This window comes from Lynx canadensis, chromosome D1 (genome assembly GCF_007474595.2).
Source record: "Lynx canadensis isolate LIC74 chromosome D1, mLynCan4.pri.v2, whole genome shotgun sequence".
NCBI classification, from domain to species: Eukaryota; Metazoa; Chordata; class Mammalia; order Carnivora; family Felidae; genus Lynx; species Lynx canadensis.
Genome location: NC_044312.2, coordinates 7619142 through 7763320, shown reverse-complemented (window position 1 = coordinate 7763320; position 144179 = coordinate 7619142). Strand labels below are relative to the sequence as shown.

The 144179-nt window shown below is 41.8% G+C and overlaps 1 pseudogene; it reads right to left on the bottom strand.

Annotated features, from left to right (window-relative positions):
- The window catches only part of LOC115524551, a 2287-nt pseudogene extending 97 nt beyond the window's left edge, over positions 1 to 2190 (bottom strand).
- Positions 2191 to 144179: the final 141989 nt, after the last annotated feature.

The window sequence follows — 144179 nt, the reverse complement described above, 5'->3', positions numbered from 1 at the left end:
CATGTTTCATGTCAAAACTTAGGTTAAGCAAAGCCAAGTTACCTCACCTTTGGTTTGTCAAAGTGTTCCTCCGGTGTGCTTTGAGACACTTCACCTAATTTTTATAGCCTTCAGTCTCAACCTTCATCACAGAAATAAATACATATGACCTTCAGCCATGCATAAACACTAGGGAAAAAACTGACACCTGGCAGACAGAGGGCGTCATATATGGGGGGTGGAAGCTCCATATCTTCCCTTCCACGTTCTTCCCACTTGACTCTTTAACAATGCAGCTGAGCTGAGAGCAGGTCAAGATTATGCAAATCCCCCCATGTTCAAGCCAGCATGGTGCTCCTCCGATGTTTTAAATGTGAGCCGTCCCATGACAAAGGGTATCGGAGAGAAGCATCTAAGAGTTTTCAGGTACTGTCTGAGACTCTGTCTTTCTGTTCCTGAACAATGTGCTCCAGGGTTGGAACTCTTAGTCTCCTCAGGAAATCTCAGACCTTAGCTGACATTCCTGGTTATCTTGCTGGGCTCTACGGAACTTTCCGGGAAGTTTCAACTAACTATCAGGCTTGGGTGCCAAATGTGTGGCTTCCGCAAACCAAAATCTGTGGTGACCTTCAATATATTCCATCAATTCACTTAGTGAACAAAGCAGGGAAGTCAAGTGACCGGCTGCAAAGAAAACATCAGAGGTCTGCCCCCGGAGATTTTCCCCAAGGCTCTTGTAAAAGAACATGTTTAAGAACCACAACACTAACAAGAATCTGTTACTGCACTACAGACTACAAATGCCCGGACATCTACACACTTACCCCACCTAATATTTGTGTCACTATACTATCTGAACATAAAACAGGTGCTTGTAGGAGGTCCACTAAAATTTCAAAAGTGTCATTCCTGCCTGTCCACTGAAGATGGCCAATTTCCTTCTGTTCTTTGACCCTTTCCTCATTGTTCTGAAAGAGGACAGAAATTACACTGCCACACTCCAAAAGCAGGTGCAGCAGCTGATGGGAAAAAATGAGCTTTCTCAACTGTTCCTAATGCAATGCAAAAGATATTCCCATAAAGTCTATTGCTTTTTCCAAACACCGCATCATTTAAGGCGCCGGCGGAACAGAGGGTGTAGATAGCTTGGAGGCAATCGTCGGAAAGTCTAGAGGCAACAGCTTCAATTTTGGAAGAAACTCCACCGGACGCAATGTAAGCCTGGCTATGACGATATTCCGTGTTTAATCCCCACTTCTCAGCACAGTGTGAAGATGCACAGCCAAAATGTCTGCACCGGCTTCCTGAGGTAGGAAGCCCCCAAATCTCTCTCTCAGGTTAGGAGATTTGTCGACAAACTTCACCAACACAGGCAGCTGCTCTTCTCCTGCTATGTCCACCACGTGGTCAGTGAGAATAGAAAAGAAGTGAGCGTCTCCCGCTTCCCTGAGGGTTTCTTCCGGAATGCAGCTCTCACAGGTCTAGCACCTGTATCTGCTCTTAACCGCCATGGTCTCAAAAAGGCTCTTCAGCATCTCTTCACTGGAATCTATCCAGCACTCGGGCAGTGCAGGGAAGTTCTTAGGAGTAGAGAACTTCCAAAAAAAAAAAAAAAAAAGGAGTAGAGAACTTCCATGATGCCAGCAGCGTCTTGTCCATCCAGAGGGAGACAGGTTTTGGTTTCCCATAAGAATCCAAATTTCAAATGAAGATTTTGAGCATTCGGTGTTTTCCTTCTCTTTAAGGATTAATTTGAAGGGAAAGGTCTTCATCCTCTTCTTGACCCCTTTCTTCTGCACTGAGGCTCTGAGCATTGCTGCTGTTTCTCCATGTTTCTGTTCCTGCTTCGGCGTTTCATCCATTTTCTTTTTCTGTTACAGTGTCCTGATTTCACCCTCACTCAATTCTTTGTCTTCTGTGTCTACTTTGTGGATTGTTCAAATGTCTAGTAAGATCAAATACTGTTGGTATTGCATTATCTCGAAGAACCACCCTCTAAAGACTAGTTGTACAGATCGTCCAGGTCTCAACGTGTTTGACACGTAATCGATAACGTTTATTTACTTGATCGGCTGTTTCATCTTCTACGTTTGCTCTCCTTACAATGATCCACCCGCCTCTGGCATCTGGCATGTTCGTGCAGGAACCTGAGGAAGGCCAGGTCTGACTGTCTGTCCACACGCACTGGGGGGCAGCACAGAAGCTGAGCATCTTCGCTGCCCCCTGGCCGGCCCAGCCCTCTCCTCCCCACCACCTCCAAGCAGCTGCCTGCCTGTCCTGGGCTCAGCAGGTGCCTCAAGTTAACGCTTTTCTTCTTAGGGATTTGACTAGGTAACACCAAGAAACTGACTTTTCTCCTCCTTTAATGAGAAGTAACAAGCAAACTCCCGGGATTATGATGGCATCACATCTCACAAGAACACTTGCTCTTAGACCGAGATTTCCAGTAAGGGCACTGAAATGTAATACACTGTAATCCATTATTTAAATCAGGTATTATGTCAACAGGAGCTCATTTGTTTTTCAGAAAATTAGCACAATTCAAAATTATTTTCACATCTAACGATAGAAAGTTGCCTTCAAGTTCTTTACCACCATCTAGGAATTAATTCACTAGGAGCAAAACCCAAGACAAATTCAAGAAGGCTAATGTCCCTCCCAGGCCCATAGTTAGCTGTCATTTCAACGGCGACAAGCCAGGAACTCTGTTTAGCTGCATTGTGCATGTGAGAGAGAAAAAAAGAGGGAGAAAGAAGCAGTCTGTGGATCTTCCTGGCCCAGTGACCTGGGTCTACCTCCATTATAACATTTATTACATGCCTGAAATTATTTACCTATATGCACAACTCCTTCATTGGACAGCAAGGCCATGGAAGGCTGTCATCATGTTTGATTTCTCTCTGTACCGTCTAGAATAGATGCGTCATAAATGAAGGCCTCATATATACTCGCTTCCATTAGTAGCTTTTAGCCTCCTTCCAAAAGTTGTGCAAAGATCTGAACAGATGGATTTGAGTTTTGCTCGTTCCATGTCCTCTGGTTCATCTTTCTGTGGAGGTCACGATGAGGATCAAAATGGTCAAAAGAGGAACCAGTAGCAGTCAACAGAGGCAGAGCTCCCAAAGATAAGGTGTGGGGGGGGGAGTTACATCTGAAAGTGCTTCTTAACACGTCCTTACCCCAAACTTGCAGACTAGAGAGAGAGTGACAGGCAAGGAAGTTATCAGTAGAGCAGGGATAGGGGACAGCTGCTGCAGTATATACAGCTTCTGCAAACATGATCCTTCCTAATCCTTGGCACACCGCTACGGGATAGAGAATTATCTCCATTTTAGAGAGGGAGAAGATGAGAGGTTAAATAATTTGTCCAAGAGCACACAAGTGCTAAGGGACGAAGCCAGAATTCAAACCCAAGTCTGCCTGTATCCAAAGCCTGCTCCTTCCATTAATCCAAGGTGTCTCTTCGGAAGATACTACATAGAAAGCCACTGGACTTGTGGATATATCCTCCAGTGTCCAGGTCTCTTGGTCCCAGCGGTGATTCCACTTGGGTGGGTCCCTTGAGCCCTAAAGCCAGGAGGTTCAGGTCTTAGGGCAGAGCTGGTGTGATCTAGGCACTTCCTGGGACCCACAGAGTTAACTTGCTCTCGGCTCAGGTTATGGCTGCTGTGTTTTCAATGATCCAACACCCAGTGGGTGAGCTGTGGTCAGTTTTATACAATGCACCAAGTACTATTATTTGTTTCTATACTGACAATCTGTGTTAAATGCTCTACCAGACCTTATATAGTTTATATGTGTTTATGTGCAGGCCAATTGTCCAAAGGACCTCTTTCTTCCAGCCAGGGCTCTGGCTCTATCTGGGATGTCAAGTGGGACCTTGCTGGAGCCTGAAGTTTTCGTTTTGCACAGCCCATCCTCTCTAAGGATTTGGCACAGAAGCTGTCCTCAGAAGATTTACAGCTTGGAACTGGACGCCTGCCTACTCCTGGCTTATTTCATGGGAAGAACAAAAACCCCAAACACCACCTAACGGAGGAAATGGAATCCGTGAGAATTCAGGAGTAACTCCTGGAAGTGGCCGAGAGCTCACGTTCCTCCTACACCTCCTCTTACTAGAAGCCTCTCTCAACAATCTCATTAAGCTTATCCGTTCTTCTTAAGCATTTTCTAGCATAGCCTTTCTGTGGGCTGCGTGGTCCTAGACAGCAGAACTGACACCAGTGAATGCTAGCTATGGGAACAATTGTGACTGGGGGCAGCTGAGTGGCTCAGTCTGACTCTTGATTTCAGCTCAGGTCATGACCTAATGGTTCATGGGTTCGAGCCCCAGGTCGGGCTCTGTGCTGTGTGAGCTCAAAGCCTGCTTCAGATTCCCTCTTCCTCCCTCTCTGCCTCTCCCTGCTCATGCGCGCACTCACGTGCTCTCTCTCAAGATAAGCTTAATTAAAAAAAAAAAAAAAAAAAGTAACAATCGAACCTAAGACCAAACTTCCAAATAACTCCGGGTGAATGGGGGAAGTTATTGAACTGGAAGAGATTTGAGATCAAATTCTATTAACTTCTAAAGTCAAAGTCCTAATTCCATGATTTTAGATTTTCAAATGTAACCAGTTACCTTGCAGGGGCTGAGGAGAGGGGAGATGGGAGAGCTAAGTTTTATCGAAATCTTCCTGCTTGGAGGACTGTGACCTAGTGGTTCTCTCAGTGAAGAATCCTGAAAAGTCCAGCATGGCCCTGACTGCCTGAAGAAAGGTCTGCGAAGGATCAGAAACCAAATGGACTTCAAGGGGAACGGTTTCTGAGAGGAGCAAGTCAGTGAAGCATCAGTTACCTTGAGCTCAATCCTGACTCTCTAACCCAGAAAGTAAGACAAGCCCATCCCACCTCCACTCCCCACAAATGAAATAAATTTCTAATGGTAGACTCACCATTTGTGAGTCCCTGATGCTAGAGCTGAGGCTGACTTAAAATCAGAAGCTTGTAGAACAAGGATGAGGGGTGCAGGGAGGTTAGGAATGGGCAGACAGCACAGTAAAGGTATAGAGCAGGCTGGGACTAGGCTGAATCTCGTGGGCACTGGATTCCCACCGCAGACCTGCACACCATGCCCCACCCTGAAGCAGCAGGCCCACTCAACCTAAGAGATAATGACCACCCGCACCTCGACTTTGCCGAAGGTCAGTCCTACCCCAGTGTCTGCAAAGGTACAAATAACCTGATCACATGCTCTTCCTCCCTTCCTCCCCATCTCCCAGGCTCCACGGACACCAGTGTGGGAAAGTATGTGCCACTACATATAAGGCTTTCAATGTCTAAATGCCGAGGCTACTTTCCCTGACACTAGATTTCTCTGCCTCCTTTTTGATTTGTCGTGACACTATGGCCTTCACTGACCTTCAGGAACAGCAGGTTGCTTGATCAAAGGCACTGGCTTTGGGATCTGGCAAATCTGGATCTGAAATCTATCCTTGCCATTAACCAACCATGCTATCAGGGATTTATTTTTTAAACTCTCTGAAACTCAACCTCAATTTGTTCATCTGTGAAATGGGAATCACAGTTAACTCCCTGAAAGGACTCAGAATTGGGATCAGGGAGGATTCAAGGGTGAGAGTTATAGGAGATGCCCAGAGACGCTCAGTAAATGTTCACTCTCTTCCTCTTCCAACCTTCTGGGTCTCTCTGACAGGGTGTGACACTTTAAAAACCGAGTACATTTTCACTGATGGCTATGTGATCTATATAAAATAAAGCACCTCCTGCCAAGTAAATAAATAGAGGAGAGCATGTACTCATTCCTGTTCTAATTTAATCTGTCTGAGTGCCCGGAGGTCTTTTCGAGCTAAATATTGTTTTCACTCTGACCTTGGTACAGCGTTCCCATTGAATTTGTCTCAGTTCGTCCTTTTCATGTCATGCTGATGCCTTTCTAATAGATTGAAAGCACTTTGTTGAGAACAGAGATTAGTGAGATCTAATAATCAGTAAATACCTGTCTACCCTGGACGATGGGGAAGTGGGATGTTCTGGGTAACTTGCTGTTCTAATAAAGAGATAGCACGTATGCCTGAATTAGCAATTTTCAAAGAATAGAACCCATCAAAACACAAGACCAGCACTGAACACAAAGAGAGATTTTGTGATCTGGGAGCCCCCTTGGAGGCTGGCGGGGACACGGACCTCATGCAGAAGAGTTAACAACTCTGGCAGGTAAAACAGAGTGAGCAGAGCTGTGCTCTCAGATGCTCCGGAATTTTTTCCAAAGCATCTTGGATTCTGATGTAGTCATTCGTTACTTGTCTCTTCTTCATGAGGATTTAGAGAAAACATTTGCTCTAGACTTTCCTCCATGGAAATTTTAAACATGCATTTACGTTTAATGCCTAATTGGACAATTCAGTGAAGGACAAGTGCTCATGTCCAGCGGGTCACTGATTAATGGGTTAGTACAGGTCAGACCTTCCCAGCCTCTGGCTCCATGAGGAAAGATCTCGATATTCAGAAACTGAAGAGGTGCCTAGATTTCCAGATAGCTTATTTTCCTTAGAAGTATTTTTTTTTCTTTTACAGCAAATGTATATTCATTGTAAAACATTTTTTTTTTCAAAAAATACAGCCAAGAGGAACAAGAAAAAGAACAATATCCATAGTTTACCATTTGGAGAGGACTATTAATACTTTGAGAGCTTTTTTTCTCGGCATAAATAAAGATACACACTTAAAAAATAGGTTCGTGAAATATAAACTGCAATGGTATCTACTTTTTCGCCTCTAGAAGAATATGTCATGACCATCTTTCTATGTTAATATTCTTCCTCAGCATACATTTTAATGAATGCAAAGACTTCTGTGTATCACAAGCCATAGTTTATTCTGAAATCTAGCAACACCCTCATAAGCAACACTATTATTTAAAAGGGTGGGAAAAACATTCTATAAATCTTTGCTTACATCCAAGTTTATTTCCACTGGACTTTTTTTCTTCAGAGTGGAATTGAAGGACCAAAGTCATCAAAAAAAAAAAAAAACTTATATATTGCCAAACTGTGTTCCAAAGATTTAAACTAAAGGATAACACTCCACGGGCAGTATGCTGCTTATAGGTGTCTGTTCCCAAGAAAGTTGTGATATTCTTGATGTCAGGGATTGTGTCACTCATCTTTGTACCCAACATCTTCATGTTTTTGGGAATTAAGTCAATGAAGTATTTGCTGAATGATGATTTGATGATTCATTGTTTAAACAAATGTATGACACAAGATTGTATGTCTCTGGGGCTCAGCTTTTTCTTTTACAAAATGAGGATTTTATGTTATATGGTAACTAGGATTTCACATCTCTCGTATGAAAAGCAATGACCTAGATACCTTACGGGAGATTAGCCATATATACAATCTATAATCATAGTTATGCGAGCTGTAAGCATGTATCATATGTAACTCAATTATAATTGTATAGAAATATGCACAGATGTGTTAAATATTCCGGGAGAATAAGGCTAGATGACACGATGGGATATTCCAGGAAGATGATGCTCAGCTAAGCACAGACCACCAGCTTTCTATCTGGGAAAAAAGTCTTTTCCCCATTCCACATTTTGTGTTTTATTTGTATCTAAAAAACAGGAGGTAGAATTATCTTGAGATTCAGCTTCCTTAGGTAATTTCACCCAAGACAACCAAGCTTATCTCCCTAGATTTTAGGAACATTTCAATCGCTTCTAAATTACCCAGGATAAGATTCTATCCGTTGACTTTCACGCTCCTAGACCTCCTGGTTCATTGGCAGTGAATGCCTACAGACCTCTCTAAACTATCCCCATAGCAATCATGCCTACTTTTTGTAACACTTCCTTCTCCAGGCCTCCGTGCTTCACAGAAATATTTGTCTCCCACCATCACTCAATTTATTAGTTACAGAGTTATGGTTATTTACCAAAAGTGTGTAACATGCCTTTTAATCTACTAAGGGGAAATGAGGCCGTGTGGTATACACTACAATGACAAACATAAACGTGATCTGCCAGACACGAGGAGGAAGAAAGCACTTCCCTCCGGGAGCCAAGACAAGTCTCACAGAAGACAACTCTGGAAGATGATGTTGGAGATGATTCTGGAAGAATGAGCTCAAGCTTGCCAGGCAGATGGAACTGAGCAGGTGACAGGAGAGAACAGGATTCAAGCAGAGACCAAGGGGCAGAGAATGGTTATTTATCAATCTCCCCCAACTCATGGCTCTCTCCAGTTCCCCTCACATAGGGTCACCTGGTGGTCATCTAGCGATCCTGATTTGGTCACCTCCGTTTGCGGTATTGCCTGAAAAGTTCTTGATGCTTTTCAATCGCCGTTGGCTCTGTGACCACGCCTTCATCCTAAATGCCTCCACTGCTCTTCTCTGCATGAACCCTACAAGATCCAGCCTCTGTAGTACCAGGCCATTTAGTCTCAAACTCGTAGCCACCTTACTCTTTGGGTTTAAAAACTTCCCCCTTCCTAGAAGAGAGGCACTTCGAGAGCAGTGTGCATCGCTGGAATTTCTTCCGGGCTCTGAAGCCAGGTTGCTAGATGAGTATCCCTATCGAGCTTTGATAACAAGACAAATGCTGGCCTTGCAAAATGAGTTTGCAAGTGTTTTCTATTCTTTAACTCTTTGGGCAAGTTTGAGAAGGATTGCAATTAATTCTTCTCTAAATGTTTGGTTGAATTCACCAGTGAAGCCATCTGTCCTGGGACATTTCTTTGTTATGTGGGTTTTGATAATTGATTCAATCTCCTTATTTATTATTGATCTGTTCAAGTTTTCTGTTTCTTCATAACTACGTCTTCATAGGAGGCATGTTTCCAGGAAGGGATCCATTTCTTTGAGGCCGTTCAATGTGTTGGGACATAACTGTTCACAAGTAGTCTCTTATCACTTTTATTTCTGTGGCATCAGTTTTAATGTCACTTCTTGCATTTCTGAATTTATTTGCATTTTCTCTTTTTTCTTTGTTATTCTACATAAAGATCTGTCAATTCTGCTTATCTTTTCAAAAACCAACTTAGTTTTATTGATTTTTCCACTGGTTTGTTTTTGGGTTTTTTTTACAATTCTTTATTTCATTTATTTCAGCCTAATCTTTAATTTTCTTCCTTCTGCCAAATTTGGGGTTAGTTTATTTTTTTGAGTTGTAAGGTTGGTTGTGTATTTGAGTTTGGTTTTTTTTAATATAGGCATTTACTGCTCCAAATGTCCCACTTAGTACTGCTTTTGCTGCATCCTGTAAGTTTCAGTATGTCGTGTTTCCATTTTCATTTGTCTTAAGATATTTCCTTTTTTTCCTCTTTGATTGCTTCCTTGACCTAATGGTTGTTCAAGACCGTGTCGCTTAATTTCCACCCACTTGTGGATTTTCTCCTTTTTCTTCTGAGACTGATATTTAGTTTCATTCTGTTTTGCTCAGAAAAGATATTTGGTAGGATTTCAACCATCTTAAATTTGTTAAGATGTTCTGTAACCTCACATGACCTATTCTAAATTTTTTTTTAATGTTTATTCTTTTTTGAGAGACACAGAGACAGAGCGTGAGTGGGAGAGGGGCAAAAAGGGAGGGAGACACAGAATCCGAGGCAGGCTCCAGGCTCTGAGCTGTCAGCACAGAGCCCGACACGGGGCTCAAACTCACAAGCCCTGAGATCACGACCTGAGCCAAAGTTGGACCCTTAAACAAGCCACCCAGGCGACCCAACATGACCTATTCAACAGACCATCCCATGTGCACCTTTCCTGCTGCTGCTACGTGGAAGGTTCTGGATATGTCTACTAGGCCCATTTGATCTGGAGTGTCGTTCAAGCCCACTGTTTCCTTATTGGTCGTCTGTCTGACATCCTAGCTGTTGTCGAGGGTAGGATATTGAATTCTCCTGCTATTATTACACTGACGTCTGTTTCTCTATTCAGTTGTCCACGTTTGCATCGTTTGTGTAAGTGCTCTGATGTTGTGTGTATGATCAGCCTATTCCTCCGTGCCAAGGCCACAGAGAATGAGTAACACTGTCCTTTTCTTTCGGCGGCTTGCTTACAACATGCTTAAGTGTACCCATGTTCTTCGCTTGCTGGAGAAAATGAGCATGGAATACGAGTCTGGGGTAAGGGCCGAAGCTTAAGGGAAGATCAGAGCGGTTATCTACACCATTAAAACACACACGGGAAACTGAGAAGTGCCGTGCATGCCCTCGGATCACGGTGGCAGAGGGCCTGGCTAAACTGTAGGAGTCTGGAAGACACAAAGACATAAAATTCTGAATCTCTGCATGAAAAGGAATCTTAGGTGCCACAAATGACCACATTCCTTATTGCAAGAGAAACGCTACCTGGCCATTTGTACAGGGGGTCCCTGCCTGGAATCTCTCCCGAAATACCAGGGGGGAAGAAAAGTGAAACCACACTGAAGAAGGTTTTGTTCTTCCTCGCAGATGTACTGAAAGGCTCCTATCTTGCAAAGAGAAGGAACCTGAGATAAAAATGCACGCTCTGAAGCAGTGACATTTAGCAAAGTGATTAGGCAGTGACATTAAACAAGCTCCCGGGCCATTTCCAAATGATTTCTATGGGCACCTGTGCTGCTCAGAAAAAGGCCAGGTTTGAGGTGGGGGAAAAAAGAGACTCTTAATTAAAACCTGAGGGTACTTGCGACAGAAAGTTCAGGAAAGAAGCGCTTGTTTTTTCATCAGTGTACCTTTTTCTTCGTTGAAAAGAATTCCTCTTCACCCCAAGGAACATAATGAAGGAAAAATGTTTGGCCGGAGTAAGTGGAAGGTGTGAAGAGGGGAGGACATCACTGGTGTTTTCTGGAGTGAAATCATCTGCCTTTGACTCCCGCCTCCCGAGACACACCGGTCAGAGTGAGGGCTGTGCTTCCGACCACAGCGACATAATTATTCTTTAGTCCCATGAGTTTATCAAATCCCTCCCTGACTGTCCGAGATCGTTGTCCAGAAAAGGAATGGTATCTGCCAGACGCAGCCAGAGTGAAAGCTCCCCGGCCAGTGACAGCCGGTGAGTAAAAATCAGACCTACCCCTTCTTCCAACATCATCACTGTCTTCTTGCAGCTGCTTCTTCTGCTGGCTGCGCGCTGACTTCGGTCCCCAGTTGGCTTCCATCCAGGCCTCTGGCTATGTTCTTGCTTCTCACACCCTGGCTATCATGTTACTTCGGGAAGAAGAGCTGCTGCCATCTTCCACATATGGCTTTCAAGGTGGCTCTCAACATCCAAATCCAGCGGGCAAATAGGTGGCAAGTTTCTACAGGTCTGGTACGAACGAGCAAGCCCAAAGCTTACTTGCAAGGGAGGTGAGAAAAGTCTAGCTGTGAGCTCGGGAGGAAAAAGGAAATGGACTTGGTGAACAGCCACCCAGACCACTCCACTACTCCAGTTTTCAGGCTAGCTCCCCTCCCCTTGATTTTTACTTTCTGACCCTCTCCCTCCTGGTGTAATTCAGCAAAGCTCTGTTGTTTCAAACAACTTCTGATAGATGAAGCCTGATTCTGGATGATAAACTTCAATTCCTGGACTCACCTCTGTCAATAGCCACATGCAACCTAAGAGGCAGGATCTCCGAGACTCCACATAATAAGTGATGGAAGGGAAGGAGGAGTCAGGGTGTGTGGTGGGAATCCTCCCGGGACAACGTGCGCAAGAGAACTGGGCCGACACGGCCACCGCTCCGAGGGAAGGTGCAGAGAAACGGAGGGTCATTCTCTGAGCATCCAAGCTTCACACACAGGGAAGCTTAAGTGAGTAAGAGGAAGGACAGCTCTGGGCCTGTGTTTTGGCTGTCAACCCATGTTTGTATGCTTTTTAATCCTAGGCTCTAGAGCAGTTGAAAACAAGATTGTTGTCGGTAATTTCTGCCAAGGAATTCTGAGTCATTTACCTTAATCCGTCAGCAATGAGAGGAGAAGAACTTTGCTCCCTCCATTTAATCAACCAGAGCCACATGGATTTTTACAGAGTCTTCAGAATGTGAATAACCCAAGTTGTTCAGCACCATTAGTCATCTCCCTAAGTCCACACTCCACATGCTTCTTCAAGTAAGAGTGGGAATTTGCAAGATCTTCTCTTCACTTCAAGAATCCCTTTCTCTCCAACTGGACTCCAATTGGCATTTCCAGTACTAGAACTATTGACACTTTGGGCCAGATAATGTTTTATTGTAGGGAGGGAGGGAGCTATCCGATGTGGGGTGGGACATGCTCCAGCAACCCAGACTCCTACCCATGAGATACCAGTAGTACTCTGTCCTGGTCTCATTGGTGGAAATAAAAAATGTCTCCAGACATTGCCAAGTGTCTGGTGGGAAGCAAAATTGTCCCCAACTAAAAACTGCTGAGGTGGACAGAGGTATACCTTGAGAATAAGAAATTCGAGAATAAGAAATTCCAAAGACATGTATTTTCCTGGCCTATCATAAAAGGAACTACTCATTTACAGGCTCCCAGGGTGATCTACACTCACAACATATTTATGATTTGTCAGTTGGTTGATCGATGATTTGCTCAAAGTTCAGTGAAATCAAGGAATGTAAATGTGTGGATGAACTGGTCATGAGAGGAAGGGCATCAGAGCATAAAGAACAGAAGCTCCCAAGAGGTCAAGAATAAGGGGCGCCGGCGTGGCTCAGTCGGTCAAGCATCTGACTCTTGGTTTCGGCTCAGGTCACGATCTCACCATTCCTGAGATCAAGCCCCACGTTGGACTCTACAATGACAGCATGGAGCCTGCTTGGGATTCCTTCACTCCCTCTCTCTCTCTGCCCCTACCCTGCTCATACATGCGTGCTTTCTCTCAAAATAAATAAACATTTAAAAAAGTCAAGAACAAGAGAAGTGATAAGCAATAAAAGCACCTCATATTCACCAAGCATGATGCTTTACATAAAAATATGCATTATTTCACTTAATCCTTGCATCTACCACCCTTCCAAACACATTACAAGTAATTGATAAATATTATCAATTACAGTAATACCAATTACTGAACATACCAATTTAAAAATAAGTGAGTTCAAGCTGAAAATGGTTACACAACTTGTGCTTACAGAGACAGAAAATGGTAGAGCTGGTTCAAACCCAGGGCTGTCTTACCTTCTCACCCACACTGTTTATAATACCTTTCACCTGTGAATTCCTCTGTAGCCTCTAAGAGTTCTCGGTACAAACAATTCATCTTGGGAAGGATCTTACCTGTCCATCAGCAAAGCAACTGCAAGAGAAAGCCGAGGGTGTGTCCAGGGCTCATCAGAAACACTGCAAGTTTGCATTAAGCCAATCCAGAATTCTCTCAAGGGGACACTTGCAGTCTATGTGACAGAGTTAGATGGATAGAAGAAAGAAAAAGAGAGCAACTGTTGCCAAGAGTAAATGGAGGCTTTGACCAAATATATGGCAATTACGTCTACAAAGATGACAATAAAGAGCCAATGTTTTACCCTTGAATAGATTCAAAGGGTAACTTTTGATCAGGGTCCACTCTTTCAGCACTTCTGCTTTCCAAACAGAGTAAATATACCATCCAAATAAAGATACCACCACCTGTCCATTTCAATTCATCACAGTGCAACTATACAGTCCTGACTTAAAATGCCTGAGAATTTGGAAATACTCACTGACGACTTACTCTGAACTGATGGCACCCCTTGGAACTACTCTCATGGCTCACAGGTCTAGCTCTCGACTACCTCTTGGTATATGGTAAAGGTGACCAAAAGCAGTGGGTAACCAAGTATATCAAAAGACGATGTCTATCATATGTCATCATGGATATGCAAAATTAAGACAACAATCAAATACCATTATACCCCTGGTTACAATTACCAAAATCTAGAGCACTGACAAAACCAAAGGCTGGCAAGGATGTAGAACAATAGGAACTTTCTCTTACTCGTTGTTGTTGGGGACACAAAATGGTACAGTCACACCAGAAGACAGTTTGGCAGTTTCTTACAAAATTAGACGTACTCTTACGATATGAGCCAACAAATGCACTCACTGGTATTTACCCAAAGGATCTGAAAACTTATGTCCACACAAAAACCACCACATGGATGTTTTTAGCAGCTGTATTCCAAAGTTGGAAGCACCAAGATGTGCTTTAGCAGGTGAATGAATAAATGTGGTACATTCAGACAATGGAATAGTATTCAGTGCTGAAAAAAAAGAGTCATCAAGCCATGAAAAGCCATGGAGGACCTTAAATGCATATTACCATGCGAACGCAACCATGCTGAGAAGACTACATATTGTCTGGTTCAACTATATGACATTCTGGAAAAGACAAAACTATGGAGAGACGAAGACCAGGGGTGTCAGGGATTACGGGAGATGAATAGGCGGAGCACAGATTTTTAGGGCAGTGAAAACTGAAATGGCAAATCCCTGCGCATAAGAACGCGTGCTTCCTGTTTTCAGCTGATTTTTGTGGTGGTTTCTCACACAGCAATTACACACTAACAAAAGCCCAAACAAGTAGCACCTAATAATAACTATGTATACACACACACACACACACACACACACACACACACTTCTATGATAAAAATTGGCCTTAAAAGCAGTCAAGGGGCACCTGGATGGCTCAGCTGGTTGAGTGTCCAACTCTTGATTTCAGCTCAGGTCAGGATCCCAGGGTGATGGCAATGAGCCTCACATTGATTCTTAAGATTCTCTCTCCCCCTCTGCCCTTCTCCTTGGCTCATGCATGCATGCATGCTCTCTCTCTAAAATTAAAAAAAAAATACTTTGGGGGGGAAAATGGAGTTAAAAAATTGAAGCGGATAGTGGAGAGACAGACAGAGGCAGATAGAGACCATCCCAGTTTAAAGGAAGGCAGGAACAAAGATGTGCAGCTAGAAACGGCCAGGTGGCTTTGGGGGGTCCAGTAAGGAACCACTCTGGAGGAAGCAAAAGATTTTTTTTTTTCTTGTCTTGGTATAAAGTGCAAAGGTAAGCTGGGATGAATGTGCGCAAGAAAGACTCTGAATGTCAGCCTGAGCAAACAGGAAGCGTATCCTAGAAAGAATGGTTAAAAAAGACTGAAGCCGCATTTGTGTTACGGGACTGAACAGGCAACTCTAACAAAAGCTCTTTGCACCAGTATCAGAAACAGGAGCTGGAGGCAATTCCCAGGGACAGTGATTTCAAAAAGAAGAGGAAATAAATTCTTTTCCACATAGTCAGGGGGCTTTGGGGAGACCAGTAGCTCGGCTGTGCTATGTGTTTATTTGAAGGCAGAGACCCAGTGCGGTTCAAATGAAGACATGTCCAATGTTCAGAAGACGGACATCCAAGTTAAGACGAAGATCAATAGAGGAGGCTGAATTAAACGTCAGCCTGTAAATTGCTGGAACACGGGAAGTTCTGAATCACCTCCTCGTTACTGATGAAAAGGAGGGCAGGGAGGAGGAGAACGAGATACCCTGGAAGCCGGGATTTTCCTTTGAGGAGTTCAGAGTCGCAGGAGAAGTTATGTGCAAAATGATGTGCTCCCTGAGAGAAACCATCTAGAACAGGTCCTGGAGCTAAAATCTTAATCCCTTTTTGCAATAAACTCCCTAATCCTATAGCAAAGAAAACCAGTAAAGTTCAAGGGAGAAGGACGGGCCAGTTTGAGGCAGGATTTCATTAGAGACACAAAGGACTGAAGTCCGCAATTGCAAATCACAATCTCAAGCTGTCAGTCAGAGGCAGATAAGAAAGGGCATTTTATGCAGAGTCCTTTCTTGGGGGAAACTGCTAAGAAAAAAAGAACATGCCCAGATGGCCAGTGCCTAAGGGAATATGAGATGGGCCTACAGGAAGTGAGGCAAAAGAAGATAAAATAAATTTCACATGCACTGTTTCTTATTGCCATTTCTTCTTTGTATGGTTGCTATGGGAACTGTGTTTTGGAAGCTCTCTAAGGCTATGTCTCTCCAGTGCAAAGCAATCAAGCATTTGGGCCGAAATGACCAGTCAATTTAATTCAACTGGTTTAATTGATTTATTTCCAACGCATGCTCTCCCTCACCCGTGGCCAAATTGAGTAGTTGCTTAACTGAACTTGGTGGCATCTTGCAGAAATAAAATTGGTTCACCTGTGGTAGAGATTTGTGTTCTACGCTGGTGAAAAGACTCTGCCATCGAAAAGGCCTTCTCCTACCAGGGCCTTGCTAGTCCTGGGATTGCAAGCGGCTCTAGAAGGGGGTGAAGGGTGGCTGTGAAGGCAAGAAAGGACTAATGGACTATTTCAGACACTGGCGTGGAAGATCTAGGTACGCTCACACACTGAGGAGTGGGGGACAAGCAGGGTATGAGAGGCCAGGGAGCCGAAGAGAAAAGATCCAAGAGAGAATAGCTACCCAAAGCAAGGGAGAGCTGTGACAGGCGGAGACGCAGGTGCCCGGTGTGGGGGGGGGGGGGGGGGGGGGGATCCGGGCACTCCGGTCATCCTATCCAAGTCAGGGGCTGCCTCTCAAGCCACTGCTCGGGCCGGGCTGTTACCAAACCGCAGACTTGGGCCAACATCGCCTGCGGCCACCTTCTCTCTGGACCCTGGTCCATCTTTTCTGAGTCTGGCAGCATTTCAATAACCTGCAGCCTTCAGCCGGCCCTGATGTGACACCAAGTTATGGTGATCCAAGGTGCTCCTGTCCATCAGATTCCCCCAAGCGGTTGCTCTGGGCACCTTTGCTGACTCTGCATCAAAGAATTACCTTCTTTGGCTCCACCTCACATCATGAACCCCAAGTTCCTCACCCTTAGCACATAGCTTCTCTCCGCCTAGGACTTCAGCCTCCCTCCTTTAGGACCAGAAGCCCAAAATAACCAGGAATCAGAACACCATCTCTGGGCCGGTCAGTCATGGCATTTTACAATCAATCACTCTCTCTCTCTCCCTCCCTCCCTCCCTCTTCCTCTCTCTCTCTCTCTCTCTCTCTCTCGGCCAAAGAAGAAAAGAGCAAAAAGGAAGAACTACACATAAGGCATGAGAGAAAGCCAGATTTATAAAATCCATATTCAGGTAGGGTTTTCTTTGTGGGAAATATTGAAGACATATAAATATCAGCCTTTCATGAGCAGAACTGGCCTGTGATGTCAGGAAGCCGGCTTAGAGCTCTCTCCTACTTCTATATGGTCCTGCCTCTAGTTGCCAGGACCCTCCTGCTCTAACTCTCTGCCCCTCCAGATGCCCCCAAACACAGGCCCTACGACCCAGGCAGCTTCATGGTGCCACAGCCTCAGTTTTCTCATCAAATGAACCTCCCCTGTGCTTCACACCCTGAGAGACAGGGCCCTCCTTCAGGGAAATGGGTGATGATTAGAAAAGTCTTAAAACGTCCTGCCCCGGCCAAATTATTCCACGAGAGTCCCTTCTACTTCAGTTGTAAAAAGCAACTCAGGAAAGGAAATCAGAGGTTGTCTGGTGAAACAGATGCTTCTAATAAGTCAGAAGGATTAGGGAATTATTTCCATCTTTCAAAAACAAAAAACAACTGTGTTTGCTGTTCCCTGGAGACTAGAACTCAGTGCCCCACTCAACGAAAATCAGTTTCACTATAAATATTGAATAAATCATGATGATGATGATGGTAGGTAGTAACTGACACACCACTGGAGTTTATAAAACACCTTCACACACATCTCCTTGATCTCCATCTTCACCTAAAAGGCCTGTTTGATTTTACAGCTGAGCCTCAAAAGACAGTAAATTTCTAACCTGGGCTTTCTTATTCCAAACTTCATCTTCTTTCACCACACTTTCATGGAATCTCTGATTTCCTTAATCTATATTTTCCTGTCATTCCAGCTGGAGTTTTTTCAGCAAGCATTTTTCTTCTTCCATGTTCTACGCAACTGCTTGATATACTATGAACTCAGACTTAGCTTTTGCCTCTAAATAATATATTTACTATGTTATTAATACATTATTAATAAATTTGTTGTTGAAAATCTTTCTCAAACACTCAGGATCTCACTTACATGGAGAATCAAAAAAAAAAAAAAAAAAGAACTCATTAGAAACAGGAGATTGGTGGTTGTCCAGGATGGGGGTGGGCAGGGCAGTGAAGAAAGCTGGGGTACAAACTCCCAGTTTTAAGATGAGTAAGTTCTGGGGGCGTAACATACAGTATGGTGACTGTCTTTAACAATACTGTGTTGTGTATGTTAAAGCTGCTAAGAGGAGATCTTAAAAGTTCTCAGTGAACACACGGAAGAAGTTGTAACTACGTGAGGTGATGGATGTGTTAACCAACCTTCTGTGTAATTATTTCACAATACAGACATATACCAAATCGTTATGTTGTATACCTTAAACTTATACAATGTGACATCAATTATTTCACAATAAATCTGGAAAAAATTAAGTTTCCAGGTGGTTGCACCCATACAAATTTGCTTAAATTTTATATTAGACAGGTTAAATGTTTTGTGCAATAAATAAATATATTGCACTTACATCTACAGAAGTTTCTCTTCTCACTAAAACACTGCCCCCTACCCATCTTGCCTTAAAAAATTACTTTAAATTCTGTGTGTCTCCCCAAGTAAAAGACCAGATGTCTGACTTGTGATCAGACATCTAGAGCGATATGAACCAGGTGGAACCAGTGATCACAAATGATGAGGCTCACAAGTCATTATTCCAAATATGACTACACTTATGGATTTAGGGCTTTAATTACTTTGATCTATTGCTAGATGGTTGTTAGGAGTGTGCTTGTGTGTGTGTGTGCACGCATGAACACTCACTAGGGGGATGGAAAGAAGGTGGGTAGCTTGGGGGATGAAGCATTTGGGAAAACATCAACCTATCTCTCTACTTGTTAGATATATAAGAACATTCTCATGTTTACTGGGTTTCACATTAGCATAACCCAGTAGTGATGGTGATTTGAAGAACTTAATTTGGCAGATGACTGATTTATAAGTTGATCCAATCACTTATGGTATGTTCATACAAAAATAATCAATAACAGAGGGAGATGTTCCAATTTAAAAACTAATGTCTGCCCAAGAAAATGCCTATCTCCCTGGATTTTCATAATGATTTTATTCTGAGTAGACGAGAACACATCCTAAACACCTAACTGAATGACAGATCATGACTGTGACAATTGGACTGAATGTGTTATGTAAGTGACATATTCTTCCACAGGACAGGGGGATATGAGCTTTACAGTTGTGAGTGAAACAGTGCCTCCGATGTCTCCTTAAGGGCTGTGCACCACAAAGTAGGTCTTCAAGGACTAGAGAGGGAGGAGCATTACAATCCCACTTAGGATAGATCACATGAGACTCCAGAACTAAGAATCAAGGCTGAACGGCTCCACAAGAAATACCTATAGTTTTCTTGCAGAAAAATAAATCACTCCATGAACAATAATATATACCCTATACTGAAGCAGTTTTAATCTTGGGGACTTTTAATACTCTGAACTGATTGTACTGGGTGGTCTAATAAACTTGCACATTAAAATGATAAGCTGTTGGGGACAATGACACAATCTCTTGAGCCAGGGTTATTGTCAGTAGAGACAAGGATCCAGCCTCTGAGGCCAATCTGAAAACTGATTAGTAATTCTGCTTCTCCATATTTGCAAATGACATATCCAATGAAGGGTTACTACCCACAATATACAAAGAACTTATACAACTCAACACCCCGAAAACAAATAATCCAATTAAAAATAGGGACAATAAATGAATAGACATTTCTCCAAAGAAGACATCCAGATGGCCAACAGACACATGAAAACATGTTCATCATCACTTACCATCAGGGAAACGCAAATCAAAACTGCAATGAGACGAGGTGCCTGGGTGGCTCAGTCAGTTGAGCATCCGACTCTTCATTGTGGCTCAGGTCGTGATCTCGTGGTTTGTGAGTTCAGGCCCCGCAACGGGCTCTGCACAGGCAGTGCAGAGCCTGCTTGGGATTCTCTGTCTCCCTCCCTCTCTGCCCCTCCCCTGTTTTCTTTCCCAAAATAAATAATTTTTTTAAAAAAGTAAAAAAATAAAACACTACAACGAGATACCACCTCAGATCTGTCAGAATGGCTAAAATCAAAAACACAAGAAACAACCAGTGTTGATGAGGACGTGGAGAAAAATGAACACTTGTGCACGGATGGTAGGAATGTAAATTAGTACAGCCACTGTGGAAAACAGTACGAAGGTTCCTCAAAACATTAAAAATAGAATTACCCGGGGCGCCTGGGTGGCGCAGTCGGTTAAGCGTCCGACTTCAGCCAGGTCACGATCTCGCGGTCCGTGAGTTCGAGCCCCGCGTCAGGCTCTGGGCTGATGGCTCAGAGCCTGGAGCCTGCTTCCGATTCTGTGTCTCCCTCTCTCTCTGCCTCTCCCCCGTTCATGCTCTGTCTCTCTCTGTCCCAAAAATAAATAAACATTGAAAAAAATTAAAAAAAAAAAAATAGAATTACCCTACGATCCAGGAATTGCACTCCTGGGTATTTACCCAAAAAATACAAAAACAGTAATTCAAAGGGATACACGCACCTCTATGTTTATTGCAGCATTATTTACAATAGCTAAATTATGGGAGCTGTCCAAGTGTCCATCGATAGATGAATGCATAAAGAAGATGTGCTCTGTATATATACAATGGGTTATTATTCAGTCATAAAAAGTATTAAATCTTGCCATTTGCAACAACATGGATGGAGCTAAACAATACTATGCTAAGCAAAATGAGTTCATTAGAGAAAGATATCATATTTCACTCAGGTGCAATTTAAGAAACAAACCAAAAACAAGCAAAGGGACCAAAAAAAAAAAAAAAAGAGTGAAAGAGAGACAAACCAAAAGGCATACTCTGAAGAAGAGGCGGTAACCACTGGGGAGGAGGGGGGATGGGCGAAGTAGGTGAAAGGGATTAAGAGTACATTTATTGTAATGAGCTTTGAGTAACATACAGAATTGCTGAATCACATCCTGTACACCTGAAACTAATATAACTGTATGTTAACTATACTGGAAATTAAAATGAATTTAAAAAAAATTAGGGGTGCCTGGGTGGCTTGGTCGGTTAAGCATCCAACTCTCGATTTAGGCTCCGATCATGACCTCAGGGTCATGAGATCGAGCCCCACGTCAGACTGGGCATGGAGCCTGCTTAAGATTCTCTTTCTCTCCCTCTACTGCTCACTATCTCTCTCTCTCTAAAAAAAATTCTGCTTTTCCTTTCAGGCACAGACAAGCAGAAGAGGTTTTTATACCCCTTTTTTCCCCCAGCAGAGGACTGCAGCCGGCGCGTGGCCCCTACCCAAGCTCACAGGCAGTCTTGATTCCAAGAGACACAAAGAAAGCAGGAGGAGGACCGCATGTCCCCCGGATTCTGTGCACAGGGCAAGGGGTCCAGATCACCGGAGGGGAAGAAAGGAACAAAAGACCAATGTGCCAAAGTCCTCTTTTCCCAGGATGCTTCCTCCTGTCTTCAGCTTCAGACGCTTGTTAGCCTCTACTTGAGACCCTGAGGAAATAAGGAAACACCACCCACCACCTCCGGGCCAGGATTCCCCTGAGTCCCCAATCAGCCTGCTATACAAATAGGAACCAAGGCCCACGGTCAGCCACAGTCTCCGGCACCCGCTGCAAACGCTCCACTGCCCTCTGTCCAGTTCAACTGACGATCCACGCTGAGACCCACCTCGTGGTGCCTTCTAGCAAGTGCTCGGTACCCTGGGAGGAACACAGGTATTGTCGGTCACAGGAGCATCGGCCTCCTGAAATCAGTGCCCGCCCAAAGCGTCTCACTACAACTCCACCAGCTCCTACCCCGTGCGGGACACAGAGTCAACAGAAACCGTTCTGGCTTCCAGGCACCCTCAGTCTACTGAGGGAATGAGGCGGAATCCAGCAACACTGAATCAACACACAAGTTAGGTGCGGTGGGACCGGAAGCCAAAAGATACCTGTGGTAATGTGGGCGGGGCTCCCGGCAAGGGCAGAGAGTACGTCAGACACGCTCGGTACTCCATGGGCCGAGACGGCAATTCGCGAGCTACCGACACTTTGGCCGAATGCTTCTCTGCGCTGAGCACTATCCTGCGCGTTGGAGGACATTCGGCAGCATCCTTGACCTCCCCCTACCAGATGCCCGGAGCACCAGCGTCCTCTGTCATGAGAATCAAAAATGTCTCCAGACGTGCCCGATGTCCTTTAGCGGGCTGAAGTGGCCCCACTTGGGACTATCACTTGGGAAGAATGTAAGTGACACTCCGCATTCAGGGACGATTCCACTTAGTAACGTGGATAATGTCCAGGCGGTGGTTTTCTATAAACCGTCCTTAACTCATCCCAACCTGCCAAGGATAAGCGCAGATGGAAGTCACAGGATTAACGGAGATGGGATCCAGAGAAGGATGGGTTGGTTATTTTTTCCTTATTTCTTAAACGGGTCCAACACCTGGGCAGAAAATACGTGTCAGCACTGACCGTCACCTTGTATCAAGTTAGGTGCTAAGCATGTCAGATTGTATGGATTTATTTCCCAGCTGCCGGGAGCTTTCCCGGAAGACAGTTTTAAGCTGCTGTCCCTCTTCGGTGCCTGCCTTGGCTGGAGTTATGGGATTTTGGAATGGGGTGGGAGGGAGCACGGTCTGGAGCCAAAGGACAAGAAAGAATTCTTGAGGTGCCTTTGGTGCAGAAATGTGATTTTATTAAAGCACAGGGTCAGGACCCTGGGGGCAGGAAGAGCTGCACAGGGGTTGTGAAGAGTGGCTCCATATACTATAGAGGCGAGGGAGGTAAAGTCAAAGGGGAGGCCTCCAGAGGGACTTTGATATGCTAAAGAGGACTCCTAAGATACCTGAGGCTTAGTATCTTAGGATACCAACAACAACCTAAGGTTGTTTTCCCTCTATTAAGACACTAACAATAGGACGGTAGGGCGTTCTTCGAGAAACATTAATACTCTGTATTTGCCTCAAGTATCTGTCAACGGGCGGCAAGTCAGGACATTTAATTTTACCTGCCATTCCCTTCTTGCCTTTCTTCCCCACATCACCATAGAGGGATGGGTGATGTTGGGCCTCCAGGAAACTGAGTTTCCTCCAGGTTTCTGGAGATCAGGCTATTGGTAAGATTGCCTTTTTCTTGTAATTTCTTAAGATATGTGTAAACTGATGGAGACTCCTGTCCTGCATGACTGTGATCTCTATCAGTTAACCCTCTGTCTTCTTTCCTTTGTTCTTGGGCAGCCAGGAGTGCCTGAGGAATGTCACACACGTCCCAAAGGGGGGGGGGGGGGGCCAGGTGTGCTAGCTTGTGCTTTGCCCTCAGCCTGCCTTATGTTCCCTCATCAGGAGAAACTTGCCTTACCCAAGGTCCCACCTCTTGCCTGAATCCAATCATTGTGGGCATATAAAGGCCCATTCATTCCCTTGTACTCATGTCAACTGAATGGCCACACCAGGCCCAGCGTTCCCCATGGGCACATTCAACTTCTCCTTCTATCCAATCCTGCTCCCTTCCCTTCCCTTGATGACAGGATCTCAAAGGCACTCCCTACTGCCGATACCCATCTCTCACAGTCTGCTTCCCAAGGGACCCAACCTACAACAACTTATAAGGCACAGTTCCTCTTCCGACGTGCTCATATTCACAGGCATGGTGGTATTTTTTTCCCCCAGGGGCTGTACTTCTGGGGCTCTGCTTCTATTCTCAGCCCTGTCCCTCATCAGTACTCTCAACACAGGATGTTTCAAACTGTTGGCTCAGCAGATCAGTCCCTAAACAAAGTACTCAGCACACAATGACCCCTCCAAGCAAAGGATTAACTCCCAGGGAATTTCCCAAAGGAAAAACAATTAGACTGCAATTCTGTGGACCTACCTCCACACATCATTTGGCTTGGCCCGGGACACAGGGCTTTGTCCTGAGACTGAAACAACACCACACACTACAGCATCCGCTCCTGGTCCCTGGCCATCACTGGGACAAACTCACTGTTGTCCTTTTTGCTGAAAAAGGATGAGAAGGGGGACACTCCATGGAGGCAGAGCTGGGACTTTGAGGTTTACCCTTTGGTCTCATTTCCTACAGGTTGGCTTTTAACTGCTGCTTCTCTCTGTCCAATTTTAACTGCAGTATTTCTTATGTTCCCTCTCTGACTACCCAAAATAACTGGCCCTTTTTTGCTCTTTTGTCCTCCTTATTCTCACCTCTTAGCCCAAATAGAAGAGGGCTTCAGGATAATGTTAGGAAAGGAGGTCAGTGCGGTGTATGTGAAATTTCCATTTCTGGCAACAGCAGCTCTGGCCCTATGCAGAATTAGGAAATAAATCGACTTAATCCCTGGCTCCAAGCTCCCTTTTTGAGACTTCTTTCCAGCCCCAGTCTCAAGGCTCCAATTCTCACTATATTAGCACCTTAGTCAAATATCCCCTGTGCCCTTTGCGTTTCCCCTGCCTCCCCTTTGCCCACTGGAATTGTTCTCTTTTTGCCCCTGTTTATGAGGACCCCAGTAGGTTCCCAGAAGGCCACTTATACATGAATTTGAGCTGTTGTATGACTACATCATAGTGATTTAACATATTATTCCATGGGGCATTTTGTATTTTGCATTTGTCTATCATTTATATTTGTAAATCACTCTTCAGGGCCCAAGATGGTAGGGACAAAACTGTTAGGATTTCATGAAACACAGAGGGGCCATGAGTGGGCGAGGGACATTTCCTCCATTTTGTAAATTCCACAGATAAGCCCGGTGCCGTCACTCATGACTGAACAGAAACTCCAGCCACTCTGAGCAATGAGCCAAGTCTTCCCCTTCTTCCTGTCCCTGGTTCTTCCATTCTCACGCATACAATACTGACTAGACAATCAGCTGAGCCAAACAAACAAACCGATCAGTTTATTTCACGGAAATCAAACTGATTTCACTAAGCCGACCACTTCATTTTGGTGCTATCGGGAAAGAAACTACCTCGCCATTTTTCTTTTCCCTTTTTGTTTTCCACATGAACTTCTGCAAAGCCTATTCAGCGCTCACTATGTGGCTTAATTAAAATATGCTTATAACAAACCAGCTGCACATAATACAGCAGCACTAAGTTTCCTCAGAGGGATCGAGGGACTGGCTTTCCAAGCAACTCCACCGTCACCACCCTCAAATCTTCATAAAGCTGTGCTCAGCAAGGGCTCTGGGATGCAGGGGATCCAAGGGGACCACTGAGGAGATAGAGGGCTGAGAAGGAGAGAGGGAAAACAGGTATTTAACAGCCTCACAAAGACTTGTACTCAGCCCGCGAAAGCTCACCTGAGAGCAAAAAAAGACAGTAGAGTCTCTGAGATTCTAAAGAACCGACACTGGGGTCCAAGACATCCCCGGGAAGCCAGGCTTTAGGGCACATCTCTGAAAGGGGAAACCCAAGTTACCGCAAGTCTGATTAAGGTGAGGGGGCCACTCGGCCTGCAAAACGTGCACAGATCCCTAGAAGGTTACTCTGGGGGACACCCTTGCGATCACCCTGCTTCAGAGTGTCCGAGTTTGTTTTCCACACTGCATCTTTCTTCTTTCCTGGAACAACTGTAACTGACACACATGCAGCTCATCAGCTGGGAGCAAGAACATCATCTACAAGCGCATTAAGCCTCTCACCTCCTCATTCCAAAATTGTGTTTTTTCCCTTTTACTCCTCAATTCTAATATTGCACACATTCAGGGCTTGCAAAGAGTCTTTTGCCAAAATTTTCCAATCATCTCTTGTTTCTCTTCTTCTAGTGGGTTCCCTGAGAAGAAACAATGATTTCCTGAGTTCTTCCAAACTGATTTACCTGGAGTCTCTACAAGCTGAAGTCTGCGTGTTCTCTGTGAATCTTCCTGCCCTTGGCTCCTCGCCTGTCCCCGCGCAGGTGACTAGGTTCTGACTCTCATCCTGTTTCAGCTTTGTTCTCATAGCTCCGTCAGCTGTGGTATCTCTCGTATGTTTGGGTTTGGTTTCTCTCCTAAGGAACTATACTGTAGGTTCTCTCTGAAGCGTGCTGCCACTCAGCACCCCAGGCCTGGGCACTTCCAACTCCACTCCCCCCCACTCCCGACAGCGTTTCACACAGCTCTGCCTGACACATGCTTCGGGCTGCCATTGCACAACGGGAGTCTCCCGGTTTCCCTAAAAATGAAGTCTGTGTATGTGTTATTTAATTCTTTTTGTTCTGATTTAGTCCCTGGAAAAGAAAGGAGTAGATTCTGAGCCAACTGACCATGTTCACAGCACAAGTGGAGGCCCAGTTCCAGACCTCTGCCCACAAGAGCTCCCTATATTATCTAGCATCTACCCAAATCGATTGACTCCTCTCTTGGAAGATATGAGTGTGAGTTACACATAGAGAGAGCCAGTCATTCAGCGGCACAGTAAGTTAAAACAGGCAAAGAGAAACGGGAGAGAGAGGGCTGCTAAATCAAGAGACCATATGCTGCTAGAGGCACAATCTATCTTGAAAACCATTCTAACTCTATCAGGTTCCTCCTTTTACCTGCTGAGATGGGATCTTCAGCTCTCTCTCTCTCATTCCCAAATTCTTTTATGAAAACACATCTAAAAGGAGTCCTCATGTACCACTGGTGGGAATGCAAACTGGTGCAGCCACCATGGAAGACAGTATGGAGGTTCTCAAAAAGTGAAAAAGAGAACTACGCTATGATCCAGTAATTCCACTGCTGGGTGTATAACCCTAAGAATATAGTAACACTGATTTGAAGGCATACATGCATCCCTGTGTTTATTGCAGCATTATTTACAATAGTTAAAACATGTAGGCAGCTTAAGTGTCCATCAACTAATGAATGGATAAAGAAGATGTGGTGTGTGTGTGTGTGCGTGTGTGTGTGTGTGATGGAATATTATTCAGCCATATAAGAGGATGAAATCTTGCCATTTGCAATGACATGGATGGATCTATAGAGTACAATGTTAAGTGCCATAAGTCAATCAGAGGAAGACAAATAACACACGATTTTACTCTTATGTGGAATTTAAGAAACAAAACAAATTGGGGCACCTGGGTGGCTCAGTTGGTCAAGTGTCCGACTCTTGATTTCAGCTCAGGTCATGATCGCATGGTTCCTGACTTAGAGCCCACCTGGAGCTCCGCACTAACAGCACAGAGCCTGCTTGGGATTCTCTCTCTCTCCCTCTTTCTCTGCCCCTCCCCTGCGTGCATTCTCTATCTCAAAATAAATAAATAAACTTAAAAAAAATGACGGAAAAAAAAGACAAACCGAAAAAACAGACTCTTAACTACAGACAACAGATGGTCACCAGAGGGGAGGTGGGTGGAGGGAAAGAGATGAAGGGGATTAAGAGCACACTTATCTCGATGAGCACTGAGTAATATACAGAATTATTTAATCACTATATTGTATCCCTGAAGCTAATATAACACTGTATTTAACTCTACTGGATTGAAAATAAAAATTAAAAAAATAAAATTTTTTAAAAAATAAATAAAAATAAAACCACATCATCTGTTGCAACCACTGTTGCTCAGAACCCAAAGAGTTTACCAAGCTCAGCACCCATGGCTCTGGAATAGCCTGGTTTTCTTCCTGCTTCTCTGGCTGGTTTGTCCTTGCTTCCTTGGTTTTCTTCCTACACTTCTTTTAACAGAGGTCAGTAAATATTCTACCATCAGTCTCTGGCAGCCTTTGCAATATGCATGTGTTTATCCCAGGGAAATGACTCAATACCTTACCCTAGTTCCTATGTCTCTTCCATTACCCATGTGCATTTCCTGCTGTCTCCTGAGTCTCTCCACTAAGGATCTCACCAGCACCCTAGACTGTTCCCAAAGTTAAAACCATGAAAAACTCCCATCTCCTTTCTCAGTATCTCAGGCTGACTTCAGTGTCTATTATAATCATTGAATTACCCTGTCTCTCAACCCCTACCAGGGCCAAGGTATTATTGGTAACTCTGAAGAAGAGACTGCTAATGCTTACCAACATCTGTGTTCCCCTCTCCCTCCTGGGCTTGTTCCTCAATTTCCTTTTCCAGCCTCTCTTGCAGTTGGGTGTGAGCAAAGCAATGTGAGTGAAAGCAACGTGCACCACTGCCAGCCCTGACTCACAAAAAGAGGGAAACCATACCTCCACAAGTGACCTCTGTCCTCTTTCCCCATCTGCCAGCTGAAAGGAGAGGAGCAAAGGAGACCTGATGACCCACACTGGACTAAGACAAGATCAAGAAATAAACTTTTATTACGTTAAGACCACTGTTACTTTGGAGTTGTTTGGTAAAGCAATGGAGTCTATCGTGATGGATATGATTTTTATATTCTCACATTCCGTGTTTTTGAAAACTAAAATTTTGCCAGAAGCCAAGCTATCCAACCAGCCTGATGGCAGAGCCTGGGTGGTGGACGGATCGGGACTGCATGGCGGCCCATCGAAAGTGAAGCTTCTTGTACTCCTGCTTTCATGTAATTTGGCCTCAGCGCTGGTCAGGGCAGCCTCCCTACCAATGAAGTACCTGGGGATTGCTCGGTTGGGGAATTGCCCACCACAGGCCCTCCGGGAAAAGAACCATCGGGGAAAGAAGTAAGATTCCGCAGGGAAATTATGCGGCCCTGCATCCAGCCCTTGCCACCCCCTATAAAAACTCCTCTACCTAAAGGAAGGACAGCCCCATATATTTCCCAGCCAAGGAGGGGGACAAATGGGTTTGAAATCCCCACTCTGGCAACAAAGGACCGTATCTATGGATACAAGTTACTCCAACCCCTAGGCCCACTTGGCCCCCAGGAGGCATTCCAGATGATAACTGGACCTGGGGGATTAAGGTACAGAATGATTCATTAGTTCCTAGGTATACATTGTCTCTCCGGGAGCGCATAAGGCCTGGGTTCCCAGGGCCCTCCTGGCTCCCTCCCGGCACCCAGACCAAAGCGAATGCTTTTGTTCCTTGTGCCGCAAATGGTTCAAAGGAACAACTAAGAAGTCATGTCCCTGTAAACGTTCCATTTGAGGTGTTGAGAGCTAGATGACCTTCCATGAAAATAGCGAAGCAAACGCTTTATAAACTATAAATAAACGTGGATACATAATGAAAGTAGTATGAAGAAATTAACAATAAGCAAAAGGCAGGAGAGAACGTTACTAAGAAATAACCGTGAGGTTCCTTAACGGGTGATTACACAAAGGAACATTTTTAGAATTAGGTAAAGCCGAGAAACATAACGCATGCGACAAGGAAATTGCTAACACATGTAATGCCACAGTTGCCACAATAAAGCGGCCAGTCGAACACGCTGCTGTTTTCTGTGTCCATTTGTTATTTTCGCCGACGCCATTCATCCTTCGGGAACCCTGGACCTGCTGGGGCTGGACTCCGGCAAAATTTGATAATATTCTATATACAGCAAAACCTTAGATTGTGAATAACTTGTTCTGTGAGTGTACTGCAAGATGAGCAAACACTTCTAATAAATTTTAACTTGATAAACAAGCGATGTCTTGCAATACTAGCACATGATGCCAAACGTCACATGACCACAACTGAGCCAATGGTTCTCTCTCTCTCTCTCTCTCTCTCTCTCTCTCCTTCCCTCTCTCCCCCTCTCTCTCTCGCTGTGGGATTGTGGGTGACCGTCTCCCATGCTCAGATGCTTGGTGTCAGACAGTGGCGTTTGGCAGAAATCAGTGATTTTTCAGAACATTGGAAAGGTCCCCCAACTGCCACTAGTGTATTTTTGTCACTTCAAAGCTCCTATGGACAGTCCTTTGCATTTGCAGACTGGAGTCAGCTTAGGAATGCTTTGCTTCACTCTAGCTCAGGCTTCCTGCAGATATAAACCCTTTCCTCTGCTGCCTTATTGCCAGTTAAATACAGTATTAAAAAAATAAATAAATAAATGTATATGACAAGAGTTTATGAATACTGTACTGTAGTCAACCGTGCAACTGTATACAATAGCCCCCATGCGGAAAAATGCTGAAACCAAAGGCAATAAGAAGGAGGAGATGATTATGGGGGAAGTTAAGTAGGAAATCATCAAGAAGTACACACAACGTATATGAGTAGCCAAAACCGCAGTATTTTATAAAAAGTCTATGTCTGCATCTCATCTGCAGAGGAGGAGGAGAAAAAGGTGGAGGGACCTCTCACTTCAAATGAGATTAGGAAGACGTGTACAATGTGCGAAGCAGTGCAAAACTGTGTAGAAAAGCATCACCCAAATAAGGCTGCCGCAGTGCGAGCAACGAATCTGCTTAACAACAATGCAATGTCACATTACAGCAAAATCCTCAAAAGGAGGCAAAAGCAAATGTCATGGATAGGTTCCGTGATAAAGTGGCACGAAAAGAAAAAGATTCCGCTGAGCCAATAGACAGCAGGGATTCCGTTAGAGATCGTGAAAGTTGTCCGACACAATAACCCTCCTCTCTCTTGTCTCCCTCACACCAGCCACGAAGGTTTTCAAAGGTAAGTGCAGGTGAATTTGCTTATTTTTCTTTATATGTTGTATTTTCTTTATTATTTTGTATTATTAAAAGTACTGTAATCATTTTCACATAAATTTTTTTGGATTGTGGAACAAATCATCCGAGATTCCATTCTTTACTTTCAAAAAAATTTTTAATGTTTATTCATTTTTGAGAGACAGAGAGACAGACTGTGAGTGGGGGAGGGGCAGAAAGAGGGAGACACAGAATTCGAAGCAGGCTGCAGGCTCCGAGCTGTCAGCACAGGGCCGGACGCAGGGCTCCAACTCAAGGACCGTGAAATCATGACCTGAGCTGAAGTCAGACGCTCAACTGAGCCACCCAGGCACCTCTAACTTTCCATTATTTCTAATGGGGAAATTTGCTTTGATATACAAGTGCTTTGGATTACAAGCCTGTTTCTGGAACGAGTTATGCTCACTAATCAAGGTTTTACTGTACTTGCTTTGGTCACTGAACATGATATAAATTCTTCTAAGTCTATTAGCATAGAGGTTACTCATTCTTATTAAGAGGGTTGTAAAATCCTACTTGTATATATTTGTGTATATATTAACATATTCAATATATTATAAGCTATTACATACAATATTAAATGCAATATACATTATTCAATAATTACCATAGATGAGCATTTTTTGCTTTCAGATTTTTACTACTACAAAAGCTGCTTCGCAAGTATCCTCTAACATCCATCCCCATGTGTATTGTTGACACAACCATTCTTTTGTTCCTTGAAAACGTCGGTTTCTCTTGAATTCTCTCTTTACCACCACTCTAGTCCAACCTGAAGGCAATCACCATCAATTCTATGTCACTTCCATTCTTCACACCACACCTGTGATCACAGACCTCATTCACACATCTACTACCCCTCACTTGGATGACGGTGGGAGCCTGGCTCTTCTTGTAAATTACATTTGGAATGCTGAATTGAACAATTCTTGCTTTTGTCCCCAACCCTTCATTAGACATTGTGACTTTCCTTCAAGGGGGCAAATAATGAGTTTTTCTCAAAGGTGCTTTACTACAGTTTGTTTTTTCAGACAGCATCTTGTGTGATTTGTGAATGAAGCATAGTATGGCAAGTGTTGTTGTCTATGACCCACCATTATTAGTTTCATAGATTTTGTTCTCCCTTTTTTAACAAGGTAAATTTATGTCACAGATATGTAGTCCTAGATCTCCATTTTGCCCTCAAGAACCATAATCCCACACGTCAATTGACAACTATTAGCCCTGGGCCCTCAGTGGAGAACACAGTGAGTAATCCTGAGATAAAATTTTGCTATTTCAGGCAACTGAATGGGAAAAGAGGTGGAAAAGAACATATCATTATATACCACACACCATAAATAATTAGCTTTTGTCTGCTATGTTATAGGAATCATAATCCATAAATAATTAGTAAAACTTATTATGAGTATGACTGCATACATATGATGTAAAATCATTCACTTTAAAAGTGAAAAATTCATTCAAGCCAATTGTAATACATAACATACATTTAAGAGAGCGATGGATTTTTAATGGTGCTGACTGAGCTAAATTCACCCCTTTCTTTCAGAGAACTACTGACTTGGTCGATGTACCACTCATGTGCCCATTTGTTCTCAAACGCATTATCTGCCCTTTCCCTGGTTTCCTCCGGATCACACGGAAATACGTGTCTTATGCTTCTTTGCCCACCGGAACCTGGAAATTTTTGGCCAAGGGGAAAGAACTGGTAGGACCGTGAAGACAGGAGATGGGGAGAAGCCAAGACTTGTGTCTCCCTCTCTCGTCTACCTTGGGTAGCATCTTTAGCAGAAAGCGATTTTCCACCGTCAAAAGTCAGCCCCTCCTTCTGCTTTCCCAGATCCTTGGACAGCCCCCTCGTTATGGTCAAACTCTGACTAAATGGTCCAGCCTTCTGAACACTGAAAACAAACTTCCTTCCATTGTCTTTCTAGCTCCAGGGGCAGTACTGGCTTTCTGTTCTGATTACCTCACATTTTCCTAATTGATCCTTCTTCTTTCCTACACAGGTAACCAATTCCTTTCCCCAAATTCCCTCTGTATAAAACTGACTAGACTAGGACTGAGATAATATAGCCAATGATGTATTTTAGGTTATCAGTGGAGAGTCAAAGTCACAGCCCATGACATTTTATCGGTGCCTTTAGTTCAATGTAGCCAGGACTATCAAATGGTTCAAAAACACCTAAAAATAGACTCAAAGATAATACATTTGAAAGCAAAGAGGGAAAAATCAGTAAAGCGTGTCACTGACTCAGGATGGCCATTGTTTGCGTTCTGATACATAGCCCAAGTACTCGTCTAGAAAAATGAGGTTGTCACAACATGAAAAGAATATAAAAGAGCACACCAAGTATCATGGGTAAGAAACCGGAGGACAGTAAACTAGACTAACGTAGCAGTTGAGCCAGGTTGCTCAAAATAGAACCCTACCCGTTGGCTTATGAGCTGTGCTTGGGCAAGGTTACCAACTCTCTGGTGCTTTATTTTCCTCATCTGTATAATGGGGCTACTCATATCCATGTAATTTACTTCAAAGGGTTGCTGTGACAATTACATGGAGTAATGCACACAGACTTCCTAGAAAATGTTTGGAATGCAGTAATCACCAAATTATTATCAGCTTTCATCATATTACTTATTAATATGATTATTATCATTAATTCTGGGCTACAGAGCCAATTATAGGGAATGATTCCTGTGTGAATCAGAAGAGCCTGAAGTATCAGTTGCTCTGATACCGTCAGAGGCGAAAATTGTTTTTAGAAAACATGAAGATGTGTCGAGTTCTACCCAAACACTTTCAGCAAACTAGTTTCATATTGTGAAGCAAAGAGGAGGCTGGTACACTTTGCCCCCGAGACTAGAGAAGGGTTTGTGCCCTTACAGATGTGTGCCTCTCCCTAATAAATACCAACAGGATTTTGTTAATTGTGGTTATCATTATAGCCGTTCCCCCAAATATTTCCTGATTCTTTGTTACTGGATTAGGCCATGTGACTAGGCTTGGAAAATGAGTTTTGAGGAAGACATGTGTCACTTAAGACCCCACCTCCACTCTGGGTTCTTTTTGCCTCTAGGTAGCAGTGTTCACAATGGTTGCTGCTCATGAGTCTGGGTCCCAGAGTGACCATGATAGAAATGTGGTGTGAGGGAGATACAAACTTTGCGATAAGGCACTCATATTTGGGGTTATTTGTCACCACACCATAACCTAGTCTATCTTGTTTTGTAATTTTAAGAACTCAAAAGAAAAGAAACATAGCCCAGAGACTATTAATCTAAGAACCATAAAAGATTCAACACACACGTAATTACTTTTCCTACCTGATTCGTTCTCCGGCGATAAGCAATGAAGCCTCTTGCATGCAAAAGGACGGGTGGACATGTCTCCAATGGTAAAAGGAAGGAAGGAGTTGGGGATTGTACCTCATACAGTGGACAAGCTTATAAAATGAAATACCTCAGGAGGCAAAACGAAAGTGGTAGAAATGGAACACATACCCAGGAGCTCTGGGAAGAGAGAGAAAGAGGGTAAATTTTTTATGAGAAAAAAAATTTTAAGTCATAGTTTTCTAGGTATAATAAATGATAAAGTCCATCTCAGGCACAGAAAACAGATTTTTAAAAGGGAAAAGGAAGGAGGGGCCAACGAGGTTCAATGGTGAACTCTACGAAACATTTAAGGATGATATTACACTAATTTTCTACCATCTCTTCCAGAAGACAGAAGCAGGAAGAATACTTCCTAATTCATTGTATGAGTCCAACATAAACCTAATAATAAAACTAGACAAAGACATTAAAAGAGAAGTATGAGGGGCGCCTGGGTGGCTCAGTCGGTTAAGCGTCCGACTTCAGCTCAGGTCATGATCTCACAGCTCAGGGGTTCGAGCCCCGCATCGGGCTCTGTGCTGACAGCTCGGAGCCTGGAGCCCGATTCAGATTCTGTGTCTCCCTCTCTTTGACCCTCCCCTGTTCATGCTCTGTCTCTCTCTGTCTCAAAAATAAATAAACATTAAAAGAAAAATTAAAAAAAAAAGAAGCATCTCTCTTGAACAAAGATGTGAAAATCCTCAACAATATATCAGAAAATCAACTCCAAAAATGTATAAAAAGAACTACATACCACAACCAAGTGGGATTTATCCTAGATATGCAAGATTCAATGTCCAAAAATTAATGTAATCCATCACATAAACAGGTGAAAGAAGAAAAAAATCACATGGTCATACCAATAGATACAGAACAAGTATTTAACAAAATCCAACACCCATTAATGATATAATTCTCAGCAAACTAGGAATAGAACAAACTTCCTCAACTGAATAATGCACATCTATAAAAACCTACAGCTAACATCATACTTAATAATGAGAAACTAGAAGTTTTTCCACTAATATCAGGGGGAAAAAAAGGATATCCACTCTCATCACTTCTTTTTCAGTATGTACTAGAAGTCTTAACTAATGCAGTAAGACAAGAAAAGGAAATAAAAAATATATAGATAGGGAAAGAAAAAATTGTGTTAGTTCTCAGGTGACATGATTGCCACAAAACAACAACAAAATTCTGGAATAATCAACTGTAGCAAGGTCACAAGACTCAAGGTTAATACAGAAAAGTTAATTGGTTTGTTATAAACCAGTACTAAACAAATGGAACTTGAAATTAAAATTACATTTACATTTACATTAATAGCCCCAAAATGAAATACTTAGGTATAAATCTACAAAAATGTAGATGATAGATATAGGGAAAACAACAAAACTCTGATGAGAGCAGTCAAAAAGAAGAATTAAACAAATGGAAAGATATTTCATGTTCATGGAGAGGAATACTCAATATTGTCAAGATGTCAGCTCTTGCCAACTTGATCTACAGATCTGAAACAATTCCAGTCAAAATCCCAGCAAGTTATTTTGTAGATATTTACAAATGGATCTAAAGTTTATATGGGGAGGCAAAAGACCCAGAATAGCTCACTCAACATAGAGACTAAAGAACAAAGTGAAGATTAACAATACTTGACTTCAAGGTTTACTATAAAGCTGCAATAAAGCTGCCTATAAAGATAACTAGACCACTGGAACCAACAGAGACAGACATATGTGTATGGAAATGGGGTATATTACAGAGCGAACATTACAAAACAGCAAGGAAATGATGGGCTATTCGTATCAATTAGTGACCAGACAACAGTTTATCAACAGAAAGGGGAAAAAACACAGTCTTTTCCTTATATGACATGTAAAATAAGTCACAAGTAGATTTAAAAGCTCTATGAGAAAAATAAAACTTGAAAATTTTTACTAGAAAACATGTAAAATATGTTCATGACATGTAGGTACTGAAGGATTTATTAAGTAAAACATTAAAAAGATAAAACACAGGGGGACTCAGGTAGCTTGTCCGGTTTAGCATCCCACTCTTGACTTCGGCTCAGGTCAGGATCCCAGGGTCGTGGGATGGAGCCTGGCATCAGGCTCCACACTGAGCACGGAGCCTACTTAAGATTCTCCCTCTCCCCCTCTCCCCTTCTCCCTCTCCCTCCCTCCCTCTCCCCCTCCTTCTCTCTGCACCTGGGTGGCTCAGTCCATTAAGCCTGCCTCATCAGCTCAGATCTTGATCTTGCATTTCATGGGTTCAAGCCCCACATCAAGCTCAGAGCCTAGACCCTGCTTCAGCCTCCCTCTCTCTCTCTCTCTCTCTGACCCCTCCCCTGCTTGTGCTCTCTCTCTAAAAGAAATAAATAAAGCATTTAAACAAATATTTTCTCTTTCTCTCACTCTGCCCCTCTCCCCCCGCTTGTTCTCTCACTCTAAAAAAATAAAATTAAAAAAATTTTTTAAAAGACCAAATATAAAATGATCAATCTGCCCATGTTAGAGTTAAAACTTTTGAATGACAAAAGACATTGTAAACAAAGTATAAAGACTCGGCCTACAAGAATACATTCATAGTACATAAATCCCATAAAGGACTAGTATACATATTATACAGTATGCAGAGGTATTTACACACCACTACAAATGAAAGATAAAAAATCAAATAGACTCAGAAACAAGGCAGAAAACAGGGACACATAACTGCAGGGAAAAAACTACACATTTTAATAGATGTTCAATTTATCTGGATTTCAGTAAAATGTAAATTTTTTTAAATAAGCAACAAGTGTTGTCAACGATGTAAGGTATGTTCCTCATTATGCATTGCCGGTAACTACGTAACTTATTAAAATCATTTTGAAGAGCGATCTTTCAAAATCTAGTAAAATTCCAGTACTACGTGCATACCCCAGAGCTGTACATATATACCTAATAAGACATAAAATATTTACTATTCCTAATAAAAAAGTTGAGGAATGGATAAATCAACTGATTTTTTAATATAATGAATTACTATACAATAGTTAAATATATTTTCTCCAGTAAGTTTTAAACTGTAACACTATTTTTTTTAATATTGTAACATGCAATAGAAATTATAACTTATCAATACATGCAAATGTAGTGAAAGTATATAAACCTGCATGAGAATGAGACACACCATCTTTGGGTAGCTGTTCTGTCTAGCCAGTAGAGATTAAAATACGTTCAAAGTCTTTAGTGGTATCGATAATATATTATTTCTTTAAAAGACATATAGAGAAAAATCTGATCTGAACAAATAAAGCAAAATCGTTAACATAATTTAATCGTGGGCTTGGAGGGGAGTTGTATTATTTTCAGCCCTTTTCTGTATGTTTGAAATAGCTCTTAATCATAAAAAAAGCTTTGATAAACATAATGATGGGTTCTATTAAATATATGGTAAATACGAGGAATCCACAATTCAAAATGGAAGTTGGGGATGTTACAATCATCTGCTTCTAACTATGTGGTTAGAAAGCAGCCACAACTGGGGCACCTGGGTGGCTCGGTTGGTTAATCATCTCATGATTCTGAGTTCAACAGGCTCTGTGCTGACAGCTCAGAGCCCGGAGCCTGCTTCGGATTCTGTGTCTCCCTCTCTCTGCCCCTCCCCTGCTCATATTCTGACTCTCTCTCAAAAATAAATAACGATTAAAAACATTAAAAAGAAAAAGGTGCAGCCACAAATGTAGGGTGCAGTTCCTTACACACACCTTTCTGTCATTACAGAAGTTAGCCATCATCATCTTTAAATCCATGCTCATCATTTTTAGGTCTATTATTTAGCTTTATTGCATCTCTATGCATTCATAAAACATATATATGTTCTAATTCTAGCCATTTTAACCTTACACAAAAAGTATTATTTTGCCATTAAGAAAGCTTCAACATATTTCCTATGTCTGACATAATTCATAATGTATTTTCTGGCCACACGGAATTAATATTCAGTAATGAAAAGATACTCAGAAAAAATCCAAAATCACAGAAACCAAACAATACACTTAGGAGTAAAGTATGATTCAAGAAAAAAAATCCGAAAAATAGATAACACTTTGAACTCAGTGATGATGAAGGTACGACATATATCAGTACTTGTGGAACACAGTTAAAGCAGTGCTTTCAGGAAAATTATCAGCTTTCTATGCCTATATTAGAAAAGAAAGACAGGAAATTAATCATGGAAGCTTCACACTAATCTTAAAAAGTACAGCATATCAGAGACACCTAGGTGGCTCAGTCGGTTACCAAGTGTCCGACTTTGGCTCAAGTCATGATCTCACAGTTCGTAGGTTCAGGCCCCACATCAGGCTATGTGCTAACAGCTCAGAGACTGGAGTCTGCTGTGGATTCTGTGTGTGTGTGTGTGTGTGTGTCTCTCTCTCTCTCTCTCTCTCTCTCTCTCTCTGCCCCTCCCCTTCTCACAGCCTATCTCAAAAATAAATAAATAAAACATTTAAAATAAAAAAGAACAGCAAATCAAATCTACTCAAAGTAGAAGGAAGCAAGTAAGATAAATTCGTGAATTAAAAACAAGAGACCAAATGTGTCCTTAGAGATAAAATTTATAAACTATCAATTCTCATCAAGAAAAAGAGAGAAAACACAAATTACCATTAACAGATATGAAAGATGAACATCACTTGAGATCTTTCAAACTTCAGAAAAATGATCAGAATATTATTAATAACTTTATGCAAAAATTGGGTTACATTTAAGTAAAAAGATGCCTCAAAACACAGAAGTTACCAAAGCTAAGACAAAAATAAATAGAAAACTTTGTTTCATAGTTTATTTAAGAAATGTAACCCTTTATTTAAAACCTATCTGCAAAGAAATCCTCAAGCCCAGAGGGCTTCTCTGGTCGATTCTTCCAATAATTTCAGAAAGCAATGGCACCAATCACAGACATAATCTTCAAGAGAATAGAAAAGCAACAATACAAATTTGTGAAAAAAAATATATGATAACATTTTCATGATCTTGAGGTAGTCAGAGATTTCTTAAACAAGACCCCCAAAAGAGTGCTAGGAAAGTTCTGATAAATCAGACTAAGCTAAACTTAAGATTTCCCATCCATCACAAGACGCCATTAAGAGAGTGAAAATGTAATTCAAAGTTGGAAGAAGATACCTGTAATCCATGTATCCAAAAAAGGGGTCTTAAATTTATAAAAAAATATAAAAAATCTCTAACAAGCCAGCAAGATAAAAATACTGAAAACCCAATAGAAAAAAAAAATAGGCAAAAAAAAAAAAAAAACCAAAACAGTTGAACATATATTTTACAAAAAAGATAGATGGACATTTAACCAGAGAAGATATATAGACGGCAAATGTTAAACATCATTAGAAATTGGGGACATGCAAATTAAAACTACAATATGATATCACCATGCACCTACAAAATGGCTAAAGTTAAAAAATAGTAACACCACCAAATGCTGGCAAGGACATGGAAAAATCCAAACACTGCTGGTGGGAATATAAAATAGTACAGCCACTCTGGAAAGAGGTTTGGCAGACTTTTATAACACTAAATTTGCAATTTCCATACATCCCAGCAACTGCACCCTTAGACATTCATCCAAGACAAGCGGAAACTTATATTCGGCCCATACCTGTCCACAAATGTTCACAGCAGCCTTATTTGTTAAGAACTCCACATAGAAAACAACAAAGTTGTTCTTCAGTGGGTGAATGGTTAAACAAAAACACAAAAAAAACAAACAAAAAAAACCCTTTAATACTCACATATCACCAAGTACTACTGAGCAATACAAAGCAATGAACTCAGAGCAAGAAAATCATGAAGTTTCCCCTCAAAGGCCTTCAGTTTCCGCAATATTAATACATCAGATCACCAGACAGATTACCCCGTCATGAAACGGATCAAGACAGCTATGGGGAAGGACCCCTAGACACGACAGATACAAAAGAATGAATATGTTGGCAAAAAGGCAAACACTATTAAGTCTGAATAATCAATACATCTTTTTTTTTAATGTTTATTTATGTTTGAGAAAGAGAGAGAGAGAGAGAGAATATGAATGATCCAGGGAGGGGCAGAGAGAGAGGGACACAGACGATATGAAGCAGGCTCTAGGCTACTCCTTACTGAGAGCGCGGAGCCCAATGCCAGGCTCAAACTCACAAATCCTGAGATCTTGACCCGGGTGGAAGTCAGCCACTCAACCAACTGAGCCACCCGGGTGCCCAATACATCTTTTTAAATACACCTGTAGCAGCAAGAGGATGGTCTGAAGCAAGGACAAGAGCATCAGATTCTACATCTTGACATACACGTCACATAAATACGCTCATCTTGTCATTCTTGTCATTACGGCTTCTGCCCTCTTCTCCACTTCCTACAAGCCTTTGACCCTCAGTGCTGCCTTCAGGAAGCGGACCCCTTCCTTGATCGAATAGCGCAAAGACATTCTTTGCTCATGAAGAAAGTGACTATAGATATTGACCTTCTCTGGAAAATACTAAAACAACAGGGTTTTTATGTATTCGTATGTTGACAAGTAGACATGTTTTATTCATTACCTAATGTTTCAGAATCGGGCTTCTTGCATTAAGGAGAAAGTGAAGAAAATGAAGAAAAATAAATGTATTATATAACACGCCCCTGTAAATTCTACCCCAACCTGAACTGACATTTGTTATCCATCAAACCCCACATATAATTTGAAAACGAGACACAAGTTTCAATCCTTTAACATAGTGAGACAGCAGACGACACTTTCTCATCATTCATCCATAACATCCATAGCTAATAGAAAAGACGCTACAATATTCGTAGTTGCCAGGTCTGAACACATTTCCCAGCTTTCTTTATTCCACCCCAGCCCCGGTGACCCTCTAAAAGCCTTGATGGAAGCAAATAAATCTCAGGACGTTAGCACTTGCAAGAGTCTGGAAATCGTTAGCTCCACAATGACGGTAAAAGGCAATTAAGGTACAGTACCGGTCATTTAGGAATTTACCAAATGAAGGACACGAGACGCCCACGGGTAAAAAGGTTTCTATTATCTTAACGCACAGTATTTCAGAGTCCATTTGAAATAGAGACCAAAGTCATCAACTGTAAGCTTCACAATATGGACACAGAGGAATGATTAGCAAGGTCAGTGCCGAGACAGGTCTAGGCACAGCCATGCCCCAACCGTCTCAAAGAAGGAACACAAAACTAGGATGTACAGTGAACCATTTCATCTTTTTCCTTAGCTTTGTGACCTTCCAGGTCACCTCCCTCTTCACTCCAGAGATCCCTGGAAATCACGTGTTCAGACCCTTTCCCGTTAACTTTTCGCCGGGAAAAGTGTCCACAACGCCTTTCCAAAAACACACGTCCCATCCGATGGGGCTGAGACACGTGGCAACAAGATGCCACTCATCCTCTATAACATTAGTAACCGGCTCCGTCTGAGGCACGTCCAAACCGCACTCCAATTTAGCCATTCTACTTGAGCCCTGGGGGTCTCCGCAGTTCTGATCAGCATACTGGGACCCCACCTGGTTTAGGATTTTCACTTTTTTCCTTGTATTTCCAGCGACGGAATACACACCTAAGGGCCCTGAGGCCAGAGGGGCTCCTAAGGGTGCAAAAGTGGGGCTATGAGCGGGCACTTACTGCATCCTCCCACGCAGGGCATTCTGAAAGCCGGAATCCACGCCGAAGTCTCTTCTCCCGTGAACACATCTCGTGACACAGATCCTCGGGCTTAAACGTGGCTTCCACCACTTACTACAGGTGTTCCTTGGAGCATGTCGGTAACCAGTCCGTGGCTCAATTTCTTATCTACCAAATAAAAGCAGGGACAATAATGAGTTCTACCTCCTTGGGTTATACCGACTGTTACACAATAAATGATGCAGGTAGAAGCACGTGGTCAAGGCTCTAGAGGTATTAAGTTGATGCCATTTTTACTGACACCGTCAGGAATTGTGTGTAACTTCCTACCCTCTGGAAGAAAAAGGAAAGCTTTTTAGGGACTGTCCTTCCTCCTCTCCTTTCCTTACTCAAACCTGCCCCCTCTGTTTTTCCCTCCCCCGTGATTTCTTCTCCACCAGGCCTTCAGGACCTCCACAGTGTCGGCTTCATATCCCGGCACTTGTTCCCACATAGCGTTCTTAACGACTGCCTTGTAAGACGTGTCTACTTTCTTCACCATCCGCGAAGCCCCGAGTAGGCAGAGGCCAGGGACACTTCTAACCCAACAATGACCAGCACAGACCTGGGCAGGAAGAAGGCACTTTGTAAGTTATTACCGATGGTGCCATTGCTTCCTAAGTTGTACAAAGAGACTTTACTTCATGACCATGTCAGTTGTCACAAACTGTCTCACGTAAATTAGTGTTGTTTCCAAAGGTAGAATCAAGAGAAACCAAACGAGCGAGGCCTCAGTCCCTCTGGGCAAGTCCCCCAAGAAGCAGGACAAAGTGGTACAAAAGGCTCATCTGACGTTGCTGCTGTTGGATCTTAGGATTGACGGGTGAAATAAAGACTCATTATGGTTCATGTATCTCTCTAGTGACTATTTACTGGGCATCTACCACGTGCCAGATACTGTGCCCACTGCTGGAAATACGGCGATCCCGACAAAGCTACTGTCCTCGTGGCAGTTACGATCTTAGAGATACAGGTGAACATTAAGCCAGACATTACACGCTTATTTATGAACAGGGGGGACAAGTCTAGCTGGATCAGGGCAAGTGCCAACAGAAAAACGAGGCTGGGCGAGAAAGTGACTTTCCCAAGGTTCAGCAGGTGGACTCAGGTGGGAGCATCATCTCTGGAGTACGACATGACCCAGCTTCAAGCACTGGTTCTGCTCCGTAAGAGGTGCAGAATTCAGGGGTTGGGGACACCACTTTGCCATACTGATCATCTTGCGCTCAAGGTGCGTCAGAATCAGCAGATCCAAGAAGGGTTCTCTGACTCAACCCCTTTGTATCTAAAAGCAGATCATAAGACTTCCCTTGAGAAAGGTGCCCCCACCTGGACCAGGAAGAGAAGAAGGAACCTCCTTACCGCCAGACTGGGAACCAACACCAGGATAGATTTGTAGAAACTTACTAAAATCATTTCTCTTCTGTAAGTTTCCCCCATCCATTTGCCAGTCACTGTCCCACAAGTCACTGCCCCAGCCCCTTTGTTCTGTCACATCCTCACAATTCATTGCCCTTTATGTACAAAGATTATAAGCTTTTATGCCTAACAGCTCCTTTGGGTCTTCATTTTCCTTCTGAAGGCTCCCGTGTACATGTGAAAATATTAAATAAATGTGTATGTTTTTCTCCTGTTACTCTCTCTTCTTAAGCCAGCCACAGAATCTAAGACGGGACAAGTGTTTCTCCTCTGTGCCTCTTCCAGGGTACCTGCGTGGGTAGGATGCAGACAACAGCCCCACACATCTGGACTTCGTAAGCATGTGATGAGCTAACGTACGCAGCGCACTTAACACTCAATTAATGTGCGTGGTTATCTTATTATTTTATTTTCAAGGACAGAGTCAGGACTTTAGTCCAGATTTCTTGACAGCAAATCAAGTGGTTTTATCTCTGTACCCCACTGCCTCGGTATCATTTCATCCTGTCTTTCTGACCAAAAAAAGTTTCCTGGAAAGTAGGTCAGATTTTCATTCCCACTACCGTAGCTTTTAAATGGACAAGGGGGTATACAGGAAGCCTTCTAGCAGCTCCAAGTACCCACAGAGGCTTCCCAACAAGATGACAAAATATTTCCCTGAGGGTTTATTTAATTTTGTCCCCAGGCTTGTTCACAATTCTGCCCATCTGGTCCTCGAGGCTTCTCTATTTTTAATATTTCTACTTTGAGTGTTTTGCTTTTTTAACCTATTCCAGGATTAGTCGCCCCCTTTCAACCACCCCCACTCTCTTCACCAACCCCTGATTTATTTCCCTTGAGCAGATTCCTCAGAACAAATTCACTGTAGCCTCTTACTTTGATAAACTCAGACCCGAAAGACAGAGCCATCTCAAGCCACTCAAATAGGTCATGATACAACTGATTTTGCACTTGACACCGGTACGGTATTTAGTTCCACAAGACCCCTCCAAAGGCACAAGTTACAAATATGAACGGCATTTCAGGGAAGAAAGCTTTCCCTACCTAGACATGACGTCACTCCCCTGAGAAAACAAACACAAAAACAAACCTTTTTCTTGGCAGTACTGGTCAGACAGTTCTCCTCAAGAGAAACCCCACTTGAGCTGTCCATTCAGCGTCCCTGTGGGCCATCTGTTGACCTAGCTAACTGATACATTGTCATCCAAGGATAGATCAGAAGATGCCGGCTCCACGACAGTCCCTCTGCCAGTTAGGGCTGCTCAAATCGGCATTATCATCATTTTTTAGCCCGAGGCATTATCTCTAGAAAGTCTGTCTCCTGAAGAATAACAAGTCAACAGGCTCTATCAAACGAGGTTGGCTTCTCCTGGCTCATCCACTCACCCAGCTAGAAATAAGGCTCCCACACACAAACAATAAGATTTAATGAGGGAGAGATGTAAAGAAACGAGCCCCTTCCCCCGGGATCCCCCAGCCCTCTGTGCTCACCTCCACTAATTCACAGCTCATTGCACGGCCAGTGTGTCTACTCAGCTGACTCTCTTGGGGGTCCATGAACTCTCTGTATCCACAGACAGGGTTTTAACAAACATTTGACTAACTGATACAAGGAAAACGGGTATCCAAATATCAGATGACAGGAGGAGCAAAGGACCATATGGAGACTGGAAATCTTAATGACGAAGGAGAAAATGGAATATACAAGGTCAGCTACCAACAACATATTTAAGGGTCAGTGTATCTTAACATCACCTCTGTCTTCCCAAGATATCCTTTTAGTAGACGGCTTCCTTTTTCTTTCTTTCTTTCTGAACATTTTTAGAGAACTTTAAGTCCTTTTTTTTTTAATGGATATCCTAACGGCAATATTGGCAATAAGCAGAGTAGGTATCATTCTCATTTTCCCAATAGTGAAACTAAGGATCTGGGAAGAAATAAGACTTGCTCAAGGTCAAGCAGGTGGCAAATTTATTGAAAACAATCTAGGTCTTCTGGGGCACCTGGGCAGCTCAGTCAATTAAAGTATCTGACTTTGGCTCCAGTCATGATCTCAAGGCTGGTGAGTTCGAGCCTCGCATTAGGCTGATGGTTCTGTCTCCCTCCCTCGAGCCCCTCCCCTATGTGCACTCTCTCTCTCTCTCTCTCTCTCACTCTAAAATATAAATAAACATTAAAAAAAAGAATCTAGGTCTTCTGCATTCTCATATGGTGCTCACCACCTTACTGTGCTCTTTTTACTAAGAGGTTGGGGGTCAGCAGACATCAGAAAAGCACATAGAATTTGGAGCCAGAGACCTACGCTCAAGTTCTGCCTTTGCCAGTTTATGATGTTGGGCAAACCGTTTCATATTCCAAAATTAAACAGCTTATTATTTTTCTCTCTATGTATGTACGATTTACATTTCCAGGGCATATTTTTAAAGCTCACATTGCAAAACACATAGTAAAGCTTAATAAAATAGGACTTCTTTTTTAAATACCAAGTTGAGCTCTTAGAAAAGGAAATTCTGAGGAGGAAAAAAAAGAAAAGAAAGAAAGACAGAAGGAAGGAAAGAGAAAAAAGCCAGAGACGAAACTAAAATCCAGAGAACAAAGCCAATTTGTGGGCTCACTCAGGAACTAAGCAAGTTGAGATTTAAAGTCCAAATGAAAATGGTAATGAGTCCCTGGGCTCCAGCAAGGTAGAGAGTTAGGCCCTTGGGCCAATGGACAGAAGGTCAAGGTGAAGAAGGTCATCGTGAGAGGGAAACAGGCAGGGAGGAAGATGGAGAGATGTGGGTGAAGATAACAAAAGATCGAAGGCGAAACACAGGCTCAGAGGGGAGCGAAGAGAGGACAGAAGTGTAGGTGAGAGAACCGAACAGGAAGGAATCCCCCGCTTGGGACGACCACACGAAGTGTGTGTGTTACTACGTGTGCTCGAACTGGGAAATTTCAAATCCCTGCTTAGACGCACACCACTTTCATGGGCAGGATGCTTCCAACTGAGAAAGAGGAGCCGGCGATACTCTTGGCTTAGAGTGGACAACTCCGCTGGAGCAACCGTTCTAGGCAGCTTTGTAAGGTCCCCTCAGATAAAGCCCAGGTAGGAAGAGCCCACGGAGCTATCAACCACCCAAGAAAACAGTCTACCACGAGGGAGCTAGCAGACTCAGAAGCAACAGGAATAAGGCTTCCCAAACACCAGATGCTCTCAGATAATCCTTAAAAGAAGAGTATCTAAAATAAATGAAGAGATCAAAACCCTAAGCATTAAAAAAAAAAAAGATTTTTTTTTTAATGCCCACACACATAAGATACAGAAAAGAAGAAAGAAGACAGTAAAATTAACCTGGATTCTTGCCACCAAGACATCTCATTTGTACCCAAAGGATTTTAATTTGTGGACTTTACTAGACGTGACATGGAGAGGTTGAATCATCGAAAGAAGAACTCATCACTTACATTTCCAAAGGGGCAGGCTCAGCCAAGCCAGACCTCAAGGAAGCATTGGGCGAGGGGAAAGCCCAGGCCTGAGCCTTTATCGGGATTTTTGTGGGAGACGCAAAGCAGGGCAGAGTAAAAATTTTAGGATTAGCCCATGTCAATAATGTCAGGGGGCTCTAGGCTTTAGGGGCTGTGTCTAGCTGTCTGGTACATGGCCCTGGGTTGACGTGGGACAGGGGAAATGTTGGCTTGGCATGTGTGAGTTTACTAAGTGTGTGTGTGGGAGGGGAGTTTGCTTGCAAATGAGACATGTGCTCCTAGGTTGTTTCTTGTCTTGAGGAGTTAGCTAGCTCTCCTGAAAAGGACAGTCTCTCCCTGGGGCTGTAAGGCCCCTCAAGATGTCAAAACATCCTAACACAGAGAAAATGAAAAAACGATGAACATACCAAAGGACTTTTTTAACATACAGTTTGATGTATCCTTCCAGATACGTGAAAGCATACACATACGCACGTGAGAAACTATACATGTCCATAAGCACAGAGACGTAAAGGTTTTTCAACCAAAACAACCATCACATTATACAGCCTATTTTGTAAATTGCCTCCCTGACTTAACAATATGTCATGAAAGTCTTTCCATAGTGATATTATCAAACTAGTCAAATTTAATTTCCAAATGGTATTCTAATACTTGGATACATTAACCAATAGATACACCAATTAACCAATCTTTGGTGGATTTCTAACTTACTTCTATTTTCTTTACCATAAATAATGTTTTAATAATCACACTTATAAATTCCTTGTGTAATTATTTTCTTAAAATAAATGTCTTGGGGCACCTGGGTGGCACAGTCGGTTAAGCGTCCGACTTCAGCCAGGTCACGATCTCGCGGTCCGGGAGTTCGAGCCCCGCGTCAGGCTCTGGGCTGATGGCTCAGAGCCTGGAGCCTGTTTCCGATTCTGTGTCTCCCTCTCTCTCTGCCCCTCCCCCGTTCATGCTCTGTCTCTCTCTGTCCCAAAAATAAATAAACGTAGAAAAAAATAATAATAAATTTAAAAAAAATAAAAATAAAAAAATGTCTTTGCGCTGAATAGCAAGATCAGAAGTTTTTAAATTCTCAAGGTTTTTTACACATTGACAAACTGCCTTCCAAAAAGGTTGTACTAATTTACGCTTATACTAAAAGTATAGAAGTTCCCATTTTCCTACACTTTTGTCAACACTCGTTGCTTTTTTCTAATTTTAACTAATACTTGGTGCATTTTTATTACTAATAAAAGTCAAATCATTTCAATAGGTTTATTTATTTTTATGCTTATTTGGTGAATTATTTTTTTCATATCAATTTAGACAAGTCATTTAATCTCCCTGAGGTTCAATTTTCAGTTATAAAATGTCATTAAGAGATTCCACATCTTAAGGTTCAAGTATAGATCAAGTAGACTAATGTCCATGAAAGCTCTTTAAAGCCAAAGTAACCGAGAGGATTCATGCAACTAATATTTAATGAGCACCTATTAAGTACTGGGCTGTGTGCTGCAGTTACAAGAATACAAAAGAATATAATCCATGGCCCCTCATGGAGGTATAGTGGTGGTTCTGCCGTTATTTTGGCATCCAATGGGTTCCTAAAAATTTTCAAAACACGAAGGGGTACCTAAAGGAGCAAGCTACCTTGACAACGTCTCTGGAATTTTCCCAGGATGACCTGTCAGGTACCTACGACTGCCGTGTCCAGTAGTTTCGGACACTGAATTTGGGGGTGGGGGTGGGGAATGAGATCCATCAGCAAAAACATTGTGTCTTTCCTTCCCCCTCATTTCAATTATGGAAGGCTGTTAAAAACAAGGATGTATTTCAGAAACATTCTTCTTGTTACTGATCAGGCAGTAGATATCAGAGAGAGCCCCCATCTCCTGGGAAATTATTATGCGAAAACAACAAAACAATACCAATAACCCTGTAGCCTGCAGGCAACTGTACTCAGTCAAGTCAAGAGAGCACAGCGGAGGCTGAGTTCAATGAGATTCCAAACACACCGGTGAGAATGGGGGCGGGCTTAAGGGTTTGGTAATTGTTCTCTTATGGTTTCCTAGTTCTTGGCGTATTGTTGTTACAAATTTATGACTGGATACACGTCTCTCTTGTGTGGCTGCATCTTATTCCACCCTGGGTTTTAAAAGACTATTTGGAAGAAATGCAAATAGCCATTATGTTAATCTCCTAGTGCACGGATATGTTCTCCTGCAATAGGAACAAGGCTGGCATTTTCACAGCTTCAGATCGGATTACATTTTCTAAATAATAACTCCCCCTTGGTCCCTCTTCTTTTGTGCTTTTGAGGATAAACTCAAAAGTTGAAGCCATGCATCAGAGGAGCTGTGACTACTGTAAATTTGCCTCCATGTTATGAAGTATTCTCTTCCCTGTGGGAATGAAAACACCTTTGTAACTTCTGAGCAGTGATTCACGGCCATTCCTCTGCTAAATGGACCTTTACAACAATGCACGTGCTCCCCAAAAGCGCATGTCATCACCACAGTCTGCCTGGGCCAGTCGAGAAGGTGCGCACCAGCAGAAGGGTGCCCACCGTGTCACAGGAAGCGTTTGTTTGGGGGCGGGGAAACGAGTTCAAGTCTCAGCTCCGTCACATACTAGCTGTGTGACCTAGGGAAACTCACTTTGAATTTCTGTTTTAAGTTCCGTTCTTTGATTCCTTGGGTTTTTCATCTGTGAAAGAGAATTCGCCACTTAAAAGATTTCTAAATTCCCTTCAGTGCCTGAGAACTCTGTACCCTCTGTATTAGAAGGCATGTTGAGGCACTATAGGGCTTAGCTTTCTCTCTCATGATGAAATATAAAGACACCCAAAACCTACTTCTAGAACTCCACCTGTGTGCCAGATATGGTATTCTGTGTGGGAAAAACCAAGAAGAATAAAACATAGCCCCTGCTCTCCAACAAGTCACAACTTAGATCTGCAGACAGGTCCAGAAGAAATTTCATCCTGAAACCATGACGGCTCTGGAGACACCCAGGTCACTTAACAGAGAATCAGAGTGCTGTGGACTTCTAACTTATAAAACCAGAATGGGCCGTTAGATTCTGGAAGGTTCAGAGAAGATGGTGCTGAAACTGAACTGGTCTTTATGCACAGAACGTATCGCATTTGAGATGATAAATAAAGGATAAAATATGACCACCCCCTACCACCTTCACGGTCACATCTGTGAATTGAACCCCATGGAGTCAGATGGAAATGTTAAAAAAGAAAGGGAGAGAGGATTAAAGCCCCTCCCATAAATGGGTAAGGATAGGAAAGCTGCTCTGTACAGGTTTGAAAATAGATCAGACTGACTTCCTGTATGAGAGGGTTCTGATGTCATTAGTCAATACTGTTCTTTTAATACACAGTTTTTGAACACGGGCCAGATTCTGTGAGGAAAACCAAGCAGACCATGACAAGAGGAGGAGGACTGAACTAGGTAACGGCTTATGGCCCTGCCCGTGAGCACATGGTACTTTCCAGAAAGGGCTGAAATAATGCAAGACTGATGGACCCTCCCCTCAAAATCAGTAAGTATACATACGATAAATGGAACAGCCCAAGCTGACCCAGGCACAAGTGCAAACACAGAAAATAATTACTCAAAGACAAAACGAGTCCTTCAGCTTGCCACGGGAGTACCGCACATGAAACTCAGCGTTTCCATTATGGCGCTTTGCTTTTCATTGCAATGCTTACGTCATCTTGCTCCAACAATTACCAGCTGGGTTTTCCTTGAGAGACTTCTCCTTTATAGCCCTTTGCACCCCTTGATTACATATGGGAGACCCAAACCCGTATCATTAGTGTGCTCTGGCCTCCTTGCCTCCTCTCGTGTTTCCTAACCAGCTCAGTCAGGAGAGGCCTCTTCCTGCTGGGAAGACTGTGGAGAATGGTAGGTCTTGAACCGTCTGTTACTCAAGGTCTCTGGGGCACACGCTGTTTTGCTCCGCTTTCTCTACAGTTCTCCAATGCGTCTTCTCCCAACACTTTGAACCAGTTTCTCAAAATATATGAGGGGCTATTTTGGGTTTCTTCTTCACAGATCTTTCCCCACAGAACGCGGTAAAGAATACGAACAGAAGCAGAGGCAGGGGTGTGCAGGTTGAAAAAAAAAAATGTTTCTAGTGTTTGCCTTTTTCTTTGGTACTCACACCAATGCCTGTTTCAATCAACCAATGTGAGGTCACTGAAAGTAGAGATGGAAAGGGATATATGCAGTTGGCCCTTACCAACCAGGGCCAGGAAGCTCCAAAACACACTGGCCAAACAAGCATGTGTATTGTACCCTCTCAAGCGCCAATATGGACAAGCACACACACACACCCACACACAATGTAAGTACTAACATTTATCAACCATTTACTATGCATCTGAGCACAGCGCTAATTACAGTACGTACATCATCTCATTTAACGTCTACCACTTGGAAGCAAGTGCTACTATACTCAAGTTTCACAGGCCCAAAACATAATTAAGTAACTTGCTTGAATACGGCTGTTAACTAACTAGGGCAGCTGATATGCAAAGCCACTTCTGTCTCATGCTCGTGTCTATGCTCTATTTTTAGCTCCTATGTTCTATGCCCCTCTTAGAAAACATGCTAGTTTGAGAGCATCAAAAGGGGTATTGAAGACTTGGGACCAGAGAATCAAAGCCTTTCAAAGTCTTTAAAAGGCAGTCAGAGCCGAAACCTTGAAAATTAATCAGCTCTCTGGTAGAGACTTCTATGTCTGTTTCCTATAGGGTACACGAATAGACTGGGCTCCCCATTTCCCTTATAATTTAGGACTAGTCTCATATATCCTTCAGTTCTGGTTCAGAGATTCTTCATTCCCCATATCCGCTGAATGAGGGCATCTCCAAGGACAGAAAGGGCAGGGTAGTCATGGAGACAGAAGGAGCCTAGGTTCCTGGATGGCCATGAAGAAGGCTTACCAGCTAGGAATGCAACCACCGGACTGTGAAGCAAATGAGAAATATACTCTCACTGTGTTGAACCTCTTAAGGACTTTGAATTTCTCTTTTTACTGCAGTCAGCAATACCATATCTATTGTAAAGAGTAAGCCAGACCAAAAAAAAAAAAAAAAAAGGCAGAGTCAAGAGAGGAACGGCATTCTAAGCAGGAGAAACAGAGTGACCCAGAGGTTAGAACCATGTTCTAGGAACTGATACAGAGTCCAACGTAAAAAGAACAGAAAAGTGAGACACAAAGTTTGAAAGGTAAACGGAGCCATATCGTTCAAGTCTTGAAACCATTCTGGGGACTTCAATTTTATTTGAAGAGTATGAGAAAGCTATTAAAGGGGTTCACAAAATGAAATGCCAGGATCAAACGCATGCATGAGGAATCACCCTCTGACTGCAACAGGAGGGTAGATGGCAGAGGGCCAAGACTGCACCCAGGGAGGTGGTGCCCAGACCGCTGAAGTAGCCCAGGGAAAGAACGATGGCAGTGGAGATGGAGAAAAGTCAACAGATAGGCGAGTTACTTAAAAATTGGAGCCTCAGGGGGGCGCCTGGGTGGCGCAGTCGGTTAAGCGTCCGACTTCAGCCAGGTCATGATCTCGCGGTCCGTGAGTTCGAGCCCCGCGTCGGGCTCTGGGCTGATGGCTCAGAGCCTGGAGCCTGTTTCCGATTCTGTGTCTCCCTCTCTCTCTGCCCCTCCCCCGTTCACGCTCTGTCTCTCTCTGTCCCCAAAATAAATAAAAAACGTTGAAAAAAAAAATTTAAAAAAAAAAAAAAAAAAAAAAAAAATTGGAGCCTCAGGGACTTATCACGGACACCAGCTTCATTGCCGAGACCTAAGCCACAGGTTCGTCCTTGTCCCTTGTGCCATGACAGACTATTTCCAGAGACAGAACCGACCATGTGAAGTGGCACCAGGCATGATGCAGATTCTATATCCATCAGGATTTTCTTAGTTGGGAATCAAAACTATCTCTAGCTAAGTTATTAAAGGAAATTGAGTCATTCACCGAACATCCTGGAAGGCCAGAGAAGTGGAAAAAAGTCTCTGCAGCCCGGAATAACGGCAAAATCACTCCACAAGGCTGTCCCTGCCCCAACTGCTGGCCCGAGGCCTCACGGCTGCACCTCCAGCGCGCAGGGCTGGCGACAGACGCGGCTGCATCCAAATAGCAGATGTAACTGCCACCACCCTGGCCACAGTGATTTATTTGCTTCAAGGTGCCTTTTTTCTGTAGCACTAGCTTCCAATTTCAAGTTGGGTGAGGATACCCTGTGTATAAGCACCCAAGCCACACACCTAAACCCTGACTACAAGGGAAGGTGGGAAAACGATTTCTTTCGCTTCTCTACTGAGAGGCAATGACCTATATAAGGCAGTAATTCCTCAAATGTAGAAGAGCGTTGGAAGATGCTGGATGGTCAAAAAGAATGACAAAGGATCACCCGGTGAGGTGATCTTCCAGGAAGAATTATATCTGAAGCGTTAATTAGTCTACCTAAAAGCATTCACAGGGCCAGGAACCCAGAATGGTCAAACGTGAACTGAATTTGTATCAAAACAATCAAGAAACTGAGAAGAGATAACCAACATCAAGACACAAATCCACTCACAGTCTTCAAATGAGACAGCTTTCCTTGATCTAACAAATACATTCTTCAAACTGTTTTTAAAGTCAGTCAGTAGAGAATCTCACAGGATGGACTACCAAGTGCAACCCTGTGGAGAATCCGTACACCAAGCCAACAGTTACCCCCTAACATGTTTCATAAACCCTTGTTGGTTACATCGACGTACTCAAAGTAGGAATCAAGTACTCAACAAAGTAAAAAGAAAGTGATAGTGGTTATTAATGATGCAAGGAACATCTGGTGAAGGATAATGTGTCTGTGGTTGAAACCTATGACTGGGTTATATAAGACGGAGGCATACGAGGCCCCTCTGGCCAAGTGCAAAGGGTCACACAGGCCCTTAGAAATGTAACTGGTGGAAAGGAGAACGGTCCTATTGAAATTGAGTAGCCGCGAATTAATTCCCAAGGTACTGAACTATTCAACATCTAGGACATTGAACTCTTTTGAGCCCCTTTTATATACAATATCCTGTGCTGACAAGACACTAACAGGAAGAGAGACAATTAACTTAGTCCTGCCCTTAAGGAACCCACCCTCTAGCAGAGGAGTATTAACTATAGATAACTTAATACATAATCTAAGGACCCAATAGCTATGATAGAGATCAAAGAAGTATTCCGGTTCCAGAAAGATGAAGCATTAGGTCCGGAATAAAGAGAGTTGTCTAGAAGGAGACGGTGGCATCTGAGCTGGGTTTGAAAGACGAGACAGAGCGCAACAGGCAAAAAAGCCACTCCAGTGCAAAAGTGCCAAGTTGCACAGGTACAGGACCTGGCTGCGAATAACTGAGAGGGATGTGTCTACAGCACTGAGTACTATGGCAGAGACAGGTGGGTGGACTATGGGTCTGGAAAGGCAGGTGGAGACCAGAGGATTCAAGACCAACAGTAGGGTGACATCCAAAGGGCACCTGGATGGCTTAGCTGGTTGAGCATCTGACTCTCAATTTCTCTCGGGTCATGATCTCATGGTTCATGGGTTCGAGCCCCACATCAGGCTCTTCACTGACAGTGTGGAGTCTGTTTAGGATTTTCTCTCTCTCTCTCTCTCTCTCTCTCTCTCTCTCTCTGCCCCTCCCCTGCTGGCTCGCTGTCTCTCAAAATAAATAAACATTAAAAAACAAGAGAGTAGGGTGACATCTAAACCAGGGCATTTATGAGGTGATACCGGGAACACATGTGTGAAGTGTCCCATCTTCCGGGGAAACAGAGATGCATGGCCCTCGGGACCATGGATATTTTCTTTTAACCAAGGCAGTCCTCCGATATTTTTGAAAGCAGGGGTGCTGGGGGTCATGGCTGTGAGTGACACTGTTCACTGTGCAGAAGTGTAGCACCGAGACTGGAGGGGAGCTGTAGGAGGTCACTGTAATGGTTCAGTGGGAAAATGAGACCCTGCTGGGTAGAAGCAGTGAGGATGGGATTAGAAGAAGAGACCCGTAGGAGGTATTGCACAGCGATGGATTTGTCACCAACTGGCTGAGCGCACTCAAGCATACGATCAAGTACAGGTAGGACACAGACAATTTCAGAGTAGGGTCTAAGGAATAAACGACTTCCACACTCTGAACCCTCTCATGGTGGACTTTTGTTAATCTACTCACACGGGAGTCTATTCTTAGGCACATGCCTCTAAAACAGAAGCCTAAGTGTCAGATTGAACAACACAAAGGTTTCCATACTGTCCAAATCAGGAGGTCAGCCAGCAGGATTTCCTCCCCAAAAGTATCTTTCTCACCTGCCAGGTCATCAATACCTGAAATGCCCCATTTATGATTTTATTCCTTTGGATCTCGGAGACTGCTTTCAAGCTTCAGCTATTCTCAACTAGAATTCAAACGCCCTCGGAAGGGAAGATTCCTTAAATTCTTAACAGCCATGCTCAAATTCTACCTCTCTTAGCAGTGTGTCTCTTACCATCCTTAGTTCCTTCCTTGGTATCCATACAGAAGCCTTTACTCCTCTTCGTTCTCCCTTCCTGGTTCCTAATTATCCTGAGGGCAGAGACCATGCCTTCCTTACTCATCTTTTGCGTCTCAGCAACTAACACTGTACCTCGTATAATGCACAGTCAATGTTAAATGCCCTATTTTCCACTCAAGAGCTGTGAAATCTTAGACACACTCTCTAACCACCTACAAAACAAAAGCATTATAATCTACCTCCCAAGTTGTCGAGAGACTTGTATTACAACGTACTAGAAATACTTGGGGCACCTGGGTGGCTCAGTCAGTTAAGAATACGACTTCGGCTCAGGTCATGATCTCGCGGTCCGTGAGTTCGAGCCCCGCGTCGGGCTCTGTGCTGACAGCTCGGAGCCTGGAGCCTGGAGCCTGCTTGGGATTCTGTGTCTGCATCTCTCTCTGCCCCCCCACCCCCACCACCCCACTGCCACCCGTGCTCTGTCTCTCAAAAATAAACAAACACTAAAAATTTTAAAAAATAACCATACTGGACACACTGGGACGTACCGGAACATAATCTATAAATCACGGGCAAATGTGAATCAGCATTTGCATGCGACTAGCATAGTTCCTGCCAAGTAAGCGTGTACTGATTGAAGGAGAAGCGTCCAGCTCTTTTGCGAAGCAAAGGCCTGGAGTTCAGGAGGGGACCCCAGAGGAGCAGGAACCAGGATGAAAAATGTGCTGTCATCAGCAGGTGGTATCTTTACGTTCCTCTGACGCTGAGGCAGAAAGCGAGTGTCACACTGTCCTGGCTCCAGAGCCATCCGCAAGCAGGGACACGGGGCCTCTGGAGCTGGGAGACCTGGGCTTCCCAGAGCATCTCTGCTTCCCGGGGCCGCCTCGTCTGCAACTTCCCCTTGTCAGGATTTACTATTCATGTGTCAGCCGTGTGGCCCAATTGCGATCTGTTATTTTCATTTGCTAGTTTTTAGTTGTTTATCCAGGTTTCTTCATCTGCTTCTCTTTTGAATTTGTTATCTAAATATATATCTGCTGAGCTTGAATTATTTTTACTTCTTTTCCTTCTAGCTCCCTGGCCAATTTTGAAAGCTGCCTCTCTAAACAGTCAATTTACAAGTGGGTGATTTGGAACTTCTTAAGCAAAGCTCAGTCTCATTATTTTTATAAACCCCCTCCTTCCTTTCCGGTCTCCTCCCCGAGAAACACCAACTCCATAAAAATCATGCACAGGATAAGGGGCACTGAGACATAAGGGAACAAGCCATGGAAAATGTGGTTGGGAGAACTATTCACAGGAGCAGATGGCAGGTTGGAAGAAAAGAATGCTGGCACCAGGGATGTCTCTTGAGACGTTTGGGCCCACCTCTGAAAAAAAAAAAAATTCAAGAGAACAGTGACTTCAGAAGCAAGGGCCTGTAGATAAACATTTGAAGTCTGGGGACAGTGAGGCTCTGCGGGAGAAAAATGTCAACAAAGACAAGACGCTCCAGTCATCATACTGTCTATACAGCGCCGTTCCCTGGAGCCAGCACCTTTGTTTAAGCGTATCTATAAACTTAGAGGAGGCAGCAAGGGCGGCCACACTGAAGCTTAAGTTAGCTCTCAGTCCATCTGTTAGCAGTTATCTGGGTCAGTGATACTTAAGAATTTAACAAGTTAGAAGGGAAATTGTCTAGCTTAATTTGGGATGTTTCCCACTTTTTCCTCTTAGCGAATCGTCTGTAACCCACTTACACTACGTGTGCCCGAATCCTAGATAAGGGTCTCCGGGAATCTATTCAAGTTTAAGAATTAGCTTCCTTAAGGACATAAAATAGCCTTTCTTTCTCTTTTTTTAAGCCTAATTGTCCAGAAATCCACACAAACTCCATTTGTTTCTGCACTGGGGAAACTAGACCACAATGAAATAGAATATTTCCAGAAGAAAACATTTGGATCTAAAATAAGGAATCAGGAAGAACAAACCAGTGAAGGGAAGAGAAAAATCTGTCTTTGAAAGAGCCACCCACACGGTGAGCACTGAATAGGGCCCGGGTGTGTTTCTAGGGTTGATAGCTAGCAACTTGCGGGGACCTGCATCACAACACAGGCGGGTCTCCACAACAGTGAGGTTAATCTAGCCTTTCAACCTGAGTTTGACTGGGAAGGGGGTGTGCCTAAGGGGATGAAAACTGCCCGAACCATGCATATGTATTAACCAACCAAAGAAATTCACTTCCAGAAGTCAAAGAGGGGATTTTACAATCCTAGCTTTATTCTTTTATAATAATGGGGGTGAGGGGAGGGAGAGAGAGAAGGAGACAGGAAGGGACAGAGAGAGGAAGGAGGTGTCCTAGCATCAAACCCCAGCTCTGACACTCTAAGTTCTTAAACCTCCCTGAACCCCAGTTTCTTTATCTTTAAAAACAAGTAAGACCTTTGCTGTGAGGATTAAGTGTGAGACAGTATTTGTAAAGCACCTGGCACACAGAATAAGGACAATGATGAGGGGGTGGTTAAGGGTGACTGGTGACAGCAACAACATGGATGAAGGGTAACAGGGAAAGAGAGGAGGAGGAGAGGGAAGGAAAACAGATCTCTTTGGAAAGAGGGGGAGTAGCTATCTTGATAAAATTAAGTCAAAGTTAACTGAAGAGAAAAAACAAGATAGACCGAATTCAGTGTCAACAGAGGCTTGTTTTTAACTGCATTTTTTCTAGCTGACCGAAAACAATTTTTAAATGCCCAAATGAGATAGATGATTATGTTACACACGGGAAGACACAGGTTCTAGCTCTTGAGCATACCCCAAAGGTAGAATTCTTTCCTTTTTTTTTTTTTTTTTTTTTTTTTTACAAGTTGCTCTATTTTAGGAGCCCTCAAATGACTCGGGTTCAATTCAACTCCAAAAATAGTTAATGAGGTCACACTATGTGACAGGCATTGTACTAGGCACTAGGCATCCACAAGTAAACAGAAAACAGGAGTCTATAATTTGGATGGGAAAAACAGATTGGTAGATCACTGAAAAGGAGGCCAAGTGGTGATGCCACAAAATTACTACCAGAAAAAAATGCAAATGGAGCATGGATAGCATTTCACCGTCTGGGGGATAGGTGACCCTTCACTGAGAAAGCACCATCTGTACTGAGCCTGTAGTACTGGCCGATGGGTATGGGCAAAGCAGAGAGAGGGAAACCCACCAGGGAGAGGGAGCAGAAAGACTAAGATAACAAAGTGGATGTTGATCGGGTCTTTACTTGTGAATGACAACCCTGGAGGTCGTGTGGAGGATGAACTGTGCTGGGGGTTCCAGAAGGCAGCAGATCAACTAATAGCAGGTGCCATCTTTCAGGTGAGAGAGCAAAAGACCCAAGCTGTCAGTAGAAGATTCTGTATAAGTCCAGACAAAAATGGTAAGAAGTGTATCGCCCAAAGAATGCCACGACTCCCCAAATTACTGGCCATTTAGTCACCAAATCCATGAGCTTTGGATTTGAGCTAAGCTTTTTTGAGACTACGCTTTTTTAATAGTTTTGCCCATCTCTGCACCGGTGTTGGGGTCCCCCCTTCAAGACACTATTACTACAGGTACCCAGAGCCCATATGCTGTTTTATGGGTGCTTGGAAAGGTCCATACACAGGGAACACCCAGACTTTAGACTTTCCCACTCTCTAGTTCTTGAACAATTCTTGAAAAACTTTAAAGTGTCTGCCTAGGGACCCATACTCCTAATCCTTCTAAGGAAAATTGGCTGGCTTAAATATTTCCATACTGAAATGTTCATGGGCACTCGTGATGTTTTAGCAATTGCCTTCTGGAAACGTGAACTGGCCTAAAAACAGACTCCAGGAGTGGAATTTTCAGCATGTGGGTATGTCACCGCCAGGGCAGGAGAAGGGAAAATGAATAATTTGAAGCAGAGAGCCACATTAGCAACCCTCACATTATCATGCTTCCCAGCACTTTCCTGATTCACAGCTATGTGTAAGCAGCTGCTACAGGAAAAAGAAAATCTATCATTGATTCTAAACACACACACACACACACACACAAACACACACACAGGGATATAAAGGGTAAAGATTATTTTTTGTCTGTTTAAATGTATGGTCACAAGTCCCATATGGGGAAGGGAAGATTGGGTGTGCTTGATGTATTGCATGATTTACAAATGTGTTTTATTTTTTCTCCTGCTGTGACGACTAAGGTGTTACTACAGCCTGCCTAGTTTGGGGTGGGGGTACTGGGTGAAACTATGATCGCACATGCAGTGTTCACAAGAAGTCTGGCAATTTTCTAAGTACAGTGTCATCATGATGCCAAAGCCAATGCAGCAAAGTGGAGCGGCAGGGCTAAGCAGAACAGTAAAGTCTCGTCTCTCCATTCCGCACCCCTGCAAAAATACACTGAGCGCCCAGAGTGCATAAGACGAGAAGATGCACCAAAAGGTACAATCCTTACTTCACCCCTCAGAGGATTTCAAATCTATTCAAGAGCCCAGGAAATACAGAGATACAATAAAAGTTCACAAAGTAGGCATCTCGGTCTAGTGGGAAGAGCGCAGGGGCAGTAATAAACGTGGATTCAGGTTTGCTATTTATTTGCTGTGTGACCTCTTGGATAACTCATTAAGTCTCTCTTCTCATCTGTAAGAGAGTTCAAATACGCCAAGGACGGAAAATAAATTTTAAGTGCCGACTCTAACCAATCAATAGTGACTTCCTACAGCAATGTGATGATATGGATTCCAAAATACACCTGGGCTCAGCGGGGAAAGTGCCATTTTTGATTAGCAATGTCTACCGCAGTTTGTAAAGGGAAAGGGTTAGAGAGAGAAAGCCATATATATGTCATCTCCTTGAGTAGATCACCGTAAGTGGGAAGGAGCTGGTTCATTTTCAATCTGCTCACACAAATTTACTGAATACTTTCAATATGGTTGATACTGTGCTATGGACTGAGGCACCATTAAGCCTATGGTACAGACTTTGCATTCAAAGAGCTCATAATGTTATAAATGTAGACCCACGTCCATCTTTAATTCAACGTGATTAAGTTCTGTATTATATAGGTAAATACAAAGGATTATACAAACATAAAAGAGAGAGCATGCTGTTCAGGGGAGTGATAGGGCTGACCTTCAAGGATGATAAGGAGATTCTAAGCAGAAAATCCCACGTTCAAAGTGTTTTATCATATTCAGGAAACAACAGAGAGCTCAGTGTAGGTAGAATATCAGGTGTTTGGTCAAGAGTAGTAAGAAATAAGGAAGGTAAGTTAAATTGGGCCAGTTTGGTGTATGCTTTGTAGGCTAGAATAACAAGCTTGAATTTATCTTGGAAGCAACAAGGATTCATCAAAGATCAGTGAAGTAAGAGAGTTACCCGCACGAATTTGTGTTTCAGAATAATCCTTCTGGTGCCAGAGGGAAGGTGACACTGGAAGCGGGGTGGGGGCTCAAAGGTGCACATCAGAGGCAGGGGTCCCAGTCAGAATTCTGCAAAAGCCTGCATGAGAGAGGGTTAAGCCAGGGGGTGCGACAAGTCTGGGGGGAAAGACAAAGGCGAGATTAGTAACACAGCAAATGAAAGAGAATTTCAGAAACAGGAGAGACCACAATAGCCAAGGAGGATCAGGGAAGGTTTCATGTAGCTAAAACTGAAATGAGCTGGTCCCTTCTACGCCACAAAGATGCCTAGCAGTGAGTTGTGGTCAGAACTCAAGCCACATGGTGCTTAATTCTATCTAATATCTACTAAGCTTCATGTTTCTGTGTGCTGCAATATCAGGTAAAGCAGCATTTCCCAAAGTGTACATCACAGAATATCAGATCTATCAGATATTAGTAGGTTTAAGAGAATAAAGGTCTTGAGAAGCAAAGACATTTCAGGACATTTTTTTTTTTTAATTTTTTTTTAACGTTTATTTATTTTTGGGACAGAGAGAGACAGAGCATGAACGGGGGAGGGGCAGAGAGAGAGGGAGACACAGAATCGGAAACAGGCTCCAGGCTCCGAGCCATCAGCCCAGAGCCCGACGCGGGGCTCGAACTCACGGACCGCGAGATCGTGACCTGGCTGAAGTCGGACGCTTAACCGACTGCGCCACCCAGGCGCCCCTCAGGACATTTTTTAAAAAATGTTAAAGAGAGCTGCCTGGGTGGCTCAGTCGGTTGAGCGTCCAACTTCGGCTCAAGTCATGATCTCATGGTTCGTGGGTTCGGGCCCCGCATTGGGCTCTGTACTGACAGCTCAGAGCCTGGAGCCTGCTTCACATTCTGTGTCTCCCTCTCTCTCTGACCCTCCCTGCTCACACTCTGTCTCTGTCAAAAATGAATAAATGTTAAAAAAAAAAATTAAAAGAAAAATGTTAAGTAGACTTTGTTCCTGGAGGACCTTCCTCTAACATGCTCATGTACATAAGACCCTCTGAGAGATGACAAAAATGGAATGTCTCCCAAACTTGATTAACTAAGGGACAGGGTTTCTCGGGGCCAACTCATGAGGTGAGGGTCACAAATAACATGTTTGGGCAGCACAGAACCAACAGCCTGAAAACACTAATGGAACTTTTTTAGACAAGATCTTTCAATGTGAGAGAACATCATACAATTTATTCTTATCAATCTCCTGAAAACAAACTGTTTTCCTTTGGAGTCTTTAAAGTCACCAGATTTCATAGGGCAAGAAACCACGTGCAGAGAGGAAATTCAAGTACCACAGCCCACAGAAATGAGTGAACATAAGGAATGAGTTGCTAGGGAGGTGCCTGAGACAAAGCACAAAATCAATGCGGTCGACAACACCTACAGAATTGCTATTTCTAGAGAGGTTTGAGGCTGGAGGAAAGTGGTAAGAGGAACAGGAAGCCGAGTGTAGGCTGAACCAAAAACACTAAGGAGGACCTTTCCTGTTCCTGAAATTCCTTTATAGGCTTTCAAAACTGGATTTGCCTCTTATCATCCATTATTTCTCTATACCTGCATGAGTTTTCGAAATGCTAATATCACTGGAATGTCCATGAAAATGGTCGATTGGGAGAAGACTTTGGGACAGTTGCCTTCATAGCCAGCTTCTAATAAGTATTGAGAGCTATGTGTCCAAAGCAACAGCCAGCTCACAGCGAGCTTTGCAAGAACTAGAAACAGGCATGCCCTCAGGCTTGGTGAGTAAGAGTGCCTTTGCAGAAATTAAAGGAAATCCTTTCTTCAAGCCAAAGATCCCTGCGCAGAAGCACGTGGCTTTGGGTGGAGCACCGAGTTCTAGCGCCTATTCCCCTTCACACTGGTCTCACCCCTGTGCAGGCACAAACAATAATTATGCTCTGTCTCCCTCTTCCCATGTGCTTTCCACAGTAAATCCTTTCAAAAGAGATGGTCTTCCTCCTTCTTCTAGTTCAAGAGGCCCTGACCAGAATAGCGTCATCTGGAAACTGCAAAGCTGAGACCAGCAAAATGTACTGAACTAAACCATATACCATTTCTTCCAGCTACAGCTTGGCCACTGACTGGGTGGACAAATTTGGGTAACCAGTTTCACCTCTTGGGATTTCACACGTTGCAAAAATGGCCCTAATTCCTTACGGTGCCTCCCATCGAGTCATGAAATCTGTTTCTTCACCTCCTGCACACGGGCCAGCCTTGAGACTTGTTTTGATCAACAGAATGCACTGGAAGCAACGTCAAGCAAGTTCTGAATCTAGAGCTCAAGAGGCCTGGCACACATTCATTCAGTCTCTTAGAACCCAGCAGAACCACCCTGTGAACAAGCCCAGGCTAGCCTGCTGGGAGAGGACGCACCATGTGGAACAGCGCTGCGTGGTCCCAGCTGAGGCCCTCTGAAACCAGCCAGTCCCTGACCTGGTGGCTGACCACAGACTCACAGGTGAACCGAGTCCAGTCCAGGAGAGCTGAAAAGCTGGACGCAGCCTAGATATCCAACCAGCAGAATCCTGAGCTAAATAAATGACTACCGTTTGATGCTTCTAAATTGTGAGTAGCCTGTTACATGGCTATGGAAAATTGATACACGGGGCCATGGCTTCCTTACTAATCCCTAAGATTCAGCCCCGTCCCAAGTTCCGCTCAAGAGTTTCTTTCTCCATATGCCATTTGTCATATAAAACAACAACAACAACAACAACAACAAGTCTGGACTTAGAGACTTAATTTGAAAGGATTATTGCAAGAGGGAGTGAAGGGACTATCACATCAGAGAGACTATGGCAACAGAGAGGGGGTTCTGACTATGACATTCTGCAAGTGTCTCGAAAGCCAGGCAGACAAAGGCTTTCGTTTTATAAAGGTGAGTGAACAAGGCTGGAAAGAACTGGATGTGCGGAACTGGGATGAAGGGCTGTATTAACGTGACTGTTGATCAGGGAATGTTTTCTCTGTGGTCGGTTAATACTCAGGACAGTCAGAAGGCTGGCTCAGACTGACAGTGGGTCAAAGTCCAAGGGCCTGGGGAAGGAGAAAAGTTTCACAGAGTTTGGCCAAGTCAAGGTACCAAGTTCTCTTTCCTTTTCTGAAGTAAATCCTGGCAAGATGGAGATTTCTTCTACGTATCCATCGGAGTTTACAAACACTGGTGCCTTACTAGGAACAGCAACTATCGTTTACTGAGCACCTACCATGTTGCAGCCACTGTGATGCATACATTCCATCTTCTCTAAGCCTCACGAGCCTCACAAAAGACGCTCTCACTGCTGCACAACTACACTTATCATTCATGGTAATTTGGAGGGTCTGTGTCTCACTTTGTCATAGGTGATCGAGAGGCGCGTATGTGAGCCTTATCTAAGTCACATAAGGAAGAGAAACTCTTTACAAAAATTATTTCCCTGGTCACAAAGGAATGGGGGAGGATCTCTTAGCCAGCACTGGTTTCTAAGAGCACAGGGCTCAGGTAAAAGTCAACGCTCTTAGGTTCGACTCACCCAGGCCTACTTATTTAGTCTATTCCTACATCTGTAGATAATCTCACAAGCTTGAGAAAATGAGAACCTCCCCTTTTCTTCAATCGTTTACGTGTCATTAAAAGTCCTCTCTCTGGGGCGCCTGGGTGGCTCAGTCGGTTAAGCATCCGACTTCAGCTCAGGTCACGATCTCGCGGTCCGTGAGTTCGAGCCCCGCATCGGGCTCTGGGCTGATGGCTCAGAGCCTGGAGCCTGCTTCCGATTCTGTGTCTCCCTCTCTCTCTGCCCCTCCCCTGTTCATGCTCTGTCTCTGTCTCAAAAATAAATAAAAACATTAAAAAAAATTTTTTTTAATAAAATAAAATTTAAAAAGTCCTCTCTTTGGTGCCTCCTCCCTTTTGAAGGTTTCTTTTTGTAATCTTTGGTTATAGGAGGCCCTAGTTATTAAATGTATATTTAAGACCTGTGGAGGGGTAGGCAGAGACAGAAATAGGCATGGGAGATGCAGACCACAGAAGCCTAATCCCTGCTCAGCAGAATTCCCGGTAATGTTCTCTGGCTCACCAGAAGCTGATTTTCAATCCACCAACTTTAGCCTCCTGATTTTCCGCAGGTAGATGGAAACCCAGCACAGTTTTATGTGTGAGTCTGCAGGCTATTAGATCATATTTCTCAATCTAAAAATAATAACAAGAACCCTTAGCTGGAAAGGTCTCCAACAATATAACTGTTGGTCATGTTTGCTCAGCTCAGCAATTCAGAGAAGTATCTAGAGCAATAAGATTTCACTGCCTCTCTCCTGTACACTTAGCCCTTCTCCACTCCAGCCTGCATGTGGATGCCTGACTGATGTACTCAAAGATCATCTCTCCAGTTGTGTCACTGCTTTCTTCAGAGACCTTGTACATGTTCCCTATGCCTACGTCATGACGTTTAAACTCATGTACGTAAGGATCAAGACCTCGCAAAACTGCTTCAATCCAGTATTTCAACCTTATCTCTTATTAACCTCTTATACTGATACCTCGCATTCTCAAATCATCCTTTGTAACGTCCATCCATTTTTATACAGTCTTGAGAAAATGAAACAGAACTATACTCATATGGATCTATACATATGGCATGACGCTATCTTTTTAAAAATCAATTACCAAAGAATAGTCAATTACTTTCCTTGTGGACCCACGTCAAGAGTGTACAATGTGGAATAGACAGATCACCCTCAATTCAAACTGTTCAGGGCAGGGACCTATTCCAAGGCAGATAAAACAACTACAGTGTTTATCCTCCAAGCTCCTTTCATCAACACTATAAAATACTAAATCAAATAAGCGCATCAAAAATATTACACCAGAGCAGCACTTGAATAAACAGAAAATGAGTTTTTAGCATTGTATGGCATACAGGTGCAGTTTATGGGCATTTTAGTGGGGAGAAGGTAAGGCGACAGAGTTTGATAGTCATTGGTCAATCAGTGAATTCACTAAGGAGTCAATGACCATTAGTCGAGTCAGCAGCCTTCCAAAGGAGGTAAACACAATCCTCAATCAAGGGCTGGCCTTAGTTCAGATGGATGCATAAAAGAAGAGTCTCTGGGTCCTTGGGTTGCAGCCTAGACACAAACAAAAGCTATGAAATAACTACGGGATTGAAATCCATTGATCAGTATGTATAAAGCAGATGGGATCATCTCCAATCTGAAAAATGGCTTGATTGATTCTGTGGCTTGAAAAGTCTGAGGCAAGTAGAGAATGTCAGAGTGAAGGCTCTCTGTTCCTTTGATTACTTTTTGGAAGACCTCCCCCAGGCCGCTACCAAGACTATTCTCCGGAATGAGTGTTTACAACGGTGGAAAGAAGAGGCAACAGCACTACAGAGCCTCAAATATGGATCAAAGACTACAGCTGAAAGGGCATGTTTGCAAGTTGGTCCCACCTTCTAGGGAACATGACAGAGCACCTGACAGAAATTTGTATTTTGGCTTTTTTTTTTTCTCCCACAGTGAAGCTTGGTACACTGATCCCAGCAACTTCAGAATACCTGTCCTTGGCCCAAAACTCCCCTGGAAAAAGAGTCAAAGCCACATATTAAGTGCTGGCTTTGTGATCATCTCGGTGGTTGACGTTCTGCGAGGGGGAAAAAAGGAGAAAGAAAATGAGGAAACGGTATTTCCCACCCTAAATGAACATACGTTTTCTTCAGAAGCACAAAAGTAACACAGAGGGTACAAGTAACTACTAAATGGGATGGCATTTGTCATGAAAACACAAGCACTGAGTACATCACTGAATGGCTAGAAGGATAAGATACATTTTTTTCTTGATGTTGAATGTCATACTTCAGGTTGGGGATGTAAGATACGCAGACAGTGGTTGTTGATTAAATAGGGGGCATCAAAACGCAAGCTTCCAGACTGGGATTTAGGGTTCCAAAATCAAAGTCCACTGTCAGGCAAAGGACACGTCCCACAAAAAACAAGAAAAAACAAATTACAATCATAATCCCGAAGACGTAAAACACACGGCCGAGAGAGATGAAGATAAATGCCTGGGTAATACAGAGGTAAATACAGTGAAGAGAAAGCCTCCTGCCGTAAAAACAGTAAGAAAAAATAGAAGAAAAAAAAGGGGGAGGTGCACCTGCGTGGCTCAGTTGGTTAAGCCTGGGACTTCAGCTCAGGTCATGATCTCACGGTTCCTGAGTTTGAGCCCCGGCTCACAGCGGGGAGCCTAGCGCCTGCTTCCGGATTCTGTGTCTCTCTTTCTCTCTGCCCCTCCCCCACCTATGGGTTCATGGGTGCTATCTCTCCACCCCCCCCCCGCCTTTTTCTATCACGAATATACAAACTTTTAAAAATTTTTAAAAAATACTTAGTAAGGGCACTCTATGTAATCATCTCCTAGGGCTACTGGAACAAATAACCACAAAGTAGATAGATCTTCAACAGTAAGAATACACCCTTCTCACAGTTCTGAAGACTACTGGTCTGAAATCAAGGCATTGGGGTTGGTTTCTACCAGAGGCACCGAGGGAGAATCTGTTCGCTGCTGCCCTCCTAGCTTCTGGTGGTTGTGGACAATCTTTGTGGACACATAATTCTAGTTTTTGGGGTTTTTTAATGTTTTATTTTTTGAGAGAGAGAGAGAGAGAGAGAGAGAGAGAGAGCGTGAGCAGGGAAGGGGAAGACAGAGAGGGAGACAACGAATCTGAAACAGGCTCCAGGCTCTGAGCTGTCAGCACAGAGCCCGATGGGAGGCTCCAAATAACGAACTGGGAGATCATGACCAAAGTCAGAGGCTCAACCTACTGAGCCATCCAGGCACCCCCTTAATTTCTGCCTTGGACTTCACAAGGCCACCTTCTCTGTCCATAGTCACTTGGCATTCCCCCTTGAGTGTTTCTGTGTGTCTAAATTTCCCTCTTCTTATAAGGACACCTTAATACTGGATTTAGGGCCCATCCTGATCTAGTATAATCTTGGCTGAACTTGGTTACATCTGCAATGACCCTATTTCCAAATAAGGTCACAATTAACAGGTTCCAGATTTTAACAAGGGGGGGCGGGGGGAGACACTATTCAACCCAGTGTAGGAGGTGACATAAGGATGTATTAAGTAAATGCGCTGTCCTATTTACCACTGCATAGACTAACAGACTATATCTATCAAACATAGTTGATATTTTATATAAGACTAAAAATAGTTTAAGTATTCTCAAGATTTGACTGGATGGACGTCATGACTGGAATTAAATTCATAACTAGAATTCAGAAGAAGGGGATACATAAACAGATTTTAAAGACGGGTTAAAATGGAGGTCTCTTCTTTTTATAAATTTGTTTGTTTGTTTGTTTGTTTGTTTGTTTGTTTAGAGAGTGCATGCAAGTGAGGGAAGGGCAGAGAGACAGAGGGGAAGAGAGAAAACCTCAAGCAGGCTCGAGGCTGTCAGCACAGAGCCCAACATGAGGCTTAATCCCACGAACCGTGAAATCATGACCTGAGCTGAAACCAAGAGTCAGACCTTCCATCGAGTGAGCCACCCAGGTACCCAAAAAAGAGGTTTCTAAGTCATGATGGCCAATTCTTATGTGGCTGTGAAGTCACTTGGCGGAGAGAACAAAAACATGCAGAGAAGCTGAAGATTTTTGTAGCAATACTCCTCAAACCACTTGCGCACAGGAAACGCACGAGTATTTGCTCCCAAGACCATGTTCTGTCTACTCCATGGTTCTCCTGTGCACTTCACATCACAGGAAAAGAGAAAAATACGTTCATCAGTGGAAATGAGAAGTACCTGTAGAAGCGGGGCAGCCAATCACCAGGAACTGAAACATCAGGTAAACTCAGTCACACATCTTCCACACTTTATTGTTATTTTTTACTTTTTTAACGTTTATTTATTCTTGAAAGACAGAGCATGAGCAGGGGAAGGGCAGAGACAGAGGGGGACACAGAATCGGAAGCAGGCTCTGAGCTGCAGGCACAGAGACGGACACAGGGTGCGAACCCACAAACTGCGACACCGTGACCTGAGCCAAAGCCGGACACTTAACAGACATAACCACTCAGGTGCCCCTCTTCCACACTTTCGAATGGGAAATTATTCAAAGTTCAGAGAAAACACAGCACCTCCTTTTGGCTATCCAGGAGAGGATTCGAGAGACAAAAGCAACAGTCACTGCCTTTCACTGCGTGCCTGCCATGTTCTGGCACTTACTATGTCACTCTCCACATCGTCCCTACTACCACCATCCAGGTGAGAAAACAGAATAGTCAGAAACATACATCAGTCGCTATTTCAAACGAATCTTAATCCTTCTGGCTAGAAAAGCAGTCTCCCTGTGTTGGCAACAAGGGAAAGAGAGACCAAGAAAGGCAACACAGGGATAGAGGCAGAGAGACAGAGTTGTGAGCACAAAGACAGACAAAGAGACAAGACAGGAAGGAGGGAGAGAAACAGAGAGAGAGAGAGAACGAGACACCGAGTGAGAAGTTAACACAAAGGGAGAAGGGAGCAGGACCCCACTTATTTTGTGCTGGAAAGGCCAAAGCCACATCCAGGGTTTGGTTTTTGTTTGTTTGTTTGATTGTTTTGTTGTTTTATCAAACTTGGGATTTTGTGAAGAGGAACTACTGATAGAAAGCTAAAAAAAAACAAAAACAAAAACAAAAAAAAAACACTTCAAACAGATCAGAATAGCCTGACTTTAATTAAGTGGTATTTAATAGGCATACAACATCCAGGATAATTATACTATATTATGCCTAAATTCCCAAATCAGCTATAAAGATACAGGACTCAAATAACATTTCATATAAAGAAGATCTAACAATTTTGATCATAACTCAGTAGGAGCATGTAGGTTACAATGATTTGAATTTCAGAGAAACCCAACCCAATGAGGCTTTAAGAAATATAAAGTTTCATTTGTTAATATAACCAGAAGTTGAGGAGTCGAGGGGGCTACTTCAGATGTGTTACGAGGGGACCTTATCCTTTATTTCCCTACAATTCTCTCAGGCACGCCCTCTGCCACGGTCATCATCATTCTCAAACGGAGTTTCTCACCGTCTTAAGAAAGGAGTTCCCCAGGAAAGCTCAGACTTAACTCCTGAACCAGTCACTGGCAAAGAGTTTAGGACTACCATGACCAGTTGGGACCAATCAGATTCCAAGCCGGGAAGGAGAACATACCTGTGCAGCCACATCACCGTGACACGGTGGGAAGGGGAGTGAGCTGAAGGTTGCTCGTCCATCGCCAACGCCCACTACAGTAAGCCAACAATGCAACAAGACTGTGAAAGGGGCACTGTGACAAACTATTATTATTATCTATGAGGTGCCCTTTTTGTGCCTTATTTTCTTGATTCTTTACAATAACACCATGAGATGGCTCTTATCAACGTTTTAGCAACAACGACACAAAGATACAGAGATTCAAAAACTTATCTATGGAAACGGTGATAGAACCAGCCCTCTTTCCACCACCACTTAATCGGAGATGCTTAAACCTGCTGTAATTTAATGATGCGGCATGACCTTGATGCAACTCGACAAAATAAAGATGGGGCCTTGATATCATCATCACATGATTTTAGCTGTTCTTTCCCTCCGAGAGTGACAACATTATGGACATTCTGTCTGTGCCCCATGGTCATCATTATTTCTCCACTTCACTCTTGCTATGGGGGAGAAGGAAAATTTCTTATGATTCCAGTATTAAAACCTTTAATATTAGAGTTCTTTTTTTTAGGTTTCACTGCCAATTCTTTTCACCTTTTGCTATTGTGAAATTTAACACACATGTAGCAAAGTGCCAAAAACATAAATATACACCTCGATGAATTACCACAGGCAACATTAGCACCCCAAATGTCTGCTTATGCCTCTTTCCTATAGCCCAGAGAGAACTATTACTTTCACTTCTAAACATATGCAGACATTTCTTTCGGGTATAGATCTAAGAGTGGAATTGCTCATCATAGTGTATACATATAAACTTTAGTAGATAAGCCCAATCTGTTTTGTCAGTTTCCCAAGGGATGATACTAACTTTAGCAACCACAGCAATATAAGTTCCTACTGTTCCTTTTAAATATTACCCATTCTGGAAAAATCCCAAATACAAAATCTAACAGCACACCTAAGGGAAATAGAAGCAAAGCAGCAAAGACACCCCAAACCCAGCGGAAGAAGAGAAATAATAAAGATCAGAGCAGAAATAAACAATATAAAATCTAAAAAAACTGTAGAGCAGATCAATGAAACCAAGAGTTGGTTTTTTGAAAAAATAAACAAAATTGATAAACCTCTAGCCAGGCTTCTCAAAAAGAAAAGGGAGATGACCCAAATAGATAAAATCATGAATGAAAATGGAATTATTACAACCAATCCCTCAGAGATACAAGTAATTATCAGGGAATACTATGAAAAATGATATGCCAACCAAATGGACAACCTGGAAGAAATGGACAAATTCCTGAACACCCACATACTTCCAAAACTCAAACAGGAGGAAATAGAAAGCTTGAACAGACCCATAACCAGTGAAGAAATTGAATCAGTTATCAAAAATCTCCCAACAAATAAGAGTCCAGGACCAGATGGCTTCCCTGGGGAATTCTACCAGACATTTAAAGCAGAGATAATACCTATCCTTCTCAAGCTATTCCAAAAAATAGAAAGGGAAGGAAAACTTCCAGACTCATTCTATGAAGCCAGTATTACTTGGATTCCTAAACCAGACAGAGACCCAGCAAAAAAAGAGAACTACAGGCCAATATCCCTGATGAATATGGATGCCAAAATTCTCAATAAGATACTAGCAAATCGAATTCAACAGCATATAAAAAGAATTATTCACCATGATCAAGTGGGATTCATTCCTGGGATGCAGGGCTGGTTCAACATTCACAAATCAATCAATGTGATACATCACATTAATAAAAGAAAAGATAAGAACCATATGATCCTGTCAATTGATGCAGAAAAAGCATCTGACAAAACTCAGCATCGTTTCTTAATAAAAACCCTCGAGAAAGTTGAGGTAGAAGGAACATACTTAAACATCATAAAAGCCATTTATGAAAAGCCCACAGCTAATATCATCCTCAACGGGGAAAAACTGAGAGCTTTCCCCTGAGATCAGGAACACGACAGGGATGTCCACTCTCACCGCTGTTGTTTAACACAGTGTTGGAAGTTCTAGCATCAGCAATCAGACAACAAAAGGAAATCAAAGGCATCAAAATTGGCGAAGATGAAGTCAAACCTTCACTTTTTGCAGATGACACGATATTATACATGGAAAATCCGACAGACTCCACCAAAAGTCTGCTAGAACTGATACATGAATTCAGCAAAGTTACAGGATATAAAATCAATGTACAGAAATCAGTTGCATTCTTACACACTAATAATGAAGCAACAGAAAGACAAATAAAGAAATTGATCCCATTCACAATTGCACCAAGAAGCATAAAATACCTAGGAATAAATCTAACCAAAGATGTACAAGATCTGTATGCTGAAAACTACAGAAAGCTTATGAAGGAAATTGAAGAAGATATAAAGAAATGGGAAAACATTCCGTGCTCGTGGGTTGGAAGAATAAATATTGTTAAAATGTCAATACTACCCAAAGCTATCTACACATTCAATGCAATCCCAACCAAAATTGCACCAGCATTCTTCTCGAAACTAGAACAAGCAATCCTAAAATTCATATGGAACCACAAAAGGCCCCGAATAGCCAAAGGAATTTTGAAGAAGAAGACCAAAGCAGGAGGCATCACAATCCCAGACTTTAGCCTCTACTACAAAACTGTAATCATCAAGACAGCATGGTATTGGCATAAAAACAGACACATAGACCAATGGAATAGAATAGAAACCCCAGAACTAGACCCACAGAAGTATGGCCAACTCATCTTTGACAAAGCAGGAAAGAATATCCAATGGAAAAAAGACAGTCTCTTTAACAAATGGTGCTGGGAGAACTAGACAGCAACATGCAGAAGAATGAAACTAGACCACTTTCTTACACCATTCACAAAAATTAACTCAAAATGGATAAAGGACTTGAATGTGAGACAGGAAACCGTCAAAACACTAGAAGAGAAAGCAGGAAAAGACCTCTGTGACCTCAGCCGCAGCAATTTCTTACTTGACACATCCCCAAAGGCAAGGGAATTAAAAGCAAAAATGAACTATTGGGGCCTCATGAAGATAAGAAGCTTCTGCACAGCAAAGGAAACAATCAACAAAACGAAAAGGCAACCAACGGAATGGGAAAAGATATTTGCAAATGACATATCGGACAAAGGGCTAGTATCCAAAATCTATAAAGAGCTCACCAAACTCCACACCCGAAAAACAAATAATCCAGAGAAGAAATGGGCAGAAGACATGAATAGACACTTTTCTAAAGAAGACATCCAGAGGGCCAACAGGCACATGAAAAGATGCTCAACGTCGCTCCTCATCAGGGAAATACAAATCAAAACCACACTCAGATATCACCTCACGCCAGTCAGAGTGGCCAAAATGAACAAATCAGGAGACTATAGATGCTGGAGAGGATGTGGAGAAACGGGAACCCTCTTGCACTGTTGGTGGGAATGCAAACTGGTGCAGCCACTCTGGAAAACAGTGTGGAGGTTCCTCAAAAAATTAAAAATAGACCTACCCTATAACCCAGCAATAGCACTGCTAGGAATTTATCCAAGGGATACAGGAGTCCTGATGCATAGAGGCACTTGTACCCCAATGTTTATAGCAGCACTCTCGACAATAGCCAAATTATGGAAAGCGCCTAAATGTCCATCAACTGACAAATGGATAAAGAAATTGTGGTTTATATACACAATGGAGTACTACGTGGCAATGAGAAAGAATGAAATATGGCCCTTTGTAGCAATGTGGATGGAACTGGAGAGTCTTACCCTAAGTGAAAAAAGCCATACAGAGAAAGACAGATACCATATGTTTTCACTCTTATGTGGATCCTGAGAAACTTAACAGAAACCCATGGGGGACGGGAAGGAAAATAAAAAAAGAGGTTAGAGTGGAAGAGAGCCAAAGCATAAGAGACTCTTAAAAACTGAGAACAAACTGAGGGTTGATGGGGGGTGGGAGGGAGGGGAGGTTAGGTGATGGGCATTGAAGAGGGCATCCTTTGGGATGAGCACTGGGTGTTGTATGGAAACTAATTTGACAATAAACTTCATATAATAAAAAATAAATAAATAAATAAATAAATAAATAAATAAATAAATAAAACCCATTCTGATGGGTATGTAGCAGTATTTCATTGTGTTTTTTTAATTTGTATTTCTCTGACTGATAATAAGGTCAAATCTCTTCTCTCAGATTTATTTGTCATTTTGGATATCCTGTTTTATGCTTGGACTGTTCAAATCTATTGCTCATTTTTTATATTGGGTTCCTTATCTTTCTTAATGATTTTTAGAAGTTCTTTATAAATTTTGCTTATCCTCATCTCTTTTAAATTCTAGGAGTTTGTTTTTCTCTAACTCCTTTTCTATTTTCTGAAACAGCTTGGGGTTCTCAGACAGACTCAAAGTTAAGCATGCAGAATATATATTAAGGTGTCCCTTCATTAAGTGGCGCAATAACTATAGAAGGGAAAAAGCCAGAATCGGGGTTGGGCAGAGGAGTCGATCTGTAATAAAGGACCAACAAAAGGCTCAGGGGAGCCTACACAGAGTTTTAGAATGAGAACAGCCTTTTAGGGTTGTCACAAGTTTAGTGAAGACAGCCAGACCTTTATACACCGGCGTCCCTCACTCAATGGCTATGGGCCATCCCAGAAAGAGGTGTGGTCTTGGGGAAGGCAGGTCTCCAGAGCAGAGGCAATTCCTGAAGGAGCTGTAAGCAGCTGTCTGGCTGCCAACACTCCCAGCAGGTGAGACGACAAGATCTTCATTGAAGAGGAATCTAAATGACACATTAAGATGTCCACCGTACTACTCTCTTAATGGTGTTGTTGAGAAACACAAGTTCTTCATATTAGTGAAGGCCAATTTAATGCTCATTTCCTAGATAGCTATATAGCTATGCACTACATTTAGTGCATTTTATTTCTTCTTCAAAACTCGTTCCACACCTAAACCCAAGAAGATGTTCTCCCATGTTTGTTTTTCTTTCTCATGTTGTGGCATGTGATCTACTTGGAAATTGGCTTTTTGTGCAGAGTGTGAATCAGGTTTCATTTCTCCATATTGATTTCTAACTTTTCTCCGAATCAATGTATCAGATCAACAGAACTGACTTGGTCACACCGTCAACCAGGAGAAATCCAGGGGACTTAGGAATACCTCAGTAAATACAGGAGAGAGTGGCAAGGAAGAAATATTAAGTAGAGCAGATTCTACCTGAGGCCCCTCCTCACGTTTAAGTGGGAAGCACTGATACTCTCCCACAAACCACGTGGAGACGTTTACCTGTAAGGATTAAATTGAAAGAGATCAATGTAAAATGATTGGAATATTCTAGTAACTTAAAGGGTAGCTATCTGTTATTATTCTGGAGCTAGGGTCGGCCCTGACACATGCCTGTTCAGAATGCTTTCGTTATCACATCCTCATCTCAGTAGAACATTTTTCACTCTTTCATTTTGCTATAGAGTAAAAGGTCATCATTTTCCTCTCCTATCTTACTTCTCCCACGCCCTGTAGAATCAGATAAGACTTGACCAGTAGCCAGAGCAACATTCCCAACAGGATGTTACAACACCTGTTCAAAAGCAGATGAACTGTGTGCTACCATTTCCAGGAGCAGACAAATGGCAATTCACCGATTCCAGAATGGAACGCGGCCAGCATAATTTCTACCATCACATTTGCCAACCTTCAAACATTTTGCAGGATATATTCTAAGCAGGCCAGTAATGCAAATAATTTATGAAGAATCTGTGCTCCAAAAACACACAGGCACGTGAGGAAAGAGCAGTCTCAGCTCCACTGCGTTTTTCTTCACTGGAGCAACACTTCATCAAGATGTCTGAAGCGTCAATTAGGACACCTCCCTGATCCTGAAGACCCAACTGTTCCTCCACTTCCAATAACAAGTCTTTTCTTCAGCCTCACAGCTGATGCTGTGTTTAGCACTGTTTTTCAAAAAACACACAAAAAAACAAAAACAACTACGCATGAGAGAGTATATGATGTTCAACAGCAAGTAACAACAACAACAAAAACAAACACTGGTTTGCACCATTTTGACACTCGTTGTTTATTAACAAGAAGCGGGCTGGTTAGCCAGCTTCACGGAGTCATTAAAGACCCAGCTCCTTTCTTTATGGACATTAAGTGGCTCTTAATTCTCCAGACAGAATGTCTTTCAAAGTCAACATTCAAAACTCTCTGTTTGAATCTATTTTTAATCAGAGGTCAACATCTGTCCCCAACCCCACGCCCAGGAGACACCCTCATGCATTTCACTGTCCCAGGACACATGCCTGCCCTAAATTCAATCATTGGCAAAGTGGAAAAGAACTGTCAGAAGTGGCTTAAATCTATCACAATTATGATTTACCACTTAGGACCAAGCACAGTATTCCTCAAACAATTTGGGGGTCTAAGACCAAGAATGAAAGGCTAATGGCTGTTGAGTGGGCAATAAAATCTGTCTGCCACAAACACCTGGTTAGAGAAAAAAATGTAAAAGCCTGGAAGGAAAAAAATCCAAAGTCAGAGTGTGACTGTCTTTAGTTAACAGGACTGTGTGTGTGTGTGTGTGTGTGTGTGTGTGTGTGTGTGTGTGAGAGAGAGAGAGAGAGAGAGAGAGAGAGAATAGGAGAAGGTGATTTATCTTTTTCTTTCAACTGTTGTATTGATAAATTTTTTGCAGTGATCATGTGTTGTTTTTATCGTTAAAGAAAACACTTCCTTGGGACAGAAAAATCACCTGTAATTTCTACAACCCACCACAGAAGCTGAAGGGCAAACATTTTCATCTCCAACCAACTCAGAATTACCCTGAAGCCCCTCCGGAGAGCACAGGCAGTGATCCAAATGAGAGAGGACTGTCTGTCCTCTACAACGCTCATCACTGTCGTCAACACACGCTTGGGAGATCGAGTCAGGCTGCTTCTAGGAACCCTTCACCAATATCCTTGGAGCCTGTGGAGGGCCTATAATCTTAACTGTTTAGGCTGTGGCCATATGCTCAGCAGCAGTATCTTTGGAGAACAATTCTGACTGTAATTTTTAGTAAAAACAATCAATTGCCATCTGCCCGCACAGCAGAGGCACAGATGGGTTTATTACCGGAATGGCATCCTATGTGGATGGACAGTGACAAACTAGTCAGAACTCTCTTCTGGCAGTTCCACCCATGAAATCCTAAACTTAGCCTAAGGACGAGCTTGTGTTGTGTCAGTGTACCTGTGTTATGGGGGAGAAAACGGGGGAGAAGAGCCGAGAGTAAATGGCAACAGGGCTGTAGTCTGGCTCTAACTTCACAGACAACACTGACTCTTGCCGTGGGGATTTTTCGGTGCCAAATGATATAGGGTCCTCTCAACACAGACAGACTAGCTGGGTATCTGCTGCCTTGAACAAGTGACTCTAAAACTGAAAATATCTTCACAGGCTCTCACATGAAGGACGGAACCAAAACAAGGCAACAAGTGGGACTAAAGTATTTGTTGTACCATTATTTGGAATTTAGCAATACATCTTTGCTACCCCTAATAATAAGAAGAATCTCAACTTATCTGGTTTGTAATCACATTCCAAACTTTGTGTTAAGAGCTTTACGTAAATTATTCCATTTAATCCTCATAGCAGTTCATATGCAGAACTTTTTCCCAAGGTGACAGAGTTAAAATGTGATTTAACTAAGTTTCAAAATCTTCCCCAACTCCTAACTCCAGGCAACAATCACAATTACTTCCCGTCCCGCCATCTCCAAAAAAGTGAGCAACCCATCAGAGAGGCAGAGCAATCTTTAGGTGGTGAGGCCAGAGCTAATGTTAGAAATGTGAGGGACGCGTGGGTGGCTCAGAGGATTCCGCGTCCGACTCTTGATCTCGGCTCAGGTCATGATCTCAGGGTTTGTGAGTTCAAACCCCAAGTCAGCTGTGTGCTGACAGTGTGGAGCCTGCTTGGGATTCTCTCTCTGTGCCTCCCCCACCCGCCCACCCGTCTTCTCTCAAAATAAATAAGTAAACTTAAAAAAAAAAAGTAAAAACGACAGGCGGTAAGATCTCGCCAGGTACATTAATGGCAGAAAGGGAAGACCTATGGGAATCCAATGCCAGGACTACTCTATATAAACATCCTTTGAAAATTTTTTAAACCACCACCACCATATTTCTCACAAGATAGGGCTTTGTGACATCTCCGGTAGTGATGAAAATGATTACACACATAAACACCCCCGGAATTTAATCAACATCACGTTATCCAGAGGATGGTGATGGCAAACCCCAGATGCACTCCCGCCTTTCTTACACTCTATACTTAAGGTCCAGTTTCTGCAGGAAATAATGACGTCTCCTTCTCTTACATATTAGCTACAGCAGTGAAGCTGTAATTTTTCTACAGTGCCCCAAGGCAATTCACGAGTGAAGACATTAACGGACGAGCAAGTCGAGAACGAATCACAATGCAAGAGCTACTGCAAAGAGGAAAAGCAGCAAACTGACTACACAAGTGAGGTGGCTCGAGACAACTGGGCTGAAAATCTACCTCTCCTGCACTTGTGTTCTACACAAACAGGTCCCGATTGCTTAGAGGACTTTTTCAAAATACGTACTGACTGCTAACCATATGTCAGTCTCTGTTCTGGGCTCGGTGGACAGGAAGGTCGTTAAACTGCCACTACCCCATACGTAAAAGTCCTAATTTCAGAATTGTACATGTAATAAACTGTACCTTTTAATTTATATGTTTTTTTTTTATTTTTTTTTCAACGTTTATTTATTTTTGGGACAGAGAGAGACAGAGCATGAACGGGGGAGGGGCAGAGAGAAAGGGAGACACAGAATCGGAAACAGGCTCCAGGCTCTGAGCCATCAGCCCAGAGCCTGACGCGGGGCTCGAACTCACGGACCGCGAGATCGTAACCTGGCTGAAGTCGGACGTTTAACCGACTGGGCCACCCAGGCGCCCCATGTTTTTTTTTTTTTTTTTTAATTATGAGGAAGTTGAATATACGTTCAAAAGAGTAAAAGCCATTTGCAGATCTCTTCTAACTCCAACCGTGACCAAGTACGCAGTGCTTAATCGGCCTTCCTAGTGTATATAACTGGAAACCAAGAACATACATGTGAGGCACCTAATTTCTGAGAGTGGACAACAGATCATCAGTTAAGTAACGTAAACAATGAAAGAAAAAGCAGAAACAGGTGAGCCTTGTATTTGTACCTGGAGCTATTCTCTGAACAACGGTTCAGGGAGGGGGAGCCCATGGTGGCCTGCCTGAGTTGAGGAGACAAAGACTAGAGTCTAGGGAGGTTGAGATGGCTGAAATTTGAAAGATTATTGGGAAAAAAATTTATGGAAAGAAGTATTTCTAGGAATCTGCACAGGATTTCTCTCCAATCTATTGCTGAATATTAAGGTGAGAATGTGTATAGAAAAATTCAAAAGACTGGGCACAGATCTACCAGAAATCCTAAATTGAACAATTTCCACGAATCACACTGAGATTACAGACATTCTACTTTCATCCAGATGGGAGCCATTTTTTTTTAACACACAGATACACAAGAAACACCCAAAATACTAACACCTTGGGAAAAAATATCAAACAACTTGCCAAAACAAAACTTTAAAACCATCCTCAAGAAAAACGGTACAAATAAAATGGTGGACTAGGAAACCTCAAGCCTTCATTTTCCCACAGAAACATTTAAAAACAACTAGAAAATGGCTAAAATAACCTTACATGCAACTCTGGGAAAACAGTCAAAGTTCCGCAAGAACTAACAAACACACAATCCACAAAAAGCTACTTTCGAACCAGGAGGAAATTTTCTGACATTTTTATTCATCCTTGTCCCACCTACACCCTGGCACAGTGTGGTCTTGGTCTGGAGGAGGTGGCATCCTAGTTCCTAATTCTCTCTCCCAAATCAGAGGGAGGGCAGAAGACTTCATTTGCAATAGTCTAACCTATCTGTGGGCTGCCTGAGACCACATTTCTATCTCACGTCATTTGGGAGACGTGGCGGGCGTGGTCATGAAAACTGCAGAGGGTCTACTAACCCACAGATGCCTATTCTTGGTAGAGACATACAAGAGACCATCTAAAGCCCCAAAGAGGAGGTGGGGGGAGGCTCTCTGGGAAATTAAGAATTCAATAGTAGCCCCATATATTAGGCAATTGAAAAAGACATACATATACTAAGGTAAAACACATGCTCAGAAAAGAAAAGACCTGAAAAAACTTAAGCTTTTACCTTGGGCTGATCTCTAGGCTCAGAGCATATCTACTTAGTGAACGACTACCTGATACAGAGCCCGAGACAGGTGGCTGTTTTTTGCCTATTACAAAAATCACAAGATATACAAAGAATCAGAAAATCGAGGCTTATTCAAATGAAGGAAATAAATTGGCAGAAATTGTCACTGAAGAAGCACAAGCATTGGACTTGCAAGAAAGAACTTCAAAAACTCTTTTCAATATGTTCACAAATCTAAAGGGAAAAAAATGAACGAAGAACTAAAGAAAATCAGTAAAATAACACGAATAAAATGAGAATATCAACAGAGAGAAAATATAAAAAGGAACCAAAAGAAATCCTGAAAAATATAAAAACTGAAGTGAAAGTTTGCTACAGGGGTTCAGCAGCAGATCTGAACAGAGAGAGGGGGAAAAAAATAGCAAGCTTGAAGGTAAAACATTTGAAATTGCTGAGTCTGAGGAACAGGGAAAAAAAAAAAAAGAAAAAAGAAAGCAAGCAGAGCCTAAGAACACCATCAAATAGGCCAACATACACATTATGGGAGTCCCAGAAGGAGAAGAAAAAAGGGCAGAGATATTATTTAAGAAATAATGGCCAAAACAAAAATTTCTAAACCCATTTTTCCAATCTCTTTTGATTGTGGAGTTTAATCTATTCACATTTAGAGTAATTACTGATAGGGAAGGACTTTGATTTGCCATTTTGTTATTTGTTTTCCACGTACCTCATTGCTTTTTGTTTTGTTGCATTTCCACCATTAATGCCTTTATGTTAATAATGAAATAATTTATTTAGGGACATATTTTGATTCTCTTATCATTTCCTTCTGTGTATTATATTCATATTTTCTTCATGGTTACCATGGGGACTACATATAACATCTGAAAGTTATAATAATAATCTGTTTTGAATTGAAACCAATTTAACTTCCATCATATACAAAATCTATGTAGCTCGATCCCCCTTTGTTATTAACTCCACAAACTATGCCCATATACATTGCATACTCAGTAACATAGATTTTTATTTATGCTTTATCCATTTGTCTTTGAAATCCTGTAGAAAACAAAAAGCCGAATTACAAATCAAAATTACAGTTTTGCTTTTATATTTGCCTTTTACCAGATATCTTTCTATCTTCCTATGGCTTCAATTTAACATCCAGTGTCTTCTAATTTCAACCTGAAGGACTCCCTTTAGCATTTCTAGTATGACAAATCTAGCAGTAATGAACTCCTTCATATGCTATCTATAGGGACAGTATTGGATTAAAAGTGTAAGGATCAAAAAAAAATATTCTATGTAAATAGTAGCCAAAAGAAATCTGGCATGGCTATACCAATATCAGACAAAATAGACTTTAATTCAAAACTTATCACAAGAGACCAACAAGGACATTATATAATGATAAAAAGGATCAATTTACCAATGAGATAAAACAACTATAAATATAGAAACACCAAATATCAAAACTGAACGGCGAAATTGACAGCTCAACCATAATACTTTCAGACTTCAATTCTCTAGTTTCAATAATGGGAAAAACAACCAGAAAGAAAATCAGTAAGGAAAAAGAGTACTTGAACAACATTTTAAACCAGTTGGACATACCAACATATACAGAACACTCCATCCAACAAGAGCAGAATATGTTTTTCTCAAATGCACATGGGACATTCTTCAGGACAGATCACATGTTAGCTCACAAAACACGTTTTAATAAACCTAAAGAGACTGAAATCATACAAACTATCTTTTCTAATTACAATGTAGTGAAACTAGAAATCAATATAAGGAAAATGAGAGAAATCCACAAATATGTTGAAATTAAACAACACACATTTAAACTATGAGTCAAAGAAGGAAACACAAGAAAAATTAGAAAATATCTTTACACATAAACATGAAAATATGTCATACAAAAACTTATGGGATGCAGAAGTAGTGCTAAAAGGGAAATATAACCCCGTGTGTTAACAACAATGGAATCTTAAATAAAAAGTAAATTTTAATAGAGGGCATATTATTTCAACCATCTGTATAGTTTGACATGGATAGAGACATTTAAGACAATAACCTATGATAACAAATAAATAAGTAAATAAACAAAATGTATAGTTATTATTTAAAGAAGAAAGATCTCAAATCAAATAAACACTCTAACTTTACATCATAAGGAACTAGAAAAACAAACTAAATGCAAAACTAGCAGAAGAAAAGAAAGTTACAACAGACATAAAATGGAGAATAGGAAAATAGGAAAAAAAAAATCAACAAGACCAAAAAGTTGTTCTTTGAAAAGATGAGTAGGGGCGCCTGGGTGGCGCAGTCGGTTGAGCGTCCGACTTCAGCCAGGTCACGATCTCGCGGTCTGTGAGTTCGAGCCCCGCATCAGGCTCTGGGCTGATGGCTCAGAGCCTGGAGCCTGTTTCCGATTCTGTGTCTCCCTCTCTCTCTGCCCCTCCCCCGTTCATGCTCTGTCTCTCTCTGTCCCAAAAATAAATAAACGTTGAAAAGATGAGTAAAATTGTCAAATCTTTAGCTAGACTGACTAGGAAAAAACAAAGAAAATTCAACTTACTAAAATCAGAAATCAAAGTGGGGCTATTACTACTGCTATTACAGAAATAACAAGGATTATAAAAGATACTGTGAGCACATTTACACTAACAAATTGGATAACCTAAATAAAATGGACAAATTCCTAGAAACACACAAACTACCAAGACTGAATCATGAGAAATGAAAACTTGAAAAGATATATAATCAGAAGATTAAATCAATCACCAAAAAACTCCCAGCATAGAAAAAGGTCTGGACCAAATGGCTTCACTGGTGAATTCTACAAAATACTTTAAGAATTACACTGATATTTCATTAACTTTTCACAAAAATTAAAAAAAAAAATACTTCCTAACTCATTCTATTTGGCTAGCATTACCCTGATACCAAAACAGATGCAGACATTATAGGAAAAGAAAACCACAGACCAATAGCCCTTAGGAATATTGACCAAAAAATCCTCAGCAAAATACTAAGAAACCAAAATCACCAGTATATTAAAAGGATTACACAAATTTGGATTTATTTCTGATACGCAAGGATGGTTCAACACACAGAAATTAATCAACATAATGTTAATTAATATTTAAATAAATAAATGAAAGCTACATAGATTGGAAAGAAAAAATAAAACTGTCCTTATTAACATAAAAAAAAGAAATTAACCGATGTAACATACCATATTAACAGATGAAGAAAACAAGTACACGACCATCTCAACTGATGCATAAAAGCATGTAAAAAAATTTGACACCTTTTCAAAAGACAAATTCAAACAACACACACAACAAACTAGGAATAGAGGAAACTATTCCACATAAAGGTCATATATGGAAACCCCACAGCACAGAAAAAGAAATGAACACATACTGGAAAGGAAGAAGTAAAACCATCTCTGTCCACAGACATGATCTTACAGAGAAAAAAATCCTAGAGATTCCACAAAATAACTGTTAGCATAGAGAAATTCAGCACAGTTGCAGGAGACAAAAATCAACATGCAAAAATTAGTTACGTTTCTATAGACAAACAACATACAATATGAAAAGGAAATTAAGATGATCCCATTTACAAACATCAAGAAGAATAATTATGAATAAACTTGACTGGAGAGGTGAAAAGACTTACACACTGAAAACTGTAAAATGCTACTGAAAGAAATTAAAGATGACATAAATGTCAAGAAAGACATCGTGTATTCATAGCTAAGAAGACTTAATATCAGTAAGATGTCAATACTGCCCAAAGTGATCTGCAGATTCAATCTGTTCTCCATCAGAATCCCAGTGATATTATTAAAAAATAGGAAAAAAAATTTTTAAACTTATGTGGAGGGCCGCCTGTTTGGCTCAGTAGGTTAAGCGTCTGACTTCAGCTCAGGTCATGATCTCACAGTTCGTGAGTCTGAGCCCCACGATAGGCTCTGTGCTGACAGCTCAGAGCCTGGAGCCGGATTCGGATTCTGTGTCTCCCTCTCTCTCTGCCCCTGCCCTGCTCGGCCTCTGTCTACTTCTCTCTCTCTCTCTCTCTCTCTCTCTCTCTCTCTCTCTCAAAAATAAACAAACATTAAAAAAAAACCTTATTTGTAATCTCAAGGCACCCCAAAAAGCCAAAATAGTCTTGGAAATGAAGAGCAAAGTTGAAAGTCTCACATTTCCTAGTTTCAAGACTTAACTTCAAAGCTACAATAAATCAGAATAGTGTGGTACTGGCATAAAGACAGCCCTATAGACCAAGGGAATAAAATCACAGCCCAGAAATAAATTCTTATGTATACGGTCAAATTATTTTTGACAAAGTTTCCAAGACCATTAATGGGGGCGAAAGATGGTCTTTAACAATGCTGGAAAAACTGGATATCCATATCCAAGAGAAGGAAGCTGGACTCTTATACCATATACAAAAACTAAATAAAAATTTATCAAAACCTGAATGTAAGAGATACAGCTACAAAACTTTTAGAAGAAAAGCTTCAAAGATGTTGGATTTGACAATGATTTCTTTGATATGACACTGAAAGTATAGACAACAAAAAAAGAAATAAACTTCATTTCACTGAAATTATAAGTTTTATATATCCAAAGACATTGAGGGACACCTAGATGACTCAGTGGGTTAAGCATCTGACCCTCGATTTCAGCTCACGTCATGATCTTGCATTCATAGATTGAGCCCCACGACAGGCTCTATGCTGAGCATGGAGCCTGCTTAAGATTCTTTCTCTCCTTTACTCCTCTACATACACACACACACACACACACACACACACACACACACACACACACTCTCTCTCTCTCTCTCTCTCTCTCTCTCTCTCTCTCTCTAAAAAAAAAACAAAAAATTTAAATACATTGAAAAGAAAGTGCAATGGGATAAAATGTTTGCAAATGATATATCTGATAACCCATTAATATCTAGAATATAGGAAGAACACCTACAATTCAAAACATAAAAATAAAAACAATTTAAAAATGGGCAAAAGGCTTGAACAGACATTTCTCCAAAGAATATACACAAATGGCTAATAAGCATATGAAAATATGCTCAACATCACTAATCATTAGGGAAATGCAAATCAAAACCACAATGAGATACCACTTCACACTTATTAATATAGCTATTTAAAAAAACAGAAAATAAGTGTTGGCAAGGATGTGGAGAATTTGGAACACTTATGCACTGCGACTACAGATGTAAATTGGTGCAGCCACAGTGGAAAACAGTTTGGTAGTTCCTCAAAAAGTTAAACCTGTGACCCAGCAATTACATTTCTGGCTACATAGCCAAAATAATTAAGACCAGGGACTCGAACAGAGATTTGTGCACCAATTATTCCCAATCAGCAAAAGGTGGGAACATCCCTAAAGTCCATCTCAAGAGACGAAATGATTGACAAAACATGGGCATGTACATACAATGAAATATTAAGCCTTGTAAAGAAATGAAATTCTGATACATGCCATAATATGGTAAGTCATGAAGACATTACACTAGTGAACTAAGCCAGACACAGAAGAACAAATATAATACGGTTGCACTTACGTGAGAGGCCTAGCATATTCAAATTCAGGGACATAGACAGCAGAATAGAGGTTACCAGGGGGATGGAGTAGGGGATAATGGGAGGCTTACTGTTTAATAGTACAGAGTGTCAGTGTGGGATGGTGAAAAAGTTCTGTAGATGGATAGTTGTGATGGCTGTACAATATGAATCTACTTAATGTAACTGACTTGCTCATTTAAAGACAGGTTAGAATTATAAATTTTATTTCTGCAGTAAAAATTAAAATTTCCTTTTAATTTAAAAGAAAATTACTTACCAAATCATGCCTTAAAACTCTTTAAAGGAAAGCAACAAAAAAGAGGCACTCAATATTATATTGACAAAATTAAGTATCCAATCACAATTTACTAGACGTGCAGTGAAAGCAGGGAAGTATAACCCGTAATCAGGAGAAGATACCAAGAAATATAAACCAATATATAATAAAGATTATGTAAATTAGCCAACTAGGGATCTAAAAGTACTATTACTATTCTGCTCAAGGATTTAAAAGAAAAATGTATAAAAGAATATATACACAGTAAAACTGGATTGCAAGTAACTTCTTCTGTGAGTGTTCTGCAAGACGAGCAAACATTTCTAATAAATTTTGACTTGATACACGACCCATGTCTTGTAATACAAACAGTACGTGATGCCAAATGTCACATGATCACAAGTTAAGTCAATGGTTCTTGAAACCTGGTTTGATATACAAGTGCTTTGGATTACAAGCATGTTTCTGGAACAAATTATGCTCATCAAACCAAGGTTGTACTATATACACATAATATATATATATATATATATATATATATATATATACACACACACATACATACACATACACACACACATATACATACATACACACACATACATACACACACACAAATAGACGAAAGAAATTAAATCAATTAAAAAAATCAAGGGAGCATTTAGAGATAAATAGATCTATAATGTTTGAGATGAAAAAAAATTCACTGGAGTCCACAGCAGAATAAAAGATTGATAAAGTTGAAGACATCCCAATAGAAACTTTTCAAACTGAAGCACAGAGAGAAATAGCCTAAGGAAATAAAAGAAAAAAGAAACAGAGTCTCAATGGTCCATGGGACAGTAAATATCAAGTGGTCTAATACATATTCAGTGGAGTACCAAAAGATAAAGAGCAGAAAGACTGACAAAAGATTGGCCAGAATTTTTCTAAAACTGATGAAAACTACAAAACCACAGACACAAAACCTAATAAACCACTGGAAAGATACACTTAAAAAAACCATACCATAACATATAATTGTTGAAAATCAAAGATAAGTAGACAATGTTAAAAGCAATCAGAAAAAAAAAAGAAACATTCACTCGATAAAGGAGAACAGTAATGAAAGAAAACCAGCATTAGTCTCTCACCAAAAACAATATGAGCCAGAATATAGTGAAACACCATGTATAACATTGTGCAAGAAAAAAAAAAAAAAAGCTGATCCTAGAATCTTCTATCAGTGAAAAATTTACTTCAAAAATGAAGGGAAGGACCCCCAAGATGTTGGTTTCTAAATATTCTTTTCCAATAAAAATAGCCAGAGCTCCTCTGATAAGTGGTTGATTCTCCTTATGAAGCAGGGAAAATACATGATTATCTCCAAGCATCTTGTGCCAATACTAAGAAGGGACAGGAGGAAGCGAGGAAGGAAGGAAGGATCAGTGAGTTTTAAAAGGGCACATAAGCCAATCTACAAGAGTTTTCAATGGCCAAAGCAGTAACAAAATACATAACTATAGCATTAGATTATAACCCCAAAATAAAACAGCCATAAATCGATACTAATATAAATAAATGATGAAAAAATAAGAGAGAAGAAAAAAAAAAGAGAAAGGGAAATTGTTCCTTACAAAAGAATGTGAATAGAATAGAAATGTCACCGTTCGAATACCAGTGATGCAGCTGCAGGGAAGAGCCACAAAGAAATGCTCAACTAGTAACTGAACATTTAAAGAGAAAAAGGATACCTGCATAGAGTCAAGGGTCTCCTCCAAAATATTTCTTAAAGAGGGGAAAATATTAATATTACACTAGCAAAATCTGGAAGATCCCATCTTGGCCAGATGATAAAGGTTAACCTTTAAGACTACTGACATCACAACCTCCATGATATTATGCATACGTAAGACCACATCACCTCTGTGATACTGTTGCCAAAAATGTACAACCACAATCTAATCACCACAAAATATCAGATAAAGCCAAACAGAGAAATATTTTTTTTTTAAGTATAATCAGTAATGGTCAAAAGTGCTATGGTTGGGGCGCCTGGGTGGCTCAGTCAGTTATGCATCCAACTCTTGATTTCCTTTCAGGTCATGATCTCATGGTTCGTGGATTGGAGCCCTGCATCAGGCTCTGGGCAGACAGCAGAGAGCCTGCTTGGGATTCTCTTTCTTTCTCTTTCTTTCTCTCTCTCTCTCTCTCTCTCTGTCCCTCACCCCCTCACATGTGCATGCTCTCTCTTTCGCTCTTAAAATACATAAACATTTTTTTAAGTGTCAAAGTCACGAAACATCAGGAAAGACTGAAGAAAAGTTGCAGGTTGAAGTAGACTATGAAAACACCATAGCTCAAGGTAATGTCAGGTATTAGATGGGATCTTAAAACAGAGACAGGATGTCATTAAAAAAGAGAGAGGAAATTCTAGAGGCTGTAGTTAATAGTATTATACCAATATTAATTTCTCAGGTTTGACAATTCTACCGTGGTTCTGTAAGATGTTAATGTTAGAGGAAGCTGGGGGAAGAATATACAAAATTTCAGCATAGGATTTCTGCAACTTTCTGTAAATCTCAAACTATTTCAAAATAAATATTTAAAATCAAACTGCAGGCCCTGGAAGCATACCAGCTGGGCTGAATTCTAACTCTCCTCCTTGTTATTTTGTAATGTTACAACATTTGCCTAATCTTTCTGGGCTTCTGTTGTGTTAACCTAGAATGAGGGTAACAATGGTACTGACCTCAGGCATCTCCTTACAAGAGCAAATGAGATGGTACTTTCTCAAGAATGCACACAGTATTCAAACCTTAGCTATTATTAAATACTATTATTTTTGTTCTGCAGAAATTTTAAATTTTAATGTACTGTTTTCATCTAAGGTTTCTGAGTTGTGTTTTGCATCGACACTCCCCACGCCAATACCATAAAAAGTTTGGCTATGTTTTTTTTTTACCCTGAGACTTTTATAGTTCGTTTTTTATGATTAAATCCCTGGTCCATGTGGAGTGTATTTATATGTAAGAAGTGAATTGAAAGCTCACTTTTTTTTTCTTTTTTACAGATGGCCAGCCATTTGTTGCAACATCACTTATGAAATAACCCATTGTTTTCTCATGGACCAATCTTCATGCTCAGCAGCACGCTAGGACATAGAAATCCTTCAGTTACTTCTGCTTGGCGTTTACTCCTACAACTTGAGTTTAGCAAAAATGGCATATGTTGAACAGTGTTGAAGAGCGCTCGTGAGGAGAGCAGAGAATCCCATAAGTGGTACCATAAATATCAACTGATCCATAAATACAGAGTTTCTATAGTAAATATGAAACTCTCAGGATACCCACTCAGGATACCAGTGAATTTCAGATTCCAGATCGGACAGCCTCTTTTCATCCCTCACCATGATCACTGCCAATCTTTTGACTTTGACATCCAAAAACAGGAGTTACTGGCACTCGTTACAACCCAGAGAGGTTGAGATCTGAAATATGTTCTCACCCTTTTCTACTACTTTCTCACTGATCTCTTCTGTAGTTAATAGTATTATACCAATACCTCTTTTTTACGATCTTCTGCACTGAATTATGTTTCTGGCCTGCCATCCAAACCGACTATTCTTCAACGTTGGTGTTTACTCCTTTTCTCAGTTTAACTACTTACCCAGAGCATTTTCATCCATTCACATCATTAGCATTACTTATGAGCTTCTCATTCTGTATGTTTCTCTCCAAGCCACATCTCCTGACTCAAGTCAGGTTCCCAAGATGCAGTGCCTGAGACTTGCATTCTTGTTCACGTGATTTATTAGTAGCATGTTCTCATGAGAAAGGAAATAGCAAGACAGGAGAATATGGTAAACAAGAATACGTATTCTGCTGCAAACTAGTGGTAGTAACTTGACTCAAGGTGACAAGCCTCTTGGGCCCTTGTACGAGTCAATTATTGGCTGCTGGCTCCTCCTAGAGAGAGGTTGGAGATACATGTCCTGGGGGGAAAAAATGGCTCCTGTTCAGTGGAGGGTAACTCTCTGGAGAAGGGGCAGTCAAGAGTCTTCAATAGCTAGAACTTACAGTAACTGTGGGACTGGTACACTGGGGAAGGGGATCTGTGCAGGGCAAGGTAACTCAACAAACACTTGTACTACTTAGATCCACTTCTCATACTTTTTCATACTAACCATGCACAGCTTCTCTGGGACTCTAGCTGGTCACAATTTCTAGAAAACTTCTAAGAGAAGAGCTGATGGCAGGTGTCACTACCCACCTACCAAAGTTGGTCCTGAGACCGTAATGATACTCATTATTGCCCTCTTCATCCACTATGCATATAAGATTCCCCTCCACCTTGGCCATTACTTCTGTTGGTCTAGGCTGTCTGCCTGGTTGGATAAGCATTTTGAGCCAAGGAGACCTGATCCCTATTAGACAAAAATGTTTGTATTTTGTCATTAACAGTAAAAGGTACTCTAGTAAAACATTTAAGTCCTAAGTATATTCCTCTATGCTCCCACTATGTAGCAGCAGTCTCCATTCTTCATGATAATCAGATTCAATCACCCTTGTTTAATTGTCTCCTAATACAAGGATCACAAAGTACCTAGGTGATGGTTGTGGCTCTAAGTTTTGTGGGACTCTCACAGTGTCCCCTGAGGAATATGCACCCTTCTGGAACCCAGGACCTCTAGGCACACAATCTTAAAGTCAATGAGGTAAGAAACACAAAATTTCTCAAATGGGTCACCGGGAATAATGGCAAATGGAAGTACTCCTATCTTTGTTCCTTGATTACTGGATCCACGAATTGGAGGCACATCACCATACAACTGTTTAAGATTTAAGGCGTATGCCACATCCTGAAGGATAACAATCCATTATCACAGGGTGTCAACCTATGTGATGTCTCAGCTGTGCCTTTAACAAGCCCTTCTAGACAGTGTGATAAGTGGAAGGACCAGCATTTCCCTTGGTCACATGTCTACTGCCATAACTACCTTGCTGTAAAATGGTTCCTTGATAATGAGGAAATGTTAGGTGGGATCTCATACCACTAAATCAGACATTTGTGAAGCCTCAGATAGTAATGTGGGCTGAAGCTGAGGAGGCAGGAAGGCAAATTTGTACCCCAAATGTGTTTCAATCCAAATCAGGATGAAATATCTTCCTTTCTAAGGAAATGGGTTAGATCCTTGAAACTTTCCTCCAAGTAGCTAGATGGTCTCCTCAAGGTGTGTATGATATTATATCATGGGTTTTAACATCAGTCTCTGTTACTGGAAGGTCAAATATTTATCGGAAGAAGTTAGACCAGCCTTAGTGAGAAAAGGCCCATGCAAGACCTCTTTCTCTACCACCCTATCTACTTTATTCATGAGCCTAATGCACAAACACAGAGAAAACCAAGGACAGGCTGGTGACATCTACCATCTATGTCATCCTGTTCATTTGTTGGTCTTCTACAGGAGATGCTTTCTGATGGACGTTAATATACAATACGAAGATCCTCATATTTTGTGTCCACTCCTGTAGGTCAGTCCAGACTTTTCTTCCCCAGACCTTCTTGTCTTCAACATCCCTATCTTCCTCCTTCCAGAACCCTGATCCATCAATCAAGCCAACAGCCAAAGAAGTTACGTGTATTTCTATCCTAGACGACTTCTCTCTCTGCAAAAAGTTCATGCACAAGCACGGTGCCCAAAGTTCCATCCTCTGGGAGATTATTTCCTTGACCACTGTCTCTGTGGTTACCTGTGCACAAGACCGCAGTGAAGCAACGGTCTGCCTTCAGCTGAGACCACTATACCTAAACCTACTCCTCTATCCTTTCCTCAATCTGGTCCTTTCTGTCTCTTAATAATCCCTTGATAGTAAGCTTCTTCTTACTCATAGCTATTTCTTTAGTTCATATTTATCACCTGGGCTACCGAATAAGCTCCTCACATCTCCACCTTGATTATCTTTGCCTTCTAATTTTAACTCTAAAGAGCTTCTTCCAAAAACATATATCTAATCCTATTAATTCATCTATTAAAATAATTTCCTATGATCTGTAGAATAAAATCTAAGCCTGTGAGTACAATATACAACATCCTTCATGCTCTACGTAACATTCCCTTTCCTTATGTCAACTTCTACAATTATTTCCCTGCGCATGATGTTACAGTCACAACCAGAAAGCTTGCTCTTACCCCATGAGGCCATGGACTTTAACACATTTATGCTTTTTCATGTGCCAAAAATGGCCTTTCTTGCCTGATTTCTTGGCAAACTTGTGCAATTTCAAGACATAATTCAGAAGTTACATGCTCTGTTGAAGGCTTCACTCTTTACCTGTGCTTACCTGTAGTGCACAGTCTTTACATACCTCTTGTATTATATGGTATATATATTTCATCTATCTATTTCCCTCATTTGTCTGTGAGTTCCTGGGGGCTAAGAACTATGTCTTAAATAGAACTATCCCCTGCACCCAGCAGGGTCTAGCCTATAGTGAAATTACTCCGTTGTACAATTTACTGTCCTCTCTGTAGTGAAGCCTGCAATCCTCAGGCAACAGAAGTACTAAATCCCAAAGTAAAGTTATCATGGATTCTGAGGCCTTTCATCAAGAATTTAAATTCAATGCTTTTAGAGGTCAGGTATGTTACATATGGTATAAATCGGCCGTAAGTAATGATCAGGTAGAGAGGAGGCCAGGGGTAAAGTTATGGGAACATCTGCCTTGCCTAATGGTAATCTCAACACCAGTTATAACAGAAGCAAACCACACTATTCAATGAAAGCACACTACAATCCTCATGTGTCTTGAGATCGTCCGATGTGAGAGCCCTAGCCTACAACCTGTGAGGGCTATTTTGTCATGTGCAATCATAAGCAAGTGCGTGACCTCGCGTACTCTGGAAAAATCCCAGTGAACATCAAATCAGATGATTCACATCCCATTTCTTTTACATGTGAGAAGCACAGAGCCACAGAACAGCACACTCACTGTATCTCAAGTGGTTGTTAATTTTAAGCTGGAAGGAAACTTGAGTTTCATGGGACTGGGCACATTGACAAGACTTTCTCCAGAGCAGCATAAAACAAATACGATCCTTGAAGTCAAATAACATGCCTTTTCATCCAGGAACCTGTCTTACAAGAGGGGGTTCTCAAGCTGCATAACTTGTCTGAGCCTCAATTCTCCTATCTGTAAGATGGGTATGTTAATTAATACCTATTTCCAAAAAGGTGCTAAGGAAATTACATAAAAACTACAAGTGTCAAAACAGCACAGTGTCTAGCAAGTGACAGGTGCCAGAAAAATTTCACTTAAGTCCGCATATGAACCTTATTTACTTGCATCCAAAATCTGGAAAAGAGCCCACAACACGTGTTTCTCCTGCCAAAGAGGCACAGTAATGGGATGGTATTTGCAAAATTCTTTGAGATCCCTAGACAACGTTTGAGAGTGAATACTAAGCGTGGTCCTAGAGAAAGTACTGCTGAATCCATCGTTAGGGGACAGTGTTGAAATCCAAAGACTTCTCTACTTCTGGACATTGTCCAGCATATCTTCGTTTTCCTCGCCAATATCAAAGGAATCAGGACATCCAATTCCATTTCTGACATCCACAACTGATTGATGGGGCTTGGGTGGGTAACTGGTATCTCACTGGCAGAAACTACAGTTCCCTCCCAGCCTTCTCTGAGAGCCAGCACAACCCTTTTTGAATCCTCAACTTTGAATCACTTCCAAAGCAATTTGCTTAGCAAAAAGTAGGCTATTTTCATACACTGGGCTTAGCTTAAGTTCACCTTTCTAACCTTCAAATATTAAGACTCACCCCTACAGAAAATGATTCCAGGGGCCTAATCAGAATGCCTGCTCTCTGTTCTAAGACAGGCTCATTCTCCTGATCATGCTTTTTCAGGAGACATTGATACCAAAAATAACTGGCTTCCAATGATACTTCCATTTCCTATTTCTCTTTAAAAAAGAAAACAAAGGGGATTTCAAAAGTGATTTCGAGAGAACAGTCCTAATAACACTTGCAAGTACGGAGTAAACCTTTTTAGTCAAGGCATTTAAATATTTACTGCCATAGAATATTTTTCAAACATAACTTTAACAAAGTGAAAGAACGACATAGATTTTTATGTTCATAGGAAAAGTTTTTACCTTTGTTTCTAAGAGTTTGAAAAAAAAGACGATAAGGTCTAAGCTGTAAAACAAGACAGTCTGTTCAAGTATGAGGAAGAATTTCCTGGGGGTGAAAAAAACATGACTGTAAGAGTCCTTCTGCTTTCTCTAGCAGGTTTTCAAAATCTAGCCACATTTATTCATTTATTAAACATGTACTATGTGCCGATCATTCTGATCAGTGACATGGGGACTGCAGATGATACGTAAGATGAAGACCTTGCTTTCAATAAACTTTCATCAGTTGGGAGCAGAGAACCTAGAGTGCACAAGATTAAAAAAGAAATTAAGCAATTACGAAGAAATGCGGTATTGACTGAAAGTATTACTCGGAGATGAGTGAGGAGAGAGCTCCCGGTGGAGATTAGCTGAGCAAAGATTTACTGAGCTTGCCCTTACAGATCAAGACCGCAGCAGGTGGAAGAGAGGAGGCAGAGTTGCAGACAAGATGCAGAGGGGGAGAGCGCTAAGTGAGCTGCAGAGGGCATATTTGGGTGGGGGCCAGTCATGGGTCCTGAGAGAGACGTGTCACATTAGGAAGAGCTATAAAAACTGGACTGAAGGGGCGCCTGGGTGGCTCACTCGGTTGAGTGCCCGACTTTGGCTCAAGACATGATCTCACGGTTCGGGGGTTCGAGCCCCGCGTCGGGCTCTGTGCTGACGGCTCAGAGCCTGGAGCCTGCTTCGGATGCTGCGTCTCCCTCGCTCTCTGCCCCTCCCCCACTCACGCTCTGTCTCTCAAAAATAAATAAGTGTAAGGAAAAAATTTTATAACAAAAACTGGACTGAAGACTCTAAACAAAGAAAAAATGCAGGGTCCATCTTTTGACTATTGAGTAGAGAGGCGAATAATAAAAAATGTTGTTTTAAAATCATGGGCAGTATCCCAGGAAAAGATCTCTGGGTTTATATGCACATTAGAAGGGCGGAGAGAGAAACCGGAGCCAGATCAAGTAGCCAGACAAGAAGGCTGTTGGTGCAACTCAAGTTTGAAGCAGGAGGCTCAGTACCAATGAAAAGGGAAAATCTGGAGGATTTTGTTGGGGGAAAATAATCAGACTTGTACAGAGCATTAAGAAGAAAGAACAGAAAGTAAAGGGTCAAGGGTTTTTGAACTTCCAACGATGTCCACAAGTTTCGAGCTCGGAAAGAGAAAAATGGTGATAGGAGGGGAGGAAGATGTTAAGCATGACTTGCAGCTTTCTGGTTTGAGGCACCACATGAATTTATTACTAGAAAAGGGCCAGGATTAAATTCTATTTTGACATGGTGAATTGGAGAGGTCTTTGAAACATCCAAGTGGAAATGCTGATTATTAGGTGGTTGGAAATGTAACCTAGTCTGCAGCTAGGGGGTCAGGATTAGATAGTGATTCTCAACTGGGGGTGAGTTTGCCCCCTGGAGACAGCTGGCAATGTTTGGACAAAGTGTGGTCATCACAACTGAAGGCAGAAGGCTTGTTACCTGCATCTAATAAGCAATGGCCGGGGATGCTACTAAGCTTCTCACGATGAGTGGGAGAGCCTCTCCCAACAAGGAATGACCCAGCATCCAGTGTCAATACTGCCAAGGTTGAGAAAGTCAGAGACAGAAGTCATCTGTTAGGGAGACAGCAGCGTGTTCATGACAATTAAAGATGTGAGCATAATAAAACTACAGAGTGAGAGAAAAGTTAGGTTGGAGTCCTGAGTAATTTTCAATGGCCAGATGGAAGAGGATGGAGCCTGCAAAGAAGACCTAAAATAAGGGCAGACCAGGAAATAAAAGGAAAACCAGTAGGTGGAGGTCAGAGTAACCATGTTAAAAAGTGTTTCTGAAGGAGGGAGATACTCAGCAGAACAGAACTAAAATATATCCATTGGATTTAGAAATATGGATGTAGTTAGTGACCTTAGAATAGGCAGTTTCACTGGCATACAAGTGAGGAAAGCTAAGGGTAACTGAATGGAAAAGAAAGAAAACGGTGAAATGGGGAGACGAGGGGAAAGTGGGTTCAAGGAAGGTTTGCTTGTTGTTGATACTGCTGCTTGAAGCAGTCAGGCTTAAATAAAAATGAAAGACCTAGGGCCATCTGGGTGGCTCAGTCAGTTAAGCACCCAACTTTAGCTCAGGTCATGATCTTGCGGTTCATGAGTTCAAGCCCTGCATGGGGCTCTGTGCTGACATCTCAGAGCCTGGAGCCTGCTTCAGATTCTGTGTCTCCCTCTCTCTCTGCCCCTCCCTCACTCACACTCTGTGTCCGTGTCTCACAAATATTTTTTTCCTAAAATGAAAGGTCTAGTTGAAAGTGAAGTCTGAATATATGGACGAAATCAGTTTTTCAAAAATAGGTAATAAAACATAAGTGAGTTCTACTGGATATTTACCCAAAGAAAACGAAAGCACTAATCTGAAAATATACATGTACTCCCATGTTTAGAGCAGGACTATTTACAATAGCCATATTATGGAAGCAACCTGAGGGTCCATCAATAGATGAATGGATAAAGAAGATACACATACAATAGAGTATTACTCATCCATAAGAAGAACGAAACCTTGCTATTTGCAACATGGACAGAACTAGAGAGTATAATGCTAAGTGAAATAAGTCAGAGAACGGCCAATACCATATGATTTCATTCATACGTGGAATTTAAGAAACAAACGAACAAAAAAAAGAGAGATAAAGTAAAAAACAAACTCTTGACTATCGAGAACAAACGATGGTTACGAGAGGGGAGGTGGGGGGGGGATGGGTGAAATAGGTGAAGGGGATTAAGAACCCACTTATCATCATGACCCCTGAGCGACATAGGCCATGGCAGAACCACTATACTGTGCACCTCAAACTAATCTAACATTGTAGGTTAATTATACTGGACTTTAAAAATAAAGTAATTAATTTTTAGAAAACGAACAAACGAAGCCGAAACAGGCCCATGTATACAGAGACCAAACCACTGGCTGCCATAGAAGAGGGGAGGCAGGAGAAATGGGTGAAGACGACTGGGAGACACAGGCCTCCAGGGACGGAATGAATAAGTCACAAGAATGAAAGCGACAGCATGGGCCACACAGCCAATGGTGTTGCCATCATGTTGTGTGGCGACAGATGGTAGCTACACTCGTGGTGAGCAGAGCAGAGTCTAGAGATGTTGAACCACAACGTTGTACGCCTGAAACTAATGCAACATTGTGTGCCAAGCACACTTCAGTCAAATGAGCAAGACATGAGTGGGTCACGAGATCCATTTAGTGGGTTTTGAGCCGCATTTTTTAAAACATGAAACAAAAGAGGATGAGATAAAAAAATAAGACCCATCGTCACACAAAGTGAAGTATTACTTCAGGAAACTATTGATGGTTTCAGGTGTGGTTTACAAGTGTGTGTCTTTCGTTTGCAGTTTGGGTAACTGAATGAACATAGAGAATAAAGGTGACAAAATTATCCTTCATGGGTAGATCCAGGTGACACGGAGAATAAGGGTGCCATCACAGAAACATAATAATAAATTAAGTAAGGGAGCAGAAAGGAGGAAATGAGTCTGAGTTTCAGACAAAGGAGAACATTCAGGTAAAGATATACTATATGCACACAGTCCTCTATGAGGTTGGGTTAGATGATCCTCCTATATGCTCCTATACCTTCACAGTGACTGTATTTGCAACGGCCCAAGTTTACGTTCATCTCCCATCTCAGACAGCGAGGACGATGAGGCAAGGAGCTACTGGTCAACCTCATTTCTAGCACAGTGTCTGGTATATAGTAGATTGTTCATCAAATACTGACTTCGAGTTGTACGTTAACTATACTGGAATTAAAATTTAAAAATAAATATTGATGGGGCGCCTGGGTGGCGCAGTCGGTTAAGCGTCCGACTTCAGCCAGGTCACGATCTCGCGGTCCGTGAGTTCGAGCCCCGCGTCGGGCTCTGGGCTGATGATGGCCCAGAGCCTGGAGCCTGCTTCCGATTCTGTGTCTCCCTCTCTCTCTGCCCCTCCCCCGTTCATGCTCTGTCTCTCTCTGTCCCAAAAATAAATAAACGTTGAAAAAAAAAAAATAAATATTGATTTTGTGCCTAATTTAAAAAAGTAACATGGAAACCATAGTTTAAAAGATTGTGATCGTAAGCCGTTTATAAAGTAGTCTTAGACCCTTTCAGAGACAAATCATATGTGAATGAACCAGAGGCCAAAAACCTTATTCCAGAAATCAATACCAGCAGAAACTTGGGTATCCACCATCCTGTATCAGCAGATTTATTGGTTGCAACAGAAACCGATTCTGGCTGACATAAGCAGAAAACAAGTTTGCTGAAAGGCTACAGGGTAGCTCACAGTCTCTAAGAAGGTAAAGCTTGGAAAACAATCAAGAAAAGGGGAAGCTAATCCACGGACCCGGACCACAGCCAAAATTCACATATCACAAAACCAGACAACTCAGCACGTGATCGCCTCTGAACCCCAGACACCCCACTACAACCACGACCACCCTGGGCACTGGTCAGTGGATAGAGCCATTCTGCTATTACTGCTGCCCCTGAAAATTCATGTTTCTACCCCTCATGCTCCCCCATCCCAGCTGCTTAGCATTTCTAGTCCGTGACCCTTAGGATTCAAGGCAGCTACATCTGCTTGTTGGAGCCTAAGTCACGAGCTTGTGCCCAAACTGTAATGGAAGCTGAACATCTTGCATTTTTTAACCGATTTTTTTTAAGTTTATTTATTTTGAGAGACAGAGAAAGAGAGCAGGGGAGGGCTAGAGAGAGAGGGAGAGAGAGATAATTCCCAAGCAGGCTCCACACTGTCAGTGCAGAGCCCCACAGAGGGCTTGATCTCACAAATCCTAAGACCACCACCTGACCTGAGATCAAGAGTCAGAAGCTTAACAGAATGAGCCACCCAGTCACCCTGAACATCTTGCATTTTAAGCTTGCGTACAGGGAGACAGGCTTATGAGACATTTCCAAATGTAAGATGTTGAACTGCCAAGATAAGTGACAAATATTCGCTATATGATGAACGACAAAATATCCAACATATTCTGGAGTTGCTGCCAGTCGCCAGCCCCAATGCCACCTGCGTTGAGTACAAGGGAAAGTCTTTAGCTGCAAACATGGAAGGCGCTCTACAATGCAGAGTTAGGGGTGCTATTTCTGATTGGATTTACTTGAGTGATGTACAGATGCCAGATCACCCTGAAATGATACCCGGTTGTCATTCTTTCATAGAAATCACTGACTCTGAGATTTAGGTCTTCTTGCCTCAAAAATGGAGTGGCCACCATTCCAGAAGAGGATTCTGACTCCATAGTTTAAGCAGAGCTAGCTAGTCACTTCAGCAACTGTATTGGCATCTGTGTTGAGCATCCAGCCATATGTACCTGTCACTTGTGGTGGCTTCATAAAGATGGTCTGCCTCTCTGTGGCATCCATTCAAGGTGTGCCGGCTACCTGGGAGCCTCACCTTCATCTCTGCCAGTTTTCCTTCAACACACCTGTAAACAGGTTCTGGCCTGGACCCTCCACTGGGCATGTCTGTTTAAGGGTGAACTTCCACCACAAAGACATACATCCACTCACTTTTCCTAATCCATCCTCAGACAATCTACATGCAGGGGAAAGTATTTTGCAATGTCAACACCGATACAGAATAAGCCATGTTAGCTCACCCTTATTTTGTTTCTTGTAACTTTACCACTTCTCAGTAATCATCCCAGAAAAATGTGACGTAAGATACAATTTTTGAGAGAATGTGAAGGGCTTCATCAAATCAACAGTCATTATTTGTGTCATTTAAAAAAAAAACAAAACTGTTATTCTGTGTTAATAAATCTCAGGTACAAAAAGACAAAGAAAAAAACAAATACACTAATAATTGTTCTATCTATGAAATAATTTTTTGTTCTAATACAAAAATTATAGACTTGTTCCATACATTCAACTTAAGCTTCCATGCACTCAACTTAATGCATTTAGGAGATTTTTAGATACATAAAAGCTTTTACATATTAGAAACACATTTGATAAAGTGACCTATGCATCTATTAAAGAAGGTTTATGGGATATTTACACATGCATTTTTAGGTGTTTAAACGCCCAAAACTGGACGTGCTAGAAGTTAAAAACCACATCTACTTGCTTCCTTAGAAAACTTTTTCAGCAGGGCTCAACCAAGACAGTGACATGGGCTCCTGAACTCCCCTCTTCCCATAAGCACATCAAATATACAGTTACGTACAAACCAATTACTTCTGAAAGAAATCCAGAAAATAGCTGAACTGTGAATGAGAAAATGCCCACATTTAAATAGGTAAGAAAGGCTGAAACACATCATATACCCCACCCTGGGATAGCATCACACAATCAGGAAGGAACTCCAACTCCCACCTTCTCCCTGAGGAGTAGAGGGTTTGGATCCCACATTTAGCACTCCAACTTTTAAGACTCCCACCTGAGGGATGGCCCCCCAAACATCTAAGTTTGAAAGCCAATGAGGTCTGTATCCATGAGGCCAAACCATAGCAAACAAAAAAGCAGTTGTTAATGGGCATGTGAAGATTTGCTACAGCTATTCAGATACCCAGGGGCCCACTGCAGAGGAAACAGGGAGACAAAATGCCCATCTCCCAGTCTCTCTCTGAAAAAGGTTTATCTGCATACTTTGGAAGCTGTTGCCTGAAGGTCGGGCTTCTGATTTATTAGTATCTAGGGGAAGGCTGTGATTCTCCCCAGAGACCAGGGAAACCAGCATATCTGCTGTCTCTCTCTTGCCTAGTCTAAGTCACCGGTGTCTCCCTAGAAGCAGTTTACACACGCCTACACCCCAGCTTTTTCACTACTGCCCAAGGAATGGATCCCTAGGTTTTGGCACACCCGCAACTACTGGGAGCCACAGAGAACAAAGAAGGCTCTGGGAAAATCACAATGGTTTGACAGATAACCAGCAGCTCAAGACAGGTTGACTGATGAGGTCCATCTCCTAGAAGAGGCCACTCTGTCAAGACTGGAAGGGGTGGCTATTTTATCTATTGCACAGAAACCAACCCAGAGAGTCAGGGAAAATAAAGAAATAGAGAAAAATAATCCAAGCAAAAGAACAAGGTAAAACTCCAGAAACAGATCTTAATGAAACAGAGATAAGTGGTTTACCTGATAAAGAGTTCAAAATAATGGTCATAAAGATGCTCCTCAAGGTCAGGAGAACAACATATGTACAAATAAGAATTTCAATAAAGAGAAAGAAAATATTAAAAAGTACCAGATAGAAATCAGAGAACTAAAGAATTCAATAAATGAACTTAAAAAAAAAATCAATATAGGAGTTAAACAGCAGACTAGATCGTGTGGAAGAAAGGATCAGTAACTAAAGAGAGGGCAATGGAATTCATCCAGTAGAGAAACATAAAGAAAAGAGAATGAAAAACAGTGAAGATGGCTTAATAGACTTAGGGAGCACCATAAATACGATCAATATATGCATTATAGTGGTCCCAAAAGGAGAAGAAAGAGACAAAGGAGCAGAAAACTTTTCAAAGAAATGATGGCTAAAAACTTCTTTAACCGGGAAAAAAGAAACAGATATACAGATCAGGAATCCCAGATAGTTCCAAATAAGATGACTCTAAAGAGACCTAACATAAGGTACATTATAAATAAATTATCAAAAATTTAAAGACAAGGAGAGAATCTATAATACATTAAAAAGGAAAACAATACTTAGGAATAAATTTAACCAAAGAGGAGATGAAAAATCTGTACACTGATAACCAGAAAATATTAGTGAAAGAAACTAAAGACACAAATAAATGGAAATATATTTTGTGCTCATTAACTGGAAGAATTAATATTGTTAAAATGTTCATACTACCCAAGGCCATCTAAAGATGCAGGGAAATCCCTATCAAAATTTCAATGCCATTTTCACATAAGTAGAGAAAACCATCTAAAATTTCTATAGAACCACAAAGACTCCTAAATTACCAAAGCAGTATCAAGAAAGAAGAATGAAGCTGAAGGCATCACACTTCCTGATTTCAAAACTTTATTACAAAGCTATAATATTCAAAACAATATTTAAAAAACAGACACAATGAATCAATGAAACAGAGAACCCAAATGTAAACCCATTCATAATAGGTAAATTAATTTTTTATACAAAGGAGTCAAGAACCATGGGGAAAGGACAGTCTCTTCCATAAATATTGACAGCTACATGCCAAAGAATGAAAATGGATGCCATCTTACACCATACTCAAGAATCACTTCAACATGGATTAAAGACTTGAATATTAGAACTGTAAAACTCCTAGAAGAAAACACAGTGGGTAAGCTCCTTGACAATGATTATTTTGGATTTGACACCAAAAGAAAAGGCAACAGAAGCAAAAATAAACAAGTGGGGCCACATCAAACTAAAAAGCACCTGCTCAGCAATGAAAACCAACAACAAAATGAAAAGGCAACTCAATGAATGAGAGTAAATATTTGCAATTATGCAATAAGGGGTTGACATCCAAAATATACAAGAAACTCCAAACAACTCAATAGGAATAAAATAAGCAACATAATTTAAAAAAGGGCAAGTATCCAAATAGACATTTTTCCAAAAGAAGACGCACAAATGGCCAACAGTTACATGAATTGGTGCTCAATATCACTAATGATGAGGGAAACGTAATCAAAACCACAGCTGTTAGGATGCCTATTACCAAAAACGAATTCGGACAAGAATGTGGAGAAAAGGGAACCCTTTGTATACTTACCGGTGGGAATATAAACTGGTAAAATTGCTATGGGAAATAGTAGGGAGGTTCCTCAAAAAATTAAAATAGACCTACCATATGATCCAGCAATTCTACTTCTGGGCATATACCCAAAGAAAAGGAAAGAATTATCTCAAAAAAAATTATATATATATATATATATATATATATATATATATATATATATATATACATACATACACACACACACACACACACACACACACACACACACACACCAGTACTCCCATGTTACATCATTATCCACCATAGCCAAGATATGGAAACACTCTAAATATTCATCCATGGATAAACATCAAGACAATGTCACACACGTGATGTAATATTGTTCAGCCTTTAAAAATAAGGAATTCCTGTCACTTGCAACAACATGGATGAATCCGAAGGGCATCACTAAGTGAAATAAGCCAGAGAGAGAAAGACAAATACTGCACAGTATCACTTATACTTGGAATTTTTTAAAAAGTCAAACTCATAGAAACAAAGAGTCAAAAAGCGGTGCCCAGTTGAATTGATAGAAACAGGGAGAAGAAAACGGGACTGACAGATAAAAGAAATAGAGGCTGGTAGGAGGAAACAAATGTTCAGCTATCAGACGAACAAGGTTTGAGGAACTAATATATAACGTGACGACTACCGTTGATAGCACTGTATTGTCCAATTAAAATTCGCTGAGATAGTAGAATCTCAGTGACCTCAGACACAGAGATACAAAGATGGGCGGTGAGGGATGTGTTCATTCACGCAGATGCAGACAGTCCTTTCACAGTGTGTACATGCAGCACACTGCACACTGTAGATACTTTACAGCTTTGTCAATTATATCTCACTAAAGCTGGGGAAAAAAAAACCATTTTCTCATAAAAATACCTGAATAACAGGGCACTTAGGTGGCTCAGTCGGTTAAGCATCCGACTCTCGATACTGGCTCAGGTCATCATCTCGCGGTTCGTGAGCTGGAGCCCCCCACCGGGCCCTGCTCTGACAGTCTGGAGCTGGCTTGGGATTCTCTCTCTCCCTCTCTCTCTGCCCCTCCCCCTGCATGCACTCTCTCTCTTTCTCTTCTTTTAAAAGAAACATTAAAAATAAAAAAATGTTTGAGTAATGTCTAATCTCTTTTTTACCTGAACAGTGTTGCATAACAGACCTCATTCTCTTTACCTTTTACACTTTACATCTCATTTTGAAGGTTTACCCGTCCTGCTACATGTGTTTCTTGCCTCTAACTGTTACAGTACAGTCCACAGACAGCATCCACACGGGAAGTGTTCCAACTCCTCACTCCCGTAAGTCAGCCATGTCCTCACGTGGGCATGGGGATATTTCTGGGACATGTCCCCAGGAATGAGATTGCTGGGTCATGGGGCCGAGGGGTACTTGACCTCACTGAGGACTCCCAGATGCTTCACACACTATCTGCATTAGTCGACAGATCTGCCAGTCGAACAAGGGTCCTTCTTCCCCACATCTTTGCTAACACTCAGTGGTATTCAATTTACACCCAAGGTTAGTACAACTGAAAAAAGTGATTGTTTTAATTTGCACATTTCTGATTATTAGTGAGCTAGAACCATCTCATCTATTAAAAAAATCCAGGGTGTTTTTTTGTTTGGTTTGGTTTTTGCCCATATTCACTACTGTGGTTCCTGCCTTTTCCAGTTGAACGGAGAAGTTCCTTGTATATTTTAGACATGAATTGCTTTTTGATTCTAGACATCAGAAACATTTCTTCCCAGTCCATCATGTCAGCTCACTCTGTTTAACCCTTCCTTGAAAAGAAGTCCTCAGTACTGATGTAATCAAACACATCAAGCGCCTAACGGTGTGTATTTCACCAACCTAATACCAAGTTAGAGGCACGTCAAAATTTTTTAGAAGACTGAGGCAACCCAGCCTAATAGCATCCTCCACAAGTAAAGGGGTTCTGATGTCACATTCTCTCATTCACAGAATTAAGCAGGTAGATTACGTGGGCAGATTGAGGGAAGCAAGCTAAAACTAGCTTCAAATCTGGATCTCTTATTTATTACTTGTGTGAATTGGGGCAAATCACTTGTACTCTCTGCCTTGGTATTCACATCTGTAAAGTGAAGAGAAAAAAATACATAAAGATGGCTGGCACGGTACCAATCTGTAGTGCTTGCTCCATAACCATTATTTTCTTCCTTCCCTATTGCCTAATCACCCATAAATGTCACTTGGGGCAATCATTTCTGGAGCAATTAGAACTCAGTAACCTTTTCTTTTTTCATTTGTTTATTACTTTGCTTTGTTTTGCTTAGTGTAATTGGAAACCCTTCTCAACAGTTTCCTGCAATTTTCCTTAAACAAGTTTTCCTGTGCTTAATCTCACTGGAATTAGATTCAACAAACATAATCCTCCCTGGTCACTTATTTAAACATTGAAGAAGCATTTGCTTGGTGTCTCCTGTGTGCCTATGTCTGAGCTACCAAGAAAAAATAAGAAGACAGAAAGAAATAAAGAGGCAAAGACAACACGTTATATTCCTATATAAGTTATACGCAACTCAGCCAAGGGAAGGTGGATCTTTCATGATGGCCAAGTGACTTCTCTTTGCTTTCAACATAAGCTCAGAGAGTACTTGATTTGAATAAATTTAGGGAAGGATGGGTTGTTACTTGTTCAATGAGACAGATAAGTACTATATCTAAGAATGAACTCACTCTACTAATGTAACTCTCAAGCTAACATATCAGAGGATCATGTCAAAGTCCAGTTGAGTAAAGCCAGGGATCTCAGACACTCGTCCATCAGAGCGCTGCCGGGCATTATCCGAAGAACCAAAGTTGTAACCAGTATGTACCCAGAGAAAGATCTGAGCAATGGCTTCTCACCAACCAAACCAGGAGTGTGGAGAAAGAGAGAGCATGGGTCATACAGTCAACAGGGAGCACTCAAATGACTACCTAAAGGCAAAGAGAAACACATCCTCCCAAAGTGTATTGTCAGTATCCACCTGACAAGCTGAGTCTTCTGGCCCTATGACTTACCTCAGTGACTTCCAACCTGTTTTTATATCTTAATACACACAGTCAAGGATGCTTCCATACAGGATACGCTTTCATACACATACTTTCCTGGTACCTGGCTGTTAGTCACACCTTTCTATCCCACTTAAAGTGTATCAGAAGACAAGTAAATGAAAGCAATATTCTGAGAGTGATCCCAAATGTTGGTTCTTTGTTAGCAGAGAAAAACTATTTACGAGTCATCTTAAAATTAACGTGACACCAGACTATCACAACTAGTTGTGAAATTCCTAGTAAAAACTAGTAAAACTTAGATGAAAACCACTGATATCATTCGCATTCACTAAGCCTACGAGCTGTTAGGCATCTCCGGCTGAACCTTTTGCTGATCTGTAAGAGTAGTTGCCATCTGTCGATCTTGTACTATGAGCCAGCCAGGCACATAAAATACTGCCTATCCTCGCTGACAAGTCATGTTATCCTTACTTTACAGATAAGGAAGATTTACGTATAGGGCTGTCTTGTTTCAGAATCCACGATCCCAGCATTCCCTCTGCAAAGTTGAATCATCCTCCAGTGATAAAGTTCAGATGAATGAGGTGTTTCAGTCCAAGCCAGCCCAGTCACATCTGCTAAACATCTCCTGGCTTGGAAAAAAAAAAAACAAAAACAAAAACAAAAAACAAAAAACAAAAAAAAAACAACCCTACTCTCAAATTAAGTCACTCTGAAATTCCCTGTTTTCATTTCCAGAAAATCCCTGATAAAATGGAACTACATCACATGGGAAGGGGGATGCATAAACACCCTACTATGATCATATCAGCAAAGAACTGGGTCATCTGTTAAGGTCACCTTCATGAAAAGCTCTTAAAGAAACGGAACATATTTTCAAAGGAAGGGGCTGGGGAGAAAGGAGGTGGGGGGAGGAAGCATTTCATCTAGAATTTGGAACTCAGCCAGTACCACAGGGACAGACAAGAAATGAAAAGACCTCCTGCCGTCTATAGGAGGGTGGGAAGAAGGAAGCAGAAGAAACTATCATTTACGGAGCGCTTATGTTTCAAGGCTCACTGAGCTGGGAACCTTCACTTTCTAACCCTATAAATGTCATTGTCTCCATTTTTCTAAAAGACGAAGATCTGTGAGGTTGAGTATTTTTTCTAAGCTCACATGCTAGAAAACAGCAAAGCAAGAATTTGAATCCCAGCAGACTGATGTCCAAAGCCCACCTTCTTCCATCGCAACCACCTTTTCAACTAGCCTTTCCTTGAGTCCTTCTGCCTTCCCTGAGCATGAGGCCCACCAGCTCTCTGGCTTCCAGATATCTGAAAAAGTGTTTTGTTTGTCCATTGGACACATCCTTGTCGCATATGTGTGTGTGTGTGTGTGTGTGTGTGTGTACGACATATATGTAAAAATTCGTGTCATGTTTGGGAGCAGATATTAATTGGAAAAGTGAATCCCTGTAGGAGACACTGGCATTCCCTTGCCAAAACACAATGGATTTAAGTATTGGCCAGTGTTGCCCCTTCCCTGGTGTGACGCATTAATGTGACCGGCAGTAGCTTGTACTGTTGAGTCTGGTGTCTACAGGCCGGGGGAGGGATGGGGGGTGGGAATACAATTTGCTTTCTCCTCATCTGTGTCTCAGGAGACCATTTGGTAGCAAACTGAAGAGCATGATGTGTCTGGGATCCTCCAAAATATCAGAGGCCTGTGTGACTGGTACCAAGTGTGGCTTTTCCCCTCCTCTTTCCTAGGCCTTCTTCTCATGCCTGGTTCCAGCAGCTTCAGTAAAAGATACAAAGGGCACCTACAGGAATATGGGTCAGGCCAGGGGAAAAGACTCCCAGAGCATCAGATTTTATAGAAAGTCTTCAGAAGACTGACTGATTCTAATATGATGAGCTCATGGCTGTCCATATCCTGCCAGCCCCACCCCACCCCACCACTCCACCAGTCTTCTTCTGAGTCAGGGCCTCTCCACAGGTGCTCCTGGACCATTACGTGTATTAAAAGCTCCTCGATTGGCAATTCTGGCGGTGTGGTCGCAATTTGGATTTAAACAGGATCCTCCAAGATCTTGAAGGAGCGAAAACTGTCTGCAAACCACTGGACTAAGAACTGGGAGCAGTCAGAGACAGAAGAGCAGTGGCCTAAGCGAGAATATTCTCTTAAAATCATATACTCAGTTCTCATTATTATTAGTTAGGTTCTATGAAGTTCCTGCAATACTGAACACTCAGATACTAAACCTCTGCTCCTCTCAACACAGAACCTGTGGTCCTAACATTGCTATCAACCAATAAAGACATAACTTTGTTTTTTGTGTGCTTCCATTTGAAGGCATCTAGTTTAATTATATATTGTTGGTATATTAACACTGAACTCACAGCCAACAGTTCTACAACCCATGCCGGAATGAAGCTTATCTCACACATGTATTTTCTCCATATGACAAATCACAGCCTTCTTGCATGTGGGAACACAAGACAGCATCTCAGCACTAGGCTTGGGGGCCATTTTAACATGTGAAATCGCCAGCAAAAAGCACAAAAATGCAGAAGGCATGGCACTTAAACAGACTGTGAAAAGAACACTCGTTTATAGCAGGAGAGCTGAAACAAGAAGGCAGGGCCTTGCCGTGTTCCACCCCAGCTGGAAACACGCATGTGGAATGAGTCACATTCTTCACAGCCCTGTGCATGGCCATAATCACCACCAAAGCACAATGAGGACGGATTTTGAGGTTATAAATAAGTTTTAGGGCAATTTGCAACTACAGAACCCGCAAATGATAAGGATCAACTGGGTTACAGATAGGTGTATTTGAAATTTACAAAGTACATTTCACATATGTGTATTTGAAATTTACAAAGTACATTTCACATACGGCATCTTACTTTATCCTAAAGGAATGCTGGAACTTAAATAGAGCATATGCTATTTTAACTCCCAACATTTGGATGGGAGAATGGGGACCCACGAGCTGTGACACAACCCCAGATCTTCTGACTCCAAGGCCCTTGCTTTTTCCACCATGCAGTAGGAAGAAGAAAATACTGCTAAGCCTCTGTCAGATGCCAGAAGTGTTTAGCCCAGGGGAGAGGTCTAGGAAAAATGGGGGTGCAGCAGGAAGCTGACAGCATGCTTTCACTGGAAGAAATGAGGGAGAGCCTAATTTCCTATGCACAGAGTGGGGCTTAGTAACTATTTCCACAAACCAGGCAAGTGTGCTGTCCACGTGTACTGAGGTTTATTCGGATGTATCTCGGTCAGAAGGCAAGCACTGACTGGGCCCACTGGCTGCATGCACTTCATCAGGCAATGAAGTAGAGAAGAAAGAGAGGCAGATCCGACCTAAAGATTCAAGACAAGCGTGGAAAACTTGATATAAAGCAGGCAAGCCAGTAAATAGTCTTATAAACTTGAGCTGAGAGAGAAGATAGGCAGAAGAGATCTTGAGATTCATCCCATAAAATAGGAGGATTTCAGACAACTTGGCCAAGAGTTCTAATATACTCACAGTCCTGAAATGTCCTAGCTTTGCCAATTTCTAGCCATGAGACCTGCAGAAATTAATTTAACCTTTCTCAGACTCGGTTTACTGATGAATGAAATGGGGATCGGTTCAGTTCGGGTTGATGTATTTTATTTAGCAGAATTCAGGAGCGCTAAGACCTGGGGACTCAAAAGTTTCAAAGGAATATGTGATATACTTTATACAGTGCAGGAAAATTCTAGTTTGGGAGAGAAGGCGCCGAAGAGACCATTTCAATGCAAACTGGTAAGTGTTAGGGTGTGGATGGGCACACAAGGGAATGTGACCTGAGGGCAGAGAGGTGGGCAGAGACACTGGGACAGGGGGAGGCGGGCCGCAGAATTGGGAAGGACAATAGGAACCAGACAGGCTACGAAAGGGAAGGACAGATGACAGACACCCCAGGGAAGGAAAGAACAAAGCTCAGAGGTGTAGGATGTTGTGGTGGGTTCTGGGGACTGTGTTTAGGCAATATTGCTGAGTCCTGTGGTGAGGGGAGGACATGAGGGGTGGGGGAGGGTGGACGGAGGGGAGGGCTGGAAAGGCGAAAAGCAGCAAGATCCTATATGAGCATGAGAATCCACTGAAAGGGTATAAGCAAGGGAGTGATATGGACAGATTTATTCCTTCTCTAAGATTCCTCTGACAAGAAATTGGGTGAGCAAGTCTAGAGGTAGACAGACCAATCTGTGATTGTAATAATCCAGGTAGATGCCTCATGGGTTTATCTTGGGGAGCCCATAGGAAAATCAATGTGAAACAATGTGATATAGTGAGAACAAAACAAAAGCAAAAACGCAGTTTCCTTACCAAAACAGAGACCGTGCAAGGCAAAATAAAGTGGGAAAACAGGAAAATAAGAATGCAATGTTATGATAAGAAGGAACGTGCTAGAAAGCAACGGTAACATACAGGGAACATCGACTCATACAGTTGGAAAGCTCTGAAGACAGCAAGAGGTTGACACTTGATCCCAAGTGTCAGTGGATGCTCCCGGAGGTTCAGGAAGAACGGCATGGTACAGATGGTGGGCAGGTCCTGGCACTGGAGAGTCAAGAAAAGGTGGGAAGTCAGTAGAGAATCCAAAAATACAGATAAGACTTAGTACGTTTCTAGTGGGAGGAGGAATACATAATCATCTCAAGTCCTGCACTCTAACAATCGTGTCCTCCATAAGAAAAAAGAAAAAAAGAAGAGAAAGGCCAGAGCCTTCAATAAATTGGAGAAGCCTGAAACTAGAAAGGAGTTCAAAGAGGCGGCATGACACGGTAGAGGGAGGCACAAGACCCAAAGCCCAGCTGTCTAAAAGTGAACCTTACCTCCATCACTGCTAGATGCATGCAAGTGTTAAACTCCCTGTAACTCAGTTTTTCCATTGACAAAACGGGGATAAAATACCAATACTTCTCAGAGCTGTCATAAGGATTAAATAACTTAATATAAAGTACTTCAATTAATGCCCAACATGTACTTAAGTGCCCAATAAACAGTAGAATCCTATTTCCCACTTAAGAAATATAAACACTGAGATCTAGAAAAGTTGACTCAGCCAACACCCTGGAATTTTTTTTTTTACAGCCTTCCTTGACCTGCCTATTAATAGCAAACTCACGGTAACGTTCCTCCACGGGAGGCCCAAACATGAGCAGCCTAAATTTCCTTGGTGGGATTGAAAAGGATCCGTGGAAGAAGACAACTGATTTTCATCGACAAGACTAAAGATGGGGGGGGGGGGGGGGGGGCGCCTGGGTGGCGTAGTCGGTTGAGCGTCCGACTTCAGCCGGGTCACGATCTCGCGGTCCGTGGGTTCGAGCCCCGCGTCAGGCTCTGGGCTGATGGCTCAGAGCCTGGAGCCTGTTTCCGATTCTGTGTCTCCCTCTCTCTCTGCCCCTCCCCCGCTCATGCTCTGTCTCTCTCTGTCCCAAAAATAAATAAACGTTGAAAAAAAAAAATTAAAAAAAAAAAAAAAAAAGATGGGGGGAACCCCAGGGTGCCACGGTGACCTAATCTCGGCTTGGAAGACGGCAGGCTCTAAGGTGCACAGACCAGGTCAGGCACTGCCAGAAGAGGAGAGGAGGAGGTGGGCACTGCCGGGCATCAGCACGGGCACCAGGAAACAGAAGTGCAGCAGGCGGGGAGGCGTGGCGAGTTTCCCTTAGGACAGGAAAGCAAGGAAGCACCCTGAGCTCTGCTGGGTTCCGGGGTCAACGCGGAGCAGCCGGTTCATCTCAGGTGTGGTGCCTCCTCTCTTCTCCTCCTCCTCCAGCACCGTCCTTGGCAATGCACTTCACCCTCTGGCAGATGGCTGCAGCTGTGGGGGCGGCGCTGGCTGTGGCTCCCTCACCTTCCGGCTTTGGCAGGAGCAGGGGGCAAGACGAACCCCCGAGGTCTGTAGGAGCCCAGTAGTATCACGGTCTGTCCAACTTCCTTATAAAAAGTCACAAAGCAGGAAGGGGTGCCGATGCCCCTGGCGGCAACCTGTGGGGCCTGCTTGATTTAACATTCTGCTTACAGGTGGCTGCTCTCAGGCGACGAGAGGCCGGGAAGGAAGAGCTAGTCCATTTCACCTGTCACCCCTCCTCAGGAAGGAGGACCTTCCTGGTTGGCAGATAAAGAAGCCCACGTGCAAAGAGCAACACGTCTTAGAGACAGGAGCGACGCTGAAAACCAGAGAAATAAGTGGAGGGAACAAAGGTTCCATGCTAATTCCCACCTTGTCCAGACTCTCTCTGCAGGATAAACCCCAGACTAGCTGGACTCAGTCCTCCCCAGCCTTGAGGGCACACGCGGAGGCCATGGGAATGAAGTCTGCGTGAGTCTTAGGTAACTACTGGGTGTCATGGGCTGCAACCTTCTGCTGGGGTTGCCCAGTCTTGGGGTTAAGATGGTTGCTGTGGTTTCTGTTGTGTATTTCCATACCCTATAAAAGCCGTATTTGCGGGGCGCCTGGGTGGCGCAGTCGGTTGAGCGTCCGACTTCAGCCAGGTCACGATCTCGCGGTCCGTGAGTTCAAGCCCCGCGTCAGGCTCTGGGCTGATGGCTCAGAGCCTGGAGCCTGTTTCCGATTCTGTGTCTCCCTCTCTCTCTGCCCCTCCCCTCCCCCGTTCATGCTCTGTCTCTCTCTGTCCCAAAAATAAATAAACGTTGAAAAAAAAAAAAAAATTTAAAAGCCGTATTTGCCCCCTGAACCCCAGACTACTTGGCCTGAGCTCACGATTGTTGTTCAGCCTTGTAAACAGACCCTTTCTCTGCAACCTGTCATCTGTACCAGAGAACAACCAGAATGAGGACCCATCCATCTCCCTGATGATGACTATCATCCCTGCACAGAGGCTTTTACTACCATGCCCCTATCAAATGTCAGACACAGTGGATACTGAATCAACCTTCAGTTCAGCCATGTTCTACCATGCCCTCTGAAAATTTGCGACTAGAATGAAGGACTTGTAGCTATATAATGATCCCTACTTTTTTAAAGTTTTTTTTTATTTATTGTCAGAGAGAGAGACAAAGAGAGTGCAAGCGAGTGGGGGAGGGGCAGAGAGGAAGACAGAGAATCTCGGGGCACCTGGGTGGCTCAGTCGGTTAAGCATCCGACTTCAGCTCAGGTCACGATCTCGTGGTCCGTGAGTTCGAGCCCCGTGTTGGGCTCTGGGCTGATGGCTCAGAGCCTGGAGCCTGCTTCCGATTCTGTGTCTCCCTCTCTCTCTGCCCCTCCCCTGTTCATGCTCTGTCTCTCTCTGTCTCAAAAATAAATAAACGTTTTAAAAAAATTAAAAAAAAAATAAAGAGTTCTCTCCTCTCTTAAAGACAGAGAAAGACAGAGCATGAACAGGGGAGGGGCAGAGAGGGAGACACAGAATCGGAAACAGGCTCCAGGCCCTGAGCTGTCAGCACAGAGCCCGACGCGGGGCTCGAACTCATGGACTGTGAGATCATGACCTGAGCCGAAGTCAGAGGCTTAACCGACCGAGCCACCCAGGCACCCCTTTACTTTCTTCCTTTAAAAGATAGTTTAGGGCCACCTGAGTGGCTCAGTTGGTTGGGCATCAAACTGTTGGTTTCTGCTCAAGTCATGATCTCACTGTTCACGAGATCAAGCCCCACAGAGGGTTCTGCACTCACAGCATGGAGCTTGCATGGGATTCTCTCTCTCTCTCTCTCTCTCTCTCTCTCTCTCTTTCTCTTTCTCTTTCTCTCTCTCTCTCTCTCCCCCTCCCCTGCATTCTCTCTTTCAAAATAAATAAACTTTTTTTAAAAAGACAGTTTATGGCCTCTACAGTAACAATGGCCTGAGAGAATAATGCTAACAATGCAGAGGAGGAGAGGAGAGGGAAAGAGGAGACAGACAGTTTAATGTATACTGAGATCTAACTATGTGCTGAGCCCTGTTCTAACCATATGTATTAACTCTCTGGATCCTCCAGCAGACAGCAGTCACAATTAGTATCGCCACTGTCTAAAGAAGGGCACTGAGTCGCTAAAAGGAAAGGAGGCTTCCAAGATCACAAAATTGGAAAGTGAAGAAACCAGGATACAAACCAGAGCTACACCACTCATTCTTCCCAGGGAATCTTCCCATCTTCTAAAATCGTGCACACGTGCAGACAGCGTGTCAGGCTTGTTTCACTCACTGTTAGAAAGCTTCATAATGTTACAGGCAGGGGTTTTCATGACTATACAACATTCCATTGTATCAATATGCCACAGCGTATTAATCGTGCTACACGTGGGTGTCTGCACGCTACTATGATCATTCTTGAACACGTCTCTTAGCACACATGTGCACAGATTTTACTTGTGCATATATCCAGGAGAAGGAATGGTGTATGTTTTCAGCTTTAAACTCTTTTCCAGAATGTACCAATCCATAATCCCACCAATTTTCCAACTACTCCCTACTCTTTCCAACACTTGGTTTTAGCAGTCTTTTTCACGTTAGCATTACAAGTTTTTATTTCACTTCATATTCATACTTTTAATGAGATTGAACCTATTTCCCTACTGGGTTAGGTCGTCTTTCTTTTTCTTGTAAATTTTTAAGATTTATGTACATGTACATACACATACACGTTCCAGGTAAGAGCCTATACTTGCAAATAACTTCTGCTTGGTGATTTGCCTTCTCACTTCTCTTAATGATGCCTTTTGTTAGACCATTTAACTTTAATCCAAATATTTTATTTGATCATCTAGCAATATCTAGAAAGTTACATAGGAACTTACCTTTTAACCCAACAATACAACTATATGTGCAAAAGCAGGGGGGCCTGGGTGGCTCAGTTGGTTAAGCATCCAACTTTGGGCTGGGTCATGATCTCATGGTTCATGAGTTTGAGCCCCCATTGGGCTCCCCTCTCTCAGCATGAAGCCCACTTCAGATCCTGTCTTCCTCTCTCTGTGCCCCCCCGCCGACTCACGTGCATGCTCTGTCTCCCTCTCAAAATTAAATCAACACTAATAAAAAACCAAAAGTAAAAAAGATGTGCACACCTGACTATACAGTGCAGCACTATTTGTAATACTAAAACATTGGAAACAACCCAAAACCATCAAAAGGAATTAGCTGAAGAAATTATGCTGCAGCCACACAGTGGAGTACTACTCAGCTATAAAAAAGCAGCTGTGGAATATTTCTATCTACTACTATACTGCTAAGTTGAAAAAAGGAAAGTGCGTATATGTTACTTTTTACTAGGGAACGAGTAAAACAAATATATGTGTGTGTATATATAGGTGTGTATTTATTTTTTTAATAAATGGCAGGATAAAATACAAACCAATAAAAAATGATTACAGGAACAAAACAAAGTGAGGGGTCAGGGAAGAAAACTAGACCTTATGTTGTATATTTACCTTTGAATTCATGTTTGATAACTTTAAAACAAGTAAATAAATTATACAAGTATGCAACCATAGAGAAATGAATTATTTGAAGTGATTTTAAAACAATGATATGACTGCAGATCTTCGGTGGAGACAGATCTTAAAAACAAAAAGAACTCAAAGAACATTAAACTATTTTAATAACATGTTATTAAGTAATGTGTAGAACTAACATGTAGAAGAGCTTTTTTCTGAAAACACTGTCTATGTGTGTACGTGTATGTGTTAGTAGTAGCACGGGAAAGCAAAAAAATTCAAACAATGCTCTCAGAATTCTACTTCTTGGTATTTCCAAAGAAATGAAAACACCAACTGGAAAAAGTACATGCACCCCTATGCTTATTGCAGCATTACTTACAACAGCCAAGATACAGAGGCAACTTACGTACCTAACGATAAATGAATGGATAAAGAAGACAGGGCATAGATACACAATGGGATAATATTCAGCCTTTAAAAAGGATCCAACTATGCCATTTGCAACAAAATAGACAGACCTAGAGGGTATTATTACGCTAAGTCAGTCAGACTGAGAAAGAAAAATACCGTATGATTCCACCATTCATATGTGTAACCTAAAAAACAAATGAGCGAACAAACAGTAAGCAGAATCAGACCCATAAATACAGAGAACCGATGGGTGCCAGAGGGAAGGGGGTGGAGGACAGACAAAGTGAGCAGGCACGGGAGACACAGGCATCCGGTTACGGAGTCGGTCAGTCACTGGAATAAAAGGCACGGCCCAGGGAACAGAATTAACGGTAGTGTAATAGTGTCGTATGCTGACACACAGCAGCTACACTAGCAGTGAGCACGGCAAAACGTACAGAGAAGCTGGATCACTATGTTGTGCACCTGAAACTAACGTAACATGGTGGGTCAAGTCTACTCAAACACAACGATTTTAACTTAAAATAACAAAATGGGGCGCCTGGGTGGGTCAGATGGTTAAGCGTCCGATTTCGGCTCAGGTCATGATCTTGTGGTTCACGGGCTTCAGCCCCGCATCGGGCTCTGTGCAGACGGCTCAGAGCCTGGAGCCTGCTTCGGATTCTGTGTCTCCCTCTCTCTGCCCCTCCCCCACTCACGCTCTGTCCCTCTCAAAAATAAACAAACATTACAAAAATTAAAAAATAATAAAATGCCTATGTTAAGGTTATTAGGAACCGAGGTTTTTAGGTCAAAGGAAACGATATTTAAGAATGAAATCAAAGACGTTAAAAAGCTTTGTACCCCAAGATATTAATTGGAACTGAAATGTATTTACATTTTTTTTAATATTTATTTTTGAGAGAGACAGAGACCAGAGACAGAGTGTGAGCAGGAGAGGGGCATAAAAGACGAAGACAGAGAATCCGAAGCAGGCTCCAGGATCTGAGATGTCAGCACAGAGCCTGACTCGGGGCTCAAATTCATGAACCGTGAGATCATGACCTGAGCTGAAGTCGAATGCTAAACCAAATGAGCCACTCAGGCACCCAAATGTATTTCCTTTATAAAAGAATCACAGCAATTAGTCCTACCCACTGAAAGAATGTAGAAACAATGACCAAAGTAATCAAAATGATCAGGTCTAGCACAGGAAAAAAGACTGATTGTATATATGGGGAAAGAAAGAACCAGTTAAGAACCTGGTAGTACCTCCAGTCCCAGAGAAATCAAGTCGCCTTCCAAAGGGTACAGACACACATCTCAAAAGGATTCAGGCATCAACTTGAAGGTATCCCTCTGGCCAATAGGATAATTTGGACACCAAAATAATAATAAATGTTATATGCTGAAACACATCAAAGATCTTGAAAATTAGCCAATGGTGGGGACTGTTATAGAATCAACTTATTATTCTGAAAACTGGAACATAAAAGGACAGAATCAAGGATTAATCCTGCCTTTCCTAGATGAACTATACTCAGATTAAGCAGTTGATAAGTGTTCTTTAGTGAAAAATTTATTTAACAAACGAAAAAGGGAAATTTAAATACACCCCATTTTGCAGCCTTTAATGAAAGTCAGGATCTAGGCAAATTATGCAATGCATCTAGGCTGCTAAGTCCATTATGTAAAAAGATGATGGGGAATTTTAAAATGAATGTAGCAGGCTGACCACTGAACTCAGTGATCAATATTAAAATCACAAAGAGAGACAAGCATGTATCATATTCCTTCTGCTAATGATAACACAACATCAACATTATTTACAAAATATTGAAACTGAATCTGATCAAGCCTCTATCTAAGTGCTAGTTTATAGGAAGTGCAGGTACAAAGGAACATGTCAAACCACACAACAGTGTAAAATTCAGAACACAGGGAGCTCTACAGGACGAAGAACCCAGTTACTTTCAGAAATAATGTGTAAAAACAAGGGAGAGGAAGATCTACAAATCAAAAAAATCTTAAAGACAACACCTTCAGGAGGGCCAGGGAGCACCCCCTCCCCTGCACAGACAAGCTACCTGGACCTCTTCCCTGGTAGCTCTTCTCCCCTCCCCAGACAACCACCTAAGGACACAGACCTGATGAGTCAGAAAGTCATCCTGCCTCCAGGACCAAGAAATGATAGTCTGGCAGCCCAAAGGGAGGGGTCATTGGATAACTGGTGCTTTGATCACAAGGGGAAGAGAAAATCTGCCAATGACCAACTGTGGGAAAATGAAGACACAATGAAGAAAATTTGAACACTGCTTGGATATTTGAGTATACTAAGGAATTATGGTCATTTTTAGGTGTGATAATGGTATTGTGGCTATGTTTTTAAAAGATCCTTCATCTCTTAGAAAAACTTATTGAAGTATTTATGGATGAAAGAGTAGATGCCTGAGATCTATTTCAAAAGAGCCCTGTAGGGGAGGGGTGGTGGTGGAGCCCAGTACAGATGAAACAAAACCGGTTACGTGCTAATAATGGCTGGAGCTAGCATCTACATGCAGGGGGGTAGTATGCTAGTCTCTCTACTTCTGCACGTGTCTGAAAACCAGCCTATTTTAAAGAAGGAAAAGATTTTGTGGCTAGAATTTTTTAGAATTGATGCCATGCATCTTTTCCGACCACAGCAGCATCAAACTAGAAATCTCTCTCTCTCTCTCTCTCTCTCTCTCTCTCTCTCTCTCTCTCTCACACACACACACACACACACACACACACACACACACACAAACACACACACAGCCCAACCCTAGAAAAAATAGAAACATGTGTAAACTAAACAACATGATACTAAACAACAACGGATCAACAAAGCAACCAAAGAAGAAATCAAAAAATACACCGAGACAAATGAAAATAAAAACACAAGAGTCCAAAATCTTTGGGACACAGCAAAGGTTGTTCTAAAAATATATAAAGATATAGGTCTACCTCAAGAAACAAGAAAAAAGCACAAATAAACAGTCTTACCTTACACCTAAAGCTGCTAGGAAAGGAACAAACGAAACCCAAAATCAGTAGAAGGAAGGAAGGAATAAAGATCTGAGCAGATATAAATGAAATAGATACAAACAAACAAACAAAAAAAATCACTGAAACCAAGAGCTGGTTCTTTGAAAAGACAAACTGATGAACCTTTTAGCCACACTCAGCAAGAAAAAGAGGAAAGACGCAAATAAATAAAATGGAAGAGGAGAGAAATGAAAGAGAATTAACAACCAACAACACGGAAATACAAAGAATTCTAAGAGACTATGAAAAACTGTATGCCAACAAATTAAACAATGAAAAATAAATGGATAAATTCCTAGAAATACCATCTTCCAAAAGTGAATAAGGAATAAATAGAAAATCTGAACTAGTTACTAGCAGCAGAACTGATTCAGCAATCAAAAAACTACAAAAAAAAAAAAAAATTAAGGTCCAGCATCACATGGATACACAAGTGAATTCTACCAAACATTTCAAGAGTTAATACCTATCCTCCTTAAACTCTTCCAAAAAATAAAAGAGGAAGAAAAACTTCAAACATACTCTGTGAAGCCATGTGGCACCTGGCTGGTATACTCACTAGGACATGTGACTGTTTACTTTGAGGTTATAAGTTTGAGCCCCACAATAGGTGTAGAGATTACTTAAAAATAAAATCTTTTATATATATATATATTTTCCCATGAATCCAGCATTATTCTGATACCAATACCAGAAAAAGATACCACACACACACACACACACACACACAAAAAAAAAAAACTACAGGCCAATCTCCCTATATTACATGGATGCAAAAATCCTCAAAATAAATCCTCAATGAAATATTAGGAAATTGCATTTAACAATATATTAAAAGGATCATTCACCACAGTCAAATGGATTTTATTTCAGGGATGCAAGAAAATTCAGTATTTGCAAATCAATCACTGTGATACACCACATCGACAAAGGATAAAAATCATACGATCATCTCAATATATGCAAACAAAATTCAAAATCTATTCATGATAAAAATCCTCAACAAAGTGGGTATGGAGGAGATATACATCAACATAATAAAGGCCATATACGAAAAATCCACAACATAACTCAATCGTGAAAAACTGAGAACTTTTCTTCTAAGATTATGAGCAAGACAAGCATACCCACCCTTGCCATTTTTATTCAACACAGTACTGGAAGTCCTAAGTATAGCAATCATACAAGAAAAAAAAAAAAATCAGAGACATCCATGTTGGTAAAGAAGAAGTTACATTGTCACTATTTACAGATGACATAATACTATACATAAAATATTTGAAAAACTCCACACAAAAAAAACTACTATAAGTCAAAAATGAATTCAATGAAGTTGCAGGATACAAAATTAATACCCAGAAACTGGTACCATTTCGATACACTAATAACTAGGTAGCAGAAAGAGAACTTAAGAAAACAATTCCATTCATAATTGCCTCGAAATAATAAAATACTTAGAAATAAGCTTAACCAAAGAGGTAAAAGACCTGTACTCTGAATAGTATAAAACACTAATGAAAGAAATTCAGACACAAATGGAAAAATATTCCATGCTCATGGATTGGGAGAATTAATATTGTTAAAATGTCCGTACCACCCAAAGCAATCTACATATTCAATGCAATCCCTATTAAAATACCAACAGCATTTTTCACAGAACTAGAACAAAACATACTAAAATTTTATGGAACCACAAAAAGACCCTGAATAAGCAAAGCAACCTTGTAAAAGAAAAACAAAGCTTCAGATATCACACACTAGATTTCAAGATATACTACAAACCTGTAGTAATCAAAACAGCATGGTACTGGTACAAAAATACATACATGGATCGATGGAACAGAACTAAGAGCCCAGAAATAAACCCACACTTAAACTGTTAATTCATCTACGACAAAGGAGGCAAGAATATACAACAGATAGTCTCTTCAATCTGTAGTCCAGAGAAAACTGGACAGTTTTATGAAAAAGAATGAAACGGGACTACTTTCTAACAACATACACAAAAATAAACTCAAAATGGACTGAATACCTAAATGTGAGACCTGAAACCATAAATATCCTAGAAGAGAACACAGGCAGTAATTTCTCTGACATCAGCCAGGCAACATTTGTCTAGATCTATTTCCTAATGAAGGGCAACGAAAGAATAAATAAACTATTGGGACTTCATCAAAATAAAAAGCTTTTGCACATCCAAGGAAATCATCAACAAAATAAAAAGGCAGCCTACTGAATGGGAGAAGGTATTTGCAAAGGATGTATCTGATAAGGGGTTAAAATCCTAAATATATAAAGAACCTGTACAACTCAACACCTAAAAACCAATCTGATCAAAAAAATGGGCAGAGGACCTGAATAGACATTTTATAAGGAAGACGTACAGACATATGAAAAGATGCTCAATTTTACTCATCATCAGGGAAATGCAAATCAAAACCACAATGAGATATCACCTTATACCTGTCAGAATGACTCTAATTTAAAAAAAAAATAACAAGTGTCAATGCGGGAGCAAAGAAAAAGTTAACATCATACACTGCCGGTGGTAATGGAAACTAGTACAGCAACTGTGAGAAACAGGATGGAGGTTCTCCAAAAGGTTAAAAATAGAATTACAAGTGATCCAGAAATTCCACTGCTGGGTATTTACCCAAAGAAAATGTAGCAGTAAGTTGAAAAGATATATGCACCCCAATGTTTACTATAGCATTATTTACAATAGCCAAGATATGAAAGTGACCTAAGTATCCATCAACAGAAGGATGGACCCATATACACACAAAGAATATTATTCAGGCATAAATGAGATTGTGTCATCTATGATACCATGGATGAACCTAAAGGGTACCATGCTAAGTGAAATAATACAAAGACAAATATCATACGTAGAACCTAAAAGGACTGAATAAACAAAACTAACATCATAGTCAGACCTGTAAATATAGACAACAAACTCAGATTTGCCAGAGGGGAGGGTGGTGGAGGGTGGGCAAGATGGATGAAAGGCAGTAGGAGATAGAGGGTTCCAGTCACAAAATAAGTAACTCATGGAATAGAAGGCACCAGCAGAGGGAATATAGTCAATGGTATTTCAATAGCATTGTATGGTGACAGATGGCAGCTACACTTATTGTGAGCACAGCATAAGGGACAGAGGTGTTGAATCACATCTCAACATTATGTTGTATTAGTATAATTATTTTAATTATATAAGTATACATATAAGTATATTATAATTAGCATAACATTGTATGTCAACTGTACACAAATAAAAGAATTCAAAAAAAAAAAAAAAAAAAAGAACCTGGGCACTCAAGGTAATTCTTTCCAAGTTAACCTGAAGATTTAATATGTTCCCAAATCAACACCCCACTGTGTTTTTAAATATTTTGACAAAACGATTCCAAAGTTCATCTGGAATAGCTAAGAAATAAAAGTAAGAAAAAAGTAATGGCCTCACTGTGCGAATCAGTGTGGCTCTGGTATGAAAGTAACTGGGCCAATCTATGCACGACAGGCAACCAGGAAATGAGAGCTCGTAGGTATGAGAAAATTAACATACAATCGCAAATCAGGGAGAAAAGGGAGAGGCGCTCAATAAATAGTGCCGGGACCAGCTTTTTAGCTATTTGGGAAATACCGTAATATGTTCAATTCTTATGCCACGCTATTCAAATTCCAGAAGGGTCAAAAAGTTGGAGTTCAAACTGAAGCTATACAAGGAGAAGGAAATTAGTTGAAAATGTGTCTATTCTTTTAAGTAGGAAAGGGCATTCTAGACTTAAATCTCCCCAAATCTTAAAATGCTGACATATTTGACAACAGAAAAATATTAGATGTTTGCATTTTAGACATATCTGGGAAGTAGTCAAGACACTATATATGAATATTAACATTAAATATGAGAAAATATTAACATAGCCTACCTCCCCAACTCCTTAAAGAAAAAGAATAAAGGATATAAACATAGGTGACAAGAAAAAATGCTAGTATGTGAAAGGCATTTAAATGTGTTTTTAAGACAAACATGAAACTTTTAATGAAGTACCATTTTTTTACCTACTGAAAAAAAGTGGTAAGACATTTTAAAACTGAGAGTATCTTCAACAGGTGAAACTACAGTGGAATTAGCACCAAGTACACAGCTTGGGGGAATGTTTAGTATTTTCAGAAAATAATTTTGTATTGCATTGTGTAGAAGGAACTTTAAGTTCTAACAATTTTTAACCCAGTGCTTTTCACACAGAATTTACATTCAAGGAAACAATAAAATCCAAAGATTCACGCTGTAAACATTAACACCAATGTAATTATACATCGTTGTTGCTGGTGCCCTAGAAATTTCTCCCCGTGCCAGCATGGAGAACGGCAGGTAGTAGTTAACTACCTTTAAAGGAGCCACTGCACGAATCACTCCAGCAAGAGAGACAGGTCATGTGTTAGGTTTCTAGTCTTCTGGAAGTGGTTCCTTCTCTCTGGACTGACTGCTCAGTCTTCTTGTCTTCCTGGAAAATTCTACTACATACTTGGATCACCCTCTGGCCTCTGCACATCCAACCAGGAAGTGTTCGACACTCCTCCTACTCATCCCACAATGCAGCACATACCTTATTTGTGCCACATTCTCCCCAGTAATTAAGCTTTCTCAGAAAAGGGACAGGGTATTCTCTGCTCTTAGATTCTTGCCCACTACAGGAGCTCAAGAAATATGTTCCAAATGTGTGCAAACTTGGAGAGCTACAGGGTTCAAAGCCTAGATCTACTCTTCCAGAAATGTTCCAGAAATCCTATACATGCATTTATTAATTTAATAAACCAGTATTAATCCCCTATCACGAAGTGATTCACAGATTAAGAGAGGCCCATCCTTGTCCTAGAGGGGTCGGTCATCTGAGAGAACCCTGATTTGTAAAGAACTAATTATATCACGTATGTACAAGATTCTTCTAGTCTGCAAAATGCTCCCTTTTGGGACGTCCGCTATCTTTTGCTAATGTTCCCAGGAATAGTGTCTGAATAAAACACACGAAATACTCTAAAACCGCCTTCCTTTTCTGAACAGAATGTTTAAGGGCAGAGACATGAAAACAAAGGAGATCACTTTTTTTTTTTAATTCCCCCTGCTTCATCAAGAAAGACTCAAGCTAAAAAAGATTCAAATGCAGTGAATTTTTGGAATGCGTTTGGAAATTCTTACTTTTTTTTTAAATTTTTTTTAATGTTTATTTATTTTTGAGACAGAGAGAGACAGAGCAGGAATGGGGGAGGGTCAGAGAGAGAGGGAGACACAGAACCCGAAGCAGGCTCCAGGCTCTGAGCTGTCAGCACAGAGCCTGATGCGGGGCTCGAACCCACGGCCCGTGAGATCATGACCTGAGCTGTAGTCGGACGCTTAACCGACTGAGCCACCCAGGCGCCCCTGAAATTCTTACTTTTAAGAAAGAAAACCGCAATTCGACCTATCCACTGAGAAGTACTTCTTCCGGCACTATTCCTAAAGCAACACTTTTTTCCTAAGCAAAGCAGGATCTATTAAACCAAGTGCATGGGTCAATGAAGCCAAGGATTAAGGAACCCGATGTGGGTAAGAGAAATATTTTATCTGCCATCCCTGATCCTCTGCACGAGCCTATGAGCAAAGCAGACAGACAGTGTTAGAGGCCCATCCCGTTTGCAGATATGAAATCAGAGGTAAGTGCTTTGGCCAAGGCGACACGTGAGTCAGGCGGGGCAAGGGTAAGCCCAGCCTCTTCTCCACGTTGAGGTGCTGTCATTCCTTGAGGATGCTGCTGGCGTGGGGCAAGGGCAACCACAAAGGGCAAAACGAACCTAAGTTAGAGCACAAACCTTTAACTGTGACGGGGTGACCTAGGCAGAGTGGCATCATTTGAGCCAAGATTCCCAGATAATCAGAAGCCTGTGAGAAAATCAAAGCAGGATCAAAAAACAAAGAAATGGTGAAGGCAACCACAAGGAGGCTGGGTGTTTGTTAGGACCCTCGCTGTGTGTGCTCCAGCCACACCGCCATCGTGAACAAGGGTAATGGACTCTGTTCCTCCCTCCCTGGCTCTCCTTAATCTCCAGCTGCTCAGCTGGAGGCCACCACCCTGATCAGTGAGGACTCTTCCTGTGTGTCACACTTCGGGTGTCTCTTCGCATAGGTCACTAGTGGGCGTAAACTTAATTCTTTATCCAGAAGAGCTTCCCAGTCCCCTTCACTTCCAAGAGCATTGTCCCCCAGAACAAAGCCAGCATTTACAGCTAAATAACGGACGAGTTAACGTGTAAATATAAAGCAGCAAGGTAGCGAACGGTGAGCGGAAAGAGACATTTGAAATCCTAAATTAAGCCAGAATCAAAGCATTCCAAGTGTAAGAGTTAAGTCAAGAAGAGACCGCCTGTAACCCCATGGACAATCAAAGTATAGATCAAAGGCCAGGAAAAGACAGGCTCATCAGCCCACTGCTGAAAAAGCTGCTTGGCTGCTTTCCTTTCAATATTCACTTGAAACCAGGTCTAACCACGCTCATTTTCATCCTAATACCTTTATGCGTTACACTACGGACATAAACTTTATGTAGTTCAAAAATGACCTCCATCATATTAATATTAACCAGCGCTGTATATCCCAGCACTGGCCGCAGGGCCCAGAACATGAAAGGAAGTTTTAAGATCCCCATACCTTTTCCCAAAAAGAGAACTAAGAGGGATGAATTTACAACCAGACCCACCTCTTCAGAGTGTCCCCGAGGTGGTCACTTCTACTTTCGAGTATTATTATTTACAGCAGATACTTTACAAAGCTCCCCCCACATTCAAGAACCTATCAAGCCAACAGAAAGGAAACTTTCTCTTTCAGCAATACCAACAACAGTCTTCCTGAAAACGCTGTGCTGTAGAACAACAAAAATGTCATAATAATCATTAAAAACATGCTACCAATCTGGGGGCACGTGGGTGGCTCAGTCGGTTAAGCATCCGACTCTTGGGTTTCAGCTCAGGTCATCATCTCAGTTTGGGGCTTCAAGCCCCGCATCAGGCTCTGTGTTGGCAGCGTGAAGCCTGCTTGGGATCCTCTCTCTCTCTCCTTCTCTCTGCCCCACTCCTGCTCACACACTCTCTCTCTCTCACAAAATAAATCAATAAATACTAAAAAAAAATTTTTTTTAATGTTTATTTATTTTTGAGAGAGACAGAGACAGAATGTGAGTGGGTTAGGGGCAGAGAGAGAGGGAGACACAGAACCCGAAGCAGGCTCCAGGCTCCGAGCTGTCAGCACAGAGCCCAACGTGGGGCTCGAACTCACGGACTGTGAGATCGTGACCTGAGCCACAGTTGGACGTTCAACCGACTGAGCCACCTAGGCGCCCCTAAAAATTTTTTTTAAAAACATGTTATAAATTTGTTGTTTCTGGTAATAGGTTATTCACATCAATACTTCTGCTGAAAGCAATGCTAGATAATATATTTCCGTATCAATAAAAGTGACGGTGGATTACACACACACACACACACACACACACACACACACACACACACACACAACTTGTTGAATTGCTGGCAAGTACTGGAAACTTCCAGGCCCTGCTGGGGAGAAAGGTGGAACCCCAGAAGGGAAAATGAGTATGTAAGAAGCGGTGAACTGCTTTTCACATGTACCACCATCAAGAAATTTGACTTGGGATGGGACCTACCTAGACAAACATGACCGAGTCAAGGGCAGACCTGAACAGAGGTAAGGAATGTTACGAGACCATTCACTTCTACTTGGGCCCCCTGAAGGCTGTAACTTCTGGGTAATTATGAAGCAGGATTAAATGCACAGCACCTTCCTCCATATCTCACCCCAGAGAGCTGCTCTGGAACCAATCAGAGTGAAGACAGAAAAAGAGAAGGAGGAAGGGAAAGAAAGAAAAGATGAAAGAGATAGGGAAGGACAGGGAAGTGGCTGGAAGAGAGGAAAGAAGGGGGAAAAACTGAAAGACACAAGTGAAAAGAAGAAAGGGGGACAGCTGTGTGCCACAGAAATTGTACACACAGCTGAACAAAAATTCTAAATAAAATGTTAGCAAAACAAAGCCCAAAAGATATGTGAATGAGGATGTATCATGATCCAATTGGATATAACATAGGAATGTTAGTTTAATGTCAGCTTAACATTTGAAAACTAGTGAACACAAATCACCATATTAACAGACAAAAGGAGAGAAATTTATATGATCCTCTCAATAAATGAAAAAAAAAAAAAAAGAAAAGAAAGAAATCCAAGAAGTTAACACCCATTCATTATAGAAATTTTTGACAGGAAAAAGAAATTTCCTCAATTTAATAATATTTATGTATAACAAATGCACCACAAGTGAATTAATAAGATAAAACCTTGAGAAGTTGCCTTTGAAACAAAGTAGAGTAAGATGCCCATTATCGCCAGTTCTATTCAATTTTGCATCTGGGAATTCTCAGCAACACGGTACTTAAAATGCAAGAAAAACAGAAGATATAAGGATTGTAAAGGATAAAAGATTACATTTTCAAAGGATATGATTATATATCTAGGAAATCCAAATGGATCTATATGTAAGGTATCAAAGTTAATAAAAGAGCTTAGCAATTTGCTGAATGCAAAGTGAAAATGTAAAAATCAATTCCTTTTTTATGGTCTAGCAACAAAAATATGGAAAACTGAATTTTTAAATGTACCATTTATAATACAATAAAAAATCTGATGCATAGGAATATATTTTTTAAGGAATGTGAAGGGGTGCCTGGGTACTTCAGTCAGTTAAGCGTCCGACTTCGGCTCAGGTCATGATCTCACAGTTCGTGGGTTGGAGCCCTGCGTTGGGCTCTGTGCTGATAGCTTGGAGCCCGGAGCCTGCTTCAGATTCTGTGTCTCCCTCTCTCTGCCTCTCCCCTGCTCACACTCTCTGTCTTTCAAAAATAAACAAACACTAAAAAAATTTTTTTTAATGTGAACTATCTCTACACGGAAAATTTTATTATTAAAGTTTATTTATTTATTTTGAGAGAGAGAAAGAAAGCATGTGCACACCTGTGTGTGCCCACACAAGCTGGGGAGGGGCAGAGATACAGGGAGGGAAAGGATCCCAAGCAGGCTCCACACTGTCAGCACAGACCCCCCAAAGCAGGGCTCAATTCCCCTAAGTTTGAGATCATGACCTGAGCCAAAATCGAGAGTCCAAAGATTAACCAAGCCCCTACATGGCAAATTCTGAAACCTAATATTGCGATATATTTTATAAGCCTTAAATGGAAAAATAAATCTGTTCATTAACCGGAAAAACTCAAAATTACAAATAGACCAATTTTCTCCTAATCGATTAATAAATTCCCTGTCATCACAGTTAAAATCCCACTCTACTACGAAAATCACTGTGAAAACAGTTTCCCCCCACCCTCACACACACACACACTCACACACACGTGCGTGTGCGCACACACACAAAGAGGTTTTTTTTATTTTCTTTTATTTTTTTGTTAACGTTTATTCATTTCTGAGAGACAAAGAGAACACGAGCCAGGGAGGGGCAGTAGAGAAGGAGACACAGAAGACCCTGAAGCAGGGCTCGAACTCATGAACCACGAGATCATGACCTGAGCCAAAGTCAGTCCCATGACTGACTGAGCCACCCAGGTGTCCCTACAGAGTAAGAGTTTTAAGTCTGCTTTTTAGTTTCCTGCCATTAAGCCTTGTGGACAGACAAGGACTCCAAGACACCTCAAAACAGCCTGTAGCATCAGACAGTGACTAGAGCAAACACACTCAAAGATATATAATTGGAAGAAAACAGACTCTTTAAGAATAATTTTTTAATGATATACTATCATTAAATCATCAAAGTGATAAGATATCTATGAAACAAGAACAGCATGCTACATAAAATTAGAACATCGTAAGACAGGAAACCAGCCTTGGCTGTTAAGAACATAATGGTGTAAATGGAAAACTCAACAGAGAGGTTGGAAGATAAAGTTTTAGCACAAAGCAAATTGAAGCAGGGTAACTAAACTGGAGAACAAGTTCAGATGGTCTCACATCTGATTAACAGGTTCTTTTTTTTTTTTTTTTTTTTTAAATTTTTTTTTTCAACGTTTATTTATTTTTGGGACAGAGAGAGACAGAGCATGAACGGGGGAGGGGCAGAGAGAGAGGGAGACGCAGAATCGGAAACAGGCTCCAGGCTCCGAGCCATCAGCCCAGAGCCCGAAGCGGGGCTCGAACTCACGGACCGCGAGATCGTGACCTGGCTGAAGTCGGACGCTTAACCGACTGCGCCACCCAGGCGCCCCTGATTAACAGGTTCTTGAGAGACAGAATCATCATAGAATAACACAAGAAAACTTTTTGGAAATAATGAACATGATATTCCAAATCACAAGTGTCTCTTAAGCGTCCAGAGCAATGAATAAAAATAAACGCATACCAAGGCACCAGCATATTTCAGAAAATTGAGAATAAAAAGACTGTAAAGCCTTTCAGGGTGAGGGGAGGGGAGTAATACATTGACCAGGCACAGGATCAGAGATCAGATGCCTTCTGCCTTGTCAACAGCCCTAGGGGATACTAAGAAAATGGAACAATGCTTTCAAAGGATCTGACAGAATATTGTTGGCAACGTGGCACTGTATACCCAAAGTGTCATTTAACTACAAAAAAAGAGAGACCAAACTAACACACAACTACCAATTATCAAGACCATTAATACTGATGAAGAAAAAGACAAACTGATCAGAAGAAGATAATACAGATCCCACCAGTAAACAAGCGTCTGCATCTAGAATAATGCTTACCCCGTGTTAGGAATTCAATAAATATCTTTGAATGCTGACTCAAGATGTAAATCTGGTCAATGAAACAGGCAGTACGGCAGATCCACAAAGGGTAGACTGTTCAACAAACAGGTGGGAAAAGGAGATGTCTGTACAGAAAACATAAATCCAGATCAATTATTTATACTAGACAAATATTTTTAAAAATCAAGGTGAAATAAAATGGATCTGAATGATAAAGCTTTTAGGAAAAAATTCATAATGAGAGCTTCTTCACTTTATATCCATAAAAATTTCTTAAAACACACAAAAAATTATGGTCCATAAAGAAAAGACTGTTAACTCCAGCTGCATTAAAGTGATGAACTTCTGTTTATCAAATGGTATCTTAACGAAAGAAGAAAGGCAAGTCACAACTAGGGGCAAATATCTGTACACGTAAAACCAACAAGGAATTAGTATCCAAGGGGGAAATACTCTTAAAAATAAGAATAAAGAGGGGCGCCTGGGTGGCACAGTCGGTTAAGCGTCCGACTTCAGCCAGGTCACGATCTCGCGGTCCGGGAGTTCGAGCCCCGCGTCGGGCTCTGGGCTGATGGCTCAGAGCCTGGAGCCTGTTTCCGATTCTGTGTCTCCCTCTCTCTCTGCCCCTCCCCCGTTCATGCTCTGTCTCTCTCTGTCGCAAAAATAAATAAATGTTGAAAAAAAAAATTAAAAAAAAAAAAAAAAGAACAAAGACAATCCAACAGAAGAATGGGCAAAAGATACAAGGACTTTAATAAAATAAATATGAATGACAAATATACATATGAAAAGATTTTCAACCTCATAAATAATCAGAGGATTCAAATTTAAATCACAATGATCTTGGCAAATCAGTCTGATTCATTGCTGGCAGAAATGTGGAGGCAAGAAATTTTTATGTCTCGCCTGTAGGAGTGTATCCTGAAATGAATATAGCCACTTGGGTAAATAATTTGGCATTTTCTAGTAGACCTGAACATTTATCTCATCTATGGAGCAGTAATTCTGCTCCTAGTTTATACTCCAGAAAAAAATTTATATAAACATGGACTCAGAAATATGCAAACAATATTCATTAAAGCAATATTTATAACAGCACAGGAGAAAATCCCACATGTCCATCAACAATAGAACAGATAAATGATGGTTCATTCGTCCAGTTTTATACAACAGTGAAAAAGAATGAATTCCATCCACGTATGAAAGCAGGGATGGATCTTAATAACAATACCGGAAGCTGAAAACCAGTAACAGAAGAATTTATACTGTAAGATATTGACTTCATGTTCAAAAACATTCAAACTAAAAATTATATTGTGTAAGGATTCATACAGAGGGAAACCTACAAAACCAAAGTCAGAAAATACAAAACTAGAAATTCAGATTAGTAGACTTCTCTTGGGGTAAAGACGAAAGTTACAAGGAAACACAAGGGTCTTAAAAATTGGTAATATTCTATGTCAAAACTAATTCTATATCTTAAGCTAGTATTGAAAATACTCTAAAAAAAGGAAACACGTCTTAAACTGGAGGGTGCTTGTGACTCTGTGTCATCAAGTTTATATACTTGATAAATTCTTTTGGGTACGTGAAACATTTCATAGTTTTTAGTTGAAAGAAGAGAGTCTGTACAGACAAAAGCCATGAAACTCATACCAAAATTAAGCACCTACAGAACTGAGCATTTTCCACCTTGTGCAAGTCAAAACCAGTGCTCTGGCGGCTGGTCCAGACACTATCGGGAGAAGTTCAACCCAGCAAACGATGGAGGAGTTCTTCACTGACAGCGATAGACTGACGTTGTTCGAACTGCATCCCTGGGAAAAGCCTTGGCTGTGGAGTCCCAGTCCCAGATTTACAGCATATCAAACAGTGTGAGGTTCAGTTTGCACAAACAGTGAGGATTAACAGCAGGGACTGTTTAATGATTAAATGAGAGCACGGGTGACAAATACCAGACATACTTCAGGCCCTTAAATATACTGGTTCCCTTTTCTTCCCACACAGTCTTGGCCACCCTTTCTTAATAAGCTCCCTAATACTCTGACTGTACCAAGGAGTAGTTTTCGGTAGAACTTCAAGATTGTACACCAGGCCAGTGATGTGTAAGTTCTTTTATAAGTATTATTGTACCTGATCTTCAGATACGTACTTCAGAAGAAATAGGCCAATTTGAAAACTCAGAGATGAAAGAAATAGCAATAATTAGTCCAAAATTCTGGACAAGTCCTGGTTGCAACTATGGTACCTATTATTCCCCAAGATATTTTTTAAGTCTAGAGAAAATGTAGTAGTGTGACATCTAAATGACATCTCCCAGGGACAGCTAGGTTGGCTTGGTCGGTTGGGCATCTCTTGACTTCAGTTCAGGTCATGATCTCACAGTTCTGTGGGTTCGAGCCCCCACATCAGGCTCTGTGCTGACAAGACAGAGCCTACTTGGGATTCTCTCTCCTTCTCTCTCTGTCCTTCCCGCATACATGCTCTCTTTCAAAATTAGTAACTAAAACGTTAAAAGAATACATAAAGGAAATCAATGACCTCTCTCAGACCACTACCTGACCCAGAAAGTAGATCCTTTCAAATATTCTCATTTGGGATCATATAGTCACTAAACTGCTAGCACCTTAAAATTACGCATCCAAGATAGACTATCCCCAAGATCTATGAAAATTCCAAAAAATATATATATTTAAGCAGGCTTCACATACATTCAAATCTTTAAGAAAAAACAAAGCAACCAGCCTTGAGCTTTAATGTAATTTCAGCCGCCAGGCCCAGTTTAGATACATTCCCTTGGGAAAAGGTGCCACATAGTTACCAGTCCTGTAACTTACAAGGAGCGTCCAGTCAGGCATCACCCCCAGAGAGCCAGGCTCCAAGGAGTTGGAGGGCAACAATGACACATGGCAAGAAACGCTCTTGCAACACAGCCCACCTAGTCTATGGCTCTTTCTGACCCCGGACCTAATTAATTTTGTTCAACCTTGCTTTGGGGACCGTATCTACATTGAGAATAAGGCACCAACAACCGCAAATGCTGATCTTGCAACCCTGGGGACAGCCAGGAACGGTCAAGTGTGCGGATGAGGCGTTCTCTCCTTTTATCTTTGATGCTGAACACTGTTTCTGAGAGCAAATCCAATAAAAAGCTATGTGTCTCCAACGGCATCACTGCAAACAGCTCCATTCCTACAGGACTCAAAGCATTCTTTCAGAAACTTTTAGGGACCCCGGATGACCCTTTGGGGGAAAGTCCCTTTCCTAATTGGCAGTAAAAAGTGAGTGCCGTCAAAGCTCCACACTGAGACCGTAACGGGGCTCAGGAAGAGCTGTGTGGTTAGCCACAAAGCCTAAGAAATAGCGGTGACCTGGAATGCCTGTAGTAGCCACTCACGAGCCATCCGCATCTGCTAACGGATCTCATCTATTCAGGCGGCTGTAAGAGGAGAGAAGAGCGAAGTTGTGTGCTATTCCTATGATTCTCATTTCTATTTTTGCCCCTCTTTGAGGCCCTGGTTGTTTCAAGAAAAGCTTTTACCTGGCTGTCAGACAAGATGTCCGGAGTTTTCATCAGCAGAAAAAGCCTCTTAAAAATGTCAGGACCTCCTATCAATTTATAAATGAGAACAAATCAACTTTCATTGAACTCTGAGTACCACCTGCTGAGCAAGGCACTTTTTACAGGTCTCCTTGTTGAATCTTCCCGAAGACCAGGGGAAGCTAGGTCAAAATTATACACAACTCCTTCTATGTGGAGAAAAAATAACATTCTTTATCTTATTTAAATGCTCTCCCCTTGCCCGGGGGCCCCCAGTTCCAATGATGGCAGGAACTTCAGGGGGGGAAAAAAAAGCTTTATCTGGACAATTCAGCGTAGGCCTGTTTTAAGTAATCGTTCTTCTGCATTTTCCCGTTGTCACATGTTCTCCCCAAGGTGCTAGCAAGGTTCTGAGGAAAGCCTGTCCATCCTACTGGCCTTCAGAGGGTCACCTGTTCTTCAGGCAGTTACTGGTAGTTGATGGAGGCAAGAGGGTGAGATGAGAGGGGATTTCTGGGGTTGCCCACCGTGAGAACCAACAGGGCTGGCCTGTACAAGGAACTCAATGAAACCTGGAAGTTGAATCCTAAAAATGAAGGTTTTCCAGAGAAAGAAAAAAATAGTTTAGCACTAAAGACAAAGGAAGAAATCCCAGGTTAGGCTGGGAGCACAGCAATATTTATAGTGGCTTAAAGGTGAGAAAGGATCAAGGACAAGAAAGAGTTCAGCATGTCTGCCTGATGACGCAGAGGGCTGGGCTCCACGGACTGAGGACAATGAGAACCACACGGTAAGAAAGGTCTCTGATTAGAGGACTATCTTGAAGTGCATTGTGGATTAAGCCAAAGAGTGGGCAACAAGGCGGGATGCTGAGAAGGTAAAGGATGTAGGTCAAGTGAGATGTAAGGTAAATAAGTGCTTGCAGACGGGACTCAGCACTGTGTCCTAACAACCGTTCTAGGCAACACAAGCAATATCTCAGGGCCTTTGCAAATCAAAGTCTGGAGAGAACAAGTTTTCTGGAGGTAGGGAGGCATTATCAAAGGAGAGACGTGAACAGGATGAGTGTAGAAACTGGTGTCTGCCCGCAGTAACCAAGGAGCCAACGGTGATGGAGAAAATCTGAGGAAGTCAAGTTCAGACCATGGTACCCTGTTTTCTTTCACAGGGTTTAATTCAATTTGAGAGAGAACGGACAGCTGAAACACTTTCCTGTACAGATGGTGAAGGGGGGAACACGGATACCCATCGTTGAAGCTAAGCTTTGACATCACCTAAGACTGGAGGAAAAAAACCACGCCTCTGCTCTGACGAGTCCAAGGAGACGAGTAAGGGCTTGAGGTGTCTGGGGTAGGACATCGGGCAACTCCTGAGGTTTCTTCCTCTGGGGAGAAGTCAGGGTGACTTTGGAACCAGCAGAAGAGAAAACTTGATCAAGAAATTAATGAGATGTATACTTTACACTGAGAGGGAGTTAACCAGGGCTTAGGTATGTATTTGCTTTAACTAACACTTTTAACCTAACTATGGTTATTTACTGACAAAAACGTGTCTCCATGATTATCTGTATCTAGAGATATCTGTAGATCCAGAGTTCGGCAGAGTTTATACGGAATTTGTGGGGAATTTCATTTTGTAGGAAAATAAAACAATAGAAGCTAGTGATTAAGAAATTGGTCTGTGCAGTTCAGGTTGTAATCGTGGCTCTCCATGGAGTGCCTGTATGATGAAGGTCATTTAAAAAATCACAAGTTCAATTTCCATCACCTAGAAAATGGAATCACTTCCACATAGTATTCTATTATCTGTGATGAAAACGAATTCTTTGGTTTATTGTGTTTGCTGATTTCCCGTCATGGTCGTTTTCGTTCGCGCTTTGTAATCTCCAGCTTAGCGTTTCTTCGCACAAGTTATTTCCTGCGGGAGTCCCACACAGCCTAAACCGCGGAGGAGACCCCATGGGGCACTTTGGCGTCTGCCTCTTTTCACTAAACCAATTTTTTCTCAGAAAGTCCTTATCAGGATTAAATAAGTTAATATTTGTGCAGAACTTAAAACACTACATGGCTGTTCTTAACATAAATACTCAGCAAATGAGCATTTGTTGAAAACAATTCTTGGTTCAACTCCCACACCTCCAGAAAAGGCCCAAGTTTCCATTTCCTCCCAGATGACTTTTTCAATGTAGCTGTTACCCAAGTGACCTGCTGTGGTTGCTATGTCCCTGGACCAATGGACACAGCTGCCATGATGAAGTCTTTCCCAGCTCTAAGTACAGGCAGAAGACTCACTTCCAGGTACACCGACCCTTGGCCTTGGTTCCACTCACTCTCCCCACCATTGATTAAACTCTAGCCCCTCAGGCTCGGTCACGTTTCAATAGCTTCTAGGGCCTTTCAGATGTAACCTTCTCTCAACCTCTGACTTTGTTTCCTCTTAGCTTCTATCTCCTTCGAATTTCTCTTTTTTGCTTCTGAGCTGGATTACAGGCTTTCTAACTTGATTACACTGTAGCAACTCCCTGAGCTGGAAATTTTCTCTCCACACTATCCTCATCGGTCCAGCCTACCATACTGCCTGGGAGTCAATGACCCTCCATATTTCATCATCACACCAGTGGTAAAAATACAGTAGCAGACTCCATAGAGACAGCTCATAAACCAGAAGATACCCCAAGCCCTTTGAAGAGCAATTGTTTTTAGCAGCTACATTCAAATGGCTGTCTTAACATTTATCAGTATTAAGTCATTTCATGCAATGGTATCTGATCATGCCTGATTATCTGAAAACCAATTCGTTCATCTTTGTAACATATTTTGTTACTTTAAATTCTGGGGGTGTAACTGTATACTCTCAGGGATGAAATCACATTCTTACACATTTTTTGGAATCCCAAAATTATCTCCATATAGGTTTTTTAGACTATTGGCTTCATTAAGATTCCCTGCTGCTATAAGTGAATACATAATAAACATGTTGCAAGTCCTGTAAGAGCTCATCTACCCAATCTATTTTTATCTTTTTGAAATAGCCAGAGATAATATCTTAAACTGGTTTAATAATTCTAATGAGCATGCGATGAATTGAAACAGTTTTAAAGAAACATTACCAAACAGAATTTTTAATTTACTTATTTCCATAGTGTGGAAACTCTAATTGATTCTAACTAACTAATAAAACACGCATCACCCTAAACATCACCTAAAGCCATAATACTACTCTGACAGGAAGAGAAATAGCGAGGAAACAAATGACTCACCAAGTATTGTACTTCTATTCCAAGGAAAAGCCATGGAGACAGAAATACTCCAGAAGTCCTGACCACAGCATTCTAGATAATTCGTCCCTTCTAGTAAGAGATCCACACGGCACGAAATTGTTGAGTATCAAACACAAATAGAAAAAAGTCCTATTTAGTGTCAAAGTCTCTAAAGTGGTCATTTAATCAACACATTATGGTACAGGCATCTGTCAAAAGACAATGCCCCATAAACATGATATTCAAGAGCATAGAAAGAAAGACACTGATATTATTTCAGAAGATAAAAACTCATAGAAGTAGGACCCTATTTTTGATAGAGTGAAATTTACTTGTAAATAATCTGCAAATAGGGCTGGATCCTGGCTTTGTACAGCCTAATGTTTAGACAATATGGGGATAGACCATTTTAGGAAAAGAGTAGGAAGTTACCTGAACTCCTGTCAGAAACCAGAGAGGAACCTAGGTAAGCTTCATTAGCTCCATATAAATCTGCCCTTGTCTGAAAATTTCTACTACAAAATGTTAACAGGTATATATCCAGGTAATAAGATTATCCAAGATCCTTTTTTAGGCTCTGTCTACCACTTTCTTTAAAACTTTCTACAATTAACCAAATAATTACTCATTTAATAGGAAAAAAATACCAAAACAAAAAACAAAATACAAAAAAACGTTGATAAATTCAGCTTCAGAGGAAGATTTAAACAACCTGAGCAAAAGAGTATTGAATTCAGATGTCAGACAGGGCCCATCTAGACCAAGTATATACTTTAACTCTATCTGGAGAGACTGGCTAACTCAGTATGTTTTAAAAAAAAACAACAGTTAAGAATGACTGAATCCACACTCCGTAATGAGAACTACGTGGATTTTACTTTACGAGAACTGTACTAAATATGAAAATAATGAAAAGATACAATATTTTTCTGATATAAAATGATCAGCTGCTCTTTCTTTCACTTTTTCACCATACCCTACATGTAATCACCAAGCCCTATTAGCTTGCTTGCTTGCTTGATTTATTTTTAAAGTTTATTTTGTTGAGAGAGACAGAGCGTGAGCAGGGGGGAGGCAGAAAGAGAGGCAGACAGAGAGTCCCAAGCAGGTTCCACGCTGTCACTGCAGAGCCTCAAGCTGGGCTCAGACTCATGAACCGTGACATCATGACCTGAGCCAAGATTAAGAGTCAGATGTGTAATGGACCAAGCCACCCAGGAGCCCCTATCTCTTATTTTTAAAAATTCCAGACTGTTTGCCCCTCTCCCACTAAGCCTGTCTGAGCCATCATCATCAGCTCTGGCTGGGACTACTCTAACAGCCTGTCAACGAGTCGCTGCTTCACCTGGGTCCCACACTCCACCTCGGTCCATTCCCCACACAGCAGTCAGAGACAAGGTTCAAGCATAGACAGATCGTGTTGGTCTCGCTTTAAAAATCCTCCCAGGGGGTCTCCAACGCACTAGGAATGAAATGCAAATGTGGTCTGTTTGACCTCCAGGGCTGGGTATGTTCTGGGTCCAGCCAATTGTAAGTGACCAGCCTCACTTACATTTCTCCCCTCACTCACACATCCCAACCACACTCATTTTCTTCCTACTCAAGCAACAAGTTTCCTGCTTCTCAGCCTTTGTACTTACTATTCTCTCCATGGGGGAAGTTCATCACTCCACTTCCCCACTACCGGGCCAGTCTGCATCCTGCATGTTTCTGCTTACTTGCCGTTTCCTCTGCAAAGTTTTCCCGGATCACCCTCCTGAAACGGCAACCCCACCCACCAAGCCGCCTTACTTTACAATGCATTACCCAGAAATTAGAGATTATTTCTTTCTTTCCTTATGTTTTTTTTTTTATTTACTTGATTTTCTAAAATGAACAAGTATTTCTATTATGAAAGAAATTGATCTTAAAAAAAAATCTTTGCGGGCGCCTGGGTGGCTCAGTCGGTTGGGCGGCCGACTTCGGCTCAGGTCACGATCTTGCAGTCCGTGAGGTCGAGCCCCGCGTCGGGCTCTGTGCTGACAGCTCAGAGCCTGGAGCCTGTTTCAGATTCTGTGTCTCCCTCTCTCTCTGACCCTCCCCCGTTCATGCTCTGTCTCTCTCTGTCTCAAAAATAAATAAACGTTAAAAAAAAAATTTTTTTTTAAATCTCTGGACTTCTAAAGAGAATTAATTTACCTGCCCCTGTACACATTCACCTGAATCTACTGAGACTGATGCACCCAGTGTGGCCCAGAGCTTACAGACCTTCTGTGCTCCTGGCAGGCTCCCCTTCAGTGAAATGTCTCAGATGACTCCAGTGTCACTCCATTGTGAAGCCTTCCCTAGGTCATCCAGGAAAAGATATATGCCCTTCCCCTACATTCCCATGCCATCTCCTAAATACTCCTATGACTCTCCTCAAAATGTATTACCATAGTTTACGTTCATTTCCTGCAGTAGTCAAAACCATACATTCATCATTGTATCCTTAATGCCTGGCACAACAGAGTACTGAGGACATTTAAAGTCTCTGATTAAGGCTTAAATAAATGAATATAGAAGAAACCTCCCGTTTCTCCTCACAAGAAATAAGAACACGTAAGAAAATCTAGAATCTTGAGACTGTGGAGTATAAAAGACCTTAGAAACTATTTAGTTGCATTTTATAGCTTCTACTTGAGCATTCCCAGGGACAGGAAACTCACTCTCTGGAAGACATCAATTGTACCTGGGACGGCTCTGGCCAACAGAATGTCCCATCATTTTCCTATTCCCTGAAAGCCTCCTGAGGCTTTTTTATCTTTCTTTAATAAATTTAATCTATCATCTAAGACGCAGCTATCATGACCCCACTCCATGTGAAACGTCTCTAGTTACTTATATAGCCCGTGACTGATTGGTTTTCCAGATGCTTCAAAATCCTCACCCTTCTGCTTATTAATATGTCCCAGCGTTTCCATATCTGTGGACAGTTCAACCTAAGATGAAGGAAAACTATCACCTCTGTTATTCTGGAGTCTGTTTCTAATAATATATCCACATCAAAACTCAAGATTGCTTCAGCATTTGGGCGGCCACATCACCTCTGCCATACTGAAGCAAATGGCAACCAACATTTTTAACTTTTTCCTAATCTGCATGCTTCCCATCCTCTACTTGTATAGCTGATTTAAAGTCCATATGCGTAAAATGCATTTTTCTTTAAGTTTTTTTGATGTTTATTTTTGACAGAGGGGGAGAGACAGAACACAAGTGGGGAGGGGCAGAATCTGAAGCAGGCTCCAGGCTCTGAGCTGTCAGCACGGAGCCTGACACGGGGCTTGAACTCAAGAACTGCGAGATCATGACCTGAGCCAAAGTCGGACACTTAACTGACTGAGCCACCCAGGCACCCCATTTTTCTTTAATTTAGATTCAGTCTACTTTTCCTGCTTCTCAAGGCTCTCTTGATATCAAGGCAATTGGCTTCTTGCCCAGTTTCATGTCATCTGCAAATGTTTTCTACATGCTTTCTACACATTTGTCTGAATCACTGAGAAGAATGAGTCCAAAGAGAATCAGCATAAAACATCCATCGCTAGTTGGAGCTAAGGCTAACCGTGTGCAAATGTCCAAAACAGGACACTATTACATGGTAAGTGATATACGAGAACTTCAGAGCAACCAAAAGGAGGAGGAAAAGAACACATTCAGCTGGGGACATGAAGAAAGGAAACAAGGTAGGATGAAAAGGTAAAGATCAGGAAACAATTAATAAAGGGTAATATTTCAGTATGGAAGCACAGAAGGTATTATAATACGCAAAGTTGTACAAATAAGATATCCCAGGCATGAGAAATGCACTCACAACATTCTGTCGTTCAAAATCACATAATATATTCACTCATTCCAAATTTACCTACTGTGTTATGAGCCAGGTTCAATGGTAAGAGGATAAAATTGTGATAAAAAACAGACACAGCACTTGCCTGCCCTTGGAAGTTATGGTCTAGCAAGTGAGACAGATAAAAACTCGAACAAATTAAAAACTGCTAGTTTGACACAAATTCCATTTGGATACAAGCCAAGTTTTCCAGTTCAATAGACACCATGAAGTATTCAGGATAATCCCAGGGAGTAAGTCTGGAAGGTATAATGAATCTGAGACTCGTACATTGTGGAATTTGGCTAAGAAGTAATGGGAAGCCACCGAATACTCTTGGATAAAGAAGTGGGTTAATCAGGGATAAGGTTTAGGACAAATAATTTGGTAGCTATTTGCAGAATGGGCTGGGAAAAGGAGAGGCTGGTAGTTTGAAAGTCTGGTTTTTAAACTAGAACAAATGTTGAATGAGAGATAACGGGCATTCTGCACTATAGTTATCTAACTGGGAACAGAATGTAAGAAATATTAAAGAAGTAAAATGGGTAATGTATGAACAGGAGTTTGGGGAAAGAAGAAAACAACAGTCACAGAAGAGACCTATGTATAAGCCTAACTGACTCAGGAAATGGTGGTAATTCTTTAACAACACTACAAATGACAAAGAACTGACCTGCTGGGTTAGGTTAGGGAAGAAGCAAGTAGGACATCCGGGAAGACACGGTCATTTAGAAGGGAGCTGGAAATAAAGGCCAGAGCTTAGGAGAGAAAGGAAGGCTGCAGACAGATGGGAGGTAAAGTCTTGATAATGGATCCTATCATCGAGAGAGAAATCACAGAGAAGTAAAAGACAACTTCATGACCTTGGACTTGGGGAAATCCTCAAGAAAGAAGACAGAAGGTTAAAGAAGGCAGCAAAGTGTACTGAAGGAAAGCCTCCAGAGAGGTACATCCACTCTTCCCTTTTCGAAGGGCAAACTGCCAACAAGGAAGAAAGGCAAGGTCAACATTAGGTTCTGTCTTCACTTTTCTTCTCTCCCGGCAGTATTTATGAAGCACTACCCTTACAACACAGCTTTATGTGGCATCTGGTCTCCATCGTCTTGACACAAGAAACGGTCATCGTTCTGTTGTCAGTCAACAGAGAGCCCCTGGCAGCACAGCCCATGTGCAGCAGTCTGGTTTGTTCAGAAGGCAAGACAGGCATTGTGGGCTTAATCTGGAGTGTGCTACAACTCTCTTATACCACAGTGTATTCGACACTGTTTCTACATACTCATAAGCTGAATGGCATCACTGTCTTCTGCTTTTCTGTTTTCCACTCAGACCCTCTTTCTGCCTGAAATATAAGCCCCTACTCACTGAAAGGAATATCTAATTTGGTAAGGCCAGAGAGCTGTAGGCATGATTCGCATCTCAGTATTCTGTAAGATGTAAGTGAAAGACGTTAGCAAATCCCATCCACAATGTATTTGCTCCCTTCAATCAAGAAAACGTAAAAAGAACTGTAATATTAAACACACCAAAAAATGTATTTCTTCATATAACTTGGGCCACATACATTATCAGTGGAGACAAGTAGTCTGACATATACACACACACATTCCTGTGTATACACACACACACAATCAAGATCAACTATACAAGCAGTAGGCTTTCTAGAGAAAGATGCCCAAACCAAACATTTTACACCTTGGGAGGAAATCATGGCAGTTCCCACTTATATTCTTTCTTCAAGAGTCATACATGCACATATACACGAGTGGGCAACAGCCACACTGGCCTGCTTTGATCAGAACTAATCCACACAGTACTTTCAGAAACAGATTCAGCTCAAAATAACTACTCCTTCAAGTGAAGAAGCACACAAAACACAAACATACACACACACACACACACACACACACACACACACACACGTGTGAATGGAAAGAGATCATAAGGAATCACAGTATCAGCAAAGAGCCTCACCAAGAAACCCACAGACCAAAGAGCATTTCTCAAGCAGCAGGGTTAGCCTAGATTTGGTTTCCATGGCAATAAATACAGAATGGAGGGCTGCTACTACCAATCCTAAATAAAGGGTCAGAAATCAGTAAAATACTTCATTTAATGTTTAAAAAATAATTATCAAAACCAATTGCAATGGTACCACCACTGTCAAAAACAACCATTGTATGAGACTGGGGCCTTTTTTTTTTTTAATGTTTATTTGTAAGAGACAGAGTGTGAGCAGGGGAGGAGCAGACAGAGAGAGACAGACACAGAATTCAAAGCAGGCTCCAGGGTCTGAGCTGTCAGCACAGACCCTGACCCGGGGCTCAAACCCACAAACCATGAGATCATGACCTGAGCTGAAGTCAGATGCTTAACCGACTGAGCCGCTCAGACACCCCTCGTGGATATATTTTTTTAAGATGACATACTAGAAAAAGATACAGTAAATTTTATCACTAGTATATGCAGCTGTAAAATATAATTTTTTTAACATTTATTTATTTTTGAGAGAAAGAGAGAGACAAAGCATGAGCAGGTGAGGGGCAGAGAGAGAGGGAGACACAGCATCCGAAGCAGGCTCCAGGCTCTGAGCGGTCAGCACAGAGCCCGACGCGGGGCTCGAACCCACAAACCATGGGATCATGACCTGAGCTGAAGTCGGATGCTTAACTGGCGGAGCTGCCCAGGTGCCCTGAGACTGTGGCTTTTTACCCAGATTAAACAACAACAACCAGCAGGGAATTTACCGAGTCAGCAAGCAGTACGATGATTTTATGCTGAACCCCAACAGACCTACAGAAATGACAAGGAGATGAGATGATATGGGGCTGACCCCAAGCCGGCGTGCCTGCATCTGGACACCTTGAACAGTGCTTTGCAAGCATCAGAAGTGGCTACAACAAGAGGGTCACCTATGGAAGTGGTCTTCAGGATGTCAACATTTCCCTGTCAAGAGTGACCCAAAGCAAGCAGGGCTTTGTCAATAAACACTTTAAACAAGCATCACTTCCGTTATCTAGACTGAAAATTAAGCTGCTGCGGGGAACACAAAAGAAAGCGTTCTCTCACAGCTGGCAGACATTTTCCCAATGACCTAGGAACCAACTCTAACTTCCAGTACTTGTCTTTTAGGAACACAGTGAAAAAAAAAAAAGATCCTATAAACATGTCTCTACAACATCTCAGAAATTCATCCTCCCTACTCGACAGAGATCACCGAGCTCTAACTTAAGCACACGTGCAAAGTAAGCCTGCATTCTTTCAGACACCGGTCCGGAAAGTGATGGTAATTATTTCTCGTTAACTGTATCATTCGTTCAGCCTTCACTAGGTCACAATGCACTCAGTCTGTGACAGGCATGCCGTGGTGCACTCAGGGGACAAAGACAGAAAGATAAAGCCCTTCCCTAGAGGAGTGCAGAGTCTATCAGAGAGCGCTATGAAACGAAGAGTGTGATATAGTGAGACAAGCGCTCCCCAAAAAAAGTATGAATCCTTCACTGGCTTGTTGCTGCCTTAGGATCAAATCAGAGCTCCTTCAACTGGCCTTCAAGGGCTCTAGAACCCCTGCAATCAAGGCTCTCTGCCTTGAGTCTCATCTCCAACTCCACTGACCGGCCATGTTCCAGCCACTACTGTTCTTGCTCAGCTCCCTCTCTTGCCCCCGGTTGTCCGCCCGTGATGTTCCCCCCGCCCAGAGTCATCCCTCCCTGCCCCTTCGTCCGGCTACTCATCCACTTCAGCATCACTTCCCAGGACCGTTGGGTCCTCTTCACCCATTTTTCATGGTTCCATATTCCTCCTCTATTGTAATCCCTCACTGAGTAGCTCGAGCTTTCAATTGTCTACCAAGCTCCACGGCAGGTGCTCTCAGTTCCGCAAGTCACTTCATATCCCCATTATAAGCAATGCCTGTGGCACATAACAAATCTCAAATATTTATTGAATTTCTGCAGCTGCTGGGGGACAGGGGAGCAGGGAAGAGCTGATGGGCAAGACGCAGCCTGACCTCAGCGCAGTGAAGATGCTATGGCTAATACCCATGTTCACTGTGATGCAACAGGGTAACTAAACACGTAACAAATCAATCTGAAAGCCTTTATAGAACGCTGGAATTTCCATAGGGCTCGTTTTCTGCCTGGTTAACTCATTTTCTACCCAGCAAAAGAGTATCTGAAACTTCTCATGGCTTACTGAGAACTATTT